At 38.8% G+C, this 129,471-nt stretch overlaps 2 protein-coding genes across 11 annotated transcripts; both read left to right on the top strand.

The window, feature by feature from the left end:
- The first annotated feature begins 11,724 nt into the window (after positions 1-11,724).
- CER1 (cerberus 1, DAN family BMP antagonist) lies at positions 11,725-14,492 on the top strand. The gene is made up of 2 exons (XM_042914246.1): positions 11,725-12,222; positions 14,178-14,492. Exons 1-2 carry the CDS (start codon positions 11,725-11,727, stop codon positions 14,490-14,492), a joined length of 813 nt encoding a protein of 270 aa, XP_042770180.1.
- Positions 14,493-30,838: 16,346 nt separating this feature from the next.
- On the top strand, positions 30,839-99,353 carry ZDHHC21 (zinc finger DHHC-type palmitoyltransferase 21). Of its 10 annotated transcripts, XM_042911943.1 has the most exons (12): positions 30,840-30,931; positions 32,001-32,090; positions 32,730-32,850; positions 38,429-38,560; positions 38,977-39,113; positions 45,934-46,131; positions 47,416-47,514; positions 54,435-54,546; positions 57,378-57,516; positions 77,848-77,964; positions 90,868-90,911; positions 91,459-99,353. In XM_042911943.1, the coding sequence occupies exons 6-12, from the start codon at positions 45,978-45,980 to the stop codon at positions 91,589-91,591; spliced, it is 798 nt and encodes a 265-aa protein (XP_042767877.1). In that variant the 5' UTR covers positions 30,840-30,931; positions 32,001-32,090; positions 32,730-32,850; positions 38,429-38,560; positions 38,977-39,113; positions 45,934-45,977; the 3' UTR covers positions 91,592-99,353. The 10 variants fall into 10 exon arrangements, with proteins under 10 accessions (XP_042767879.1, XP_042767877.1, XP_042767885.1 ...); XM_042911951.1 differs by lacking the exons at positions 30,840-30,931; positions 91,459-99,353 and adding an exon at positions 91,246-91,449 and having other exon boundaries at positions 31,793-32,090; XM_042911949.1 differs by lacking the exon at positions 30,840-30,931 and having other exon boundaries at positions 31,795-32,090; positions 38,960-39,113.
- The last annotated feature ends 30,118 nt before the right edge of the window (positions 99,354-129,471 follow it).

The raw sequence follows: 129,471 nt of genomic DNA, 5'->3' as shown, positions 1-129,471 counted from the left end.
GGACCAATCAGAAAAAAATGAGAGAGAACACAGATTACTAAGGCCCAGATAGCTTCACTATTGAATTTTACAAATATTTAAGGAAGAAGTGGCACCAAGTCTACAAAACTCATCCAGAAAATCGCAAAAGAATACTTTCTGACTCGTTCATTCTGAGGCCAGGATTGCTCTGATACCAAACCATTAAAAATATGATAAGAAAACTACAGACCAATATCCCCCATGAATATAGATAGAAAACCTTTAAACAAAAATTTACCAATTCAAAGCCAACAATATATACGAAAGGATAATACATCTTGATCAAGCCACGGTTAAGAAAATGACAGGCCACAGTCTGGGAGAAAATATTTACTATGCATTTCTCTGATAAAGAACTTATATCCAGACTATGTAAAAGAAACCCTCAAAAATCAATAAGAATTTTATTTTATTAATTAATTTATTAATTTATTTATTTATAATGATTTTCAGAGTTTCTTTACTAATTTTGAGAGAGTTAGAACTTGAGCAGGGGAGGGGTAGTCTCCCTCTTTGTCAGCACAGAGCCTGATGTGGACCTTGAACCCACAAGCCGTGAGATCATGACCTGAGATGAAATCAAGAGTTGGATGCTTAAAGTGAGCCGCTCAGGTACCCCCACTAATAAACAAATTTTTAAATGGGCAGAAGATTTGAACGGATACATTACAAGAAGATCTATATAGATGGCAAATAAGTAAATGCAAATATGTCACCATATTAGTCATTAGTCATTAGGAATTGTAAATTAGGACACCTGGGTGGCACAGTTGGTCAAGCGTCTTGACTTTGGCTCAGGTCATGATCTCACAGTTTGTGGACTCCGGCCCCATGTTGGGCTCTGCACTGACGGTGTAGAGCCTGCTTGCTGCTCTCTCTGTCCCAACCGTGCTTGTGTGTTCTCTCTCAAAATAAATAAAAATAAGACTTAAAAAAAAAAAAAAAGAAATTGTAAATTAAAGCCACAGTGAGATACACACCTGTTAGAATGACTCAAATTATGAAGACTGACCATACCAAGTGTTGGGGAGGATGTGAAGAAATTACAACTGTTATGCACGCTGGTGAAATATAAAATAGTCCAACCACACCGGAAAACAAGGTGGTAATTTCTTAAAAAGTTGAACACATGCCTACCATGTGATCCAGCCATTTCACTCTTAGGTATTTACCCAAGAGAATGGAGTGAATATTACCATTCACAGAATTATCTATGAATGTTCATAGCATCTTTATTTGTAACAGTCAAATAATGTCCATTATTGTGTGAGTGTATAAACAAATTATAGTATACCCTTGCAATGAAATCTCTCTCGAAATAAAAACAAATGAGATATTGCTACAACAACATAGATGATTCTCAAAATAATTACGCTGAGTGAAAAGAGATTGACAAGAAAGAACACATAGTGTATATGTACTTCATTTATAGAAATTTCTAGAAAGTGCAGACTTCATAGTAACAGGAAGCAAATCGGATGTTACCTGGGAATGGGAGAGGAGGATAGGAAAAGGCAGGGGAAAGGACTGAAAGGGGACAGAAGAAAACTTTTAGGGGTGATGGACATATTCACTATCTTTTTTTTTTTTTTTTTTTTTAGAGAGAAAATAAGCAGGTGATAGGGGCAGAAGGAGACAGAGAGTGAGAGAGAGAGAGAAAGAGAATCTCAAGCAGGCTCCCATGCTCAGCATGGAGCCTGATGACCCAGGGCCCAATCCCACAACCCTGGGATCATGACCTCAACCGAAATCAAGAATCAGATACTCAACCGACTGAGCCACCCAGGTGCACCCATATTCACCATCTCAATTATAGTAATAATCTCACAGATATACATATATATGTCTAAATCTATCAAATTGTACACTTTACATGTTTATTGTATGTCAATTATATTTCAATAAAGCTGTTTAAAGAAAGAAACAGTAAAGTAATTTCTACCACATGGAAATTTTTCAAACGGAAAGAGAGCTATAAACATAACGATATCTTTCTTTCAGGGCAATAAAATATTAGAGTAAAATTATATGACTTAAATATCCAATGACAGAAGAATGCTTAATGGAAGAGTATATTGTCTCCATTAAAGTGATAATTCTATCACATAATGTTACTTTAAAGTAGCAGAATATAAAATAATGTGGGCACCATTTTAATGGCTGTATTGAAAAAAACAAGCTGACATGAAGGAAAAACATGAGGTGGGTTTATATCATAGTTCTATCATTTACTTGCTATGTACCTGAAATTCTTTAAACTTAGATTTCTCATCGATAAAATAGGGACAGGGGCACCTGGGTGGCTCAGTTTTGGCTGAGGTCATGATCTTACAGTTTTGTGAGTTCGATCTCTGCATCAGGCTCTGTGCTGATGGTGCGGAGCCTGCTTGGGATTCTCTGTCTCTCCCTCTCTCTGCCCCTCCCCGGCTTGTGCTGTCTATGTCTCTCTCAAAAATAAATAACTTAGGAAGAAAAGGGGGGGGGCACCTGGGTGGCTCAGTCGGTTAAGCGTCCGACTTCGGCTCAGGTCCTGATCTGTCAGTCTGTGGGTTCGAGCCCCATGCCGGGCTCTGTGCTGACAGCTCAGAGCCTGGAGCCTGCTTCGGATTCTGTGTCTCCCTCTCCCTCTCTGCTCCCCTGCTCACACTGTCTCTCTCTCTCTCAAAAATAAACATAAAAATTAAAAAAAAAAAAAAAGATAAAATGGGACAACAATAACTTCCTGGAAAAATTGTTCTGAGAGAGAGAGAAAGAGAGAGAGATTCAAAGTACCTGGGAGAGAGTGACTATTTTAAGCAGTGTTTGTGCTTACCAGTAAACAGGGAAGGAGGATCTGGGGGTGGGAAACTTGGGGTTTTAAAGTTCCATATGACAAGTGAGAACTCTCCCACATGTTAGGACATTTGTGTTGAACATGGAAATGTTTCCAGTTTTTGGAGAAATCCAGATGACCAGGGAAGCCCTTTTTAAAACCCCAATATGCTTTGCTTTCAGACATGATCTATGATACACAAATCTCATTATAAAGAGCGACACGTTAGCAGATGGTTTTTCGCATGACAGAAAGAATTGTTTGTTGCTAAGGACTTGAGGGATAGTTATTTTCTAAGAATGGCTCCTCCATGGGAGCCACATTTTCAAAATTTCCTTTTGCATTCAGCATTTAAGGAACACACTTGTTGTATGTATGGAGGATCCATCATGCCCCCCAAAGAGCACATGAAAAATTAAATGGTGCTGAATGGAGAGAAAGGTGGTTCAGGTCGTATGGGAGTCAGGAAGGATTTGGACCGGAAGTTAACGGACAGAAAAAAAACCCAGCAGAAACTGGCTCCCCTCCCAGGAAATCTCCTTGCCTACAGATTCCCTACCCACCAGAATCCTTGGGTCATTTTAGTGGCCAGCCTCAAATAACAAGCTTCCTGGAGTTTCAGATTTGAACGGAGGATTGAACTTCTGCAGTTGTGACTGAGGCCCGCCCAGCTCTATGGCCAAGTTGGGCCCAGGGTCAGGTACGCCCCAGAAAGCAAGTCTTACTGGAGAGTTCTGCTTTGCCTTTGCATTTTATTGTCATGATTTTTCACAGTTTGTCTCATGTCACCTTGTTGCTTAATTCCCACACCTCGAAGGGAAAAATGTGTAATATTCTAATATTTATGTTACAGATACTTAACATTATGTTTCCGCATAGGTATTGCCAAGATAGTCAAGCCAACCTTTATTTATGGAGGGTAGAAAATATAAATCTGTCTAAAATCTTTCACAAAATGAAGGTCTTAATATTTCCAGAGTTGATTTTGGTGCCTACTCTTGGAGAGTCTTAGGAAAGGGTTGTCAATACAAGGTGTCATTGTTTTAGGTTTCCTATCCACGAGTTGCTTTTTTTCCCCCCCAACTTCCCTCTCTTTTGGCAACTTCTCCTAGCATTCTGTCCCACATTTGGCCCCGAGTCAGTTGAAAGCTTTGCAAGTTGATTTTCCATTCCCATCTGAATTTTAGCTTAGCTGTGGAACTGTTTTCCATGTGTTTTTAATCATTTGTCCATGTGTTATGAGCTTATAGGGACAATATGGTTCCCCCAAGCTGCCTGCATTGTATAAGCAGAAACTGGCAAGGTAGCCAGGAGGGAAACGGTTTTCAACAGATGCCCCCTACACTCATTTCTGTTGGTGACATACCACCCCCATCTTCCAACTGGAGGAAAACAATTTACAAGCTGCGTAAGTCACCTAACACAGAGTCCTCTGGCATGAGCTACCTTTTCTGGGAGTGTCATTATCCTCCAGGAGAAACTTGCTGGGAAAGTATGGCTGGTCTGATGAAGTTCAAAGGCCTCCTCAGAGGCTGTGGCCAGGCTGGGAAATAAAGAAAGTTTTCTTCTGAGTCTTCCCAGATTCCGTGGAAATTTGATTTTAAAATAGAGTCCGAGTGCAGAGAATGAAGGATAAGTTCTCCAGGACAAAGAGATACCTCTGAGAAAGTAAAGCCCAGCAAGGTCCTGTGTCAGAAGGCTCTGTCCACCTTTTTATTGGATTCGGTACATTAAAACAAACATCCATTAACCTCTTAGGTGTAGAACGAGGGGCCAGGAACAGAGAGGAAACAGAAAAATGCATTTAGCAAAATCCCTGTTCCCAAAGTCGCCATCTCAATGCCATCTCCAGCAAACATAGACCTTGCCTCCGAGGAACCTTCTCTCCCTGGCTAGGACACATGTGCACTGAAATCAAGCCAGGTCTGAAGAACCGCTAAATGGCCGAGTAAAGAAGCGGCCTGGTTCCAGAATCCCAAAGAAAGTCTGGTGGTCTGGATGAGATGGCTTTTTGTCAATGTTCCACCCCCCAGGGAGCTGGGTAGCCACTGGATGGCAGTTCTGCTGTAACACTTAAAGCGTCAGGGTTTTCATAGCTGCTTTGCTCGCCCTGACCTCCCTTTCTCCATTTTATTTCGGACCAAATTTATGAGAAAGAGCTAAATGTTGCAGAGAATTTCAACAGCTGTGAGGAGGCCTGGGTGATCCTGGAAAGGAGGATTTAAGGATGTGCTGAATCAGAAGTCTGACTACAGCAGCTTGACGTGCAAGGGGACGTGAGAACGTGGAGACTGGGTTTGCACACTTCTTTCCCAAATTTGCCCGGGAAGGCAGGAGATAGCACCGAAGTGCAGAACCTGAAAACTTTTAAGAAACCAAGGGACGCTTTTAAAAGATTCAAAATAAGCAAAGATTGTATAAATGCAAGTGGGAGGCGGCCGGTGGAGTAGAGGAAGGTTGATGATAGAGGGGGAGAATCTTCACTACAGTGGGTTGGAAAGAATGACATCCATGAGCAGGGTGGAAAGGAGGAATGAATCGGTATGGTGTGGAGGGCAGATGGGAGGGAACGCCCCGACCTGGTGGCGGAAGAAGGGCTGAGATCATTTGCTGAAAATGATGGAAGAGGTAGAGCCATCAGAGGCTTGAGATAATTAGGGAAATTTTTAAGGAATCTATAGGGAAAATGAAGGCAGAGTTGAGTAATAAGAGAGATTGCTGGGCATAATTGAGGGTTAAGAAGGGAGGTAGTTACTGTCCAAGGAATCAACATTTGCTGCCACTCTGTCATGGTTTCTGCCAGCATTCCACAACCCAAATGTGGCCCGGGGAAGGTGACAGCTGGAAGTTTCCAGAGTTGGAACGTTACTAGATAGGTATAAGAGGACAGAGGGGCTGGGAGGTTGGGAATATTGCAAAAGTTTGAAGTGATGAGCCGTGAATCCAACCTGGATAGGGAAGGAAGTGAAGACCAGAGAGCTTAGAGATAGTCATTCATTCATTTTTCTTTTAAGTTTATTTACTTTTGAGAGAGAGCAAGAGAGAGCACAAGCAGGGGAGGGGCAGAGAGAGAGGGAAACAGAGAATCCCGGGTAGGCTCTGAGCTGTCAGCACAGAGCCAGACATGGGGCTCGAACTCACAAAACCACGAGATCATGACCTGAGCCAAAACCAAGAGTCTGACACTTAACCAACTGAGCCACCCAGGAGCCCCTCATTCATTCATTTTTACACCAGTATTTTTGAGCACCTACCATGTGGAAGGAACTGTTCTAAGGCCTGAGACGGTGATTACAAAAGACTTAGCCCTACTTTCATGGGCTTTAAAATCTAAAGTGGAGACAAATGTTAAACAAAATGGTCACAGAAGTCATCATTTAACTACAACTGTGGTGGTACGATCATGAAGACAAAGAAGAAAACAGGGAACAACTGTGTAGACCGGAAACAACAGAATGTTGTCATGAGAGTGGAATGTGAAATTCACCATCCCTGATCATAACAGCAGTCAACATGTAAGGGGGATGGGGAAGCCAGTCGAACTGGGGTCATCAGATTTCAGTCCAGGTATTGAATGGGACATCATATAATGCCAATGTCCTGTTGTTGGTCAGTTGTGTCCACATGGACACTGAAGTTACCCACGGTGAAAAGAAAGACAATGAGCCAGATGAGGAAGGAAGGGCTTTGCCCATGGCAAGGTTTAGGAACCTGGAGGACCTGAGATTCTGTAGCTTACAAGCTGTAAGGCAGAATCAGGAATCAGATAAAGGTTTTCTGGTTTCCGGTCCAGAGTAACTTCTGCTTCTGTTACTCTCTGAGAGCAGCTCTCTGCAGAAGGAAAAGTGATCAAGGTAAATTCTAAGGATGGGGAAGAGGAGCATGACAGAGGCTTAGCATCAGTGAAGGCATCCTGGCCTGGCTGGCAATGGGGACGGGTGTGTGGGGGATGGGGGGGTCACACAGTGAAGTTGCCTCAGCCCCCTTGACCTGCTTCTAGATTTGCAGGTCCTCTGTCTACAATCTGGGTAAGTGGATGATCACTCACACTGTCTATGACTTGTGCACGGTGATAGATACATCCCCGGTTGCAAAATAAATTAAAAAAATGCTTTTTTCATGGGGGCAGGAGTGTTTGGGACAGAGAGCAACAGATCACTGAAACTGCAAACGGAATAATCTGACCCTAAAAAGTAACTCGGGATCAGTGGGAAGGGGGAACTTTTGTGGCACGTGACATCATTTGATATTTACCCTTTTGTATTGGCTACACGTTTCGTTCTCTTTGAATGTTGTATTAGTTTGCTGGGGGGGGGGGGGGGGAGGGGAGGGGTACATAACGAAGTTCCACAGACTGGGTGGCTTAAACAACAGAGACTTATTTTCTCACAGTTCTGGAGGCTGGAAGTTCCAAATCTGGATGTTGGTAAACCTGTTTCCTTCTGGGCGTTCTCTCCTCGGCTTGCAGAGCGTTATCTCTATGTGTCTTTGCCTTCATCTCCTTTTCTTACGAGGACACCGGTCTTATTGGATTAGGGCCCACACCCTAATGGCTTCATTTTAAAATGGCTTCATTTTAAAAGCCTTATCGTCAAATATGGTCATCTTCTGAGGTACAAGGGCATTGAGTCTATAGCATGTAAATTTGGGGGCAGGGGACTCAATTCAGCCCATAACAGATGAAATTTTATTTTATTTTTAAAAAATATTTATTTATTGAGAGAAAGAGAGAGAGAGAGAGAGAGAGAGAGACCATAAAAGCACTCCACTGAGAGCACGGAGTCTGTAGTGGGGCTCCATCTCCCGAACTGTGAGATCATAACCTGAGCTGAAATCAGTAGTCAGAAGCTTAACTGACTGAGCCACCCAGGCACCCCAACAGGTGACAATTTTAGAAGATGCAATATAGATAAGTTGCACACAGTGATTGCCTCTATGGCAGGACAGGAAGCCTGGGAAGGCATGGGAAGATTTCTCTTTAGTTGTACAATTTTTTGTCTAATTTGAGTGTTGTTACTACAGATATTCATGACGTCATCAGAAACAAAAGAGAACGAGTGCACATGTATTGCACATCCTTGCACTCAACACCTGTTTGTTGACTAAAATGAGCATAAACACCGTGTGCCAGTCCACGGTGCCTTTGGAATTTGGATCCACTTGAAATTCCTTGATTAGTACAGGAGTGGTGCCTGCCAAGGTTTTCCTTCTGTAACTTATCTTGATAAGCTAGTCTTTCCCCAACAGATTGCAAACTCCAGTGGGCCTGGGCAAGGACACCCTCACCATTTTATCCCCAGGACCTTGTGCAGACTTACTGCTCAAAAGATACGCCGTATGAATGAATGCATCAGTGACTCCAATGAGCAGAGCATCTTCGGGGAATGAGGTTCTTCCTACTGTCTTCTTTCCACAGAAAGTGGCAGGGAGGGGCGTGCAGGGCGGGGGGTGGGGGGGAGGTCTATGCTTTGAATAATTTAGTGAACTAAATCAAGATAAGGTTTAAGCAGAAACCACTTACCCTAATTTTCCCTATTCCCTGTTCTTTGGGGAAAAAAAAAGAGGAAGATTCTGCCTTGTTTTGAGTTCTTTGAAAATAACCTAACCGCCCGCAACCCTATTGCTTTTCCATATTTTGGAAAGAGAGGTAGCTAGGAGACAGTGGCATGCACCCTAAGCAGATTTCTTTCTCTGATCCATCCACCCAAATTCCCTTTTTTGCCTCCCGGTTTACCTCCAATGCCCATCTGTGACCCACCACTGCCTCTCACCTCTTGTTGTAGGTCTGGGGTTTTCAGGAAAGAACTTAGCCTCTTTGTTTCCTCTCAGAGGGCACTAGACCGTTCTCCCTTCTGAGAGTCTGTAAGAGGACAGAAAAACGTGGCTGCTGTGTCCTCTCAGGCACGCTGGGATCTCCACCTTCCTGAAGGCATCGTAGTGCCCAGGAAGACTAGGTCAAGTTGAAAGCAGAGTTCAGATGATGTTGAGCGCTGAGCTGCAAATTAGAACGAATGAAATGATGAGATTAGCCTCTCTGGCTCTCATGCGGGCCTGAGGTTGTCCCGGGAAGTGGATTTCGCAGGCGGGGGCCCGTGTAAGCTCAGGCCTGCCTCTCACTGCGGCCTTTGGTCCAAAGTACACCAACCACCTCTGGTGCTCTCTCCACACTACTGCTTCCTGCTGAGTCTGGAGGCCCCCTCCGGACCTACCTCCACTTGGCTCCATCCAGACTGGGAGGTGACCAGATGCCCGTATCACTGAATCCCCATAGAGGCGGTGTATTTTTGTTAAAAGCTACAAAATGTTTATGGTCTCAAGAGTGAGCTACAATGTATCACATACGTAGTTTTAGAAGTGACGGAAGGACACAGAGGTCAAAGGCGAATATCATCTCTGCCCTTAGCTGTAAAAGATAGGAGTTGAAGACAGACTTATGTTCTCACCGCAGAAGGCTTTATTTTGCGAGCTTTATCCTTCAAGATATGTGTACATCTTCTCAACAGGTATGACAGAACAGCAAAAGCAAATTCTGCATGAGTACTATTCAAATGATCGAATACCAAAATTAGGACCAGAAGAAGAGGGGGTTAGGACTACAGGAAGGTTAAAAATGGATAACTGACATCACTACAGCTAATGTAATTAGATTACAGAATGCACAATACCACTAGACTCTCCTACCTGCTTGAAGGCAGGAACCAAGTTCTTACCACTTTGTCTTCTGCTCGTATCTAACATGATGTTTAGCCCGTAAAGTAAATCTTCCACAAATTTTTTTTTAACGTTTATTTAGTTTTGAGACGGAGAGAGACAGAGCATGAACAGGGGAGGGTCAGAGAGAGAGGGAGACACAGAATCTGAAACAGGCTCCAGGATCTGAGCTGTCAGCACAGAGCCCGCCGCGGGGCTCGAACCCATGGACCGCGAGATCATGACCTGAGCCGAAGTCAGCCGCTCAACAGACTGAGCCACCCAGGCGCCCCGAATCTTCCACAAATTTTAATGCAATTGTAATTATGTGAATTGTATCCTACGTGCAGAGCTGGGCAGTCTGAGATCTCTGAGTGTGATCTCTGACCTCTGTTTGGGGAAATGCCAGCCACTGTGATTGATGGCCTTGGAACTTCAGGCGCCAAAAAGTAAAGTTTAAAAGAAATCAGGAAACATAGCTGGCTTCCAGACTATATTTATAATTGGGGCTGAATGGCTAGCTCTGGAAAGCCTATTTCATTGGATAGCTGAGGGGAATCAAGAAATTCAAACAGCAGGCAACTTTTAAAAATACTTTAAAAGAAATGGCAAATACCAATGTTCATTTAGTATGGATCAGTTGTACCTTAATTAATACTAGCCCAGTGGAGGTTTGGTATAGGCAAGAGATATCTCTTCTGAGAGAATTCGGAAAAATGATGGTACATTTAAAAATAGTTCATTATTGTGAATAAAAGAACTTCCTTTAGGCTTTACGTCACAGAAATCAGGCATGGCTATTAAAAGGAACACAAATGTCTGGCAAAAAGATCCTAACGGGTCACTTCTTGGAAACAAAGCTTCATCAGTACTGAAATGGGGACAATGTTCCAGGATGAGGTGTGTTACTAAAAGCAAGGAATATAGTAATTAAGTTAAAAGGGAAGAAATACAAGCAAGTATGGGATTCATTTCCAATGGAAATACTGTTCAAATGGTGCACAGGGTCAACTGGATGCAATTTTGGGGCTTCAGTGTTGTGGATCTGTTTCTTTCCCATACCCTCGCGTGATTCATACAAGTTTTGAATGATAGGCATCTAGCAACTTTTCCTTTGATTCCTGAAGATGCGTGTTTGTCTCCATCTGCATTTTACCTGCTCGTCAATTACTGTAGCATAAGGAAGACGATGTGGATTCTGTAAAGTAAAGAAGTGACGAGCCAGCTTCAGGCCCAGAGCTATCAAACCTGGTTCTCAGAATCCACGTTCTCAAGTCTGGCTCTTTGTTTAGCGAAAGAAAAACAATCAATAGGGTGGCTGGAGGGAGACACTTCCTCGTCTTCACTGAAGACTGTTGAGCAGTCAGGCTATTCCAGTGGACCCTGTTGAGAAGTTTGTGAACAATTGAAAAGTTTATCTGATGGCTGACGGCTGACCCGTTGTGAAATTTGGCATCGAGTGTCTGATTCTGCAAGTGAGGGGATTAATTTGGGAACTGTGAGTTTGCTCGCGTGGAAAAGGAGCATGTGTTCCTTCTACTCGCTTATTGTATGAAAATCAATAACCCCAACCACATCTAAATCAGAGGGAGAGTCCTCTGCTCAACAAAGTTAACATCTTTCTTTCTTCCTTTTCCTTCCTTATAATTTTGCTATACTTCTTTGGTTGCCTGTGTGTGTGTGTGTGTGTGTGTGTGTGTGAAGCCTAAAGGCTTGGGCTTTTACTAAATGTATGCCTTTAATTTTTATCTGATATACTTCTGTCATAAAACCATGTCTTGTCCTCTCTGTCCCTGTACAAAGCAGATGCACCACAGATGTTCATCGACTCTGGTCCTTCTTCTAATAACAGTGATGGGAAATCCGGCACGGTTGGGGAGGGGGGTTGGGGAAAGAATGTGTTGATTTCAGGAATAACTGCTCTGTAAATCAAGTGCCAGCTAATTACCCCCTGGGTCCCAGGCTTTCACTGGGGCCTTCTAAAACACACACAACTAAAGAGAAGGCAGGACACCATTAGCACTACATAATTCGAGCAAACAGTAAATGTGTTTACTCTGCCTGGCTCCTGACCACCTGCCTTCCCATCCCACAAGGCAGGTATCTATATATAGGCTCTCCTTGTTTGTTCCTGCAGAGAGTGAACCTTTCCTTTAGACCTCACCATCTGCGCATCTGAGAGAAGATTGGGCCTTCCCAGCATGGGTCTCCTCTTCCTTCGGCTGCTGGTGCTCCTGCCTCTAGGGAAGGCTGCGCCACACCGGGATGGCCGCCAGAGTCAGACTTCTGTTTCCCCCGCCCTCCTAGAAAGGAGTCGCAGAGAGCTCCCCGTGGGCAACCACGAGGAAGCTGAGGAGAAGCCGGATCTTTTCGTTGCAGTGCCACACCTGATAGGTGCCGGGGAAGGCCAGAGGCAGAGGGAGAAGATGCTGTCCAGGTTTGGCAGGTTCTGGAAGAAGCCCGAGCGAGAAGCGCCCCCATCCCGGGACTCGGTCAGTGGGCCCTTACTGTCTGGGACCCGGGCCCTCGCCCAGCCCAGAGACGGGATGCAAATGGAGAAATCTCCTCTTCGGGAAGAAGCCAAGAGATTCTGGCACCACTTCATGTTCAGAACGGGCCCAGCTTCTCAGGGGATCATCCTGCCCATCAAAAGCCATGAAGTACATCAGGAGACGTGTAGGACAGTGCCCTTCAGCCAGGTATCTGTTCTGGAGGGGGCGGGGGGGGGGGGGATCGGAGCTTGCAAGAAAGGGGCAGGCAACTGGGACAGGTGGAAAGGAGGAGGGAAGGCTGCCAGGGCCTCACCTGACTCCCAGATTTGGCCCTTGGGCATTCATCAGAGGCATTGGCAAAGTATGATCATGCTCCCCAGATTTCCTTCCAACTTGCCATGGTTTCTTGGTATTCTGGAAACTCTGTAAGAATGATACGATGGTGTTGCCAATCTCAGTAACCATTCATATTGATCGCACAGACCTTTTTTTTATGGGCTCTTTATTTTTATGCTGGGGGGATCAATCCAGGGAGATAAGTAGGACTGGACCCTCGGTTAGGAAAAGTGGGAACGTAGAGAAGTAACCAGAGCTGGTCTCCAGCTGTTCCCGTAACACTCTTTTGGGATGCAGATGAGCTGCTCAACTCCGCCCACAGATAAGGTGGGAAACACTGGACTCCTCCCCAAACCCTCTCATTCATACTATCTCAGTCTTAATCCCCGTATTTCACACCAAACTACTTGATAGGCAGTCAGGCAGAAGTGGCCACATGGTTTCTAACGTTACCGCAGCAAAAAATGATTTAACTTATTTTCTCATAAGCTTTCAAACAACCGATATCAGCGTGAAATCACATTTGCTGCCCTCAGAAGCAACACCTCCTGCTTCGTGTTGTGTTGGCTGATTTGTGGTTATTATGATTGATTCTGCACTGTTGAGACAAAGGGGCATTCTCCTTATCCGCTGCTTCCAGTCAGTCCTGGCAAGCCCCACACTCCAAATGTTACATGAAATCGAGAAACTGCATCAAGCCCTTAAACATGACGATACTGAACCAAAAGCAACGCAGGGTAGAGTAAAATTTTACGGTCCAATAATGCTACCCAATTAAGCAGGCAGTATTATAAGGTAATTGACTGTGTCAGGCAGTTAAGTATTCTGCCTGAAAAGGCAAGGATATGTAGCAGTAAGTCCATTATCAAATAATAACGACGGCTTTGTTGGCCACGTGCAATTACAAAATTGCTCCTAAGAATTGTGCAGTCAGATTTCCTTTGAAACTCTCATTTTAAATTCTAGGGCTAATTAAATTAAAATTCAGGTGTTTGACCCATATACCTTACAGGGCACACAAAGCCAGGCGAATGGGGTTAGAGGAGGCAAAGGTGATGTTAGATGGGGTTAGAGGAGGCAAAGGATGATTTGCAGACATAGATGCCATCACGAGGCCACGTGCAACTTCGTAGGTTTGAATGTACCACAGGCACTGCAAAATAGAATAGAATTAATGATGTTCTGGTCTGTTCTATGAACAACCGAACAAACACGGATGGAGAGTCTATTGGGTGTAATGCATTGTGAGAAGTAGAAAGATAAGGCACATTGCTTATATAGGAAGTTAGCCATTAGAGTTTTTTCAACTGGTAACATCCAATTAGACAAAATTCCTTAAAGTTTGACATTTAAGATGCAAAGCATTTTCTTTTTAACTTAGGGATTTCCTAAAGGCTAATGTATCAATATACTCAACACAAGAAATTTAGTTACGGTGGCTTTATACTTTTGTAGATTTTTTAATGTTTATTTTTGAGAGAGAGAGAAAGAGAGAGAGATTGAGAGTGGGGGAAGGACAGAGAAACGGAGGCAGAAGATCTGAAGGAGGCTCTGTGCTGACAACAGAGAGCCTGATGCAGGGCTCGAACTCACAGACTGTAAGATCATGACCTGAGCCGAAGTCAGAACGCTTAACTGACTGAGGCACCCGGGTGCCCCTGCCCTTATAGATTAACCATCACTTGGATATTGTAAAATATCCAAAATTGGAAAGTTTTTGACATTTTAGTCTGAATTATCTTCAGGCTTACAGTCTATCGCTTCTGTATCGCGGATGTTAATGAGATGACTCATGATAACTTAATGGAGATGTGTTTGCCTTTTAGACGATCACCCATGAAGACTGTGAGAAAGTAGTCGTACAGAACAACCTCTGCTTTGGGAAATGTGGGTCTGTTCGTTTTCCTGGAGCTGCGCAGCACCCCCACACGTTCTGTTCCCACTGCTCGCCTGCCAAGTTCACCACGATGCACTTGCAGCTGAACTGCACTGGCCTTTCCCCCGTGGTCAAGGTGGTGATGCTGGTGGAGGAGTGCCAGTGCAAGACGAAGACCGAGCATGAGCATGAACCCCTCCTCCAGGCAGGCTCCCAGGCGGAGTTCCATGCGCAGGATCCCTTCATCCCAGGATTTTCCACTTAAAAAGAGATCCCACTAGGACCTTTGAAAAGCAAAACCACAATAGTAAAGGTGCTGGTTATTCAGTGTGCAACTGGTTAGCGGGTGCATACTATTTTAAGGGAAAGGAGGTTTAAAAAGTAGTGAGATAGAACAATCTCGAGGAAATGGTATTCATCTAGTTATTGGTACCTATTCGGGTTCTAGTCTTGGCTCTGCCACACTGGCAGGAGGGTGTTAAGGACTTGTAGAAGCTTTCTGCACCTTGAGGGCTTCATCTCTATATGACGGACTTGAACCGTCCATTCAAGAGGTTTGCCCGAGGCCTTTCATCTACTAAGAGTCCATGATCTTGTGTCTTCCAGTTCTGGTAAAAGCCCTCCATCCGAAGTAGGAAAAGAAAGAAGGTAGACCATAAAAATTGGCTTCTTGAATAGCTTGTCAAAGCACCACCAGAAACATGTACGTAGTGTTTGTGGGAAGGATTCTTCATACTTGTAGGCAGATTTTGCATCTCAGACGGTGTTTTATTTGTCTTCTTCTAGCAAATGCATATTTTAGTTCCATAGATTTAAGGAGTAGCTTGCTTGGCTGCCTCTTTATTTTTGATACTCCCCATACAAAGTTCTTAATGTCAGGTCTCTGGCTTTGAAGAAGGAAGAGCAATGTTACTTTTAGTGGTTTACGTAGGGACATGGAACAATCATTGGTAGCTATGCAAGTGCCTAAATTACGGGGAAATAAAAATATACAACCAGTACCAGGCTTAAAGGTCAATCCAGAGATGCTAATGAAAGTAACCAAGGAATTCCAGTAGACGGCAAATTAAATAAACGGCAAAGGATTAAAAATGGAAACAGTTTACTGGTGAAATCCTTTATCCACATGCATTTAGGATTAGGTAGTAAGTTAAAGTTCTGTGTCTGGATGACTGTTTTTTTTTGTTTTGTTTTTTGGGGGTTTTTGCTGCTGTATGAAAACTTCATATTATAAATTTTGTTCTGTAAATGCCACACTTGCAATTTCTGAAAATATTCTCAGTATTTTGATGTATTAAATGTTAGTGTGTGAAGCATTCTGGGAAAGCTCGTGGCATTCAATCATCTTAAATGTTATCCTTAATGGTTTTTTTCTGTCCCATTATTTAAGGGCGCTATCTGGAGATTACCTGCATAGGAGCATTTCTGAAATGATGTCAGGGGCTAATGACAATGGCTCAAGCGTTTTTTCTGACACTTAGTGATTCCATTTCTCCTTCGGTATTTATTGTATACATACCGTGTATGGACCTGGCATTCCCTAGTCGTATTTCTTTTCCTATAATCATTCTTTTAAAAACTCATCTTCAAATTATTTCAATTATTTGAATCCTATTACTTTCAGTACACACAAAAAAGCATTTCCTAGAATATTGATTTTTTAAAAGAAATCAATCTACATTTTAATTCTAGTTCTCTTTAGTCACACCATCTAACCTGGTGTTTCAAAGATGCGGATGCATTTATATTTAGTGTATATTCTACATTAAAGTGGTAGAATGTGTGGTATACGGATACACATGTGGCATTTACATCAGAATATATTATACCCTTCGGTGGTCAAAGACAGCCTAATTGGCCAAGATATGGTCATAAGGATGAAACTGTTAAGCATTAATGATATCCCAGCTGGTCAATATATTTTTGGTGCCAAAAGCTATTGAGCAGCTGTCTGGTTTGCAATTGCCTAACCCTGATTATGTAAACCTATCTCTGCCAATTGGACTGTCCTTCTCCTCCTTACTCGCTTGCAAATCCCTTTTATTTATCCTTGCAAATAGACTCTCAAGCCCAGGCCCCAAACAATCATCAGTCTTATTCAAACTCTGCTCTGCTCTTCCCTCGTGTGAATTCAAGATGAGACAGCGGATAGTGGTATCCGAGCTTACGTTCAGAGTCATAGTGTGAATCTCATGAAATTGGCCGCATTCGTCCATTTTTACTGGCAAAAACAAAACAACGCAGTTCTCAGTGGTTCAACATAACACATGGGAGCATAGGAAACCCAGAGGAAACACACAAATATGGAACATCTTAAGTGCCAGATATTATGCTGGGTCTCTTGCATAAATTATAAATTATGCAATTTATGTAATACGTATATACATGTGTTATACAATCCTCACAAAAATCTTATGAGGTGGGTAAATACCCTATTTTACAGATAAGGAAAATAAGCCTTAAAAAGTTGAAGCAACTAGGGGCGCCTGGGGGCTCAGTCGGTTAAGTTTCCGACTTCAGCCTAGGTCATGATCTCATGGTTTGTGGGTTCGAGCCCATGTCAGGCTCTGGGCTGACAGCTCGGAGCCTGGAGCCTGCCTCGGATTCTGTGTCTCCCTCTCTCTCTCTGCTCCCCCACACGCTCTCCCTCTCTCTCTCTCTCACAAATAAATAAACATTAAAACTTTTTTTTTTTTTTTAAATTGAAGCAACTAGCCTAAGGTCATTTGGATCATATTCTCTATTTGTATTAAAATATGGGGGCGCCTGGGTGGCTTGGTCAGTTTAGCGTCTGACTTCGGCTCAGGTCATGATCTCACGGTCCGTGAGTTCGAGCCCCGCGTCGGGCTCTGTGCTGACAGCTCAGAGCCTGGAGCCTGTTTCAGATTCTGTGTCTCCCTCTCTCTCTGCCCCTCCCCTGTTCATGCTCTGTCTCTCTCTGTCTCAAAAATAAATAAACGTTAAAAAAAATTAAAAAAAAAGAAAAAAATATGATTAAAATATGTACTCATTCATTGACCATCAGTTTAGATTTATCTCTTTGAGGTCTCTTGCCTATAGGCCTGACAGCTCATTTCTTTTACCTCTTGCCCAGCTCTCATATTTGAAGGACACTGATGTTACCACTTGAGAGAGAAATCATCCCTAGATCAGGTTCTCAGCCAAGCACTGCCCTAACTTGAGAGGTGGTCATGGTAACTCCCTCCTCAATCTTGGTTTCATTTTCTGCCCAGAAAAAATGAGGGTGATGATAGTTACTTCATAATTATTGTGATGATCAAGTGTAGGTAGCAACACATCAGAGAGCTTTAGATCCTGTAAAACTCTAAGGGTTTAGTTCACTCTTCTCCATTCAGATGTTCTTTCTTTCTTTCTTCCTTTCTTTTTTTCTTTCTTTCCTTCTTTCTTTCTTTCTAACTGTTTTGAGAAATTTAAACACATAGAAAAGCACAAAGAATATTACAGCAAGCACTCAAATTCTCACCACCAGAATATTTAACATTTTGCCATCTCATGCTTGTTTATTTTTGCTAAAGAAGTAAACCATTTCACGTATAAGTAAAGCGCCCCCCCAACCACCATGCTGTCTTATCCGCCACACCCTTGACTCCTCAAGAACCACCCCCCCAAGATAGTCATTTCTATTTCCAATATCCTGTTCTATTTTTGCAAAGGTACATATACATCCATAAATAATAAATAGCATTATTTTTCTATATATGTTCCTTTATTCAGCAGGTGTGTATGTATCTACCAGCTGTATGCAAGATACAGGTCTGAGTGCTGTGACTGTAGCAAGAAAATAAGTCAGACAAGATCCCTGCTCCCGTAGAGCTTGTAGTCTAGTTGAGGGAGACAAGTAACTTGAGAATCAGGCAGTTCATTAGCGAATCAACCACAGAGGCAAAATATCAGGTGGCTGTAAGTGGTAGGCAAAGAATTAACATAGGGAACTGTGCTAGAGGTTAGCTACCTTAGGCTGAATAGCCCCTGAAAGGGTGCCATGAAAGCTGTGAGGTTTTAATTACACGTGCGGTGTCCTGTATGAATTGTGCTACAGCGACTTTTCCTCCATACAGGGTTCTGCCTGGTTTTCCCAACCGTTTTTAAAGGTTTTTTTTTTTTTTTTTTAATGTGTATCTTATGTTGATTCTAGAAACTTGGCATTAAGTATCCCCTAAAGAGAGTGGTTAACTTAGCTGTGATAACTTATTTTTTCAATGTACATAGTCTCTTTAAACTGTCAACGTAACTCCTGGTTAAGGAAGTCGTGCATCTTCTTAATTTTTATAAGGAATTTATTCTATGCAAGACCCCGAGATAAGCAAAGATAAATAAGACACTTTTCCCATTGCCCTGGAGCTTACGACATAGTAGCAGAGATAATATGTGTAAATTATAAAGCAATAATGATAGTAATGATAATAAGAGCTACATATTATTGAGCCCTGACTATGTGTTCAAGTGCTTTCTATTCCTTATCTCCCTGAAATAGACATTTTATACACACTTTTTTTTTTTTTGACAAGGAGAGAGTCAGAAAGCTTCATTCATTCAATCCGCCAACATTTATAGTTATCTGTGATGACCCGGGTCACTGTGCTGGGTACAAAGAATATGAATAAAGGAATGCATGGTTATGTGACTATGATTCCTGACCGTAAAAAGTTTACAGTCCGGGAACAAGTAAATAAATGCATTTGTTTCTGCAAAGCTAGAGTAATGATCTTCCTACCACGTCCCCACCCCCAAATTGAAACTCCACATTCTCGGTGAAGCCTTCCTTAAGCCCTAGACAAAGTCAGCTTTGCCTCTTGCACAATTGCATGGTGCCTTATACCTTCACGTCTCAGCACGTTTCAGTTTATAATTATACCATTATTTGTGTCATCATTAGTCAATCATAAGCTCCATGAGAACAGGGATCATACTGGGTTTCTTTTACCATTATAATCAATGCCTAGGAAAGTATCCAGCACATAGTAGGTACTCAATAAATATTTTTTTGTCTGCAAAAAAGAAACATTATCAATAGATGCCATATGTTGAAGGTATATCATGTATCAGACACGGGGCCAACCACTTCATATATATCCTTTCATTTAACCCTCATGAAACTCTACGAGGTAGGGAGTACTGTATCATGTTGTGAATGAAGATGCTGAGGCTCATATAAGTAACTCTCCCAAAGCAGCCTTACTGAAGAGTAGCAGAAGGTGAACGACTCCAAAGTCCCAGATCTTTCCTACTATGCTATGGTGTCTCAAGGTAACAAAGATCAAAAATAAAACATTTGTGTATTTATATGTGTACATATATACACATGCATATATATACACATATACATATATACATTTACGCATAGACTATATATGCATATATATGTGTATATATATATACACATACACATATATACACATATACATATATACATGTACGCATAGACTATATACACATACACATACATACTGAGTTAAATTCCTGATTCATCCACTAGTCTATTCCTTTTCTGATTCCCAGAGCCCATTATCCATGCCTGTCTTAAGACACTAAATCAATGAGGATGCTTTCAACTCATGTACCAGAAAATACAACTCAGCATGTATTAAATTATAAAGGGATTTAGTATTTCACTAACAAGAAGCATGGAAGGCAGCTAGTTTCCTGGTCGGTCAAGTTGGAAAGTCTACCATTCTGTCAAGGACATGGATTCCTTCCATTTTTCTGCTCTGTCACCCTTAGTGTGTCCTCCACAAGCTAAAACTATTCTCAGTCACAACATGGCTGCTGCAGTTCCAGACATCACGTTTCATCACTCACGCACCAATGTCTATAGTAGACAAAAGGGATTATCTCCCACTTTGCATCCCTTCCAAGCTGAATAAAATCGGTTACACTGAGGATATTTAAACAATGGAATAAAACCTTTGCTCTGACAGCAAGGAATAAAGAGAAAATGACCCTCAAGTAGACAGCAGTGTCTGCCACAGCCTTTTGCCACTTTTTAACTTATGTTGTAATTATTTATTTACTTATCCTTACTTCTAAATTGTAAACTCCCTAATAACAAGTTATGTATATTTTACATCTTTGTTACCCCTCTGTTTCTGATATAATGTTCTATGTTTAATATAGTATATTATTTTAATATATTTTAAATACGTTGAGAAACTATTTTATATATATTACATACTTATATTTTAGAATTTGTATAAGTGCATATACATGTAAACATGAGCATATACATACAAGTAAAGTGTATAATTTTAATCTTTTATGTGAGATAAATGCTCAGTACATGTTAGCTAGAGGAATAGATTTTGGGAGCTGCTCTTGAAAAAATATGTAGGTATAGATACTGTGGGGAGTTCTAATGACAGCCAACAAGTTTTAAGAACATATATGGTAGGCAATAGGGAGTTTTTGAAGGATTCTTATGGGTTTAAAATAGTCACTCCAGAGGGGCTCATGAGCCCCCTGAAATGTGGCAGCCATGGACATTCTTCAGGGGAGAAGGTCCAGAATTCCAATGAGCTTCCCAAAGAGTTCCATGAGCCAGAAACCTTCACGGTGGGTATGAGGAATTGGAATGGAAAGAAAGCACGGAGGGCTTCTAGAAACACTGGACAAGAAACCGTGGAAAGCATGTGCACAAACCTCATCCAACTAGAACTCAGGAAAGTCAGGTTTCCATCTTAAGAACAGAGGATGAATCTTAAATACACATCAGTGGGTCCTCCTCACCTGGCTTCAGAGAAAGCTCAGATTCAGGAGCTTGCAGTGGTGACATGTGTGACTAATAATACCTTAGCAATGGCATGGACTTTCCTGTAATACTAGTTTTCCAAAGCCAGGCCCCAATTATCCACCCACATTTCCAGGAGACAGCTCAGATTGTCATTTAGTCCCTGCCTCCCCCTGACTCATTTTGTTCCTATTCCTTTCCTCCAAAAGAAACAATCACCACTGATCCACCTGTGGGTGGAGACTCGGGTTAATATTTTTCAAAGAAATTATCACAACTTCCTCTTGTCTACCAGCTAAGGGAAACACACCCCTTTACGTCCAATATTTAAAGAACAAGAATTTCTAGTAAGCACTGTTTTGTAAGTCACAATTCTATTACTAAAAGGAACCCTGCATCCTTCCCAAAGGGTTCCCAAAGGAACCCTGCCCAAACCTCAGGCAAGAAATAGGTGAAAATTGAAATGGATAGATTTCACATCTTGCACCAGCTCAAGTAAGACACTCAAACGATGCCCTCTTCGGGGGGCCTGGGATCCCCAGGATTTAGTAGTGTCTTTGCATATAAGGGAATAATATTCTGGAGATTTTCAGGACTATAGGAACACAGCGAGAACCTATAAATGAAGAGGTTCCTGAATATGCAGATATCACACAAAGAGACTGTCTTCCCCCATTCTTCTGCTTGTCTGCAAATGAGCTTATGAGCCCAGACACAGCTCTAAGGAAAACTGGAAAACAGGTGGAATTTTCTTTGGTGTCTACTTTTCCTCCTTTCTGCCTATGATCTCTCTCTCTCTCTCTCTCTGTCATCTTCACTTCAGGATATTCAAATTATCTACAATTGACCAGAGCTCCTAATTCATGTCCATTTATCCATCGAGGCTGTCAATGTATTCATCCAACTAACATCTATTTAGAACCTATTAAGTGTAGGGCACTGTGCTGACCCCCCAGGGTATCAAGATGGCTATGAGAGTTTCCTGCACTTGAGACAGAATTTACCTGGCTGGAGAGTTTGGGCTTCAGCTTAACTTTGGCTTGTGTGTTACAAGGATCTATGAACTTCTAAAATATAGGAATTCTATTCCAGTGGGTGGTGGTAGGGGTCGGGGACAGCAGGCAATAGTTGATATATATAAAAGTATATTTATTCATTTTGAAAGAGAGAACATGAGTGGGGGGAGGGCAGAGAGAGAGGGAGAGAGAGAATCCCAAGCAGATTCACGCTGTCAGTGCAGAGCCCAGAGTGGGGCTGGAACTCATGAACCGGGAGATCATGACCTGAGCCGAAACCAAGAGTCGGGTGCTCAACTGACTGAGCCACCCAGGGGCCCCACTGGTTGCTACAAATATTTTTAAAGCTCCACAGGTGGTTTTGCCAGCAGGCCAGATCATGATGAGGTGGGAGTCACTGAAGAATTCTGGTCACAGGAAGTCTGAGCATTTGCTCAGATCTCTTCCAGACGGAGAACATTACGCTGTTCTCCCAGCCCTTCTTCTAAGTTCTTTACATTTCATTTCTGTGCAACTCATGAGTCATATGGCTCTGGTCCAGTTAACAAAGCCTCATTTGTTGCTCAGAGGAAATAGAGGTGTTTAATTGAGTTGGTTTTTCTCCCCCCAAATAAATTGCTCTTTTTATCACATACCTATTGTACTTCTTCCTTCATTAGCATTTCGCACTATAATTCGATAACTCCTACATATCAGAACTTACTTCTGGTGCTCACAGGCAATGCTTTCTTGGTTCCACACCTAGGGAGTAGGATTCATTGGATTTGAGATAATCTTGGAAATCTGCATTTTAACATTTTTTCGTTATAAAAATTTCAGGAGTTCAAAAATACAAAAACGTTGAAAAAGCACCAAGAATACCTCCATCACTTCCACTTTAACTCAACAGTTGTTGACGTTTTTGCCTTATTTGTTTTACCTTTCAGTTTGTACAGATGTGTGTGTATGTGTATTCACTCCATAGTTTTAGACCGTTGAACCATTTGAAAGTAAATTGCAGATATTATGACCCTTCACCCTTCGTACTTCAGCATGTATCCCTTAAGAATGAGGATATTCCAGGGTGCCTGTGTGGCTCACTTGGTTAAGTGTCTGACTTTGGCTCAGGCCATGATCTCACGGTTTGTGAGTTCGAGCCCTGCATTGGGTTCTCTGCTGTCAGCGCAGAGCCTGCTTGGGATCCTCTGTCTCCCTCCCTCTCTCTGCCCCTCCCCCATGCCTTTCTCTCACTCTCTCTTTCTCTCTCAGAAACAAAATAAACATTAAAAAAAAAAAAAAAAGAAGAATGAGCATATTCCTACACAGTAAGGAGAATATCATCACTGCTAAGAAAATTAAAAGTATTTTCAAAATATCACCCAGTCGTTTGTACTTTAACAAACACCTTCTGGATGCAGTTCTCTGTGTCAAAATTATAGACGTGGAAGCTTCAGACATTATGGTAGGCTAACAGAGGATGCCTTTGGGGAGCAAGCAGGACTTATGGGACATGCAAATAAGTCTGGAGTTAGTTCTGAGAGTTCACAAATCAGGGCAGACAAAAATGTCTCATCTTGCCAGGATGTTTATTCTACTAGACACAGAGTCTACGAGAAGCCAGACAGGTCATACAGCTGCGGGAATGAACCTCCACACACTAATTTTAACTATAAGGAAGCTGAAATATTCTTTCCTGCCCTGGGAAACTGCAAAAAAAAAAAAAAAAAAAAAAAAAAAAAAGAAAAGAAAAGAAAAATTCCTCTTGCTCTCATTTTTTACAATAGAAAGTTACATGGCGAGTGTACAAAAAGGCATCTAAAGCATTAATGACGCACCTAGTTTAGAGGATAAGATTTGCCTCGGTGGAAATGATCAGCTGAATGATTCCCTGCTGTGACGAAAGAGTTAAAATTGTGGCCCTGCGTCCTGCTTCGGGAGAGGATCATGGGAGTTGTAGTGTGACACTTTTCCGTGCTTTCCAACGCTGTCTCCGTGAAACAGCATCAGCTGCGGCAGCACACGGTGTCATTTTAACATGATCTTTGAATATTTACACGGTGCCTGTAAAAGACTTCATGATGACAGTTGGTGATTCCCGTGGCAGTTAATGAATGACAGCACAAACGTGATCAGAGTGCTTTAGAAAAGAGTCTCTCAGAAGGCTGGCTTTCACAGATCCAGGCCTGGATCCCAAGTATGAGCTTGGGAGTGACATTTTTCCTTGTTAGGGTTACAGTGAAAGTTACTCCTTGACTGGGCACCTGGGTAGTTCAGTCCGACTTCAGCTCAGGTCATGATCTCAGGGTTCCTGAGTTCGAGCCCCACACCGGGCTCTGCACTGACAGCACGGAGCCTGCTTCAGATCCTCTGTCTCCGTCTCTGCTCCTCCCCAGCTCACACATGCTCTGCCTCAAAAATCAATATTTTTTAAAAAGTTACTTTTTTTGAAAAAAGAGAGCAAAGAAACAAAGATATCAAGAGAAATTGTGTGTGTGTGTGTGTGTGTGTGTGTGTGTGTGTGTGTTTGAGTTTGGTAGGCATCACTATGCAAAGCAGCACAGGTATTTAATAAACTCAAGAGATGGCTAGTGCATTCTAGGTAGCTGGTCAATTTTTCATCATTGCTTCCAGTGAATTCCTCAGTTATGTGTTTGCTTCCCCCATGCTGTTCTTCATCATGACCCTCTGAGCCTGTGGAATTTTCTCAGGCATCTTTATTTAGCGTTGCCAACCTCATTTTTACCAACTAAGCCTGAGGAGGCTTCCTGCTGTGGCACCGCAGGGTGTCAAAGGATGAAATGTCAAGTGGCCTCCTTTTTTTTTCATCTACTGCATGGAGACACCATGAACCCAAAGCAGATCTGTTGAGTTAGCATATTCAGAAACCAACTCAAGTTAATTCTCCATAGTATTTTAGAGCCCTAAGGTATAGCAGAAAGTGCTATTTTTATTACCTCTGGTACCTGGGTTTTTCGAGAAGGACTCAGGTTATTTTATTTCACTGGTCAACGTTACCACCACATGAGCCATGTGGACTGTCTCTTTCAGAAATCTTCGTCTCCTTTCCTGGTGCTGAACATGCCCCTCTGTCCTTTCCCTTTCTGAGAGCTCAGCACCTCTTGAAGCTGGAGGCCGCTGAATTTTGCTTCCCAGTTTCCCTTCTCTCCCCTTCAGAATATCCCTTTTGTGGGGTGCCTGGGTGGCTCCGTTGGTTAAGCATCCGACTCTTGATTTCAGCTTAGGTCATGATCTCACGGTTTGTGAGTTCAAGCCATGTGCTGTCAGCTTAGAACTTGCTTGGGATTCTCTCTCTCTCTTTCAAAATAAATAAAATAAAATTTAAAAAATGCTGCAAAATATCCCACTTGCTCCCCCTCTGGCTCTTCTTTCGTTTCTGACTTTGAGAATTAAGTAACTATTTCTTCTCCTACCAAAGAGAAATCTCCTATTTAGACTCTTGATTTTACTGGCACCCCGGCCCCACACTATATTTAAGCTCTAAATCCTTTTATTTTTCATTTTTTTCATTTTGTTTATTTAGTAATCTCTACACCCAATGTGGGGCTTGAACTCATGACCTTGGGATCAAGAGTCACATGTTCTTTTGACTGAACCAACCAGGCGCCCCTAAACTCTGAATTCTAACTTGTCTTCTTCTTCTCTATTTTTATGTCTTGGAGACAAACCCAGTTTCCTGCCCCCTCCACCCATCTCTTTTGCTCTTGTCTTTATAATAATAAAATCTCTCAATGAAAATCTCAATCTCTCGTCTTCATGCAATGAGGTCAGCATCATCAAAATGACCCTATTTTTGGGGCGCCTGGGTGGCTTGGTCGGTTAAGCGTCCGACTTCAGCTCAGGTCATGATCTCACAGTCCGTGAGTTCGAACCCCGCATCGGGCTATGTGCTGACAGCTCAGAGCCTGGAGCCTGTTTCAGATTCTGTGTCTCCCTCTCTCTCTGCTCCTCACCTATTCATGCTCTTTTTCTCTCTGTCTCAAAAATAAATAAACGTTAAAAAAATTAAAAAAAAATGACCCTATTTTTAATATGCTCTTTACATTGAACTAGGGCAGAACTTCTCATCACCTTTCTAGACCCGTTTTACTTCTCTCTTGGATCTCTGTTAAGCCCAGTTACCTTAGCTGTTTTCTAAGAAACACACTACTGACAAAAATGGATTTTAAAAGCACATTCTCCTTCTGCTTTCTACCTCAATCTATGTTTCTCCGAAAGATGAGGGATCAGGGTGACCCACTCAAAGCACCACTTCCCCTCGTGTTGGAAGAATCCACATGTGAAACTGCTGAGTCTCGTTGCTGACAATGGCAGCTATTTGACTGCATTGACACAGAAGAGGAGACCTCTTTCCTGACGAGCCCTGACTTTTGAAGCTCTGACAATGGACAGCTTTCATTATCAAATGGGTTGAATCTGAATCTGAAACTGAATCAGCTCAAGACTGCCAGGGACAAGCCCGTAGCCTGACAAAAATCAGATTTCTTGCCTTTCCAGGAGGGAGGGCCCTTCAAAGAAGTGCCATTAGACAAGTAGGCGGGGCGAGCTCAGTGTCAGTGGGTTTTCACTGGAGGATTTTGAAGATGGTCTAAGGGAAGCAGGGATCAGTTTGAGATTGGTTTTTGTTTTGAGGTGGGATTAGGAAAAGAGGGAATTCATTAGGAATTGGGTGCTGTCATGAGGTGAAGGTGGCCAAGAAATTGGGTGTCTCTAATAACAGACGAAAATAGCAAGTGGTCTGGGGCATTATTGGTCAGTAATCACCCAAAGAGGGGATCATTATAGTAATTTGCATCCACCGCATGACCTTGGCAGAAACGGTGTTTGTTATTAACTTTGCAGCTGGCTTTACCTGTGTCTCTCCTCCCAGCTTAATTAGTGGCTGGGCTTCTTCTCTCTTGTCAGGCCAAGTTGATTTTCATTCTTTTCATTCCAAATACATTTTAACTCTTGCAGCGTCCTGGATTCTAAATTCACTGAACACTCACCAGGATATGTTTTCACACTGGCACTTAACCAACTGTAAGAATTTCGAGTTCATCTTGATTTAACGTAACAGAAACCTCCAGCACAAACACCAAGTGACCCTAAAAAGTTGAGATGAAGCCATGTGGCTTCGCTAATAGGTTCCAGTTTGGGACGTGTAGAACTTTTTCAAATGTTCTACCATTCTGCATTTTGATGATGCCACGGCACTCACGAATAAAGTCTGTCCAGGTTATCTTACTCCAAAAGCTTATTGGCTTCTCGTTGGAAACAGCATGGGATTTGAAGCTCACCATGATTTGACTCTGTTCTACCTTTCCATTCTCTTCTCTATCTTTCCATGCATTTTACGTTTGAGCCACACCAGATGGATCACTGTACTTTCGCATCTCCGCGCCTTTGCATACACTTTCCCTTTCAACGGAGGGATCCTTTGTCCTGGTCGAAATCCTATTCTTATTTGGTTGATATAAGAACCTTTCTCCATGAAGCCACTCCTAAGCCCCTTTGTTGACACTACTAGCTGCTTCTTTAGCATTCCCATAGCACTTTGCTTGTAACTCTGCTTGGCATTGCTTTTGTTCCATCCCCTTAAGCACGTGATGGTTTTTAGAGTTATCTTTGATACTTGAAAAAAAAAAAAAGAGTTTATTTTACCTACTCTCTGTATCCTACAGCAAATTCTTAACCTGGTTTTCGTGACTTCACTGGAGGCATGGGAAGGTGGGACAGCTTCTGGAACTTTATTTATAAATATATATGTACATGTTTCTACAATTACGTGTGTGTGTGTGGGCACGCACTCTGTTGGGAAGAGGGTCCATAGCTTTCATTAGATGCTCAAAGGGATGTGTAACCCAAAAGAGGTGAAGAACAACTATTCGAATATTAGACTATTCTGGAATGGGCACTGTGCCACTCAAACAGATGGGGGAGATGACTATAAGCAACCAAGAAATCATGAATGTGCATCAAATGTGGGTGCTTAGGGCATGGTACCCAGCTGGGCAGGTGGAGAACGCCATCCACCCAAAGCTGCCAAGGGCTATTAGCCAGTGTTGATTAAACTCTGGACTGAGCTTGCACTGACTTTTGGAAATTGCAGTCAAATTCAGTCCTCCCCAGTCACGGCACAGAAGCACAGGAGTTGGCTGAGTTTATCCACATAAATGCCCTGACTGTGCCTTTGTTGAGAAGCTAAGTTGGCAGTGGCAGTAACGCTGCTTGTTCTTGTCTCGTTTTTCAATTCCCAGATAAATATTAGTTTGATTAATAATCATGTTCCAGTGAGTCATAGGAAGGATGAAATAGACTACAATTCTGGAGGGAGAATATGGTGTAGGACATATATCTTATCCCCATCCTTACAGGAAATAGAAAATCTCCTCAAAAAGATTACATGATGCCATATCGCCCTTACCATCTCATTATAACACAGGAGTCAAGTATGTGGGTTGCAATATGATACAGTCATGTTTATGAGGTGACCTTCAGCATAAGGGATAGATAGGCCCTTGATTATACTTCTTAAGTGCCCATGCTAAGAATCCTCATGATTTTGAGAATGCTTTTCCTGCCACTTCTCTCCTTCCATGTCTTTCTTTCTTTTTCTTCCTTCCTTCCTTTCTTTCTTTTCTCCTTTCTGTTCGTTCTTTCTTTCTTTCTTTCTTTCTTTCTTTCTTTCGAGTGCAAGTGAGCAACGGGCAGAGAGAGAGGGAGAGAGAATCCCAGGAAAGGGCAGAAACGGGAGAGAGAGAGAAAGAGAGAAGCGGGGCTCTAGCTCACCTGATGCAGAGCTCAAGCTCTCGAACTGTGAGATCATGATCTGTGCCGAAGTCAGATGCTTAACCGACTGAGCCAGCCAGGTGCCCTCTCCTTCCATGTCTTTCTTAGAAAATCCTCCGTGGAATTGATTTGGCTGATAAGAGACAGGCTAACACGTGAAAAAAAAAAAAGGCACAAAAAATACATACACTTAAAATTGTCACATGCATTTGCGTGCTGGTCAACTAATTCTCATTTTGGCACTTGTTGAAATCATTTGTCGCATATTATTCCTCTCACAACAGAATACTAAAAGAGAGCAAAATAATAGGCAATTCATGTATTTGAATTGTGGAAGTAAAACCACATGTTTCCCCTTCTCCTGAAGTGACTAGTTATTTGTATTATTTCTTTTCAAACAAACCAAGTCACAAAAATCCTACTACATAAAATGCATTATGAAAATCAAAGACAATTCTTTCAAGAGCAATCGTCACAGCCTTCCAACCTTGCTATGCCTAAATGGAAGAGCCGGTTTCTTAATCTGAAAGGCGATAAAAACTTGCGTATAGTCAAATCAATCCCTACCACTGAGTTTCTTTGAGGGTAGAAGACACTATTCCAGGGCAGTAGTTCTAAAACTGGAGGGTGCATGAGAATCACCTGGAAGGCTCGTGAAACCAGATTGCTAGGCTTCACGCCTGCTAACGTTCCTAATACAGTAGATCTGGGATGGAGCTGGAGAATGCCGATCTCCCGCATTCCGGTGCTGGTGCCGGTGAGGACTTTGATAACAACTGATCTAGGTCTTGAAGGTCCTAAGGTGTTTGTAATCAATTCGCAAACCAGAACAGAACATGTTTAAAAATACCTAGCAATGCAAGGTCACCTGTTTCAAAACCCCTAGCGATAGAAGGTAACGTAAGGGTCCAAAGCAGGATTCAGTGTGTGTGTGATCGAAGTGCGCTGGTGGGAGAGGTCTCTGGGCTGGCAGGATTTGAACTGACTCCCAAATCTAGATCAAGGTCATCAGAGAGAAGGATGAAGGGCATCCTAGGAAGGGTAAATGAACCAAGTTAGTTTGAGCTAGGGCTGGAGGGGTAAGCTTGGGAAGGGCTTTCAATACCATCCTGTAAAGAAGTTCAGATTTGATGCATCAAGTAATATTCTTCTATCCATACATTGTCTCTTCCTGTGGCATGCAGACACAAAGGCTTGGCTCTCTGCATTCCCGCAGGCATTGCAGTACTGTATCCCAAGTACTGTTTAGCTTAGGTGTGGGAAGAGAGGGGAGGTTCTAGTGTATCTCTGATGTTCTATAAGATACTAACTTAGACCGGGAGGTGGATTATTTACAATGTTGAGTCGACTTATTTTTCCTAGGTTGCAGGGATGGGAAATCAGGCAACTTTTGAACGTCTCCTTACATACGGCGAAAAGCTTGTTTGGGTGTGGACTGAGGTCGCCCACAGGAATAGGAAACATCTTAGTTGGCTGGGGGAATTCCAGGTGTAGGAATCACCTGGAGATCTTGTTAAAATGCAGATACTGAGTCAGCAGATCTGAGGTTGTGCATTTCTAACAGGTTCCCAGAGGATGCAGGTGCTTCGGGCCGGGCCGCGCTTTGAAACAAGGTACCAGGGGACATCCAGAGCGCGTTAGGGGAAGAGAGGCCTGTTGACCATTATCCCTGAAGGAATGAGGATAGTTGCAATCCTTAAAGGGAGGCCTCTCTGCAGTTCCCCACATAGGGGGGGGCGGAGAGGGTGTGGGGACAAAGAGAAGGACGGCCAGGGCACAGCTGGGAAGGTGGCACCGGGGGAGGGCGGAGGCGGCGAGGTGCGTCAGGTACGAATGTTCCGGTGACGGCGGTCCCGCGGGGCAAGCGGCCTGGGGCCCGCGGCGCGCCTCCTCCCGGCCAAGGCGCGATTTCTGCTCTTTCGGCCCTCGGCGGCTCCCATCGCGGCTCCCGGGAGCGGAGCGGAGACCGCGACGGCGGCAGCCGGTGGCTCCGGCGCGCGGGCGGGCGCACACCCACCCCGCCGGCCCCGGCGCTCCGGCTCCCGGAAGCGGAAGGGGAGCGCGGCCCGGCCTGGGAGACGGCGGCGGCGCCGGAGGAGGAGGAGGAGGAGGAGGGGGAAGAGCCGCTGGCGGCCGCGAGAGCACCGGCGGCGAGAGCCGAGCCCGCCGGCGCCGGTGAGTGTGTGCAGGCGCGGGGCCGACGCGGCTGCCCTCCCCCCACGCCCCCCGCCTTCGCCCCGCAGGGCCCCGGCCGCCGCTGCCCGGCGCCCGCCGCCTTCACCTGGCCGTGCTCCCGCCCCGCGTCCAGCCCCTCCCCGCACCTGCCCCCCGCCCCGAACCCGGCTCGCCGCGGGCCCGGCGGGTCTCTCAGCAGCTGCAGCAGAGCCGCAGCCGCCCGCCAGCTCCCCCTCGCAGAACTGGTGGCAGGGGTAGGGGTGGGTTCCTGCTCCGGTCGAGGTGATTTGGGGTAGTATTTTTTTTTTTTTTTTTTTTTAATTTGTTAAATGTGTGTCCCGAGTTTATCGCCTGGAAACTACAGTTTTCCCTCTCTGCACCCCCGCCCAGAAACCTGCGCAGGGATCCCGGGTTTATTTATGCTACCACAGCCTTTCATTCATTTCCAGATCCCTGGTGTGGGGCTGCAGAGGACTAGCAGGAGCAGAAATAGTTTGCTCCTTTATTGACCTTCTGCCTCCCTCCCCCGGATCCAAGAGTGATTTTGAGAAAATGGCTCACGGATGGCAGCAGTTTGCGCTTGTTACCATTCGCTGTAATAAATAGGTCGCTGGATTTTAAGTGGGGAGTCCATTTAAAGTTGTGGTTTCTCAAGCTATATTTGGGTCACATCTTAAAATCCCTTGTGAGTCAGTCAGTGGAGGATGTCTGTATCTCTAGGGCTGAGAGAACCTGACCGGTTATTACTCGAAAATATTGCAGCATAGCAGTCCATAAAAGTACAAGGGGGAGGGGGCGGGGAATCAAGGTCATTGTGGGTGGGTCATAAATCATAGTGTAAAGTTACAGCCTGAAAGACGACTGAGGATAATTAAGCACAAGTTGTGTCAAATGGATCCTCAGCCTAGGATGCTAATATGTAACCTTTAAAAAGAATTCACTACCTTCCTTGTGGTAGTAATAATAATAATAACAACGAATAATAATAGTTATCATTTGATGACCGCCTGGTATGTGCTGTCCCTGGCTTTTTTGTGTAATGTCTTGTTAAATCCTTCCATTTCTTTAGATTTTACAGATGAAGTCCAGAGCGGTGTTTTATTTTGCTTTAGTTGTGCAACCTCTTAATGGCCAAAAAGATTTTTGAAGAAGAGATGAGGTGAGAAATCAATGGGAAGGAAAGAACTAAATGAGATTTAGTGTAGTGGAAAGAAAAACGACATTCTAGTCCCATTGCTTGTCACAATCTAGCTCTGGGGTCATGGATAGGCCAGTGACCCATGCTGTTTTCTCAGCTATACAACTAAGGAGTTAGGCTAAATTCTTTAAGGCTTATTTTAGCTTTCCCATACTACTTGGCATATGCTACGTTTGTAATTAATTTAAAACCCTTTAACATGCATGTTAAAAGCACATTTTAAGCATATACCTGAAGAAGTATAGGTAAAATTATATCAAAATATAACTAAATATATATTTCCATACTTTCGGAATAGTACGTGGCCTAGTTCTAGAATTCCTCATTGGGGATGTAAAACAATGGGATTATAGCAGGTCCCTTCTGTTAAACGTAACATACTTTAGAAGCTATAATTGGAATAAATGAAACAGAGCGTATTTTCAATGATGGTAACTGTCACACTGCCTATCTCTGGGGTATTTTATTTAATAAAATAAATGCATTTTAAGATGCATCCAAGTAACCACCGGCATAACAGGTAGATTCTAAAGAAGTAATAATCAGTGAATCACAAAATTTTTACTGATTTGCCCACTGCCCGATTTCTGTAACTCATAGGGATTGATTCCGAACCTGTGGAAGAGTGCGTGGATAACATAACGTCACGTGTTAGTGAAGAAACTAATTGAGAAGTCTAGTATTGTCTCCATGGAGCTTTTTTCTGGGATCGAAATGGAGTGTGAGTCAATACAGCCTTTTTCAGCGTAGAACGCTTCATAGTCGTATCAGTATTAACAGGCATAACAGGGAAGGCGGAGGAAAAGCCATTTTTATTACCGGGGACTTGTTCCCCAAGCTCAGTTTTACTTTATATTAAGGCATAAAGGAATTTTATATTGCTTTAGTAAAACATTAGGGCTCAGATTCAGTTTTTCGAGTGCACTAAATATAAATGGCATTTTAACATCCAGTAGAATAATTAGTGCATTTATGCTTCTTATTGAAGTTGAAAATATTTGAACTATTTTGAATCCATGAAAAACACAGGTAAAAGACAAGAAAAGGTGGAAAACCCCCAGTTTTTATTGTAGGCAGCATAGTGACTTTTTTGGTTCAGCATCTTGGGTAAATTGAATAAACCTAGTTATTCACAGATGTGCATACTCTCTCTGCACTGCTCTCTCTGGGGGTTATCTCCCCCAAAATACATTAGTGTGATGGTAGTTTATTTACTTCTCTCCCTCTTTTGATGTACCCTAGGAAAAAGATGGGACTTTTCCAAAGTTTGTCGTTGGCCTTTTAGGTCTCCCATTTGTGCTTTTTCCCTCAGGTAGATTAACCTCATTTAAGAGCCTGAGCAGATATCTGCTCTCTCCATCTACCTGTTACCGCTTCCACAAAAGGGCAGGTTAGGTAAAATTAGTATTTTACCACTCACTGATTAATTTTATTGTAGTTATAACTCAACACGCTCCGTGTGATCTCAACCAGGCTTCTGATTTTAAGCCTTTTATCCCATAATTATGGAATGAAACCTAACCTACTGCAGGGTGTTCAGCTTCAAGCAAGTCAGGAGTGATTTTTTTTTTTCTCGTTTAGTGTTGTTATTTTTTTTTTTTTAGTTTTGAGAGAGAGAAAAAGCGTGAGTGGGGGAGGGGCATAGAGAGAGGAGAGAGAGCGAGAATCCCAAGCAGGCTCCCCATCAGCAGTGAAGAACCTGATGTTGAGCTTAAACTCACAAACTGTGAGATCACGACCTGAGCCAAAGTTGGACACTTGACGAACTGAGCCACCCAGGCACTTGGTCTTTTAGTGTTATTCTTAAACTGAGCCTGCTTTGGTAAAGCTTGGTGTGAAAGACCTCTGATTTAGGGTTTTTTGTTTTTTTATCTTTTCAACCTATCTTGGTGTAGTGGGTGCTAGGGGTAAGTAGCTAGTTTCCCTTCCCCCTTGGAAGAACTTGCCAGGTTCATTTCTGGCTTTTACTGTATCCGAAGGGTTTCCTTGTGCCATGTTTGGAGCCAAAGCTTATCTGTTGTCTTCCGTCCCTGCTCTGCACTCAACTCCAATTCTTTTCTTGTCTTTCCTGGCCCTCTCCCGCATCCCTGCCTTCCTACGTGAAGATTCCCATGCCGACATTTTGTACTGACTGAAGCAACGTTTGGTCTCTTTAATTCGTATCGTCCACACCTTCCGAGCTATTTGTACTTTCTGTTAGGAGATTCTGATGAAGTGTGTCCCTGTAGTGCAGTATTTTTAATAGAGATATTAACTTACCTTTATTTCTCACTCATGAAGCAGGTACACAGAGGAGTAATGGCTCATGTTCAGTTTTGCCTAGAATGGAGTGATTTGAAGACTTGTTCTAGAAGCGGGTTCGTGAGACCACTGATGGCGCAAATGTGTTCTACTTTGACACCTCTGCCCACCACATTTTCACAGAGTCTTCTTGGAGAACTCAGCGTTGAGTCAAAGTTCCTGACTTCACTAACTCATTCTTCACTAATTTCTGAAATTGGGTCCTGATTTGCTCCCATGTTTCCGTCCTTAACTTACCAGCCCAAAGAGATTGGGTTTACAGGTTTTAGTTCAGTCTCTCTGTTTGAGATCAGATCTCTGTTTTTGGTTTTCTGCTTGAAGAGACCTCATGCCAACATGTGGAAAGAAAACTTCTCTCTATGCTTCTAGTACGATACCAGCTGAGCGGCTGGGTCTCCTGAGATTTCTCATCTTTGACAAGTGTTCCCAGATGTTAGCTTTAGAGGAAGTAGAGCTGGGGCGTGGTTAAGTTGTATCACGACTCGATGTTTAAAAATGGGGACCCAGAAACATCTGGAGTTTACAAGACTAGAAGTAAAACTTCTTTTTGTCTCTCTTCCTCTCCTATCCCCACTCCCCTTTCAAGTGACTATTTTGAGAGTTCCTTATCAGTTGTCAGGCAGTTTCTCATTTAAGCGTGATGACAATTCCAGGAGTTATTTTTATCACCATTTTACAGATGGCTAAACTGAAGCTTGAGAAGAAACTGCAGCCTGGAGAGCTAATAAGCTGTGTGAGAATTTGAATGTGGCTCTCTTTTTCGTATCCCCACAGGGTTAATTTCCTACTCTGTTGAAATAAACTGAATACCTATGTGTATTTAAAAAATTGAATTACATCGTTGGCTAATTGTTAGAGACAGCTATAGTCTGATAGTCTAGGTAGAATTATTTAATGTGGCCAATTTTCAGAGTAGATAACATCAGAAGTTAAATGTCTGTATAAATACGTTTAAAAGTATATAGTTGTAACTTTATTTTCAGAAGCAGTTATAAGTTTAGGGGTGCCTGGGTGGCTCAGTCCGTTAAGCGTCTAACTTCGGCTCAGGTCATGATCTCACGGTTGGTGGATTCGAGCCCCGCATCAGGCACTGTGCTGACAGCTCAGAGCCTGGAGCCTGCTTCAGATTCTGTGTCTCCTTCTCTCTGTACCTCCCCTGCTTGCACTCTGCCTCTGTCTCTCTCAAAAATACATAGACATTAAAAAATGTTTTTAAATAAAAATTAAAAAAAAAGCAATTATAAGTTTAAATTTTATATTTTCACATATTAACCATCTCTCTTGGGAACTTTCTGTGGGAAGTTTTATTGTATTCTTTTAGAAATAGCAATGTTAAAAATATTTAATGACCCTTTATAGTTATGAAGCTTTGGTACGTTCTTTGTTATCCCAAAATTACCTGAAGTTTTAAGCCTCGCATTGTTTCTGTCCCACTTAGGTGAGATTTGATTCCGTGATGTCAGTGAGACTGTTGAATTAGATAAAATGTTTATCCCATTTGGATGCTATCTCTGGCTGCAGGGTGGCTGTAATAACTGTAAATGTAGGAGGTGTCCTGGAGTCTAAGCCAGTGAATGACTGCGGTTTGACTCATAGACGGTTGACTTGTGCTATTACCTAATAATACTGACAGGAAGTGCTGTTTTGCTGAAACATTAGGAAGCCACCCTAGAATCCGAGCCATAGCAGCATTATTGACTTAGGCCATGTTTCAGAACATTTTGTTGTGCCACATTTAATTCTGTGTGAGATTTTTTTCTAGAGGAACATGAATACGTCCATTTGCTCTTAGAGTAGCAGCTCCTCTACTTTGTCATTCCATATTTTGTCTCTAAAAATCAAAGGTGCAGGCAAGGAAACCATTCTTAGCTTAGTTCAGAAAGTTAGAGTAGAAACAAATTATATCTGACCATCTGAAAATCATGGACCACAGAGTAATTGATGCTGGGAGAAAATACAGTTACAAAAATCTATACAGGGAATGGAAATGATAATGATTTTGGTGTATTTTTCACATCCTCAGTATGTAACAGTTTCCTTTTGCTTTGGTAAGCAGTATGCTTAACAAACTTGTAACTTGTTTATTTCCTGTTTTGGAGAATGGTACCACCCTCTACATAGTCCCTAAGCGGAAAACTTGGGAGCCATCCTACAGTCTGCCCTTTGATTCCAAATGATCACCAAGTTCTATCAGTTTTACTTATTAAATGTTTTTAAGTTTATGTATTTATTTTGAGACAGAGAGAGAGCATGCGAGCAGGGGAGGGGCAGAGAGGGAGAGAGAGAGAGAGAGAATCTCAAGCAGTCTCTGCTCTGTCAGCACAGAGCCTGACGCGGGGCTCGATCTCACGAATCATGGGATCAGGACCTGAGCCAAGATCAAGAGTTGGCTGCTTAACCGACTGAGCCACCCAGGTGCCCTAGTTTTACTCGTTAAATTCTTAATCTGCCCTTTTTCACATGCCCCCTGTCTTAAGTGTTCCTTCTTCACCCCCTCCTCTCCGCACCCCCCTTCTAAGTAACTGCTGTTGTGGCCTTATCATGTACCCTCCTTTCTCACCTGGGTGACCAGTAGCTTATTTTATATAGTCAGTTTTGGAGCACTATCCATCCGCCCAAGTCCATTCTTCATAGCATGGCTGTTCTTTCCAAGGTGCAGACTTCATCATGGTATTCTTCTCCCTGAAATCCTACAGTGATTTCCCACTCTGCTAAGTGCAAAGTCCAGACTCCTTGGCATAGTTTAACAGTGTTTTTCACTGAGATCACTCGTTTCTTGTGGGTCATGAAATCACTTGAGTGGGCTGTGACTAGAATTATGTATGTATTTAAAATGAACTAGAATAAAATAGAAGAACAGTATCGGAGTACATCACGTATATTAAATAGACTTTTTCAATCATGTATTTCATATAATCAGAGTGTCAAACATTTATATTTCTGTGTGTACTGATGTTGTAATGAAATATATTTCTTGGAGTTGAGTGTGCTCAGAAGGTTAAACGTGTTTTACATCATTCTATGTGCAATGACCAGGCATTTCACTTTACTAAGGTTTTCTCTGCCTGCTTTTGTACTTTTGCTTCTTTTGCTCCCGTGGTCAGAAGAGCCTCCGTTCTTTGACGAGCTAAGTCACAGGTTTACTCTCTCCAGAAACCTTTTCCTGATGGCAACTTACCATGAGAAATGCATTCTGTATTGCCACCTTGTATGCACATAAATACTCGCACAACTGAAAAAAGTTCCATGAGCCAATACCCATCTTCTGTGAGATGCATTCTTGCCCTCTTGCCCCCTATCTTATGTTGTCTTACATGGTATCGATCTTGTCTGTTTACTAGTCCGTCTCCATTGAGGATGGGGCCCATCTCTTTTTTATCTGTATCCAGTGCAGAGGCATAATGTATAGTCAATAGATGTTAATTGAATTAGTGAAATACTGAATTGGTGTATGTATATTATCTAGAACTCTCTACAGTATTATTATTTAAGCTTGAACTATAGAAGCTAACTTTTATGGTTGATTCTCTTAACGGTTCATTATAGGAGGATAACTTTTCCTTACAGCATTTTAAACTAAAACTTGCTTCTATTTTAAACTCTTCATTTTATGTTTATCAGGTGCAATTGGATAGTTCTAGCCTCACATCTTGATAGACATTACATTGCATCTTGTCTCATGAGTGATCTCAGAATCTGTTGTCATTTTGTGCTTTGTGGTCAAGAGTTTGATGAAGCCCAAATGTTGGACACAGGATACTAATTTGATTTTATGGGAACTGGGTGGTTTCAAAAGAGAGAACTTTCATGTATGATGGAAATCAAGTGCAGATTTTGGGGGGGATGGGGTGGGAAATGAAAACAAAGTCAGGTGAAATGGAGTTCTCTTACTTCTGACTTTAAAACCTTTGTAATTGACATTTTCACAGTCAGAATATTTTAGCGGCTTATAATTTTTATCTTTTGTGAGAGATCATTATTTGTTAAATCATTAATAGATTCTCATGGAGAACGGTTATTGAGGAGAGATCCATTTGTTGGGATGTAATTAACAAAAGAATGAATCAAGATAAAACCTCTAAATGCAAGTACCAGAAAAATTACAACACGTCTTGGTGAATTTCCAATTGGTAAGTCTACATTTAATTTTATGCGGGAATATGCTTCTGTATTATGTGTCTTAGTATCCTTAAAGTCTTATGTTTAGATACATTAAATAATTGTTCATTTCTAAAAATAACTGTAGTTACATTATGTTTATTTAAAACCTTTCATATTAAATTTTAGTTAGACATTTTCTTAAATAAGAAATTTCTTTTTCCATGAGAAAAGTAATTTGTACATAATATGAATTTCAAAAACATTTTCTGAATTACAAATCTGATATGGCTTGCAGCTGATGCTTCTGCACTACATTTAAAAAAATACTAATTTTAAAACCACTTAATATAAGGGTAATAAGTATGGTGATAACGAGAGACTTAAATATTTTGTGTATAAGGTTGTGGTGTCTAATCAGACTCCCTCAGCTTTCTTTATTTTTCAGTTGGTGGAAAAGAATTTATAAGTACATATGTTTATTAATAAACTTAGAAGAACCCATAATCCATACATAGAAAGTGAGAGCTTTCTTCTCACTACTGTGTCCTTCGTAAGCCCAGTGATAACCACTCGTGTTAACAGGTTGGTGGATGTGTTTTCTTCTATACTTTTTTACTTACACACACATGTTATTTTTTAAATAGTTTATTTATTTTGAGAGAGAGACAGGGAGAGACAGACAGACAGACAGACAGACCCAAGAGGGCCCCATGCTGTCAGCGCAGTGCCCGATGCGGGGCTCAAACTCATGAACTGTGAGATCATGACCTGAGCCGGAATGAAGAGTCGGACGCTTAACTGCCTGAGCCTCCCAGGCACCCCTATGTTTTTTTTTGACAAAAAACAATAATGCCATACAAACTTTTCTGTAATTTGCTTTCCCCTGTAACATTTACATTTGAAAAATTTTAAACACAAGAGTTGAAAAAATTTTATAGTGTAACATCTGAATATCCCTCACCTAGATAATAACTAATGTTTTATTAAGCTTCATCACATGCTCATCCATCTCTTGGTCCATCTGACAATCCACTTTATTATTTTTTTTTGGCTCCGTTTCATAGTAAATTGAAGATATCAGTACATTTCTTCCACTCCCTCCCCGATACTTCGGCCTGTGTATCATTAACTAGAATTCAGTATTGGTTTATAGGGTTTTTTAAAAGGTATATTTACATACCATGAAATGCACCAGTCTTAAGTGTACATTTGCTGACTTTTGACAGATTCATAACCTGTGGATCTCAGACTCCTATCAAGATAGAGATCTTTATGAGGGAACCAGAAAGTTCCCTTTGTGCCTTTTCTTGTCTATCATTCTCCTCCTCTCCTCCAGGAAACCCCTGTTAAGCTTTTTCTCATATAACTTGCATTCTTTCATTCAGCACTTTGTGGGGGTAGCCCTGTGCCGATCTAGATCTACCTCCTTTTCTCCTTTCTTTTTTTCTTATAAAATTGTGGTAGCTTGGGGGTACCTGGGTGGCTCAGTCGGTTAAGCATCCAACTTCGGCTCAGGTCACCATCTCACGGTTCGGGAGTTCGAGCCCTGCATCAGGCTCTCTGCTGTCAGCAAGAAGCCCGCTCAGATCCTCTTTTCCCCCCTTCTCTCTGCCCCTCCCTTGCTCGCGCTCTCTCTCTCAAAAATAAACATAAAAAAAATTAAAATTGCAGTAGCTTGGAAATAGTCTACACCTTGGAGGTCTCATAGTTTATTTGACCATCCCCCTCCCTCTTCGTGAACATTGAAGTTGTGCCATATCTTTACGATTACGAAAGGCACTGTGTACAACACCGCGAATGTATATCTACCTCTACACTCTGATGAGTACCTTGGTAGCTATGACTAGAAATAAACTACTGGGTCAAAGAGTTTGACATTTTAATAGAGACTCCTAAATTGCCCTCTGAAGATGATTGTATCAGTTTACATGCATACCAGCAATGGGTGAGAGTGTCCTCTTCTGTACTCTCTCTCAAGACTGGATAATCCGTCTTTCTAAAAGGTTTTGAATACAAGGGATGAAAAATAGGCCTAGTTATTTCACATTTTCCTCATCAGTAATGATAAGCGACTGAATTTTTTTCCTTTGTGAATTGCTTCTCTATGTATTTACTTCATATGCCTCTTACCAGTCATACGTTGTAATCTTTTTGTTTAATGTTTATTTATTTATTTTGAGAGAGTCAGAGAGAGATGGCACACACAGGGGAGGCGCAGAGAGAGAGGGGGGGAGAGAGAGAATCCCAAGCAGGCTCTGCACTATCAGTGCAGAGCCCCATGCAGGGCTCGAACTCCCGAACTGTGAGATCGTAGCCTGAGCCGAAACCAAGAGTTGGATGGACAGTTAACTGACTGAGCCACCCAGGTGCCCTGTTGTAATGTTTTTTTAAAAGGGATGCTGTATCTTTTAACTTCGTCTTTGGTGTGTTTTAGGCTTCACAAATTTTAATCCTCATGTGGTTACGCTTCACTTATGGGTCTTGTTTGTGAAGGTCTTACTCATTCTGAGATTATAAAACCACTTGCTGTTTTCGTCTACTACTTTTGCTTTTTATTTGGCATTTGGAAGAGAAAAATCACCGTGAACTGAGGTGACAGGAAGAATTTCATAGGGAGAGTGAGATTCAAATTGACCTTGAATTATGACTTGAATTTAAATAGAAGTAAGCAAAATAATAGGGCCATTTCGGATAGGAAGAATGAGAGAAGGAATATTTTTTTCATATTCACGAACAGTCATAAGACCAGTGGCTGAGGCGGAGAGTCCTATAAAACTGGAAGTTTCGAGCTCACATTTCTAGATTTCCTGTAAATACTTTTGGCCAATTTTTATCATTTTCTGAAATGTGCATTTTGATGTTATCATTTTCTGTCATATAATAGTTTTCCAAATCCCTTTCTTTTCCGAGTGACTCGAATATTCTTCCCGAGGAAAATACATGGTAAAATTTAGTTGCCTGAAAAGGCAAGAAAAGAAAGGTGGTTTCCTACTAGAATGGCTTGAGTGTTGTAAATATTTATGTAGTCTGGTTTATTAGAGTTGAATTATAATATCTTTTAAAAAAGTTTGTGCGGTAGTAATTTACATCATTATTGAAGTTAGTCACGGCACTCAAGTCGAGTTACCAGATAGCAATCTTCAAAAATGTTGAAGTACCAGTAGGTCTACTAAGTTACATCAAAGTTTGAGTCATGAGCTCACCATTTAATGTACCAATTAGCATGTTCGAATCTCTAGCTAATGAAAGTATTTTACAAATGCCACCCTGGAGACCGAACAGCAGCAGTGTGTTCAGTTCGGTTGTGGGTCAGGATGCGTAATAGTTTCTGTTCAGCCGGAAGCCACGCCTGGTGGATATTAAGCGAGTGGAGTGACCCTACAACTCTGCCAGTTACGTGTCTCTGGTTGTAACCTGATTTGGAGCTCTGGGAAGACTGCTGTTTGCTTCTGGACAGTCTAGGCTGTAAGGCTTATGTGGCACTAATTTTCGCTTATCAGGTATTTAAAAAAACAAAACAAAACATTCACCATCTCATTCATTGTTTTCTTTGTCTATCCTTGGCTTACTTTTCCTTGGGGATGCTTACTCTTTTAGAGCTTGTTGTCTGTATCTTTTACATGCAGGAAGAAAAGACACATTTAACTATACTTTTCAGTATCTAGTATTTTCAGTTGTGAGAAATCTCTTGCAAGAAAAAATGTATTATTTTCTGGTAGAGGAGACTACAGACAGTTCAAAAAAATGAATGAGTAACAGTTCTGCTAGTTGTTTTGCTGGCTTGTCTGCTTTTCCGTTTCTAATATTAATACATTTAGAAATAAGTAATGAAAGGATCCTGTTCTCTGTAATTATTGGAATTCATGGTCTGTTTTCCAGTCCCGAATGGAACTGAAACATTGCAAGAAAGAAGGTACATGAAGTTAATAATATTGAACATGTTGAGAAACAGAGCCTTCTGTCATTTCTTTTAGCACTTGATGGTTGGCAAGACTTTAAAAATAAACATTGTTTTTAATGTTTCTCATTTTAACTACGTAGACAGCATACCATTTGTATTTGAGCTCCTTCGGTTTTTAAAATGACGATACCCAGTGTACTCTGTGACTTTCCTCACTTTAATGATCCCGATAGGTCTTTTAATTTTCTAATTAAAAGGTAATGGAGTTCAACTTTTACTTTTTTAGGGCCTGGACACTTTTTCCTATTTTAGAATTCATACGTAAGGACCAGATCTGATTTAAACAGTTGGGTTGTGTTATATTTGAGTTCTTGCCTTTTTTTCTGTGGCTCCAGTATTTGCATGTTCTGAGGACGAGAGGATCAGGGTATTACTTTAAAATGAGCTAATCCTAAATCTTTTTTCATAAAGAACATTGGCAAGACGTCTGAAGGGGTGGTACCCTGAGTCTCTTCATCTGATGATAGTAAGGGATGAAAATCTGGGAGTCATTCTGGACTCTCTCCTCTGTAACTCCTAATATCCATTCAATTAGTAAAACATACTGGGATGATTGTAACTGTTTTCTCACTTGATCTCTTCTCCAAACCTAATTTTGGCTTTTGCCCTTTCTTAGCCTCACTGATCTCTAATTTGATCCTCGACACTAGAGCGTCGATAATTTTTTTTTTAAGTATAAATGTCATTATGCTAACTTCCTTGCTTCAGTAGCTTTCCAGTGCCTAAGAATGAAGCGTCAGCATTGTAACATGGCGTCTTTATGCCATGATGTAGCCCCTTACTTCTCATCACTCACTCTCCACTGAGAGCTTTATGATTTGTGATGGCAGTTTGTAACACTGCCTACAATTTTTGTCGTCTATACCTCCTGCTCTTCCTTCTGCTTGCAGTATTGTCACTTCTCTCTCTCTCTTTTTTTTAATTTTTAATTTAATTAATTTTTTGAGAGAGTGTAAAGTAGGTATGGGCAGAGAGAGAAGGGGACAGAGGATCCAAAGTGGGCTCTGCACTGACAGGCTGACAGCAGTGAGCCCGACCTGGGGCTTGAACTCACAAACCATGAGATCATGACCTGAGCCAAAGTCAGACACTCAACCAACTGAGTCACCTGGGGTCCCCTTAATTTTTTATTTGAGAGAGAGAGAGTGCGCGAGAGAGTGAGCAAGTATGGAAGGGGGGCAGAGGGAGAGAGAGAGAAGCCCAAGCAGGTTCCACACACTTAGTGTGGAGCCTGACGAGGGGCTCAATCCCATGACCCTGAGATCAGGACCTGAGCTGAAATCAAGAGTCAAACGCTCAACCGTCTGAGCCACCCAGGGGCCCCTGAGTAACATTTACTCATCTTTTAAAACTGAACTCATATTTTACCAGTTACAGGAAGTCTTGCCCTAATTTACCTAGTCTCCATCCTCTATGCCTCTGGTGACATCTTGTCCACATCTCTGGAACTTAGCATGTTCTATTAAATCTTATGATTCTTTCCCCCACTAGGCTATTGGTTTCTTTAAGCAAAGACAATGTCTCGTTCATCACTGTACCTATAATAACTTGTATAGAGTGGAGGCTCCGTGAATAAATTTGTTGAACTGAGTTCAACTCCTTGCCCTAACGTTGAAGTCTTAGGGAAGCTTTTGGATCATCTGTTCCTCGAGATCGGTCAGCTCTATCAGAGACACCTGGGAAGCATTTTAAACCCTTTTATTGGTTTTTGAGCTTTACTCCATAGGAATTATGATTCAGTAGATCTGGAATGAGGCTTGTGAATAAGTATTTTTAAAAAGCTCCTCAGTTGATTCTGGTTTGTTTACAGGTTTGAGAAACATTGTCCTGGTTATTATTGTGTTATTCCGTTGTATTTTCTATAAAAGGTGCCCCCTTGACCTTATATAGTAATTTATTGTTTAAGCTTATAAATTATATCTACTAAGGTAGGGATATATTTTACATCACTTTTTTGGTACCATAAATATTTTTAACACTCATATGAAAAAAGCCCCATTTAAATAGGGGTCTCCTTTTTTTTTTTTTTTTTTTTCCTTTTCAAATTTGTACTTAATTCTTGTTAGTTAACATACAGTGCAATATTGGTTTCAGGAGTAGAATTCAGTGGTTCATCACTTACATACAACACCCAGTGCTCATCCCAACAAGTGCCCCTTAATACCCATCCCCTCTCTAGCCCATCCCCCACCTATCTCCCTTATCAACCATCAGTTCTCTATCTCTAAGAGTCTCTTATGGTTTGTTGCCCTCTCTCTTCCCCACCCCCCTGCCCACGTTCCTTGGTTTTGTTTCTTAAATTCCACATAGGAGTGAAATCATATGGTATTTGTCTTTCTCTGGCTAACTTATTTCGCTTAACATAATACACTCTAGCTCTATCCATGTCATGGCAAATGGCAAGGTTTCGTTCTTTTTGATGGCTGAGTAATATTCCATTGTATATGTATGTACACCACATGTTTTTTATCTGTTCTTCAGTCGATGGACATTTTTGGGCTCCCTCCATCATTTGGCTGTTGTTGATAATGCTGCTATAAACATTGGGGTGCATGTACTCCCTTCGAATTTGTATTTTTGTATCCTTTAGGTAAATACCAAGTAGTGTAATTGCTGAATCATAGGGTAGTTCTATTTTTAACTTTTTGAGGAACCTCCATACTGTTCCCCAGAGTGTCTGCACCAGTTTGCGTTCCCACCAGTGGTGCAAGATGGTTCCCCTTTCTCCACATTCTTGCCAGCATTTTAAACAGGAGTCTTCTTGAGTTGATAGTAATAAGATTAGTTGGGCTTCGTTCCATGAATTTAAATATTTTTGGCAATTTGTAATTCCTTTTTGCTTTTCATTAAAATTTTTTAAAATGATTTTTTAAGCGTTATATTGTGACTTAAACTAAATTGCACAAATCTTAAGTGTACAGCTCCGTGAATTTTTACATGTGTATGTACCCTTGAAGCACCACCTAGGTCAAGATACAGAACATTACTAGCCCCTCAAAGTTTCCCTTATGTCCTTTTCTAGTTAGTAAACACCCCTCCCACCACAACATGACCACTATTTTGACTTGTGTGAGCATCCGTTAGTGTTACGATTAAAAGTTCTAAAAAATCTGGCACATATCTTTTGACCTGTGTCTCATTTGTCTTGGGTTAACCTGTGGAATTACGGGGTTCAGGACAGACTTGGGTTTAACTTCAGAAGGTATTGCCAGTTTACACTCCCATGATAGCCGATTCATAGTGGGAGCCAGAATTAAATTATGTGAAACTTATGATGAAACTTGAATGTCCGAAAGTTCTCTGTTTTCCAGTGTGTTTCATTTTGTCAAAAATATGCAAAGAAAACTCCACGTCATTTTATAGTTGCCAGGAATGTAGTTTTGTTTTAGTCAAATGATTTTTTCTATATAAGTAATTTTTTTCTTTCTTACCTCTCCTTAGGGTCGTCTTCCTTGTGGGTTGGCAGGCAGTTGTAGGACTGCAAAATGGGTCTTCGGATTCACTTTGTTGTTGACCCACATGGTTGGTGCTGCATGGGTTTGATTGTCTTTGTCTGGTTATACAATATTGTCTTAATTCCCAAAATTGTCCTCTTTCCTCACTATGAAGAAGGACATATTCCAGGCATATTAATAATAAGTAAGTTTCTGATCTTTATTTCTTTTTATTATTAAAGAATTTTCTCATTGTGAATGTATTTGGAGTATAGTGCCACTATGATAACCTTTCTTTTAGTATTGGTGTTATTCATGTTATTTACTAAATTATGGAAGTTTTAAAAAGACTGGCTTTTCTCTATTTTTCAGGGTTAGATAAATGTGGTCATCTCCATATCTAACTCTGCAAAACATATGAAGTTCATTTTGTTTAAAATGAAACTGGCACATTACTGCTATTTTGTGTGTGTCTGTGTATTTTTAATGTGTTTCTATTATGTACTTATTTCAAATGTGGAAGGAGTTTTCATAATGAAGATGGTATATATTACAGAAACGAGAATTTCATGATGCAAAAATTATTACGATGTTGTTTATGATAACGCTTTGAACTTCTGGATAATGATTTTCTGCTCTAGTTCATTTAGTGCTGGCTTGCTTATGATTAAAAGAATAAGATTGAAAATGATATATTTTACATGTACATGGATGGCATTTACAGTTACCTTGTACATTATGTCATTTCGACCTCACAAGTGCTGTGGGTGATACGCTCTCTGTGGTACAAGGGATAAAACCGATCGGTACCATGCAGTCAGCCCTGGGGTTAGCGCTCAGACCAAGTTTCCTATTACAGGTGCATTGCCTTCTCTTCACAGCCCCGCCCCCACCTCCGCCAAATGCCTATTTTTTATTCATTTAAAAGGCAGAATTATAATGAATGGATCTATTTTTCCTTACTGCTATTTTTCTAGTTACTCTTAAAAACTCAAAATTTCTAGATTCTTTATTTTCACATTACGTAAATATTTTAAGGTCTAGTGAAAGGAGCAATCGAATGTCACTAACTCAAGGTAATTTTGAAGCTAGCCAGTTGGAGGCATGAAAAAGTTTAATTGTAGGATAGGTTTTAAAATGCTGCTTTGATTCTGTCACATATAGTACATGCAGTAATTAAAAGGGAACCCATTCATTTATGCCATTATTGACAAGGAATTTGTTAATAAAAACATCTGATTTATAACAAGTTTGTCAGTTATTATGCAAAATAATATTTAAAGATAATACGTTTGAGAAAGTTCTCATGGCAGTATTATTTGATGAATGAAATGAAATGGATCATTTAACTTTTCCATTTTAGTTTTTGAAAATTATCCTGATGGCATTAATGAAAATACACATTTAAACTTTAAATATGCTTCTTGATAAAATGTTTTGAAGAATAAATGCCTCATTTACTTACTTAACTTTCTTATTTATTTCAAAGTATTCTATGGCATTGCCATATTTTGTCTGGTTGCTTTAGTGAGGGCCTCAATAACTGACCCAGGAAGACTCCCTGAGAACCCTAAGATTCCACATGGAGGTACGATACTCTTCAGATTTATCAATTTGACTATACCTGCATTATTATCTTTGTGAATGCATTTTATAGCCTTTAGTATGTACTAATTACATATGTCCTCTACGAGCTCTCAAGTCTTTTCTCAACTGTCTCCGTTCTAGATTTCTTTCTTTATAGTTGTAAATGCCAGCTGACTCCTGTATCCCCTACTCTCTGACTCTTCTGTGTAGTTTACTTGTTTGCTTGTTTTTCTCTCCTCCCACACTACATCTGTATAGCCTGTGTGAGGGTGTAGATTTGTTATTTCGTTTTCTTCCTCGGTTCGGTGCTGTATCCTTAGTGCCCGTCTCTGTCATTTGGTAGATGCTGGGTAAACACTGGTGAGTGATATATAATTACCTGATATATCTTTATTTCATAAAGGGATCTTTTTGATCGTGTCCCTCACTTCGTGCATGATATTATAAATAGAATATTGCTTAGAGTCAATATTTGTGGTTTAATGATACTATTGCCTGTGTTTTTCCAAGTTCTAACAATTCAGTGAAAAATTTGACAGATTTTATTCTAGTGTCAGTTGAAGGTAATTTAGGATCAGCTTATTGCATGATAACTGTTCGAACCACAAAAATGAATTGAAAATGGTGTTGCTTGTTTTATTGCGTGCTAGGGATAGTGACCCTTGCTTACCTTCTTTCCTCAGTTTCACTCTTTGGTCATTTGCCATATGAGCTTTGAGAACTCTCTATACTTTCTTCTAATGAGAAATGTATAGGACTTTGTTCTACATTAGAGAGCCAGAATACTTTTTCTAGTACTTCGGGGATTTCCAAACTTGCTGCACATTAGAATCTGCAGGGGAGATTTTAAAAATTTCAATGTCCTGATCACCTGTGTTAATTTAATCAGAATGTCTGGAGGTGGGAACCAGGTATCAATATTTTTCAAAGATCCCAGGTGATTGCAGTGTGTCAAAAATTGGGGAGCCTATTAATTCCTTCTGAAATTAGATTAGTGACAAGTCACTTAAAGAATCTTCCTGAAGTCCCTGGTTGTTGTTTTTTGCGGCCCGTCATTTAGGGACATACTTGGCTTTGCAAGTTTGATGATTAAATGGGAATGATATGACACTGACGTTTACATAGCTGTGAGAGTTTCTGAGAACTGTGTCAAATATTTTGTTTCTATTAACTTATAGAAACAGTGTCACCATCAGGTTGGTCTGTGGGCACACATGCACATGTGCACATGTGTTTGCGGGGGAGGGTGACAGTCTGCAGTTTGTACAGAACCTCTTTTCTCAACCAGCCCATACCGAAGGTTCTCTAACATCTTGATAAATGTGTTGCCTACTTCAACTCTAAAACCCACTGTTTCCAGAAAATTAGAGAAGCAGGTTTTTCCCAATCCATGACCCATTTCCTAGGAAATCTTTAATTTGCAGTGGTCACTCACACGCCTGCATGTATCAGATACTGCAAATCAGAGAAAGGGGCCAAAAAGGAACTTGAAAATCTCATATCCACAGACAGCAGCCACTACTCAGCTACAGTGAAATTGTCACGTAGGCCCAGTATTCTTAGATCTTAGAATTTTTAAAGAGAAAACAGAGAATCTCGGTTTTTAAGAGAAATTTCAGGATTTGAAGACAATTGACAGCTAATTAAAAATTTAAAAAACACTGGTTTTAAAAGAGTGCTAAACAAACTATGTGAAACCACCGGGTTACCTTTAGCTGACAGGCCCCAGTGATGGAGGACTGCGTGGCATCCTGCTGCTGTTTGGATGTCTGCGTCCTATCTGGTCACGGTTGACGTGTGGCCTGTTTTTCTTCCCTGAGTTCCGAAGACTTATCTTTTGCCCAGTTGAAAAAAAATACATTCGTCATATTTCAGTGTTTCCAGAGTCTTTTCCTGTCTCCTCTCATCTGATCCTCGTGGCAATTTTATGAGGGAGGTAGACCGAATAATCAAGAGTGTAGACTGTCACACAGCAGGTTGTTAAAGAGCTACCGTGACATCCCAACACTTGTCTCCATCATCTTGTTTACCGTGTAACTATAGAGAGATGAATAATTTTAGCCCTTTATTCACCTTGGCTTTGATTCTGGGAAAAATTGAGGTCGTCATGTGCTTTGTGGTGATTTCCTGATTATTTTGTAAATCTGGTTTTAACTTACTAAAAAACACAGAATTTTAACAGTGGAAAAAATAATATAGCATGACCAGCGAGTTGGGGCCATAAAAAGTGACATTTACTCATCGCTGTTTTAAGGTTGAGCAGTTTTATATAAATGGTTTCTTTAGGAAAGGAAATGTAAGCCCCAGAACTTTTACAGTTTTAACCATGTTTTAATTGAATTACTCCGAAATATTTTACATCCCTTTCTCTCTTTTTTTTTAAGTAGAATGAATTTAGTGTCAGTGTAACCCTCCAAATACATGAGGCAGTTTGAATATAAGAGAATGTTGCATTATCTCTGCAAAGATTTCTCAGAATTTGATTCTTTTAAACTTTTTGGTGTGTAGATGAAATAGTCAAATGAAATCATTGTCAATTTCTATTACTTAAATTAATCACATGCATGTTTGAAATATATAAATATTGCTTTATATTACTTTCAGGTTTTATGAAATGATTTTATTCAATCTTTTTAAAAAACCGCTTTATTGAGTATGATTCACATGCCATGTGATTCACCCATTTAAAGTGTACAATTTAGTGGTTTTAATACGTCCACAGAGTTGTGGAACCATTACTAAACCAATTTTATGTATGCATGTAAGTAAATAAGTAGGTAAGCTCTATGCCCAATGTGGGGCTTGAACTCATAACCCAGACATCAACAGTTGCATGCTCTTCTGACTGAACCAACCAGGTGCCCCACCACAATCAATTTTAGAACACTTTCTTTTAAAAAATCCTTTTTTTTTTTTTTTAACGTTTTTTTATTTTTGAGAGACAGAGACAGAGAATGAGCAGGGGAGGTGAAGAGAGAGAAGGAGACACAGAATCCGAAGCAGGCTCCAGGCTCTGAGCTGTCAGCACAGAGCCCGATGCGGGGCTTGAACTCACAAACCCCAAGATCATGACCTGAGCTGAAGTCAGATGTTTAACCCAATGAGCCACCCAGTCGCCCCTCAAACGTTTTGATCATCAAGTTCTTATCTTACATGTTTGACTTCAGTGTTTTGTCGTTAGTAGAGCCACTTTGAGTAGAGCCGCCCTGTTACAGAGCAAAATCCTCTAAGTTTTACAAACTGTAGCACATTTAAAGTTTGTGTGATAATGTCCCTTGACATTTTACCCTGAGCTATAGGGATGCATATGCTATTAATGCTCAGGGTTATGAATTCACTTGTAGTTTTGCTCCCCTCGCATTTCTTCTATTGCTTTTTGAAGGAGCTCTGCAAGACACTTCCCGTCATTTCTTTTCTACTTTGGCAAGTGATTGTGTCAGGGAACCTCTGTGAAGAGCCAAATGTTGCATTGATTTTGGTAGTCTCAAGTTGTATTTTTTCTCCCTAAACCATTACTTTGTGGTTTGAAACGCATATTAGGCCCTCTCAATGACTGTAAGTCTTTTAAAAGGCTTAAATAGAAGGTTATTCCTCTCTCTGAGGGATAATTAAAACACCAAAAAAAACCCCTTCCTTTGTATTTATTCATGCATTTACAGCATTAAGGGGATCCCTGATAAACTGAGGGTTGCTGGAGGGGAGATGGGTGGGGGGATGGGCTAAATGGGTGGTGGGCATTAAGGAGGACACTTGTTGGGATGAGCACTTGTTGGGATAAGTGAGGAGTCACTATATTCTACCCCTAAAACCAATACTACACTGTATGTTAACTAACTTGCACTTAAGTAAATAACAAAAAATAATAAACGGACATACACACACACACGCGCACGCGCACACACACACACACACACACACACACACACACACACACGAGGATCCATGCAAAACAATGTGATAATGTTCACTTAGGTTACTTAGGTTTACTCATTTTCTTTAATTTGTTTTATGTTTTGATTTTTCTCTCCTTAAAAAAGTCACTTTCAATTTTTTTTTCCTTTAAACATTTCCTTTAAGAAAAAAATCAGTTTTCAATTTTTCTGTAGCTACCATAAATTAGCAACTGGATTCTCTCTCCTATAGGCTTTTTTTTTAATTAAAAATTTTTATTTTCATCACTTACAAATTGTATTTTGCCTTCTGATTCTTTCCCATAGGCTTTTATTTTATATTAGATGGCTAGTGCAAAAGTCTTCAGACCTTAGAATATATCAGTCACGAAGGTCACATTTGAACATGAATAAACCTTAAAGAAGGAAAGGGAGAAGATCAAGAAATGGTTTATAGATATGTAGGATAGGTTAAGGTGGATAGATTTTTTTTTCCCCTTGCTATACAAGGCCAAAACCTAGATGATACTTTAATTAAATTTCTAGACATTTACAGTAGTGCGTTTTTTTCCTTTGTTCCCCTCACACATAGGTGTGTATATGTGTGAAAATGAGTTTTTCAAAGATATTTCTCACTTTAGATACTTAATATAGTTTCTTAAATTTAACCAATTTAGCTCAACTCTTTAAGCAAATGTATGATCCAGACCATAGATTGGCAAACTCTTCTTTACTGTAAAGGGCCAGATAGTAAATATTTTGAGCTTTATAGACCATACAGCCCCTTAGCTCTGCTACTGTAGCCCAAAAGCCGCTATAGATAATGTGTCAATGAATGGGCTTAGCTGTGTTCAAATAAAACTTTATGTATGGACACTGGAATTCAAATGTCATGTGTTTTACATTTCACAAGTTCTTCTTGTTCTTTCCGATCACTGAAAATTGTAAAAACCGTTCTTAGCTCATGATTTGCCTGTGGACTGTAGCTTGCCAACCGGTGGTCTGGACTGCAGAATTACAGGCTTTCTCGGACTATAGCCAAATGCTGTCTTCTTTTCTGAGGTTACAACATTTCAATTATGAAAGAATTTTACTAAAGTATCAGATGCTGAAATGACCAATAATGAATACACCATATTTATATTTTAAGGCACTGGTTTAAGACATAATGTTTTTATGTTGTCTTTTAATGACAATCGGCTCATCAGGGAGGGTCTACTTTCTGACTCTAATCTTTGCAATATGTGAATTCAGGGTTTTTTAATATTAGGATGTTTGGCTGTTTCAGCGGCTAAGTGGGAAAAGAGGGATCTGCTTGTGATATTATATAAATTAGTTTTCATTTCACTCACAAAGAATACTAGTGTATCTAAATTAAACTTTAGTGTTGCTCTCTCACATAAGTTTTCATTAAAATAAGAACTGTAAGTAAGAAGTGAAAAGATTTTATTTTAAAATGAAATTTTTGATGCAAAAGATACTTTCTCAACTTCAATATTATTGGAACAATTAATTTGATACTATTATTATTGATGTCTTCTATAGCAGAATTTTTCATAATACTTCACTATATAAAATTCTTGTATATTGATTTTACTCTTGTCATTAAACTAAAATAATGAAATTAAAATAGGATATCTTTTTAGAAAATTGAATACTACCTGGTATTATCTTCTTTTACTCATATTTAAAATGTTTCGTTTTTAAACATTTAAACTTTATACTTGAGCAGGTATTTAGTCATATGTGTGCTTGTCATACTTTGCATATACTGATAATTCATTCTGAATATTTGGAGTCAGGCTAGTTTTACTATGCCCAGGCTTTTAACAAGGTTAGAGTGTAGTATAAACATAGGGTTGGAAAAAAATGAACCTAAGTGTTAAAAAAGGTTTAAGAATTCTGTAAAATTCCCTTTTAACAAATATTAAATAGATACATTCTGTGTCATAAAGCATTTGTCTTGGTAGATGACTTTCCTATAGTTCTTATAGATCTCATTAGAAAGACATATGCTGAAAACAAATGACTTTTCTCTTTATTTCTGTAAACCTAATGTTTTTAGCACAAAACTTAAATGTGTGCTCTTTAATTACAACTTAAAAGAAATTGCTACTTGATTGTAGGAAAGAGTTTTGTAAAGAACTCCCTTATTTCCATTAAATAGTAATTATCTTATAATCTTCTTTACTTCTGAAATCATTCTAATACCTCCAACCCTCTCCTATAAACACTCCCAAATGAATTTATTGATATTAAAGTATAGAAAGTTTGGGAGGTGGGAATGCTATCTCTGTTTTTCTAATGAGTTAATAGGATTAATTTTGATTTCTTAGTCTATGAAACCAGGATTCAGCATTATTTCTTTTTTAGTTAATGAAATTTCTAGAAATAAATTTGTTTACATAAAATTCTGTTTAACTATAATGATTTGCTGGGGTGCCTGGGTGGCTTAGTCGGTTAAGTGTTCGACTTCAGCTTAGGTCATGATCGCGCGGTTCGTGAGTTTGAGCCCCGTGTTGGGCTCTGCGCTGACAGCTCAGAGGCCGGAGCCTGCTTGGGATTCTGTCTCTCCCTCTCTCTCTCTGCCCCTCCCCCGCTTGCTGTCTCTCTCTCAAAAATAAACAAACATTAAGAAAAATAAATGAAATAGAATAACTGGTTATACTTGAGGGTTTTGTCATTAAATTTTACTGCTAGCAATTTATCCGAAACCCAGATGCATTACTTTCTATCATTTAGTTTGACTCCTAATAGTGTCTTACTATTATAGTGTTTAAAATTAGAAGTGTACAGAATAAGACTTTAATAGAGTAGAGCAGCAATATTTATGTCAAACTCTCTTACAGTGAAGATGTAGAAGAATATTTTCTTGGATTTATCTTCCTATCTATCTATCTATCTATCTATCTATCTATCTATGAAAGAGAGAGAGAGGGAGGACTTCCTATAAAGTCTTCTAAACTGTTGTTGCTAAATTTCAGCAGTACTCTTTTGCCTTTAGTAAATGGATTTTAATTTCCTTCTCTAGAACGGGAGTTCTGGGAGTTATGTAACAAATGTAATTTGATGAGACCAAAGCGATCCCATCACTGTAGCCGCTGTGGCCACTGCGTGAGGAGAATGGATCATCACTGTCCGTGGTAAGAAATGGATAATTTACTTTTAGGAAGAAAAAAGAAAGAAACAGTGAAAAATAAATCTTAGGACTTAGCATATTTAAACAAAAGTTATATTAAAGTTATGCAGTTAAACAAAAGTTATTAAAGTTATGCAGTTTTAAAAAAAACCCTTTAGTGAGGACAATAAGGATACCTTTTTCTATCAGGTTCTATCAACTCTCAAAGTCCTTTTTGCACATTTTGCACATTTTGCACATTACATGCATGCTGGATATGTACAAGCGGTAGTTCACTGCTTCTGCTGAACTGCCAACATTTTTGGTCAATAGGGGGCTCTCTTGTAATATTTTAAAAAACGGTTCAGTTGAGAACTAGCGTTTTGAAAACAAATGCTGTGAGAATTCTGCATTGTATCTCATTTCAAAGCTGTCACAAAAATCTGTGAGCAAGATATTGTATTTAATTCTGTTTTCCTAGCATGGGATCTCTGTATAAATATTTAAACTAGTATAGCGTAGCACTTTGTAAATATATCTAAATACATATATATTTATGTTTGTACACTCATACATGCATATATACAAAGTTAACTGCACAATGGGCTTTTGAAATTTATAACTGCATTTATCTATAGTTGACTTAAGGGTGGAGTTTAGCTTTGGCAATGCTGATCAATTTAGAGTTCCCCATATTTTTTGATAACTTACTTTGATAGCATCATTTAAGGTTGGTTACCAAGCTTTTAGTGAAAATTTGGTTTTTACTATAAATCTATTATTTAAATAGAAAGTATTTCCTGTGATTAGGAAAAAAATAAAAGCATTTTTTAAAAAAACATTTTAGATAGAAGCACTTGGTTACTATATAAAAAGGCTTAAAATTGTCTGATTCCATTGACGGGATAGTGTAGTATATTAATATATAGTTGATGTTTAAAAAATATGCTTTGAATTTAAACAGATTAATTCTCAAGTGAATTTCTAAACCTCCGTGATCTGTTTACAACTATAATAGTAATAGACTAGAAAGAAAAGGCTAGGTAAAACATGTATTATTGGGTAAGTGGTAATCACACTGAAAAACTCAACTGCATACCCTTTTTTAGAGTACTGTTTCTGATTAACTAATTACATATGTAATAAATGTTCAAATTACAGTTGGATATTGATCCTTCCTTTGAGAGGAATGCATTATTTTAAGCTTTAAAATAATCAACCAGGAGATGTTTTGGTCCTGTAGAGATTAGCGATATTCCTTATTTTAAGGAATAAAGATGAACTTGGTGACAAAAAAAATGTGCTATTAACCTAAATTTTGAGATTGGGGTGAGCTGTCTGTCAGTTTCTTCTGTGGTTTTCGTCAGCTTCTCAGAGTCCTGGTGGGAAGAAGAGTGGAAGTAGAAAGAGTTGGAGGTAGGAAAGGAGGGCAGACCAGTGGCTTTAAAAAGACTGAGGGACTTTCCTGATTGAATTCCTTAGTAGAGCATTGCTGAGATAGTCAGAGGGTAAGGGCAGTGGACAGTGTAAATTGGAAGCAAAGAGAATTTTTGATATTTTCAGAAACTGCATTATCATAACTGCCTAAGAGCTTTAGATTTGGAGGTCAGTTCTCAGGTCACCTTGAGATTTTCTGTTTCAGGCTCTGATTACTCTTTCTGAATAGCTTGTTACTGAAAGGACTCTTACATATAGACTGAGTACCTTAGTGTTTCTTAAAGCTCTCCGGTTAAGAAGAATGCCATCATCCTAGCAGTTATGTCTTAAATTTGGGCAGGACGAGGAGAATGGGGTGAGCAGAAGTCATGGAAGCAACAGCTGGTGAAGAGTGTGTTTGAGATCACACACAAGCACACTTCCCGCTTGTGAAAGAAAGCCCTGCTTGCGAGTAGCAAAACCCAGGCATTTTCGTGTTTACAAAGCATGAGATCTTAAGTTTAGGAAATGCTTCTGCAGGTTTTCCATTTCATTCTATGTCTGATTTTAAAAAGTAGTTTCAATGATACACCTTTAAAACAACAATTTGTTAGGAACTGAACCTGTTGTATCTCCCCCCCCCCCATCCCCCAAACAATGGCAGTATAATGCTATAGTGAAATGAAAACATTTGTAAAAGTAAATTATAGTTTTGGACTAGGGTTTTCTGCTGGAATTGTAAAATATTTTGAAAATTGGGGTATGATAAATAAATTTGGAACAATAAAATATTGAGTTTGCATTAGCCTTGAAAATGTTAGGATGATAACATTAATTATTTTTCCTGGTTATGGTTCACTATTGTCCTGGTGGAAGTGTAGCTCTGAGAATTTGTAAATACTTTTGGATATGTGTTTATTTCCAGCAACCAAGGGTGGATTTTAAAAGTAAGAAAAATTGCAAATGCTTAGCAGTAATGTCAAAGCGGCAGGTTTTAAGTTCTTTTGCTTCCAATCGTTCGAATTGCTCTCCACAGCTGGAATGCTGGAATGGAAGAGCGATATATAGAAGGCTCTTGTTTTCTTGGCTACTGTCTCTTCCTCTGGCAAGTGTCTTAACTCCTTTGTTCCTGCTCCCCTATCAGTGAAACGGGGAGACTGCCATCTGCTCTTCCTGCCACACTGGGTGGTTGTGACTTGAAGGCAGATCATCTCCACGGACTTCCTTTTTGTCAAGTAGAAAGTGCTTTACAAATGTGAGGAGGCATATTTGTAGTGTAGCTTTTCCTATGCACGGTTTGCTTTTAGGCTTAGGTGATGTTAGCATATCTCCGGGAAGTCCAGCATAATATGAAGTTGTTTGTGTTTATTTTTACCAGCCCCAAGATTAACATTTTATTAAAGTTTAAAATATTGTTTCTGTTTTCATTTTTTTCTTCAGGATTAACAATTGTGTTGGCGAAGATAATCATTGGCTTTTTCTGCAGTTGTGTTTCTACACAGAACTTCTTACTTCCTACGCACTGATGTTTTCTTTCTGCCACTATTATTACTTTCTTCCACTAAAAAAGCGTAACTTGGTAAGAAATGTTCATGTTCACTGATGTTAGAACAGCTGTAGCATACAGTTATTAACATTCCTTTAAGTGCAGAGGATTGGAAACAAAAAACAACAAAAATATACTCCAAACTTGGTGAATTTGAGAATGTCTTGGGATTGAGAAAGTAGACTCTAATCTGACATTCCCTTTTAACCAAATCCATTTATGATTATTAGTGTTGAGTGACTTTCTTTAAAAAGCAACATACGAGGTCTTTCAATATGTATGTTTTGGTTTAAGAATATCTACGATAATGAGGGAGAAAGTGAAAAATGTTAACTTCTCAATCTTTTCAGGAATAAAAACAGACTTAATTTTTTCAAGTTTCTCAAGGGAATGTTAAGTTTTTGAGAAAAAGGACCTTTTTTCCCTTTGGCTTTAAACAATTATGATGAGCATTTGCAAGGTTCTGTAAAAAGTTATTGTCGTATATACCATCGGAAGGAGTGCTTTTCCCATTGTATACAGGAATAACGATAGATCTTAGTAAGACTTGCCCCAAATAGTGCTGCTTGGGGTGGTTAGCAGCAACACGGTTTAAGTACTTGACCAAGTACCAACACCATGCAGTGGGCATGTTGTTCCAATTCTCACTTTAATGCACAAAACAACCACGTGAGGTGGGTACAGTTTCCCCCAGTTTTGTAGATGAGCAAACAGACTAATAGAGATTAATTAAGTAGTTACTGAAGGCACAAAGCTAGTAAGTGAGTATTCAGCTGGTTTTAGTTGTAGAACTGGGATTTGAATCTGATCTTGTGTTTTTGAATCTTACCCTCTGTGTTTTGTGTATACGGTTGGTATTGAAGCCTGATCTTGTGCATAATTTGGACTCGGATTGTGTTTTGAAATTGTGTGTGTGTGTGTGTGTGTGTGTGTGTGTGAGAGAGGGAGATGCACACACACACACACACACAGACCAGACCGAGAAAGAGGTAGACAGAACAGAACGACAGCATGCACAAGGGTGTGGGTGCACGTGCACACGTGAAGAAGGAAGGTAGGGTAGAAGAAAGAGGAGAAAGACTACAGTCCTTGATGGAGAAGGGGAATTTTTCTTTCCTGTTCATGTCATTTCATACTGCTTGAATCTTTTGTATTAAATAATAACAATTTCAGTGGTGGTACATTTAATTAAGTTTTAGAATAAGGGAGTGGGAGGTCTCTCTAAAGAATAAGGTCTTTAAGTTCTGCGTATTTAGATAATGTTAGTATAGATGATCATTTTGTATAATTAAAAGGATATTTGCTATCGTTGCTTGGCTGTGTATGTTAGTGGGGCCTTGTGATTATGTGTATTTCCTATAGATTGAGCAACTAAATTAGATACTAACTGAAAAAAGTTCAAAAGGGAGAACTTTATGGGTGTTTGACTTTTTCACACTGAGAATTTAGTGCATGCCAGTACTGTAGTTTTAGACATGTTTCATCTTATTTATAGATTGATTTCTGGTATAATTGGCATTATAGTTAGACTATGTAAAAGGTTGAACGTATTCCTCCAAGAGTGACCTATCTCAAATAATTGAGCCTCGTAAGAAAAGCATTAAAATAAAATTTCCCAGTGAGGGGTGCCTGGGTGGCTCAGTCGATTAAGCATCTGACTTCAGCTCAGGTCATGATCTTGGGGTTCATGAGTTCAAGCTCCGCATCAGGCTGTGTGCTGACAGCTCAGAGCCTAGAGCCTGCCTCGGGATCCTGTGTCCCGCTCTCTCTCTGCCCCACTCCCGCTTACACTCTGTCTTTCTCTCTCAAAAATAAACAAACATTAAAAAGAATTTTGTTTTAGTTTCTCAGTGAGATTAGGGTCATACTTTTTTAAAGAGAGATAAAATTTAGTGGTGTTAATGAAAACCCAATAGGGGTTTTGCATTGTAGGAAAGTGGAGGGGATTGGCAAACTATGGACCTTGAGTTAAATTTGACCCTTCACCTGTTTTTATTAATAACGTTTTACTGAAACACACCTATTTACATTTGTTTCCATATTATCTACATTTGCTTTTGGGCTACAACAGCAGAGTTGGGTAGTTGTGACAGAGACATTTGGCCCAAAAAACCTGAAATGTTAACTCTTTGGCTCTTTATATTGAGTTTGCCAACCCCTGGTAGTAGAATGATCTTGGCTTTGTGAGCAGACACACTTCAGATCAAAGCCTGACTTTTCTTACTTTATGTATAACCTTTGACACCATGTTTAGCTTTTCTGAATTGCAGCGTTCTCTTCTGGAAAATGTGAATAATAAGGAGATTAAATGAGATAACACATGTGAAAGTATGATATATAATAGACATTCAGTTTATGTTATGTTTGACTTCATAAAAGCTCTCAAAAAGAGGGAACAGCTTTTCTTTGGCCTGTTAAATTTTATGAAAATTTTACAGACCATTTAACAGTATTACTGGGAGACCAATGATAGACTAAAGAAATTTCGATAATCAAGAATATAATGGTAATGTTTAACGGAAGGATTAAGACATTTGAAATTACAAACTGATTTCCCTCTCCAGATGAAAGGTAGAAACTTTGGAAAATTTCTGCCAATTAGAGAAAGAATCACTTTTTTAAATGGGAAAACTGGTTATAGGCGTTAATATTTGAATCCTTAGATATATATAAATATTATAGGTTACATGATTTTATTAAATAAATATTTAAATGCATACTGAATGTTGACAAAAGACCAGCAGAATAGTAAATGTTTGTTAGGAGATACAAAATGTAGGAAGAAAGTAGAAAAAGTGAAGAGAAGCTGAGTTGTGTATAAGATTAGAGGTATGGTTTCATTCTTTGCATGTGGCTGTCCAGTTTTCCCAGCACCGTTTACTGAAGAGATAGTCCTTTCCCCATTGACTATTCTTGGCCCCTTTGTCAAAAATTAATTGACCATATATGCATGGGTTTATTTCTCGGTTCTCTGTTTTGTTCCATTGATTTATGTGTCTGTTTTTACACCAGTGTCATACTGTTTTGACTACTAAAGCTTTTTAATATATTTTAAAATCAGAAAGTGATGCCTCCAGCCTTTTTTTTATTTCTCAGGATTGGTTATTCAGAGTTTTTTGTTATTCTGTACAAATTTTAGGATGGTTCTGTTTCTGTGAAAAAAATGCCATTGGGATTTTGGTCGGGTTTGCATTGAAATCTATCCATTGCTTGGGTAGTAGACATTTTAAGAATATTTCATTCTTCCAATCCATGAGCACAGAATAGCTTTCCATTTTGTTAGTGTTTTCTTCAATTTTTTTCATTGGTGTCTTGGTTTTTACTGTTTTTACAGATCTTTTACTTCATTAGTTACATTTATTCCAAGGTATTTTTTGATGCAGTTATAAATGGGATTATTTTCTTAAATCTCTTTCTGATAGTTATTAGTTTACAGAAACACAACCGATATTTGTATATTGATTTTGTATCCTGCGACTTTACTGAGTTCATTTAGTAGTTCTAACAGATTTTGGTGGAGTGTTTAGGTTTTCTATATATATCATGTCAGATGCAAAGAGAGAAAGTTTTACTTCTTTTCTAATTTGGATGACTTTTTGTTCTTGCTTAATTGCTCTAACTTGCAGTACTAAGTTGAATAAGTGGTAACAGTGGATATCCTTGTCTTTGATCTTAGAGCAAAAGCTTTCAGCTTTTCATTATTGAATATGATGTTCCTCTGGGCTAGTCATATGTGGCCTTTATTATGTTGAGATATGTTCCTTCTACACCTGATTTTAAGACTTTTTATCATGAATGGATGTTGAGTTTTGTAGAATGCTTTTTTTCTGCATTATTAAGATCATCGTGATTTTTTTTTTTTTTCATTCTGTTAATGTGGTGTATCATGCTGTTTTGCAGATGTTGAACCATCCTTGTATTCCTGGAATAAATTCCACTTGATCATGGTGTATGATTTTTTTAATGTATTGATGAATTCACTTTGCTTATGTTTCGTGGAGGATTTTTGCATCTATGTTCATCAGGGATTTTGTTGTGTGATTTTCTTTTTAAAAAATTTTTTTTGTTTAATGTTTGTTTATTTTTGAGAGAGAGCGAGAGAAAGAGATAGATCAGGGATCAGGGGAGGGAGAGAGAGGGAGACACAGAATATGAAGCAGGCTCCAAGCTGTCAGCACTGAGCTGGACGTGGGGCTGGAACTGGTGAACCACGAGATCATGACCTGGGCTGAAGTCAGGTGCTTAACTGCCTGAGCCACCCAGGTGCCCCTGCTTTTCTTTTCTTCTAATGTTGTCTGATTTTGGTAGCAGGTTAATGCAAGCCTTGTAGAGTGATTTTTGAAAGTATGCCTTCTTCAGGTTTTGTAATAGTTTGAGAAGGATTGCAATAGTTTGAGAATTCTTCTTTGAGTGTTTGGTAGAATTCACCAGTGAAGCTGTCTGGTCTTGGACTTTTCTTTGTTGAGTGGCTTTTGATTACTGATTCAGTTTCCTTACTAGTAATTGGTCTGTTCAGACTTTCTGTTTCTTCATGATTCAGTTCTGGTAGGTTGTATGTTTCTAGGAATTTATCTGTTTTCTTCTCGGTTGTCCCATTTATTGCTATATCATTTTTATAGAATAGTAGTCTCTTATGATTCTTATGTTTGTATGGTGTCAGTTGTAATGTCTTCTCTTTCGTTTCTGATTTGATTTGAGTCCTGTTTTTCTTTTTTAAGTGTGTCTAGCTGAAGATTAATCCATTTTCTTTATCTTTTCAAAGAATCTGCTTTTAGTGTCCTTAATCTTCTCTATTGTCTTTTTAGTCCCTATTTCATTTATTTCTGCTCTTATTTTCATGATTTCTTTCCTTCTCCTAACTTTTGGCTTAGTTTCTTCTTTTTCTAGTGCCTCGAGGTATTAAGTTAGGTGGTTTGAGATCTTTCTTTTTTCCTAATTTAGGAATTTGTTGCTGTGAACTTCTTTCAGAACTGCTTTTGCTGTGTCTCCTAAGTTGTAGTGTGTTCAATTTCTATTTTCATTTTCCTCAAGATGTTTTCTTGATTTCTGTTTTGATTTCTTCTCTGACACATTGGTTGTTCAGTAGTATGTTGTTTCATCTCCACATATTTGTGAATTTTCCAGTTTTCTTCTTGTAATTGATTTCTAGTTTCATACCATTGTGGTTGGAGAAGATGTTTGATATATTTCAGTCAACTTTATGAAGACTTGTTTTGTGGCCTAACATATGATCTGCCCTGGAGAATGTTCTGTGTATGTTTGAGAAGACTATATATTCTGCTGCTGTTGGGTGGGATGGTCTATAAATGTCTGTCTGCTCTAATGTGTAGTTTCAGTCCAGTGTTTTCTTAATTTCCTGTCTGGATGTTCTATCCATTGTTGAAACTGGAATATTGAAGTCCCTGCCATTATGTATTGCTGTCTGTTTCTCCCTTCAGGTCTGTTGATATTTGCTTTATGCATTTAGGTATTCCTATGTTGTGTGCATAAATATTTACAAATATTATATCCTGTTGAATTAATCTCTTTATCATTATATTGACCTTCCTTGTCTCTTAATATAGTCTTTGGCTTAAAGTCTGTTTTGTCGGATATAAAAGTATAGCTACTTCTGCTTACTTTTGGTTTCCATTTACATCAAGTATCTTTTTCCATCTCTTTACTTGCAGTCTGTGTGTCCCTAAAGCCAAAGTGAGTCACTTATAGGCACCATATTGTTGAGCTTTTTTTTTTTTTTTTTTGTGAAATCTATTCAGCCATTCTTTATCTTTTGATTGGAGTATTTAGTCCATTTACATTTAAAGTAATTATTAATAGGTATGCAGTTACTTTTTCCCTATTGTTAATTGTTTTCTATTTTATAATTCCTTTGTTCCCTTCTTCTCTTGCTCTCTTTGTGATTTGATGATTTTCTGTAGTTGTGTTGTATACTGTTGGGTAGGAATTGCTCAGCTAGTTCCTGGGTTTCTTTCAAAGAGAATTGTTCCATGTGTAGCAGTAGATCCAGTGTGTCTGTGAAAAGAGTTGAGTTCAGAAGCCTCACATGTCACCACCTTGGACTGGCATTCCCTTCTTTTTTGGTCTTTGTATTTCAGTTATTCTGTATTGTGCTTCACTGTCTTCTTTGCATCTTTCCTATTTGAGAGTTTATGTAGTTTCTTGAAACTCTGGCTTGATGTCTTTCTTAAGTTACAGACCTTTCTTTGCCTATATCACTTCAAATGTTGCTTCTGCCAAACTTTGCTTTTACGTTTCTGATTTTCTCATTTTGTGTACATGAGGTCTCACTGCACTGCATACCTTTCACAGTCTTTTTTGTATTTTATTTTTTTCTCTGTGTTTCAGATGGCTGTTTTCTTCTGACCTTTATTCTGGTTTACTGATCAGCTCTTCTGCTCTGTCAAACCCCTCCACTGAGTTATTCATTCACTTAGAATTTTTCACTTTCAAAATTTTCATTGATCCCTTTTTCATAGATTACTAGTTTGGTGAAATTCTCCTATTTATCTTCTATACTTGTGCACATTTTAATTAAAGTTATTTTAATGTCTACGTCTGACAATTTCAATATTGAGATCTACTTGTGGGTCTGTTTCTGTTGACTTTCTTTTTCTGTCTCTCTTAGTTTCTAATTATTTGGTCCTTTCTTCTGGCATATCTGATAAATTTTGTTGGATGCCAGCCATTTTATATGACAAACTGTAGAAGATCTGTTTTATTTATTTATTTATTTTTTCAAGATAGGATATACTCACTTTTTTTGGACAGGCAGTAAGAGAAGGCTCATCTTGGTCCAACGAAGGGTTTGTATGACAAATATTTCTAAGACTAAATAATAGAACATTGGTCTTAATACAGCAGTTCTTTTGAAGATAACATTGCATTTATTGAGGTTTTGTAAGGATTTATAATTGCTGGGTTTGGTCTTTGCGAAGGACTACTTTCAGTTTGCCTTCTCTCTTACGATGTAGCCCTTCATGAGTCTCAGTTGAAAACCTTAGGTGTTTACTGTGGATTGTACCTTTTCCTTGTTCTTTCCCCAAATGTTTTCCCTCACGGGTGTCATTGGCAGTAGCATTTTGTTTAAAAATTTCTTCCCAAGTGATTCTTATCAGTGTTGTCTGCGCAACTCCAGGAGATAACACTTACATCCTAGTCTATGTGAAAGGTGTCCTATGGGGTTGTACAGAACAGTGCTGCTCTAGCCGCTGTGCTCTAGCACTGTTGTACTGTAGGGAATGAGACTTGGGATGGGCTTTCAGCATAGGTAGAGATTAACCAGACGAGGACATGAAGGAAGTCCTTGTTGAATGAGAGGACAACTAAAGGCAATAATGGAAACAATTGGTTTTAAGGTCAAATCTGCTCTAAAATACTAATAATACTGTACAGCAAATGTTTCTAAGGCTAAATAATAGAACCTTGTTCTTGCTACAACGCTTCTTTTAATGATGACATTTATTGTATTTTTTTTTTAATAAAGGTAGGAAAAATACCAGTAATTTCAGTGCAAAAGTCATCATTATTATCATTGACATTTAAAAAAAAAATAACGTTTTGTAGTGGACTATTTTTCGGACAATGCTGCCCCATCAATTTTTTTCTAAGTTTTTGCTGTGTCTTTTTTTAAAATTTTATTTATTTTTTATTTTTTTCAACATATGAAATTTATCGTCAAATTGGTTTCCATACAACACCCAGCGCTCATCCCAAAAGGTGCCCTCCTCAATACCCATCACCCACCCTCCCCTCCCTCCCACCCCCCATCAACCCTCAGTTTGTTCTCAGTTTTTAAGAGTCTCTTATGCTTTGGCTCTCTCCCACTCGAACATCTTTTTTTTTTTTTTTTTTCCTTCCCCTCCCCCATGGGTCTTTTTGATTTTTCTCTAAAGCAAACGAACCAAACTATATCCAGCTCTTCACTTGGTGTGTAAAGCTGGCCAGATAGTGTCAGAAACCTGGTTAATTCACATTGTGACCCTTTCAGTTATTTGAGATGTGGAATAAACGTCCCCCAGTGTCCCTAATTATCTTTGGAGCTTGTATTAATGATCACTGTGTATCGTTCTTGTGGAAATATTAGCACAATTAAGGCATGCCATAGCCTTTGACCCTGTATTCTGTCAGCCAAAGAAGTGAAAGCTTTAGTCTGTGTTCTTCTTTATACCCTTTCGGGTTGGTAGATGGCAGCATCGTATCTTTGCCAGCCAAATTCTAAAGCTGAGTGCTGGTTCTCTGGGTGGGACAAGAAAGTGTTAACGACTCATCCTTCGGTTTTTGTTTCGTTTGTTTGTTTTTAAGACGAGAGTGTTTATTAATTAAAAAAAGAAATGAATTGTCATTTCAACTTTGTTGTAATGGCACTCCACCTGTATTCAGTAGAAAATTGGTACATTTTGGTTAAGCTCAAGGAAGAGAGCCTTGAGAGAGAAAGCATGCTGTTCACAAACTCTGGGAAGTGAAGGGCTTGGAACCCTGGTTTTCTTCCATTTCTCTTCTAGTAACCTCCTCCTGTCAAGAGAGTTCTTTCTGTGCTGGATTGTTTTAACTGCTTTGCATTTGCCCTGTTGTTTTTTTAGAGTAACAGTGCTTTTTGGGTTTCTTCTTAATCTTTATTTTTAAAATATCCACGTGTCATGAACTTTAAAAAATGTATATTTTTACTATGTGAAGCTTTGAGGAAATATTTCAATATATCCTTTAATGAGGGAAGGAGGTAGTAAGAACTTAAGGAGATAATTTATTCATCAGGAATCAATGCCCATAATAAGAATATATTTTTAAGCTGTAAATATTGATAAATATTCTAAGTTTTATACTAACGAAGGCCTAAGAACCTAAAATGAATTAGTATTACTATTTTCTTTGTAAATAATAGCTAAAATAATCTCAAAATACTCTGGATAGACAAAAAATACATTTATCTGGAAAAACTGCAGAAACTTAATAGGTATCTTTCTAAATAAATGAAAATAAATTAAACATTTTGGTTAAAATCACAGAATCCAAAATCAATGAAGATCATAAGCTTTCATCTTAAACATTTTGGACAAGTTTTTCAAATGTTAGATGTCAAATTAGTTTGACCATCATTTGCACTTATCATGCCAACATAATGTTAAATTTTACTTTTAAAACCCCTCTTGAAACTAATGTCTTACTTTAGTGATTGGGATGAAATCATTTTTAAAGATTTCAAAACCTGTAGATGAGGGGAATGATTTGGCATTTTAAATGCATACAATAGATGGATGTTAAATTGAAATTTCTGTGACCAGTGTTCATATTTGACTTTTTCACATAGTTGTTTTTAATATAAGCACTTGTCATATGGTGTATTATTAAATTATAACAGTGTATTTCATTTTATTGTGTGTTAGCTTACCAAAACCAATATTAGAAAAATATAGCTTTATAATTAAATATGAAGTATCACTATACTTAGTATACTTTAAACAATTTATTATTCGTTGATTCATAAATATATCATTAGTCATATTTTTCATGAATTTTACGTGCTGTTATTCTGGAGCTGTAAGCATTTGATTAGTGGCAAATGTCAACTCCTTTAAAATATTCCTGCGAGGATAAGTAGCGTGGTTCCCATTGCACCGATAAGGTGACTGAGATTCAGAGCAGTCTAAAACTTGTCCAGTCTGAGAGTTACCACTTGGCAGGTGTGATTTCAGCCCATTTCTTGCTGTCTCTAAGTCAGTATTCTTTCCAGGTGCTATTGTACTTTTTGTATTTTCCCCTAAGGGCATTTTTTTGTCCTGACAATTTTATCGTAGCATTATTAATTTAAAAATGTACAGATTAAAAAATGCTGGAGTGTCACAAAATCTATTCTATGGAGAAAGCTCATTGAAATCTCCTGATTGGTGACTTCATATTTCGCTGTTTCATTTTTCATTGAGATATCCTATTTTTAATAGCTTATCTAATATGAGGACTGTCAAAATAGACCTTATTAAGGCATTTTAGTGGTTTAAATATTTTTAAAAATCTGTACCTACTTGCAGTCTCTTATTGTAGGCAATACTGTCTGCCTACGTGAGAAAATCAGAGGTTGTTTTCTTTTTGAAATAAAAAATTTGTAGCTATTCGTATAGAGATTTTGCAACTAATAATTTGTGTCATAACCACGTTAGTTCTAAGGTGACATCTTTTAAATTCTTTTTAGATGAAGTAGATTCGCATAATTTCTAACTGGTTCTTTTATACCTATTTTTTTGCGAAGGCCCGAAACTAATCTATGAATTACATTCAAGGCTATGTATGGGGAGAGTGACAGAAGGGGGAAGGAAGGGAGAGAATTTCAAAAAGTGAATGCTTCCAATATTCAGAGAAGGAAAATAAATAATGTTTAGCAGTCCAGCTAACTCTTCGAGGAAGATACATTATTATTATTCCAATTAGCTCATATCTAGTAGCGTTGCTAAGGATTTGATGTCAGGTATAACAATGCCACAGGATTATTTGCCTAGCTTTTGGCTAACAAAGAATAGAAATAGCCAGAAGATTAGATTGCAGGTAGCTTCGAATATTGGTTAACCTCTTTATAGTTTATCTTTCTATATAACCAATCTTAAAGTGTCCTGAATACTTTATTGCTATTTAAAAAATATTTTAGAATTTGCCCCATAACCTTTGTTTTTTGATGTCTATAAAGTCATATGGTCACTTTGGAATGGATAAAATTGCTGAAATATGTATTTAACTTTTTGGATTTGGGGGAAAATAGTTGAGAATAGCCAAGAATACTTTGGAATTCAGGATACAGTGAAATGAAAATGACTTTTAATGCTAATATGATGGTAATTGGCATTTTTGTTCATGGACCCTGAAATGGTAGTGGAGATCTCATCCCTTGGTAATTTTTTTTTTTTTTTTGGCTTGGAAGTTATAGTGGCAGATACACAATTAGTTTATATTTGTAGGGGGAACAAAAAGACAGTTTAAGAATGCCACGTCATCCTAACAGTTGTCAGTTCTGTGTGTCAGTATAGCCCTGTGCTTTTAGTGTTACGTGGAACACAGAAACCTTCTAATAAATCTCGACCTTGCCCTGCAATACCCGGTCTACTGAATATATATCCTCAGGAAATTTGTTTTATACAGCTCATTATTTATGAAGATTATAGCATTTAGTAGAAGATTTAACCCTTTTTTATTTCTGCCTAAGACTGGTTCAGTCACTTTGAGTTTAAATGGTCACAGCCTGGCAGCAGCTTTATTGTCTTGTTCATCTTTGAAATCGTAAGTTAAGTGGTAAATGTAGCAAGAAAATAGGGTCTCTTGTGTTGTTTTTTATTAAATTGCTCCAGGTTTTCTGGAATTTTTACTGTCAAAATATGGGAAGGCAGATAAAATGTTTTTCTAAATTATTTTACCCTCAGCCATGAACCTGACAGGTACCAGTGCAGTTTGCTCCCTAACAAAACTGCAGTTATATCTTAACTTAATGTGTAATCCTGAATGCTCAGTGATAGCCATCAGGTATGTGTGAATAATGATTTTTTTCCTTTAGATATTAATTTCCATTAGGATTTAACAAAACTGAAAAGATGCATATTACTTGGGGGCTGGAGGTGAGAGAGGGATGTACAGAACAGTCCTGTAACTTCTTTGCCTGCATTTTGGAATATAATGGTAAAACTTAAGCCAAGGCTTATTCCAAAAAGTGCTGATGACCATTCAGATGTAACAGGATTTTATTTTATACAAGAGTAATTGCCACATGAACCCGACTTCAGCATGTGAAATTGGTTATGAAGCCATTTTGAAAATTCGAGTCTGTATGCTTTAGATATCCCAGTTGTGTTCTAAGCCATTTTCATTTTTGGAAAATGGGAAAAACCAAGTCCCTTCGAGCAGTATAGTGGGCGAAGGAGGGAGATTTTGTCATCCAGAGAACATTCATTGGATAGGTCAGGAGACATTTTGGGTTGTGACAGATTGCTTCCGGCATCTAGTGGGTGGAGGCCAGCGATGCTGCTAAAACTCCTACAATGCATAGGACAGTCCCCTCTAACAAAGAGTGATTTGGCCCAAAGGATCACCTGTGCTGAGGTTGAGAAACTTTTTTGTAGGAGGAAGATCATAAATACCTCAAATATTGTTCATTTTCAGACTGGTCTCATAAAAACCCAGAAAACTACTTAAAATAATAGCCTATAAATAAAAATTGCTTCCTACTGATTGATATAAAAATTTATCGTTTTATAATGTAAAATTGTATCTGTATAGCATAGATGTTCATTTTCAAAAATTATGAAGAACACTCGTTTAGTCATTTAACAGATATTTGTTGAGTGTCTTCTGTGCACACTGGCCCCTGATCTAGGCTCTGACGATGCAGTGAATAAAACAAAGTTCTTGCATTAAGGAGCTTATATTCTAATTGGTGGAGCTAGGCAGTGAACAAATACATGCTATGCAAAATAAATATTCTGATGTAGAATAAAGTTGGGTAAGGGATAGACATTAATGATTGATAATACAGTCAGAGAAGTCCTTCCTCAATAGTGACACTTGAGCAGAGACCTGGAACGCAAGCAAGTCACTGATACTGGGAGGAAGAACATTCCAGGGAGAGGAGAGAACCATGCCAAGTCCCCCTGGGGTGGGAGCACATTTGACCTTTCCAAGGAACAGTCAGAAGGCCACTGTATCTTGAGTGGAGCCAATTGGGGAGAGGGTAGGAGGAGCCGAATTGAGGGCAGTGAGGGATGGAGTTGGATGTTGGAGGTGTTTTGTTGTCAGGATGTTTGGTGGTCGGGACTTTGGAAACGACTGAAGGGTCTTGAGCCTGGTTGCACAAAGGCGTTTACATATTAGAAAGAAAACTGATTGCTAGGAAGAATAGATCGAGGGAGCACAAGGATAGTAGCAGGAGGACTAGTTGCGAGACGATCGGAGTATAGTTCAAACATGAGATGATTACAGGAGTGGTGGAACTGTTGAGAAGTGGGCCAGTATAGTTTGGTAGTTGGGTCAACAGAGTGAGGCCCCACTGAGGTTGAGGATTTGTTAGCATTGACGCCTACAGGGAGTTGGGCATGAAAGATGGGAGGTGGTTTTCGGAGTGTGCCGCGCTTGAATTTGCATTTATGTTACGGGTACAGTTATGGGAAAGGATGTGATGCGGATTTAATTATAGAATTTGGATTGAGACTAGATTAGGATAGAAGATAAGATTATTGGAAGAAATGAGTTCAGGGAACTCACAGACCAAATATTAGAAGACTTATGCTAGATCATAAGTGGCCGAATCTGAGTCTTGGCTTATTTTCAGATAACTTGCATCAAGAGGCGATGCCCCCACTACCTTCTAGTTTTGTTAACATTTTGAAAGTTTACATGATATCATTACAAAAGATTACCAGATAGGAATATAGGAGTATTAGTTCATGTAAGTGCCCCTGTCTTCTGCCTCTGTTGGTTTTTGTGACATGTGTGTCTGTGTACTTGTTGCCTGTGTGTTTCTTTTTCTGTGTTTATCTCTGCTATTGGATGTGTGTAACAGTCTCTGTAAGTGGTACTCTGCCTCTTCACGTGTTGGGGGAGGAAATTCTGCTCTTTTGTCAGCTTTCTTCCTCATTTTCATTTATTCATTCAATAAATACTCATTGAGTACCTGCTGTGAGCTAGAGCTGGGTCTGGGTTCCAGGGACTCCTCGTTGAACAACAAAAAGGGCAAAAGTCCCTATCCTCAAGAAATGTACATACTACTGAGAGAGGCAGGCAGTATGTAAAGAAATAGATATATATCAGATGGAGCTAAGTACTAATGGAAAAAATAAAATATATGAAGGAGATAGGGAATGCTGGGATTTTCTGTAGTTTGGGCAAGGAAAAACAAGCAAATAGGCCCTAGTAAAAAAAGCGTAGGGGTCTCTATCAAATAAGGTGATGTTTAGGGAGAGACCTGAAGACAGTGAGGCAGTAAACATGGATATCTGGGGAAAGAGTTTGCCAGGAAGGACAAGTGTTAACAGCCCTGATATGGGAGTTTGCTTGATGTGTTTGAGGAATAGCAGGGAGATCAGTCTGGTTGGATCAGAGTGAAGAAAGTGGTGGATGAGATCAGGGAGCCAGTCTGACTCCTGCTCTCTCCCTTTCCCCTTCTGTCTCCTAATATATCCTTTTCTAGAACTTACTTGACATTTTTTTGTGTCTCCTTTTACAGGCCATATGTAACCAAATTTTATTTCACATTTTATTGTATGTATTTTAAAAGTTTTGTTTCTGTTTCTAAAATTAAGAAAGTATTTTTATAATATTTTTGTGTTACGTATTTCATGATCACAACTTTCTGTATTCCAAAATACACATATAGAGGAGTACACAAAAATAAAAACATACAGCTCACTGAATTATCACAAAGCCTCTTTGAGCAATGCTTATAAGATTTGTTCTTTTTGTTACATTAGATACAGTTCATTTTCATTTCAGTGAATATCGCTATAAATATTCATGGTGCAGTTGACCCTTGAACAATGCAGGGTTAGGGGAGCCCATCCCCTGCACAGTCGAAAATTCATATATAACTTTGACTCCCCCAAAACTTAGCTCCTAATAGTCTACTGTTGACAGGCAGCCTTACCGATAATATAGTCGATTAACCTGTACCTTGTATATGTATTACATACTCTATTCTTACAATGAAATAAGCTAGACAAAAGAAAATATTATTAATAAAGGCCTAAGGAAAAGAAAATACATTTATAATGTAGTAAAAACAAAATCTGGGTCAAGTAGACTGGTCCAGTTCAAACCAATGTTCAAGGGTCAACTGTATTTCATTTCCTATAGGACAACTTATTTGTCCATTCTATTGAAGGACATTTACATTATTTCCAGTTTGAGGCTGTTACAAATAATGGTGCAGGAAAACATCCTTGTTCCTGTCTCTTGGATGTGTGTGTCTTTCCCTTGGACTTATGGCTAGGAGTGGTAGTGTTCAAAGGATATATCCACGGTCCTTGAAATACCGTTAAACAGTTTTCCAAAGCGGTTCTATGAATTTAAACCCCCACTAGTAGAGAATGTAAGTTCAGGGTCCTTCACAGGCTCACTAATGCTTGTTCAGATCTTCCTGAAGTTAGCCATTTTGGTGGAGATGGCGCGGAACTTGATTGTGTTCTAATTTGCGTTTCTCCAATGACTAATGATATTGAGCCCCTTTTCACATGCTAACTGACTGCCTATTTTGTGCAGTGTGCCTAGTTAAGTGTTTTGCCTATTTGGTGGTTGGGGTTATTTGACTTTTTTTTTTTTTTTGTAGGGCATTTTAGATTTGAGCTCTTTGTTGAGTATGTGTGTTGTAAATCTCTTCTGCCCTGTAGCTTGCCTTTTCTCTGTTGATGGTATTTTTTGATGAACAGAAGTTTTTAATTTTCATGTACTCCAACATCAATCTTTTCCTTTTTGGTTAGTGTTTTTTGGGTTCCATTTAAAAAGTCGTCTTCTATCCCCAGATCATCAATATAATTCTCCTACGTTGTCTTCCAAGTATCGTATTTTTTATATTTCCACCTGGAATTGACTTTTGTATTTCTCATGAAGTATGAGTCAGGGTTTCATTTTTTTCACAGATGGATAGCCAATTGATTTAGCACCATTTATTAAAAAGAAAATTCTTTCCACTCTGCTCTGCGGTGCCACCTTTTTCATAAACCAAGCTGTGTGTGTGTGTGTGTGTGTGTGTGTCTGTTTCTGGTTCTTTTCTAGTCCATCGGTGTATTTGTCCTTGTGATTGTACCGCTGTCATAACTATAGTTTTATAACAAATCTTGTTATCCAGTGATGACTCCTCTTTTTTCATTATTTTTGCTCCCTCAGGAGCCTTTTATGACATTTTCTCCACTTCCCCCTATGAAATCACATACTAAGGAATAAGATTTTGTCAGGTAGGATAGATTTGTGTATGGCCACAAAACTATTGAAATAAGGCGATCCTCCCCCCTGCAAGAACCAATTTTCTCCCTCCTTGGGGGCAATATGACCTATATTGAGAATGTATGCAGTCAACCAAACCCTCCCACCTTTTTCTTTCTATATAGGAGTGGTATGGGATTCGTTGTTTGTTCCTGTGAAATTTAGAAACAGCTTACTGAGTAATTTGTACAGATCAAAACAAAATTTTTAAAAAGCTGCCACCAGTAGACTATGTGCTCTGCTGGTGGGGATTTTTATTGGGATCGTATTAATTTTATACATCGGTTTGGATAGTTGACACCTTTAACAGTACTGAGTTTCCTGATTATAAGCATAGTATAGCTCTAAGAAGAAAATTGCTTTGAGAAGAAATGGGAAACAGGGGGAGTTCTATAACCATGAGTGAGTAGTTAAAACTTTTGCAAAGAATATTCACAGATTTACCAGTGAGTTCCAGCTCTGTCAAATATGAAGGGAAACAATAATTCCAGTCTTACACCAACTCTGTTAAAAGAGGAAACTCTCCCCAACTCATTTTATGTGGGTAACATATGTTGAATACAGAACGTAGCAAGGACAATAAAGAAAGAAAATAATAGGCTAGTCTGATTATGACCATAGGTGAACAACTTCTACACAAAATATTAGCAAACTGAATCTGATTCTGTGTAATAAACCTGATCAAGTTGGGTTTATCTTAAAAATGAAAGGTAGTTTTACATTAGAAAATCAGTCAGTATTTTCATTACATTAACAGATTAGAAAAAAAATGTGTATGCAGATAATCCTTTAGACAATGAAATTAATGCAAAATCATTAATAATAGAATCGAGAAACTGGAAGTTCCCAAATTAAATATGACCAAAAAAGTACAAGACCTCTAGGGGGAAAATTAAGAAGCTTAGTGAAGACAATATATGTGTGTCTGTGTGTGATTGTGTATTGTAACTTGAAAAACTAATTTAAAAAATTTTCTGGAAATACTAGAATAACCGAGACATTTTTGAAAAAGAACAAGAAGGGATGACTTGGTCCATTAGGTATGGAGACTTAGATAGCCATGGGAACTAAAATATGCGGCACTGGTACAGGGACAAACAAAACGAGAGACCAGAATAGAGAGGCCACGGCAGACGCCTGCATGTATGGACACTTGACCTCTGATCACTGAGGAAGGGAGAGTTTTTTAAATAAATAAACCGTCCTGGCACAATTGGATATTCATATAGTAAAAGTAAATTCAGACCCCTGTATTTCACTGTGCACAAAAGAATAGACATCAAGTGATTAGCGACCTAAATGTGAAAGGCAAGACTATAAAGCTTTAAGGCTTTGGATGATAATATAGGAGAATGTCATTATGACCTTGGGGTTGGGAAAGGCTTCTTAAACAGGGAATAAAAAGCACTAAAGGGAAAGACTGATAAATTGGACTAAATTGAAGCACTTGGAGTTACCAAAACACGCCATAAAGAAAGTGAAAAGGTGGACTCAGAGTAGAAGAAGATATGTGCACTCTACAACTAAAACATGGTAGTATCCAAATGGTATGAAGAGTGAGTCCGTAAACTTGACCTTCAGGGTAGGGATGAGGGAGAGAATGTGACGGGGAAGGAATGCGTAGATGAAAGCTCTGTATGGTTTCAAATGTCCTCTTTCCTGAGAGGGTGCTCTTACCTTTCTCTAAACTGAACTTACACCTTGGGCGTTTTCTGGATCTAGCCACATTTCTTAACAAAAAAAATGGGAGAAATGAAAACAATTAGCAAACACAGTTACTATATCAGTTTGCTAGGGCTACCATAACAAAACCCCACAGAATGTCATTTTCTCACAGTTCTGGAGGCTAGAAGTCGAAGAGCAAGAAGTCAGCAAGTTTGGGGTCTCTGGAGGCCTCTCTCCTTGGCTTGCAGATGGACCATCTTGTCGCTATGTCCTCACAGGGTCTTTCCTCTGTGCTCAGGCGTTCCCTGGTGTGTGTCCGGGTTTCTATATTTCCTCTTATGAGGACACCAGTCAGATTGGATTAGTGTCTAGTGTAAGGGACTTGTTTTAACTTAGTCACCTCTTTAAAGGCTCTGTCTCCAAATACTGTCCTGTTCTGAGGCACTAGGGATTAGGACTTCAGGATAGGAATTTGGGGGGAGACCTATTCAGCCATAACACTGACTGTGTAGTAAAGGTCTTGAATAGCAGATGGGCTCTTGTGATTTGGATAAAGTTTCCTAAGCCAATTTTTAAATCTCAGAAGTGCTTCATCAAAAAAAAAAAAAACCAAAAAACAAAAAAACTAAGTAAAGATGTTGTGTTCTGAAGAACTGTGCTAAATGACTACAATCTGGGTTTAGTACTGAAGATGTTAATTACGTGTATGTAAACTTAGAATGCTATTGTATTTTGAAAATGTTAAGAGTGCTAAAAAGAAATTTCTCCAAATATCTTACTGTTTCACACAGATACTCTTAAATGTAAGTGTGCAATGAAGTAAGTAGTAAATGTAATGTTAGAATTACATCTTTCGGTTTCATCATCCCCAACATTTATCAATTGTAGTTGGCTGAAATTTTTTAAAAGCTCACTTTACTGTGCAGAAGTATACAATGGAGACCAAAAGGCTTATGGGAAAATGGAGGCACAGCACCCAGAAACTTTGTCAGTGACACTCAAAAGGGTCAGAGCCTGATAAAAACAGCAGCACAGTTTCACACACATTAAATAGTTTAGAAATACGTAAGTACTATATTGAACATGGCAAGGTCCCTTTTAAGGACCTGCCATGTTGTTGTGGAGGTGGGCATCAGTACTGACAGAAGGGGAATCATCTGGAGTTGGAGGGAAAGTTGTAACACCGGATGTGGATGAATGTGGCCCGTAACACAAACAACTGAGGTAGATGGTAGGTGTTCGGGTGTGCGCGTGTATTTTGTGTGTTCCCATATGCCGTGATTTAGCTGGGTGCAGTTTTCCTGCTCATCTAGGGGTTCCTCCCAGATGAAATCACACATAAGCAAAACCAGAATTCTTGCTGTGCTCTCGTTGTCGCTTCATGTATCAACCGTGTTGGAACAAATTTGTGTTTTCCAACAGCATTATAGCAGAATTCACTGCACTTAATGTTTTTAGATCTTGCATGGCTCTACCTTTTCATCTTTGTCTGTTTTGTAAGGACTCTACATGAGGCCTTTTTCACCGTGCTTTTGAAATGACTGCCTAACATGTGACTGCTACACGGCACCTAAAATGTCTTGGTGAATTTAAGTTTCTCCAGGCTAATGAGTTAAATGTTGGTTTGGGTGTGGAATCAGACTTTTGCTTGAGTCTGGTGGGTGGTCACTGTGATGCACAGAAAAGCATCAGTTCTTTTGTGTCAAGCAAGCTCGTTACGTTCGGTGACCTCCCTCTTTTTGATGTTGCTACCAGGATACCTTTAAGCCTTAACCTGAATCAGGTTTTAAAAAGCACGTGGGTATAGGTTTTGGGGGTCCTTCCATTCTTCTGTTGCTTCTATCCACTGTGACAGTATTATACCAGAGCTTAGCAGCAGCAGTATGTTTCTAGAAGTCTTTGTTCCTTCCCTCCCTTTCACTCCTCTGGTCTGTCTGCTTGGTATCAGAGTGCATGAAATGCTTCTTGTTTTCCTGTCTTTCCACCACTTTCTTGGGTTCACCCTTATTTTATGCCCTGAGCCAGAAAATCCATGGTCCCTCACAGCATTTCCATTTCTCCTTTCTGTCTAGACATTGCAAGGTGTTTCTGTAGTCTTCTGCATGCACCCCCGTTATAGCATGTATCACATTGCTTTGGAATTTTGCAAAGTTGGGTTCTGTCTCTAAATAAGCTGCAGCTTCTTCCGGGCACGGACCTATCTTTCTCATTTTGGCTTTTCTATTACACAGTGCATTGCTCGGCAGTGGGGGTCGGGTGAATGGATGGATGAATGAATGAAGTGGGCTTAAGAGCTGGTCCACATGATCCTATCACTTGTGTTTCCCCTTATTTTGCCTAAGTGACATCACCTCTAGGTGTCTTGGTCACTTGAATTTTAATACTATGAATCAGGCTTGTGCATTCAAGCTTTTTAGCAGTATAATAATAAAATTTTCTTTTGTATAACCAAAGATTGTACAACATGGTTTTGTGTTTTTTTGCTGCAAATAGTAAATGAGTGTGACTAATTTGCAACTTTAGGTTTGAGGTTTTTTGGCACAAGAGTAGTAAAAATCCTATTTTTTTCAACTTGCTACTATGAGTTAAAACAATTATTTTTGAAATTTTCAAATATTTATATAGAAAGTGGAATAAACTCAGGGGAGAATATTGTTAAGATAATAAGTTAATTCGTTGTTAATTCTTGACTGTTACTGCAACAATAAATAACTTTTCAATTTGTTTTTAAGGCCTCCTTTTTTCTTCTTCCTATAGGACCTCTTTGTGGTTAGGCATGAATTGGCCATAATGAGACTCGCTGCCTTTATGGGCATTACTATGTTAGTTGGAATAACTGGACTTTTTTATACTCAACTAATTGGCATCATCACAGTAAGTATCTATTTTTTAATGTAATGTATTTATGAACATATTCCCTACTTATGAACTTAATTCCAAGAAGCTACAAAAAGTTTAGCAATTAAAGGAGAAAATTACTCACATTTATATGTTTTCATTTCCATATGCCTATGTAATTTTAAAGTAGTTACAATCAGTCTGTAGAGGACATATGCAATTTGTATCCTGGTTTTAAAAATTAACGTAGTTCTGTGTGGCTACAGACTTCGTGTTTATTGTTTTTAGTAGTTGGATATACTCTGTTTAGTGAATATACAGTATTTTAATGAATAGTTTTCCTGTTGGTCAGCATCTAGTGTATGATCATTTTTTTCTGTATTACAAACATTCCTTTGATTCTTTTCCTCTTCAAACTATTTATTTACGGTAAATTCCAAAAAATGGAGTTGCTGGTAGAAACATTTTATTAATAATTAAGTCTTATTTTTTTGCATGCATTGATTAACCATATAGGATTTATCACAGCAGAAAAGTTCAAAAAGTGAGAAAAATTATACTGAGTAAGGATTTAAGTTTGGTAATACACTGTATTGTAGAAGATGTGGGTTAAGGTTTTCTCATACATTGTTGGTGGTGATGTAAATTCGTGTAACCTTTTTGAAAGGTAAATTGTCATTGTGTATCATACTTTAAAATGCATAGTCCTTTTGATCAACCTTTACATGTTTATTTTGTAGAAGCTATTTTATTCATATGTGTGTACATAAACATGTATGTTAAAAAGATCTCCTTAATACTATGTGTAATAAACATGTATGTTAAAAAAGATCTCCATTATGCATAACATATGTATTGTGTATGAAAAGTGTTTACCAGATATGTTCAGTGAAAAAAATGTATAGTAAAAAAAATGTATCAAGACTTACTATAAAGTAACAGTAATCAAGAAACTGTGGTCCTGGCACGAGGATACACATATAGATAAATGACATAGAATTGAGAGACCAGAGCTGTATATCTGTGGTCAGTTGATTATCAAGAAGGGTGCCAAAACTATTCAGTGAGGAAAGGAAAAGTCTTTTGAACAAATGCTGCTGGGATAATTAGATATCCACATGCAAAAGCATAAAGTTGGACCCTTACCTCATATACATATATATACATATACATATACATATACATATACATATACATATACTAGTTCAAAATGGGGTATAGACCTAAATAGTAAGATCTAAAATTATAGAACACTTAGGAGAAAACATAGGAGGAAATTTTGGAATAGGAAATAGTATCTTAGACATGATATCAAAAGTGCAGACAACCAAAGAAAAAAATGGATAAATAAAAAACCATAAACTTTTCTGCTTCAAAGGACACTATGAAAAAAGTGAAAAGGCAGGTCATAGAATGGGAGAAAATAATTTATAAATCATCTATCTGCTAAGGGGGTTTTATATCTAGAATAAAGAGCTCCTATAAATAATAAAAAGCCTAATTAAAACATGGTGAAAGGTTGTGAATGGAGATTTATTCAAAGAAGTTATCCAGTGGACAACAAATACATGAAAAGATGCTCAACATCATTAGTCATCAGGGAAATTAAAATCAGAACCATAACGAGGTACCACTTCACACACGCTAGGATGGCTATAATAAAAAAGGAGGGGTGCCTAAGTGGTTCAGTCCGTTAAGCGTCTGACTTCAGCTCAGGTCATAGTCTCACGGTTCATGGGTTTGAGCCCCGCGTCGGGCTTTGTGCTGACAGCTTGGAGCCTGGTTCGGATTCTGTTTCTCTCAATCTCTCTCTCTGTCTCTCTCTCTGCCCCTCCCCTGCTTGTGCTCTCTCTCTTTCTCAAAAATAGATAAATTGACATTAAAGAAAATAAGGTTGGTAAGGATGTGGAGGAATCAGAACCCTCACACACTGCTAGTGGGGATGTGAAACAGTGCAGATAACAGTCTGATAGTTGTTTTAAAAGTTAAACACAGTTATCATTTCTCTTATCATTCCACTCCTAGGTATATACCCAAGAGAAATGAAATCTATGTCCATGCAAAAAATTATAGGTGAATATTCATAGCAACATTATTCATAGTAGCCCCAACCAAAAGCAATTCAGGTATCTATTGCTAATAACATTTTGTATATCCATACAGTGGATATTATTTAGCCATAAAAAGAAGTCAAGTGCTGATACATGATATAACATGGATGAGCCTTGAAAACACTATGTGAAGTGAAAGAGACCAGTCACAAAAGGCCATGTATTTGTATAATTACATTTATATGAACTGTCCAGAATGAGCAAGTCCGTAGAGATGAAAGGAGATTAGTGGTTACCTGGGGGTGGAGAGCTAGCGGGGCTGGAGATGATAGCTAAACGGTTCAGGGTTTCTTGTACGGGATGATGAACATGTTCTAAAATTGATTGTGGTGATGGCTGCGTGACTCTATGAACATACTAAAAAAAAAAAAAGTTGAAATGTACACTTTAAATGGGTCAGCTGTATAGTGTGTGAATTATATGTCAATATAGCTCTTTCCAAAAAAAGCCTATTTCTAGCATAAGTTAAATGTTAATTTTATTCATTTTGTATATGGTTTGTTGATGTCCTTTGTTTTCTTAAGGTGTCCTTTTCTCACTGATCGCTAAGAAAGGTTAATAAAAAAGTTAACTTTCAAAAAAAAGAAATAGTGCAGGAGAGCGCTGTCTCTCTCTGTCCTACTGGCTGTATTCAGACTCCTTTGGAAAGGCACATTAGATAGCAGTTCTGGTAGTGGCCTCTGAACGGGAAGGATGCAGTCAGATATGGTAGGAAAACATTTACTGTATAACCTGTGTTTGCGTATTTTATAAGGTACTCATAGTAACCTTTTTTCCCTGGGTTTTATAGGAAACATTTTTAATTTTTTTTTTTTAACATTTATTTATTTTTGAGACAGAGAGAGACAGAGCATGAACGGGGGAGGGGCAGAGAGAGAGGGAGACACAGAATCGGAAGCAGGCTCCAGGCTCCGAGCCATCAGCCCAGAGCCCGACGCAGGGCTCGAACTCACGGACCGTGAGATCGTGACCTGAGCTGAAGTCGGACGCTTAACCGACTGAGCCACCCAGGCGCCCCTATAGGAAACATTTTTAAACACACGGGAACTTCTAAGGAATTTTACAGTGAATACCCAACCACAATTAACATGTTAGAATACTTTACCTCATTTCATACCATCTGTCAATCTGTTATATGTTTTAATACATATCCGAATAAATCACAGGCATCAAATTGTTCACCATGCAAATCATCCACTAGAGCTCAATGCTTGTTTACATGTTTTTCCTATGAGGCCAAATTTCCATACAGTGAGAGGCATACAGTAAGTGTTACTATTGGATGAGCACTGACAGAGGCGCACAGCGCAACCCAAAGCCTTTTCACAACACAGAATATTACCATCACCTCACAGGAGTTCCCTCCTGCCTCACATCAGTAAGTCCGCAGAGGCACCACTGATGTTATTTTGTTCCCCACCATAGATTAGTACTGGTTGGAGAATTTCATATGTATCCATTTATGTAGATCTTCTTGTGCTCAAAATAATACTGTTTTCATCCATACTGTTGCATGTGTTGGTAATTCCTTTTTGTTGCTGAGTAGTATTCCACTGTATGACTAGGCCACGAGTTGTCTCTCTATTCTATTGAAAGAGGGCTGGCTTGCTTCTAGATTGTGGCAGTTACGAATAAAGCTCTGAATATTTTTGCTCAAGTCTTTTTGTGGAAACCTACTTCATTTTCTTGGATCAGTGTCTGGGAGAAGAACGGCTTTGTCACTTAGGAGAGGCTTACCTTTTATTTCATAAGCAACAGCCAGATCTTTTCCCCAAGTACCATTTGCCCTCTCCCCAACAATATATGAGAATTCTGGTTGTTCCACATCCTTGTCAACATTTGTTGTCATCAGTCTTTAACTGCAGCCATTCTGGTAGGTTTTAATAGCATCTTGTGTTCATTTATATTTCCCTGACGACTGATGATACTGAACACTTCTTCCTGTGCTTATTGGTTGTTCATGGATCGGGTAATGTCTGTTTAAATATATTTTTACTATTATTCAGCTTGAAATATTTTCTAATACCTCTTGTGATTTTTCTAATGATGGTGATAAATAACATGGTATTAATAACAGTGGTGAGGATGAAAGTAGGTCTTTGCCTAAATTCTTTTTTCTCTACTTTTATATTAATTCCCAATTACTTTATAGTCTGTTCATCAGTCACGTCAGAATTGCCAGATTGTACGTGCATTGTTTGAATTTTCACTTTTGGATTTACCGAAATCACTGGTGTATATTTTTATCCCCTGGAAGGAGAATTCTCAGATTTTTCCAATTTCTTATGATGAATGACTGAAAATGGACATTTGGGACATTGCTGCTAAGAGTACAAGCTACTTATGAGGGCCGTCAGGGGTTTATAGCCGAGGGCAGCAATTTCTTTCTTACCTAGCAGCCCCAGAAGCTTCAGAGGGGAGGGTTTGGCAGAAAGCCTTCAAAATCTTTTAAGAATCCCTACTTTAAAATTTTAGCGTTCACTTCTGAGTTGGCCATAAAGTTATTTACTGAATTTGTTGGTGTTTGAAGGATGTGTAATATCAAATTCTGTTCTGACTCTATTCTGTATTGCCAACATGTTAATGTTTTTCAAATTGTATGATTTTTTTCTTTTGCTATAAAACTGAACAACATTGTCTTTAGAGAGGTTGGTTCTGATATGATGTTTCTAAAACTAAGTAGAAACCACGGTGTTTTGTTTTGTTTTGTTTTGTTTTTATATATAATGCTTCCTCCAAAAGTTTCATTTCTTTCCGTATATGTATAGTACCCTCTCAGAATACTCTGTACTGGACAGTTCTGATGTCTGTAGAAGTTCGACATTTGTGAAACATTCAAAAAAGAATGCAGCGTTAAGAGAATACACTGTATTTGCTAGTCTAGTCTTTACTCACCACTCACTGTACTTCCTCTTGAATCCCAGTACTTTAAACAATTACAGTAAATTTTAACTCCATTTACCTGGGCTTTCATAGTGAACTTCTAGCATCACTGTTTTTGGATGAAAAACATTTTTTTTTTTTTTTTAAGGTTTCCAGAATGCATTCCTCCTCACATTGATTTAAGGCTCTTTAAGGCTTCATTATTTAAGGTCATTTAACCTCAGTATTCATTTTAAATCTAATGAATAATTAGTATTTAAATAAAGTAGAATCTAATATTTTAATTAAAGTTAACATACAGAGATCATGCTTACTTTTTAAAATACAGTATGCTTGCTGTTTTCATCTTATGAAAAATTTGAGACTACCCACAGGAAATGTCACACCTGGGTGTTTTTGTCGTAATTTGAATCCGTGCATCTCTCACAATGGGAAAGAAGGTGATGAATTTGTCAAGTAGTATAAGAAAGAAGAGGAGGAGGAGAAGTTACAGTAAATTTAATCCTTCCGCTAAAGTCTTCCTCCTTCCCCTATTCCTGCACCCCAGAGACCAAGAGGCATTTTGGGAAAACACTGGTAGGAGTATTATTTCGTCATATGAACTGTCATTACGTAGCTTGAACGTAGGCCTGTTGGACAACAAATACACAAGACATATGCTATCTTTTTGAGGTTTAGGTTGAGATTTTCAGGAAGCGGTACCTCAGTTTTCAGTAATTTTTTTCCCATTATTTGTTCTTACTTGGAATAAATACATCATTTCTCTCCATGTAAGAGGGAAAATCCTGTCTTCTTATTGACAGTAGAAGGTAACAGGATAATCACAGTAATGATAATCTGATGTCATGTTAGATTTAGCAAGAGCAGATTATCTGTGACCCAGATAAAATAACTAGAAATTAAATTTAAAAACAGTGGGTTTCTAATCTCATTTCCAAGGTTAAAAGATCTCAACACAACCAGATGTTTCTGTGGAATAGACTAATCTTAAACCCAATTTTAAGGGATTACCTTTGATTATTTTTAGATTTAACTGTAGGCATATGTTTATAAGTTGGTAAATTTTTAGTAAAATCAATATTGAAATTAAACCGTTTTCAAAGCAATCTGCTTTGAAGCGTTCTTTATTTAGGGAACAGATTATTCTAATTATTCCTTACTTAGCCTGGTTAGCCTTTTTCTGTTTCTGTTTCCGAATGAAATGGATAGTGATGTTGTTATTAATGTAATTGATGTTGTCAGAATTTCTTATTGAGCAGTAGTTCGCACACAGCCAAGAATAATGTCCGTTCTGATGAGCACCAATCCTACCAGTGCTGGGTGATTGTGTCAGTCATGTTTTCAGTCACCGGGCTTGGAGAGAGTTCATCAAGAAACGCTAGAACAGCTGGTACAGCGCCTTCTGGTGAGGTTCTGACAGTGAGCTATTGTATACCGTGACACTGCTCTGACAGTTTATCTACATTTTGTATACAAGCATTTTTGTTTTCTGGGCACCGTGGAGTGTATATAATAGCTTAAGCTTTTGATGGCGTCTCTGGAGCATAGTGCTTTTCTCAGTTGCGGTGAGGTTGAGGGTAGGGCGGGGAAGATGTATTTAGCCGTGGTTTTGAGCTTTTAAACTCTCAAAGAAGAAAAAGTGAGCTCTTGCATTTGTTCGTAGGTACTCTTGTGGGACTCTACTTGAATTACTAGAGCTAGCTTAAAGGAAAGCTTTTCAAATTAAGAGGGAAAATGCTCCCCCACGCCCACCCCCCCCACCCCAAATACTGACCCATGGTTCCTTAAATAAATACAGAAAGAATCACAAACGCAGGGTGATTTCAGTTTAACTGGGTTATCTTATGCAGTGAAAAGTATCTTATGTTCAAAATGTTAAATTAGTTTAAATGAGATTATCTATTAAATAGCATTCTCCTTAATCAGACAATTAGTGGGCTTACCTGCCTTTTACTATGTATCCAGAAATGTGTCCTGAGATTATTAATCCTTATAATTAAATTTTGCCAAGTATCCCACTGAATCAATGTGGTGAATTAGCGGCATTCAGTACAATCTGTGTACAAATTATGTTTGGTTTACTCAGCTCTAAATCAGCATTGCAAATATGGAAATTATTGCTAATTATGCAGAACCCAACTCACTTACATTTCTACAAAGGACGCTCTGTATAGCATTTTGTTTTCCTTTCTGAATTATATTTTTTGTTTAATAAAAACAAAGTGTATTTAATAGAATACCTCTACTTGTAATATTATATGACATATCTTCTCAGTAGCTTTAAAAACCTAGAAAAGTCATTACAATTTAAAATGTCATTTCTTTTATGCTTTTTAATATTACATACTAATATTGGCTAAGTATTATTTCTTTGAACTGGAATACATAGAAAACTCTAGAACCTGGGTTCCCCTGTGCCAAAGAATTAGTTTAAATACATACTAAGTCACATTGCATGGTATATAAAAAGCATTCTTTTAAAAAATGCCTGCTAGCATCAAAATTATTATGTGTGGAATTATATTGCTCTTTAGCATAATATGTTCCTGTGTGAAAAATGTATATATATTGCATCATCTGTCTGCTCAGTGTCATAACTTCCCTGTATATCTGATAACGTTAAAAGTAATTAAAACTATTTAAATCTATTTCTAGAATTTCTTCCATAGGAATACTGCATTTTAATTTTCTCAAAGCATTACTAATTGCTTGAGTGATTAACTCAATGCTTTTTTTTTTTTTTTTTTTTGGTGAAAAAGTTAAACATTTATGAGTTTTCATTTTACTTGCAATTTTCCACGTTCACTTTATTTTCTCATGTTCTGAATCTACATGCATTTTTTTAAATCTGATTTAAAACATTACTGTAGAATTGGAGAAAACACTGAATCCTGTATTTACGGTTAATTTGTAGATCTTTTCCACAATGATTCATATGCTTCTGTCACATTCTGTCAATACGTTAGTTACTCCCTAAATCTCAGCCAGAGAGGCCCATTACCATTAGCCCATCTTACTTATTATGCTGGTAACCAAAAATCTTTTTGAAAGTATAATTTTGTATTAAAAATGTAGGAGTAGTTGACAGGGAGTGTTGATTGCAAACATAGTTTCCAGCTGTTTCAAATATTCAGTTATAGAGCTTACTTATATAGTATGTTATTGCATATAACCGTTCTCTCTGGCATTCTCTGTATTTTCTTGTATAGTTATCCTGTATACTTGACCACTTTCACTAGACTGTCAAGCTCCTTGATGCTAAGGACCGTGTTGTAATAGGTCCTTAGTAGATTTTTGATAAATGGATAGATGAGTAAATGAGTCGTGGTGTATGTTACATAGTACTTATTTTCTCAGCTGGATTGTAAGCCCCTTGTGGACATTGGATTTTATCTGTGTAAAATAGGCCCAGTCATTTTATTGTTTGTTATAAAACCCACTTTTTTTTTTACTTAAACATGTTTTTTTAAGTTATATTCTGATGTAATTGAGATTATATCTCTAAGCCCTCTCAAAAACAGCATAGTAGGCAACATCAGTAAAAGGTAGGACTGCTGTTTATTGAGGAGTTAAGGGTTCTAACATATACCGACTCATTTAATCCCTACAAAAATCTATGAATAAGGAATTATTATTTGAAAATTACGATACTGAGTTTTAGTCACTTTCCTAAGGTTTTATACAGCCAGAAAGTAGCTTGATGAAGTACAGGAATCCTATTGGAAAGAAATTTTCAGTGACTACACATGTAAGATCTACCACCTTCTCCTTTGGTTCCGTGATTGATTAAATGTTTCTGTGAACTTCAGATCTCTAATGAGAGATATAGCTGGTCCTCTCTTGGTGGATAAATGCTTAAAGTACCGGTTATTTCAAATGAAGAATATAGTGAGTTCTGGCTTCACAGGAGGAGAGAAAGCTATGATTCACGGGAAATGTTCTCTCTTTGAATTCCAAAGGAAAAAACTAAGGAATCACGCTGTTTCTGTCCATGTTCAGTTAGTTTAGTGCTGGAAACATACATCGGGTACCCACTTGGAACCACGTATGCTGCTAGGTGCTGTGAAAGACGTGAAGTTAACTGAGCTCCTGTCCGTTCATTGATGAGAGGTGCTAGGAAGTCAAGCCAAAGTCTGTCTTAGAATTAGTAGTAGTAGTAATAGATAAAATAGGTATATAATCTCGTGTTGTGAAGAAAGTTCCTGAGTGGTTTTTAACTCCAGATTCAGTCAACAGTCATTGAATTAGGTATGTGCAGCAGACCAAAGGAAGAATAAAGTGTTCAGGTGATCATCGAGGTTACACTGAGCTGTCTTCACGTCTTTGTGATAGAATGCTCTTAACTTTCATCGAGTTGGCAGTTCGGCATGTCTAGAAACTCCATTTTGGAAATGTTTCCAGAGTTAGGCCCAGAGATCGCGACTGTGCCTTCCAGACTCAAAAGCGTTGGTCGTATAAACCAGATTGTTTGTTCCCTCATGTGGAATTGTCAGGCGTGCCAGAGGACTTTCGGCATATTCCTTGTCCTGCACAACAACGTACGTGGCAGCGTTGCTTGGTGAAAATGAACCCAAAGCAGGATGAGTCAGTTGAATGGATCGGATCGTCAAGCTGTCTGTTCCGAGAGGGCTAGTTGTCTGGTGATAAATTCTTGCTCTTTGTCCTCCACTCTTACTACTAATTTTTCCAACAGACAGTAAATACTTTCCTATCCCTTTCTGTTAGGAACCCCCCCCCCCACCCCCACCCCCCGCCCTATTCCAGATATAATCTTACTAGTATCTTAGACTGAACCTGATCGTTAGGGTAACATCAGCCAGCAGGAGAAGATAAAGGATCGGTTGATGAAATAGGTAAGGTCCATAGAAGTCCTGCTGTTCCTAATTTATTCCTTTTTAGAAAATAAACTTTGTTTTTAAATATAGGAAAGCATTCTCATATGTCTCTTAGTTATGCAGACTGTTGGAAGTCTTAGATTTTTTTTTAAAATTTTTTTTAATGTTTATTTATTATTTTTGAGACAGAGAGAGACAAAGCATGAATGGGGGAGGGTCAGAGAGAGGGAGACACAGAATCCGAAACAGGCTCCAGGCTCTGAGCTGTCAGCACAGAGCCCGACGCGGGGCTCGAACTCACGGACCGCGAGATCATGACCTGAGCCGAAGTCGGCCGCTTAACCGACTGAGCCACCCAGGCTCCCCGAGTCTTAGATATTTTGATCATTAGACCATCAATGTGACATAAATATTTTTCTGAAGATAAGATATCCTGATTGAAGATGACCTACTATAAAAACTTGTGTCTTATCATTCCTTGAAGAATGAATTTTTCTGGATAGCTAGCTAGTTTTATAAAGCACTAAGAATTTATAAATTATACTCCTTGAAGATTATCTTACAGGTCATTGGTGATTTTCTTATTGGTCATTTCCTGATGGTCACTAAAGGTATTGAATCTTTTATATTGAATTAAACTGTCTGCACCAAAATCTATTTTAAATGCACTAAAAACGTTGGTTTTATTTCCCAGCTTCATAAAACAAAAAGTATATTAGGGGCATCTGGATCGCTGTCAGTTAAGCGTCTGACTCTTGCTTTCAGCTCAGGCCATGATCTCACTGTTGCTGAGGTTTTGCCCCGCTCGAAATGCACTGAGAGCGTGGAGCCTGCTTAGGGTTCTCTCTCTCTGCCCCTCCCCCACTCGTGCACGCCTGCTCGCTCTCAAAAATAAACCTAAAAGCTATATCAAACCTCATTTGGCACTTTTGGAAATAACTTATGGCTTCAGTGTTCCTGCCGGTAGTAACCTCTCTGCTCCTCTAAGTTTGCAGTTCCTGCTGTGTTTACGAATGTGATGGTGTGATAACTTGTGTTGTTCTGAGTACGCTCTAGAAGTGCCAGTGACATGTTTGTGACCTGTTTGGCTGTTCAAGTACAAATTGCACATTTTTCTTACAACCGTATGCTCGATAGCTGGGTTTCAGAGAGTTATGCATTTGCTATTTCTAGAGGGAAAAGAGTGGCCTTCTTTGTCTAGCCTCACAAATCCTGTTGGAAAAGTCATGGCAAACGTCACATTCGTGGATAGAATGACCGTCTGTTTATGATCACTTAAGAGGTAGTATTCTACTTATTACTTGAACCAGTTTCTGGGAAGGTGTCAAAAGCACTTGCAAATAAAAGCTTTTCCCACATGAAGTCTAAATCCAGAATCTTTGAAGATGAATCTTTTATCGCCACAAATAAGTTCCTCGGAGTCTTAATCAAATTGTAAATTTATGCATAGTAAAAAATTTCATACAATACTAGCTATGGTAGTCTGACTTTGTAATTGCCTTCCCTCTCTCGAAATGGTTTTTAAGTATTATCCCTTTGCATCCGTTTATTTACCTGTCCTAAGAACCCTGACAGATTTCTGTCCCGTCGTTTCCTTTGCATTTTTGCACAAGTTGCCTTCAGTCTTTTGGGGCATCCCGTCACCCATCCGTGCCAGGAAACCGTTAGAATGACCGCCTTCACGTTCTCTACAGATGTGGAAGCGGAGGCCCAGCCTTCCTCTAAGCCCGTGATCAAGGTTCTCATATATTTGCAGACTGTGTTGTCACAAAGTAAAACATTATTTTGAGGAAATTATGCAACAGAACTGAGAAAAGTTAGTTATAAATAGGCTTGTCATTGGATACCATGAATTTCAAAGCATGATAGGAAAACTGATGAATATGGAATATGTGGCTAATCTACCATCTTGTCACAAATCCCTGGGAAATATGGAAACGGAACACTGCTATTGGTTACTCTGTCATCTAAAAAAAAAAATAGGTTCACTTTCTCGTATGTGGGCCAACCGTAGTTCTTCAACGGTTCATACGTTAAGGACTTAATATTGTGAGATGTTGATGTAACTTCTACAAAGAGATTTTTAAAGTCAAAGTGTTTTTTTACCAGTATCGTTGGGAGAGAGTTCTACAACTAGATGTTCCTGGAATTGGAGTTGCCGTCCCAGATTGTGCATGCATAGTGCTGCTTAATAACAGTCCAGTTCACCTGCCATATGTGAGCAAGCTATCAGAGGATAAGAGGGAAAGTTCGCTACCTCTTTTGCATATTTAAAAGAACATATTTCCTTTTGTACTACTTTGAAATGTGTCTGAAACATTATATTTGAAAGAAGATCGTGTAATTTGTGTTCTGAGCATTTGGCTATTATTTATCGCAGTTTCTCAGTCTAGTGATAGGATTTCTGTATATATGAATGGAACCAGCATGTCTAGAAGCTCTCTTCTCTTTGTTGACTTCCTTTGCTTACATATTTGCAATATTAGATAATATGTAATACATATTTGTAATATTAGAGCTTTATGGAAAACATAGAATGAGAAATTGTATTATTAGGAAGATACTGGTTTTTCTGTTGAAAAAAAGAAATAGTTTCGCTTTACCTTTCAAGGTAATAGATGCCGTAATATGGCAAATGCATAGATTGCCTTGTTGAATTTGTGTTTGTTTATAGAAATCCAGACCCAGTAGCACTCTGGCTCTTGGCAGCTTTCTGTTTATTAAGTGCCTTTCATTTGTCACTTTGGTATTTATTTTGTAGCACATATTCCCTGGCAGTTGAATTAAAAATAGATCGTAGACTTTTAAAAGAATTATCAAAGAAAGCAAATGTAATAGGTTATATTTTAATAAAGTGAGACTCCTACAATTTTTGTGAGGTTTTGTAACTGAATACATTTTTTTGGCACAATGTAATGTTCGTTCTGTTTTTGTCAAGGGAATTTCAGCAATGTATGCAGTTAATTTAAAATTCTTAGTACCCATATGTAAACTGTTGAAGTCTTCGGAATAGTCTCTGAATATGATGAAAAGCATCATAAAGTAGATACAGAATAGAGTCTTGATAACCTTGTTACATCTGAGTATAATTTTTCTTTAATTTTTAATAGGATACAACATCTATTGAAAAGATGTCAAACTGTTGTGAAGAAATGTAAGTATAAAAATGAAATCTGTAGTGCTCTTATTTAAAAATGGAAACAGCTGGCCACATTTGAAAAATGTGTGCATGTGATGGAAAGATAACATAATGATGGCTTTTTCTCGGTGCCTTGTCTAAGGCCTGAGCTAGACAAGCATAATCCAGTCTTACAGTAGGGGTCTTCAAGCCATGAGAGTTTCCCAACAAAATAAGTACTGGTCGTTCTTGTTCCTTGTCTCACTAAAGTAAGTTAAATTATTTGTCCCGAAAGTACATCAAAAGAGATTTGCTACTGTGTCGTTGACACACGCTCTGTTAATCCTGAGATTCTCCTCTGCTTCAAAAGTTCCCCTAGGTTGATTGACGACACAGATACAATATCTGCTATCCAGAGTTAAAACTCAGCTGCATGCCATAATGAAAGAAAAGCTGTATTTGTGATGCTGGGACACAATTCATCAGAGTCCAGTAATGGATCCCCAGCCAACCTGCATTGTTTTAGCTGACTGAAGTGCACCATGGGAGTGCTGTCTTTCACTAATAATGCTGTCTTCTGTAGATCGAGGCCCCGAAAGCCATGGCAGCAGACCTTCTCAGAAGTTTTTGGCACTCGTTGGAAGATCCTGTGGTTTATTCCTTTCAGGCAGAGGCAACCACTGCGAGTTCCCTACCACTTTGCCAATCACGTCTAAACAGATGGATGGTGGGCACAGATGGGTCCTCCATGCTGGAAATGCGTTACAGGTTTTCTGATAATAGAACTATGACAGTCTTCAAGTCAATTAAAATCCACCCACCAATCTTAGGCGTCATAATGTGCCCCAGGCTTTATTTTAATAGTGATCTTGAATCCTGTTGTGGGACTAATACAAGATCTATATTTAAGTTTTAAAGCATGTTTACTTTCAAATTAGCTTTCCACGGGGATTTCTTGAAATGCTTTTGTTATTAAACCCAAAAGGCAGTGATTGAGATAAAATAATTGTACATAATTTTTTTTCTTTTTTTTTAGTACTGACAATATTGCCGATTTTAATTTATGGGAAATTTCAGATGTTTATTTAAATTTTTCACTCTCAAACAGTACTAACCAAATCTGAATTTAATTCTTCAGGTTTATAAAAGTTGATACACCTTATAGTATATGCAAATTTTCTTTTTCAAATGCATAATAATTTAAATACTGCCTTTTTTATATGCTGCAGGATTTTTTTTTTAATGCAGCATAGAATCGAACAATAAAACAACAACAGAAAAAGGGCAGTGTTTTCTTAGAAGTAGCTTTCTAATGTTTTCTGTTTTTCTCTTCACCAAAAGCAAAATAAAAACGCCACTAAAATAAAACACCCAACTACCTACCTTGTTTTCAAGGCAAGATTAATTTTTTTTCCATATTAACTTTTCCATTTCTTTTCCCTATACTGATGTAATTGTTGGTTGTTGTTCAAATAATTACTCCAAGGTGAAATTTTTGACCAAGCGGGCATGTATATTCTATTTTACCCTAAGATTTTGATGAGCAAAAAGGGTAGAGAATTTGCAATAATTCCACAGACACCTTTTCTAGTATGGTTATATTACAATGCGTATGTTTTTAAAGTGCTAGTATAACTAGATAATATATAATGTACAGTATAAAGAGGAATATTGTGCTTTTGAAAAACAAATATATACTTTTTACTTTTACTTACCTACTAGTAGATCTAAAATGACACACTCAAGGTTTGTATGTAATAGATATTGGCCAACTAAGAATGAAATCTTCGTTATAGGAAGTTGCTAGTAAAAGTAAGTTAATTTTTGTGTACCTATAATCACCCAAATTGCAATTGGCCAACTATAAGTTTGGATTGAGAGACCTTTTGTACTTAGTACCTAATGTTAGGAAATGACCTTAAAATAAGAAAACGTAATGATCTACATGATTAGCTTCTACAAATTTAAATTGCTAATGGTGATGGTCTCTTGGAGAGCATAGATTTGTGTGAAAAGACATTTTAGCATGCTTTGAGAAAAATTCAGCTTTTACACTTTTTTCCATTAGAATACTGCAAAATCCATATATCCTTGTCAACAATTTATGTCCTCACAGTCTTTCCCTTGAAGAGAAGATTAAAGGGGTCCGCTGTTCTTGGAACGTACCAGTATTTTCCTTTTAGTTAGTGTTGAGAGGAAGGAGTCAAACCTGAGAAATCATGAAACAGAAGATTTCCATTGTTAGCCAGTGAACTCTACTGTAGTTAGTTCTTTCAGGAATTGTAAATATCTTCTAAAATAACTGAATAAGCTGTTCTCAGAGATACAAATACCATGTCTTTCATGTTCTGACTACAGTGCTTTATTATTTAAAAATTTGGAAGTGGCAGATGAAAATATTTATTGGTGCTGATAAGATGCATAGTAAATGTAATATGAGGAGTATATTTATAGAGCTTAGTGAACCACAAAATTGGTATGTTTGTTTCTGTCCGGCACCTGGGTTGGGTTTTAGGCAAGCTAACATAGTGACCACATTTGGTCTGTTGACAGAACTGTTAAAGGGAAGTAACGTGTAGATATGTAGATATATATCAGTCAAATGCCTCATGCTGTGTACATTTCTGTCAAATGAGAACCTTGAGAAAAAACATAGCCAACTGTAGACCCGCTAAAGAGCTTTATGGACGTATTTACGCTTCACGTAGTAGCAGTAGCTGCCTTGAAAGGTATATACCTGGGAGATCCCCATTGCCGATCTCTGTCTCAGTAATGGGAGCCAGAGATGGTCCTTTCCCCGCCCTGAGGGTTTTTGTTTTTCTTAGATTTACCACTTCTGGGCACATTTTCCTCCCTCTTTTCTCTTTAACCTCCCTGTCCTGTTCCCTCTACCTGATTGCTCACAGTCATTGGGGTACAAACTGATACACTAGACAAGGCATATATTTATTTTGTTTGAATGGCAGAAATGCTACGTATCAATCTATATAAGAATCTATATTAAAGCCTATCTGTATACACTTTTGCTGTAATTTTCAGTGTGCTCAAGTCAGCACACCTGTGTTTACAATTCTCGAGCGATGACTTGAATGAAGCCAACCGGCAGTTTCCTGGGACGCATGGAATCTAGTTGTGTTCTCTCTGCGCCCTCTTTTGGCTAACTAATGTAATTATACTGGTTCTAGAGATTTATTGCCCCACAGTTCATTATTTGTATGGCCTAATTCTGAGCATGCCAGAGGTGCAAACTTAGGGGAAGTGTTAAGTACAAAAACGTAAGAGTTTATGAAAACCAGTGCATTCCCGTTTATGATGGCAGTGTGTGGATCATACAAATATGATAACTACTTTGCTTCATCTGTGTATATTATTATACTTTTTTACTATCCATTAGAAATTTATATCAGATCAGGGTAAACAAATGTAAACCATTTCATGAATAATATTTTAAACCTTATTTCGGCGAATTAAGTGCTTAGAATTTGGAAAGCCATTACCTAAAATTACCAATTCATTACAAAACACAGAAACTTAACTGTAGTTACATTGGCAAGCAAGTATCTAATGTGTTTTAATGAATATCTAAAAAAATACATTTAGATTTTTTAATCTCAGTTTCAGAATGATTTTTTTTACTGATTTTATTGTATTCATAGAATAATAGATTAATAATTCTTTCTATACTTCATTCTTTTTAAGAGTGTAAGTTATACTCTTATAACTCCCATTCAGAATTATAGCTATAACTTTAGTAGTCATCATATTATGGGTTTTGGATAACTGTGAAAATGACTAATGTTGAGCCTTATTAGAAAATAATTACAAGCAGTGAAATTACTGATATAATCTATTTGTTGGATGAAGTATTTCCTTATAAACATTCCATTTTGTTTTAAGCAAAATATATGTTAAAGGATGCTTTGCATCAGCAATTCTTAATTGGGCTCTGGAAGTGAAAGATTTTTAGCCAGATATTCTGAGTTACCAGTTATATTTGTTGTTGTTCTCTTCTGTAAACAAAAACGCTTATGGGCCCAAGATTGTAGGCAAAAATGGACTGAGTTCAGAATCCCCCAGACAGCAAGCCTCAGTTTAAAGAGCTTTTGGTACTTTGTAACCAAGACTTCTAGTTTAAAAATACAAAGTTAACTGGTGTTCCATTATAAGAAAAATACTGTTTTGCTTAAGAATTGTATTAAAAGTACTTCATGTAAGAGGTAACCATATTTAAAATTCTGGTTAACGTTTTAACCTCTTTGAACAGAAGAAAGCATAGTTTACTTTTAATAGTAATGGAAGTACGGAGCATAATCAGACATAATGCTCCATATGACAACTAAGTTAAAACTTCTGTCGGACTGAACAGCAGTGACTTTTTGCCGATGCTTGGAGGTATTTTTCTCTGCGGATGCTGGCTAATTATAGCTATTCATTGTCACACTTTTAAGTCACTTCCATAAAAGTTGAAGGTGTGATTCGCTCAAAAGGGTGTATTATTTCTGAATGCTAATCAGAAAGACTTAGGTTAGGAGGACACTTCCGACTGGGAAGTGTGAAGTCATTTAGAGTATGACCACACGGTTTCCTATGTATTAGATCACAGGGCAGTTCGTGTGTTCTCGCGTGTGTTGCTGTAAAATCGCGGTGTGTCCGGCCCTGGTGTACAATGGCATTAATGTTAACAGAGCTGCTAGTCTCTCTCTGGACTTTTCTCTAGTCTCTAACTACTTCCCTCGTGCTTCATGTATGAATGGATTATCTAGCTCAAGTTTACTAAACGAGTGCTGCTTCATTAAACAAATTTTTGACATCACCTCAAATGTAAGTAGATATACCTAGAATTTATTTGGGAAAGCTTATATGTACAAACATCAGATAGTTTACTAATAGATACAAGGTTTAGCTTTTTTTTACCCAACCTGTTCTTGCTTTTGAAAATGTATGTATTGGCAGATGTAGTCATGCACATTTAGTATGTTCTATTTGCTAGTGTTATTAGCCATATAATTAACAGCTGAACGAGTGTATTATTTAATGTCATTTGTTACCTTCTACTCTAAGAATCATCCTCAGATTTTATCTATAAATCAACAATGGCACTGTGCTCTGAATTTAGCCATTTTCAATTGAATTCTAGAATATTCTGCAGTAGAATGTGAGAAAGTAATAGAAGCAACTTGTTTAAAGTATTTTGAACCAATGTTGTTGTTTTATATATCAGTCAGTATTTAGCATTTCCGCTGCCTTTGAGATAATGATGGTTTAATTTCAGGAAAGTGTTTTCTCTGATGTCTCCTTTCATCATCATTGTGCAGTTTTTAACAACGAAATTTACTGCATTTTTGTCTGTTCTTCAGATGTTGTAATACTTCCTGCTAGTGCTAATTTGCAACAGAAATAACAGTGGCATTTATGGTTCTTAAGGTGTTGATATTACCAGTATTTTCCATTCTCACTATATATATTTTTACTATTATATGTCCTTTTCCCTCATCCACCATAGAGGGCAGATACAAATGAGCAGTGAGTAGCCAAAATTGGATAAAGATATTAGGGAAACTTTCGAAGATGGGAAGAAGGCTAGACGGGACATGTATAAGCAGCATCTCAGCAACAGGGTTGACGGGAGATAGTCTCTGTGACATCAGGAAATCCCCAGCTGTAGTCATTTTAGCCTTATCTCTTGTTGATAATCATTTTAATGTAAGAGTTGTTAATGCATGGGAGCATTTAGTTAGAGTTATTTATATTGCTGATTCTCATGAGTTGGCCAGATGCCTTTGAAAAATTATTTTAAATTTTAAACATTATAATTATGTAGCGTATGCTAACCTGATGTGTTACAAATAATGTGAAAGCTACGGCTATTTAATGGAGACTTGGGAAATGAATAGGTTATTGAAAGTTTGATTGGAAAAATTGGGACCTTTTTTTTTACAAGCCACCTATTGCAAATAAAGGATACAAAATATTATAGTAAATTTGCCACTAGAGGGAAAATTAGCAATTTGTGTATAAAAGGTGATTTTCACTTTAAAATTTGGGCTATTTTGGTCCCTCCAAGGTCACTATATCTATTGGTATTGTGAACACCTGTAACATGTAATGTAGCACTTGCCACAGTTGTTCGACACCTGGATCTTTCTGGTATCGATAGCTTTATATATGAGCAAAGGTATGGACAAAACAGCAACAACAAAAGTTATGCTTCTTTTTGTGGCTTCGCTTGCCTGTTTGACTTCGTACAGGGTTTCATTGCATAGGCTGTTAACTAAAGGGAAAGGTTGTCCGCATATCGCCAGCTCTGTGTTCTTGCCAGTGTGCACTGGGTGATCTTTCAACCTACTGGTGCCTGAAGTTAGTGTTTTACAGCCTCAACAACTAAAACATACTGGTGCTACTCACTTTAGCATTGAGTGACATTTTTAATTCCTGTACCAAAGAATTATTTATTTAGGTTTTTTGTTTGTTTTTTTTTTTGGTTGACTGGGACTTTGCTTCTCTCATCCTTCTAAATAATGTCCCTAAGAACAATTCTGATGAACACATTTGAGTTTTTGCACACTTCTGCCTCAGTTTAATTGGTTTTAAATGTCTCTCCTTTGGACTTTTTTTTTTTTTTTTAGGCATATTAGTATGGTTTTTCAGTCTGTATTTTAATATAGATTGGCTACTTTAAAAGGTAGTTTAATAGGTTGAGGTTACAAAAGATAATTGAACACTTTTCACAAGATTGTATTTTATTTCTGCAGGAATAAATGAAAAATAATAAGAACTCCTTTTATTTCTATAAATGAGCTATACATCCTATTGAGCCCTTTTAGTGAATGCTGAAACAAAATGCTAAAATGAAAAGTTGTAACGGGCTCATTCTGATTATAAATGAAGAATTCTGCATCTGTCTATGTATGGGTTTGGGGGGATTATTTTCCAAATAAAAATACAATTAAAGAACACCTTTAAAAAATATATATATATCTATACACACACACCACACACACATGCGCACACGCGCTCCCCAAGAGGAAATGCAAATGTACCTTGATTTAAGCAAAACGATCATAGAAAATTGAACTTCACCAACACACACACCCACAAAAGGTGTCTGGATATTGCTACTCACTTTCCATGAAACTTAGCGTAAGATTATTTTCAGAACTACTTCTGCTTAGTGATTCATTTTGCCAAAAAATGGGGGGAAATGCCCTTTAGAAATACTTGTAATTGTCCAAATGTAGTACGGCTGTCGGGGTACACTCTGCCGGTTCCCTGTTTTTTCTTTTTCCATAAATTTTCAAAACACTTATTTAGTGTCCTTAAAACTGCAACTGAAGTGGTTAAAATTTCTGGCAAGAAGATAACTGTTCGTGTATTGGAAAAGTTGACAATCACATTTGAGAATGTTTTACATTATTTTCAGTCAACCGAAATCAAATTTCTCCTTGAATGTAGATACAGTATATGGTTTTGCAGTGATTTCTGAATGGAAAAAAAGAGTCAAGTCTGAAACTTAAATGGAATATGACATAGGATCATTTGAATTATATATAGAAATACGGATGTACATGCCATTAGAGGTAACAGGGCAATTTACTTGTAATCAAAATGGGAAGAAGCAACATTGTGTCTCTAATTGTCAACAATATATTTCCCAGGTTCTGTTGCTGCAGTATCGGTTCTGAGTTATTTGGCTTGTTTATTATTTAAAGTACTGTGGGTGAATGCAGTTGCTTGTTCAAGTTATTGGTAGTGGATAGTTCACCACTATTTGTTGTCCTCCAGAGATGAACATTAAAAAGAAGTTCTTCTTTAGTGTAGGCAGAACGAAACAACTACGATGATCCGATAGGAAGAAATTCCTCCACAATCCGAGACCAGTAAGTTGCGAGTCTAACACAGGGGGTGCACGATAGCCATTCGGAGGCCTGAGCACAGATAACCACGCTTGTGTGAACCGTGTGTCCCCGAAGCAGTCTTTTTAAAACTCTGACTGGCAAGTTGAATGGGCAAAATCTGTGACATTTTGGGGCTCCTAAAATTTTGTGTCCACCTCAAACTGTGTCTAATGTTCTATCCTTAAAATAAAAGTCTTTTAATAGTGGGGTGTTCCAAGTGCCATAAAGATCCTGTTTTCGAATGTGTCAGGCGTTTTTTCATTCAGTGCATATGTTTAAATCTGAGTGCTGTTTGGCTGCATTGTATGTTTTACCTTGTCTGGTCCCTCAAGAGCATTTAAAGAAGATCTTCACTAACATTTCTAGTGCTAATGGTAATAGGGAAAATAATAGCTGAGAGCTGAGACCAGACTGAAAAGAGAGAGGAAGCCATGTATCTGAGATACCTTTGTTTAAGTGAAAGATCTACACTGGTTCTTAAAATGGAAAACCATGTATCTACCTTAAGAACAATGTTTTGTGGGTTTTTTTTTTTTATTTATTTCAGTGATTTAGTTTTTATTCCTGTAATATTTGTTTTTCTTTGCAGATTGTTTTTAATTTAAATTGTGGAATTTTTACTTCTCTTGAGATGTATTATGTACTGTATTTTTAGAAATCTTATTTTTAAATAAATATTTTTCAAAAACATAAGACTGTTTTTCTCCCCCACCTTTTTATTTATTAAAATCAACCCAAATTCTAGATTTCAGGACCAAGAGATGATAGGCCACTTTTTTTAGTTTTACGCAATTTGGATGGTTATTCATGATTAGTAGCCTTTTTAGGATACTGTTCTACCGTAATCCCATAATTCATCACACATCAAGAAGAACTAGGTACACATACTAGGGTTGACATTGACAAACACAATATTTGCAGTCAGACATTTTTGTCTTAGAGATGACCCATATGGCTAGATTCAGTCCTCCAGTTTATTTCCCATTTATTGTGCCAGACACTTTTATAGAAATATTTTTTTTTTTGAGGAATAATTTACCTAAAATGCAGAATATTCAGGTATACAACTAGACATTTTAGAGCTAGGGATACTGAATTCCTTAAAGCCTTTGCTCTCATGGAGTTATATTCTAGGAGTTTCTGGATAGCTTTTTGTTGACAAATTTCCAAAGTCTCAACTAACCGCTTTACTTGGCCATGCAAGAAGTCACAAAGGAGAAAGTATATTCGTGAATATAAATTGGTCAAAAATACCATCTGAAAATCCGTACGTCTTAGAAACCGTGAAGGACTATGAACTGCCCTGAGATGGAAAGATACAGGCTTAACTTTAGTTTTAAAATTCTTAAGTTTTTATTGTCATAAAAATTATGTTGATAAATATCCTGGATTAACACTTAAATGACTTGGTAGAATTGTAGATAAAACTACAAACTTACTGTGTTGGTGAATGAAAGCAAGTTCAGTTGCATTCTGACCAACTGAAGGATTCTAAAACTTTAATCTTGTTTCATTTTGTTTCCTTTGCTCTGATTCTAGGCAACATTTACAATAATTGTACTTCCTTAGTGATGATCAATTACAATGATTCTATATCTCTTAGGTTATAGGACTCCTTTACATTCATAAAAATTACTGCAGGCCCCAAAGAGTTTTTGCTTATTATGTAGGTCGTCTTAATTACTATTGGCTGTATTAAAAAATTAAAACTGAGAAGTATTTTAAATGCTTATTTATTCATTGGAATAGCAATAATAAGCTGATTGCATGTTAACATAAGTAATGTATTTTTATTTAGAGACTCAAGAGTTTTGGTTGTTTTTTTTGCAAAGTTCTAGTATCTACCTTCATAAAAGAAATTTGAAATCTCATACTGTTTCTGCATTTAATCTGTTGCATTGTTATTTTGGTTGAAGTATCTAGAGAAATCTGGTCTTATGCAAATAGTGTAGTTGTGAAAAAGAATAATGTTTTCAAGTGGCTGTTCATAATCTTTAATACTACACAAAAACTCAGCAAGTATTGGTTTCCTGAACTTGCAACGTGGAACCAGAAACAATACCAAGAAACGTTTTTAAAGTTTTTAATTTTAATTCCAGTTAGTTAACACGCAGTGTAATATTACTTGCAGGTGTACGATGCAAGGTGATTGAACACGTCCATACAACACGCCATGTTCATCACAAGTGCACTCCTTAATGCCCATCACCTATTTAATCCATTCCCCCACTTACCTCCCCTCTGGTAACCAGCGGTGTGTTCTCCATAGTTAAAGGAGTCTGTTTCTTGATTTGCCTCTCTCTTTTCCTTTGTTCAGTTGTTTCTTAACATCATATGGTATTTGTCTTTCTCTGACTTGTTTCACTTAGCATTGTACTCTCTAGCTCCATCCATGTCGTCACAAATGGCAAGATTTCATTCTTTTTATAGCTGAATAATATTGCATGGTCTGTGTGTGTGTATGTATATGTGTACACACACACACACACACACACACACACACACACACACACACATCCTCTTTTTTAAGTTTTTCTGAGAGCAAGCAGGGGAGGGGCAGAGAGAGGGAGAAACAGAATCCCAAGCGGGCTCTGTGCTGTCAGCGAGGAGCCCAAAGTGAGGCTTGAATTCACAAACCACGAGATCATGATCTGAGCCGAGATCAAGAGTTGGACGCTTACCTGACTGAGCCATCTAGGTGCCCCTATACCACATCTTTATCTATTCACCAGTTGGTGGACACTTGAGCTGCTTAGCTATTGTAAATAATGCTGTTATAAACATAGGGGTGCATGGATCCCTTTGAATTAGTGTACTTGTATTTTTTGGGTAAATACCCAGTAGTGCGATTATTGGATCATAGGGTAGTTCTATTTTTAACTCTTTGAGGCCTTCCATAGCTTTTCCACAGTGGCTGCGGCAGTTTGCATTCCCACCAACAGTGCAAGAAGGCTCCTTTTTCTCCATGTCCTCGCCAACACCTATTGTTTTTTTGTACTGTTGATTTTCACCATTCTGACAGGTGTGATATCTCATTGTAGTTTTGATTTGCATTTCCCTGATGATAAGTGATGTTGAGCATCTTTTCATGTGTGTATTCGCGGTCTTCTTTGGAGAAATGTCTGTTCATGTCTTCTGTCCATTTTGAACTGGATTATTTTTTGAGTGTTTTATAACTCCTTTATGTACTTTGGATACTAATCCTTTGTCAGGTATGTCATTTGCAAATATTTTCTCCCATTCTGTCGGTTGCGTTTTAGCTTTGTTGACTATTTTCTTTGCTGTGCAGAAGCTTTTTATTTAATAGTTCGTTTTTGTTTGTGTTTCCCAGGGTCTGGAGACATAACTAGAAAAATGTTGCTATGGCTGATGTCAGAGAAGTTACTGCCTATACTCTCTTCTAGGATTTTTATGGCTTCAGGTCTCACATTTAGGTCTTTAATCCATTTTGAATTTATTTTTGTGTATGGTGTAAGAAAGTGGTCCAGTTTCATTCTTTTGCAAGTTGTCTCTACTTTTTCCGACACCATTTGTTGTAGAGACAGTCTTTTTCCCATAGGATATTCTTTCCTGCTTTGTTGAAGGTTAATTGACCATATAATTGTGGGTTTATTTCTGAGTTTTCTGTTCTGTTCTATTGATCTATGTGTCTTTTTCTGTGCTAGTCCTATACTGTTTTGATTACTACCGCTTGGTAATATAACATGAAGTCTGGAATTGTGTGTGATGCCTCCAGCTTTGCCTTTCTTTTTCAAGATTGCTTTGGCTATTAGGGGTCTTCTGTGGTTTCGTACAAATTGTTCTAGTTCTGTGAAAAATGCGGTTGGTATTTGATAGGGATTGCATTAAATGTGCCGATTGTTTTGAGTAGTATAGATATTCAACAATATTTGTTCTGCCAATCCGTGAGCATGGAATGTCTTTCCATTCCTTTGTTTCATCTTTAGTTTCTTTCATTAGTGTTTCATAATTTTCAGAGTATAGGTCTTTCACCTCTTTGGTTAGGTTTGTTCTCAGCATCTTACTATTTTTGGTGCAGCTGTAATTGGGATTTTTTTTTTTTAATTTCTCTTTCTAATGCTTCATTATTGGTGCATACAAATGGAAGAGACATTGATTTTGTATCCTGCGACTTTACTGAATTAATTTATTCTAGCAGTTTTTTGGTGGAGTCTTTTGGGTTTTCTCTACAGAGTGTCATGTCATCTGCAAATAGTGAATATTTTACTTCTTCCTTACTGGATTGGATGCCTTTTATTTCTTTTTGTTGTCTTCTTTCCGTAGCTAGGACTCCCAGTACTATGTTGAATAAAAGTGAGAGTGGACATTCTTACCTTATTCCTGACCTTAGGTGAAAATCTCTCTCAGTTTTTCCACATTAAGGATGATATTAGTTGTAGATTTTTCCTATATGGCCTTTATTATGTTGAGGTATGTTTCCTCTAAACCTACTTTGTTGAGGGTTTTTATCAAGAGTGGATGTTGTACTTTGTCAAATGCTTTTTTGGCATCTATTGAAATAATCATATGGTTCTTATCCTTTGCTTATTGATGTGAGGTATCACATTGATTGATTTTTGTATATTGAACCACCCTTGCAACCCAGGAATAAATCCCACTTGATTGTGATGAATTGTTTTTTAAAATGTATTGTTGTATTCAGTTTGCTAGTATTTTGTTGAGGATTTTTGCATCCATGTTCATAAAAGATATTGTCCTGTAGTTCTCGTTCTCTCTCTCTCATTCTCTCTCTCTCTCTCTCTCTCTCTCTCTCTCTCTCTCTTTTGCTTTTGTGGTGTTTTTTTTATCTGGTTTTGGTATCAGGGTAATGCTGGCCTCATAGAATTAACTTGGAAGTTGTCCTTCTCTTCTGTTTTTTGGAATAGTTTGAGAAGAATATGTATTAACTCTTCTTTAAATGTTTGGTAAAACTTGCCTGTGAAGCCATCTGATCCTGGGCTTTTGTTTGTTGGGAGTTTTTTGATTACTGAATCAATTTGTTTGCTGGTTCTCAGTGTGTTCAAATTTTCTTTTTCTTCCTGTTTCCATTTTGGTAGTTTATATGTTGCTAGGAATTTATCCATTTATTCTAGGTTGTCTAATTTTTGGTATACAGTTTTTCATAATCTCTTATAATTGTCGTATTTCTGTGGTGTTGATTGTTTTTCCTCCTCTCATTTGTGATTTTATTTGAGTCCTTTCTCTTTTTTTTCCTGATAAATCTGGCTAAAGGATTATCAAATTTATGGATTTTTTTCAAAGAACTAGCCCCTGGTTTCATTGATTTTTTTTTTTTAACTTCCTATATCATTTATTTCTGCTCTAATCTTTTTATTTCCTTCCTTCTTCTTTTTTGTCTTTTTAGGTTTTGTTTGTTCTTTTTCTAGCTCCTTTATGTGTAAGGTCAGGTTGTTTACTGAGATTTTTCTTGATTCTTGACGTAAGCCTGTATTGCTATAAATTTCCCTCTTAGAACCATTTTTGTTGCATCCCAAAGGTTTTCAACCATTGTATTTTCATTTTCATTTGTTTCCATGTAATTTTTTATTTCTTTTATTTCCTGATTGACCCATTGATTGTTTAGTAACATGCTATTTAACCTCCATGTATTTGTGGTCTTTGAGGTTTTTTTCTTGTGGTTGACTTCTGGTTTCAAAGTGTTATGGTAAGAAGAGATGCACGCTATGATTTTGATCTTTTTGAGTTTGTTGAGGCTTGTTTTGTGGGCTAATATGTGGTCTATTCTGGAGAATGTTCCATACGTACTTGAAAAGAATGTGTATTCTGCTTTAGGATGGAATGTTCTGATTATAACTGTTAAGTCCATCTGATCCAGTATGTCATTAAAAGTCATTGTTTCCTTGTTGGTTTTCTGTTTGTGTGATCTCTCTACTAATGTAAGTGGGGTGTTAAAGCCCCCTACTCTTATTGTATTATTATTGACTAGTTCCTTTATGAATATTATTAACTGTTTTATGTATTTGGGTGTTTTCATGTTGGGTGCATAAATATTTACAATTGTTATATCCTCTTGTTGGATTGTTCCCTGTGTTATTATATATTGTCCTTCCTTGTCTCTTGTTACAGCTTTTGTTTTCAAGTCTAGTTTGTCTGGGGCACACTAACTGTGTGCTCAGTCAGTTAAGTGTCCGACTTCATTCAGCTCAGGTCATGATCTCATGGTTCATGAGTTCAAGCCCCACACCAGGTTCTGCACTGGTGGTGTGGAGTCTGTTTGGGATTCTCTCCCTCTCCCTCTGTCTTTCCTTTGTTCCTTCCTCACTTGTGCGTGCTCTCTCTCTCTCTCAAATGAGTAAACTTTAAAAAAATGAAGTCTAGTTTGTCCAATATAAGTATTGCTACTCCAGCTTTTTTCTTTTTTCTTTTTTTTTTTTTTAAGTTTGTTTGTTTTGAGAGAAAGCAAGAGTGAACATGAGTTGGGGGGAGGCAGAGAGAGAGAGAGAATCCCAAGCAGGCTCTGCACCATCAGCACAGAGCCCCATGTGGGGCTTGAACTCACAAACAGTGAGATCATGACCCGAGCCCAAATCAGGAGTCAGTCACTTATCCAACTGAGCCACCCAGGTGCCCATCCAGCTTTCTTTTGACATCCACTTACATAAAAATGTTTCTCCAACCCTTCATTTTCAATGTGCAGGTGTCTTCATATCTAAAATGAGTCTCTTGTAAGTAGCCTATGGATGGTTCTTGCTTTTTTAATCCATTCTGATGCCCTGTATCTTTTGACTGGAGCATTTAGTCCATTTAAATTCAAGGTAATTATTGATAGATAGGTATTTACTGCCATTTTATTACCTGTTACACATTGTGGTTGTTCCTGAAGATTTTCTCTGATTCCTTTGTCTTTCTCTCTTTCACGTTTTGCTGGTTTGCTTTAGCGATACATTTGGATTTCTTTCTCTTTATTCTTTGTATATTTATTAGTGGTTTTTGTTCTGTGGTTATCACTAGGTTTGTATATAACCTCTTCTGCAAATAGCAGTCTATATTAAGTTGATGGTCATTTAAGTTTGAACTGATTCTTCTTTCCTTTTAGGTTTTTGGTTTAGGTTTTTGGTTTTAGGTATTTGGTGCCATATTTTACATCCTTTTGTGAGTTTTTGACTGATATTTTCAAAGAGTCCTTTTTAGTATTTCTTGCAGGGCTTATTTAGTGGCCCTGAACTCCTCTAGCTTTTGTTTGTCTGGGAAACTCTTTATCTCTCCTTCTATTGTGTAGACAGCCTTGCTGGATAGAGTATTCTTGGCTGCAGATTTTCCCCATTTAGCACTTTGAATATATCATGCCACTTCCTTCTGGCTTGTAAGTTTCTGCTGAAAAATTCACTGATAGCCTTATGGAGTTTCCCTTTATTGTAACTGTATTTTTTTTTTGTTTTTGTCTTACTACTTTTCAGATTTTGTCTTTAATTTTCCATTTTAATTGGATCTGTTTTTTGTTGATTTTGTTCGGGGTTCTCTGTGCCTCCTGGATCTGGATATCTGTTTCTTTTCCCATATTAGGGAAGTTTTCAGCTATTATCACTTCAAATAAATTCTCTGTCCCCTTTCCTTTCCTCTTCTTCTGGTACTCCTGTAATGCAAATATTACTACATTTGATGGAGTCATTTGTTCCCTAAGTCTATTCTTGTTTTGCATAATTATTTTTTCTCTCATTTGTTCAACTTATTTTCTATTACTCTGTCTTCTGGGTCATTAATATGTTCCTTTGCCTCTTCCAGCCTGCTGTTCATTGCATCAAGCATGTTTTTCACTTAGTATATTGAGCCCTTTATTTCTGCTATGTTATTCCTTATCTCTCTTTTAAGGGTCTCACTCATGTTTCTGCTCTTCTCAAATCCAATGAGTATCTTTATGATCATTACTTTAAATTCTTTATCGGACATGTTATTTACATCTGCTTCTCTTAGATCTCTGGCCATGCCCTTGTCCTGTTCTTTCATTTAGGACAGATTCATCTGTCTTTCCATTTTGTCTTAGTCTCTGTGCCTGTTTCCATTTGTGAAGAAAGTCAGCAGCATCTCTCATTCTTGAGGGTAATGGCCTTATGAAGTGTCCTGAAGTGTCCTGAATGTAGTATCTCCTGTTCCCCAGGACCTGGCACTTATGGGAGTGTCTCCAATGTGCACAGCATGTGCTCTGCTGTTGTGTCCTGGCCACATTATCCTTCAGGCCAGTTGTCTGCAGGGGCTCTTTTTGCCTGTTACAAGCAGTGTTTGGTTCCTGGCCTGAATGTGGTGTGTTTTAATTAGGTGTACCCTGGTCCGCTTATGAAATGGGAACTGTTGCAACTGCCACTGGAACTAAAGCTCTGCAGAGCTTCCAGGTCAGGGGATGTGGTGTGGGCAGGGGTTTGGGCTGGTCTTCTGAGGGGTCTGCCGTATCGGGACTGAGGCAAACATAACTGGGAAGGGAAGTTCTTTGGGAGTTTGTGGGTGGGGGGGGGGGCGGGAGGGAGTGGGGCTTGGTAAAGCCAGTTAGGTAGTGAGTGCCTACACTGCCCTGGTTACTGAAGTGGTTCTCAGCTTATGCTGAGGAGCAGGGCAGAGAAGTAGCACCTGCCAGTTTCTTTGTTCTCTGCGAATGCTGCCTCTCTGGGACAGGCTCCGAGATGAACAAATAACCTCCCCATTGGGTGCCCAAGGAACTTTCAGATGGCTGTTTCCACGCTGGATGTCTGCAGGCTGTTGCCCTGCCTTCTGTCCAAGAGCAGCCCCAATGCTCTTGGGGCTCTACCCAAGCCAAGCCCACTGACTTTAAAACTCCAGGCTTTAAGCCCCATTGGTTATAAGAACTCAACAAAATTCAGCCTCTCTCGTTTTCTAAGCCAATTTCTATGGGAACTCGTTTTCTCTGTGCACTCCCATGTGTCAGTCTGTCTCTTGTCCTTCTCTATGACCGCAGCTACCTCCCTACCACAGCAGCCACAGTCTGTTTCTCTCCCAAACTGAGTCTCTGCATTTTCTGCCTTCTTCAGTGTGGCCTGTTCTTTACCTTTAGTTGTGGAGTTTGTTCTGCCGGTCTTCAGGTTGATGATCTGGGGTATTTTGGATGATTTGATAGTTAACCTAGTTGTATTCATTGGAGGAGGCAAGCCTAGCATCCTCCTACTACACCTCGATCTTCCAGACTCTCCCCAAAGAACTTCTTATGTTTTGTTACATTGAAATCCACTGGTCTCTTTTTTCCCTTTGGAAAGTTCTCTTAACTACTACATGATTTTGTGACAGCATCCATTGGTCATTTGGAAAATATTGGAATAACACAGATCTTCTAAGTGTTGATACATTTAACTCTATAAAATTAAATTTAAATAATTTAAAAACTTAACTTCTCTGACAAGGTCAGTAGTAATGTTCAGTACTAGAAAGCTGTTAAACTCATAATACATTACATTTTTCAAAATTCTGGTTTTTACTTGAAAACTTGAATTTTATCATCGGTAACCACATACTGTCAGTAGTTTTCCCTGAGGTGAGAGGAACACTTCACTTACTTTTGAAAGACAAATGGTCAGATACCTGCATCTGAAAAGCCATAGTTGGTCAGTTACTCTTTTAATAAAAAATAGTGTTTCATGAAAAACATGGCTAGTTCAGCTTGCAACTCAAACAGGTGCAACCTGTGCTTTTCCTCAAGAATAATTATATTTGGGATTGCAGGTGAAATCCTTTATGTGTACTTCCCATATTGTCAAGCAGAACATTAGAAATGCACTCCAAGATCAAGATTTAATAAAATTAATTATTTTTACTGATACATCAAGGGCACTATTAGGTGAAGCTGGCTTATTCTCTTTTTTGAGCTAAAGTTTATTTGAATCTACTCAATTTGGCTCTTTTTAGGGAAAAAAAGCAATGGAGGAAGATAGGGCAGATCATTATGTGTTTGAGACTCAAGTTCATTTATTCTGCATCTGATAAGTGAAAAGGAATGTTAGCTGCTTAAACAGTTTGCATTTGTATATTCCTGCTTTTGAAGCACTTAAAATATAGCATCCTTAAAGATTTACATCTGTTTAGTCTTGTTACAAAGAGACAAAAACTAAAAATGCATGATAGTATTATAATACTGCAAAACCATTTGAGAAGCTGCCAGATACTGTAGATGAACAAATCCATACAAATGCTGCTCTAGGCTGACCAATTACCCATATGAACAGCAATTATATTAGCGTGCAAGGGCAATTGGAGGGAAAATTGGACCCTGTGGACATCCAGCTGAGCAAACAGGACTGAGGAGGGAAGGATAGAGGATGTGTGTTAGTTCGAAAGAAAAAAATACATCTAAGCTGACTTAAAATATGTGTATCAGTTGCAGCATATTCTTTAAATGTCCTCTGGTTGCTTAGTATTTTTCAAATTAGCCCTCTTCTCCAAACAAACAAACAAAATGCCTCTGCTTAGGTCAAACGCCCCAATAGCAATGTGTTTTGCATGTAAAAAATACCAGAGTAATTCAGGAAATAGAGAACTTGAAATCTACAAATCCAAACATTCAGATGCTACCATACATATGCACTGAAGTGTGTCATTAGTAGTTTAATTGTGGCACGGTCTGGATTGTATTTATCCTTCTTAGTACTGAAACTTCCTATTTTTATAACTAAAAGTGTTCCCTACTTCTTAACTTATGATTCCTGGCAAAAACTGATTAAGGATCTAACATGATATGGAGCTTTTATAGTTCCACACTGACACTATGGATGACTAATCCATAATGAGTGAATAATGACCATCAAGCTAATGAAATTTGTTCTATAAATTGTATAAGCTATGTAACTGTAAGCCAGATATAGCCTGATTCCCTTGAGCAGGTTCATATTTTCATGGCAACTAGAAGTAACTGATAGCAAAGTTTTTTGGGTGATCTATACTTCTTATAACTTGATTTTTGATGTAGAGAGTTCTTGAATGTTCGAAAGCATTTCAAATATTCTTCATATGGAAAAGTATCCACAATACGGAAAATATAAATCCATCCAAAGTGCTCTAATTTTTGCCATCCATTTTCCATGTGTATCAAGAATTCAGAAAGGGCACGGCAGTTTTTTCTGTTTTATAGTCTCTGAGGCCTCAGCTAGAAAAACTTGAAGACTATGAAGGAGTCCATCACTGGAGACTGCAATTAGCTAACGTTTCATTTACTCCCATGTCTGATGGTTGATACTGGCTGTCAACTGGGACCTAGCTGGGCTGTCATCAAGAACAGCTCTTTCCAGGGACCCCTGAGTGGCTCAGTCAGTTGAGTGTCCGACTTCAGCTCCAGTCATGATCTCACGGTTCATGGGTTCGAGTCCCACGTTGGTGTCTCACTCACTGCTGTCAGCGTGGAGCCCGCCTCAGATCCTCTGCCCGCACCACCCACCCACCTCTGCCCCTACCCCGCTCACACACACTCTCTCTCTGTCTCTCTCAGAGGTAAATAAACATTAAAAAAAGAAAAAAAAAGAACACCTCTTTCTATATGTTTCTTTGGGCTTCCTCACAGCATGGTGGCAAGGTTCCAGAAGAGAGTGGCCCAACAGAATCAGACAGAAGCTATATCACTTTTTGTGACCTAACCTCAAAAGTGATAAAGCCTGCTGAGATTCAGTGAAAGAGAATGTAGACCGTAGTTATTGGGCAGAGTGTCAAAGTCACATGTCACAGGAAAAGTATGTTAGCTGAGATGTCCTCCTCTTGAGGACATCTATGGAAAACAAAATTTGCCACAATCATTGTCTTATGGAAGAAGTAAATTACCTTTAATCATATTCCTTAAGATTTCTGGATTTTATCTTGTGTTTTAAAAAGTCTTTCCTAAATGAAGGTTATATATTTTTAAAAAAAAATTTTGATTATGTTGCTCCTTTGTATTATGCTACTAAGTTCATTTAGAGTTTATGAACATAAACTCCAATTAATTTTAATTTTTGTAAACTTCAAAGTTTTTCGTATACTTCTATAAGCTTTTATTTTTGTAATAAGTGTGTAGTGGGAGACTAAGTTTAAGTTTTTTAGGTGTACAAAGTATCACCAACACAATTTTGTTTCACATAGCTTATTTTTTCATATCACTTGTGTTCTTGGAGGTGTGTTGCATGCATTTAAGTCTTCTAATTATTATTGCTAAACATTTCAGAAGCATTCACCTATGTTTTTATAATTGTTAACTTCATGTAAGAAATGGTATTTTTAAATACCCCCACCCATTTGAAACAGAAGCCTTTCATGTTTTTGTTTTCCAAAATTTCACATAAATAGAATTATACATTTACAGTGTGTCTTCTTTTTTTTGTTAGACTTCTGCTCAGCATGTTTTGAGATTCATTCATGTTGTATCAATGTTGTTGTTATTATTCTTTTGTATGAATACTCCTTAATTTGTTATCTTTTCTACTTCCTGAAACAGTTATGAATGATTGGTGTTATTTCTTTAAATATTTGATAAATTTCAGCAGTGTAGATAAATGGACCCGAGTTTTTCTTTTCTTATTATAGGTCTAATTCAGGTTTTTCCATTTCTTCTTAAGTCTGGGGAATTTACGTCTTTCTAGGAATTTGTTTCATCCAGATTGTCTAATTTGTTGGCATAAGGTTGTTCATAGTATTCCCTTAGAAACCTTTTAATGTCTGTAGTGTCAGTAGTGATGTCCCCTTTTTCATTCCTAATTCTGCTAATACGTCTTCCTTCTTTTGTTAGTCTACTTAAAGGTTTGGCAATATTGTGATCTTTTTAAACATTTTTAAAGTTATTTTAAAAAAATTTATTATTTATTTTTGAGAGAAAGAGAGAGAGTGTGTGTATGCAAGCCAGAGAGGGGCAGAGAAAGAGGGAGGAAGAAAATCCCAAGCAGGCTCCATGCTGTCAGCACATAGCCCAATCTCACGAACTGTGAGATCATGACCAGAGCTGAAATCAAGAGTAGGATGCTTAACCAACTGAGCCAGTGATCTTTTTAAGTGACATACTTTTGATTTCATCAATTTTCTCTAATTTTGTTTTTTATTTTATTGATTTATACTAAAATTTCTTATTTCCTCCTTATTTCTTCTGCCCACTTTGAGTTTTCTAGTTGCTTTTCTTTTTGTAGTTTCTCTTTTTTTTAATTTTTTTTTTAATGTTTATTTATTTTTGAGACACAGAGAGACATAGCATGAACGGGGGAGGGCTAGAGAGAGGGAGACACAGAATCTGAAGCAGGCTGCAGGCTCCGAGCTGTCAGCACAGAGCCCGACGTGGGGCCTGAACTCATGGACTGCGAGATCATGACCTGAGCCGAATTCGGCTGCTCAACCGACTGAGCCACCCAAGCGCCCCTCTTTTTGTAGTTTCTTAAGGTGAAAGAAAACTTAAATTATTGACTTTAAACTTTTATTGTTTTCTAACTTCTACTGATTTTTCAAAGGTATAAATTGCCTTCTTACTACTGCCTTAGCTGAATCCCATAAGTTTGACCTGTTGTGTTTTTGCTTTCATTCAACTCAAAATACCAGTGAAACCTTAGTTTGCAAGCATAATTCATTCCAGAAATATGCTCGTAATTCAAAATGCTTGTATATGAAAATGAATTTCAAGAACCATTGGCTCAGTTGTGATCATGTGATGTTCGGCATCACGTACTACTTGTATTGGAAGACATTGCTTGTTTATCAAGTTAAAATTTATTAGAAATGTTTGCTTGTCTTGTGGAACACACAACAAGTTACTCACAATCCAAGGTTTTGCTATAGTTTCATTTCTCTTAAGATTTTTGACCATGGATTACTTACAAGCATGTTGCTTAATTTGCAAGAATTTAGAAATTTCTCAAACTTATTTCTACTTTTGATTTCTAATTTAATTCCATTATTGTTAGAAAATACAGTTTCTCGATTATTTTAATTTACTGAGATTTATTTTATGTCCTAGCATATGATGTCTCTTAAAGAATCTTACAAGTGTATGTGAAGAGAATGTGTATCCTGCTGGTTTGGGGTACAGTGTTCTTTATCAGTTATGGCAAGTTGGTTAATATGTTTTCTCAAATCTTCTATATCTATAGTGGTTTTCTGTCTAGTTCTCTTAGTTATTGAAATTAGGGTATTGAAATCTCTAGATATTGTTGAATTGTGTATTCTTTTAATTCTTTAAGTTTTTGCTTCATGTATTTAGGGCTCTGTTGGATGAATGTAGATTTATAATTGCTAGAGCTTTCTGGTTGTATACCATACTGTCTGGTTTATTGCAAAGATTTTATATGTACAAAATATATAGAATATATATATGTACATGTATATATACATGCACACACAATAGCACAAAGGAAGAGAGGAAATGAACCTATATTGGGATAAAGTTTCTGTATTTTGCTGGAATTAAGTTAGTGTTAATTCACAGTAGATTGTAGTGAGTTACAATGGAGATTCTAATCACTGGAATAACCACTAAGAAAATAATCTAATAAAATACAATTTAAAATCAGTAGAGGAATTAAAATGGTACACTAAAAATATATGTTTAAGACAAAAGGCAGTAGGAGAGGACTAGAAGGGGAAAAGGATTTAAGATGTAAGATATAGAACGCAAACAGTAAAATAGTTTTTATAAATCCAATCATATCAATAATCACTTAAATATAGAATAAAAGCTCCAATCAAAATGTACAGATGGCCAGACCGGATAAAACAGCAAGATTCAACTATACACTGTCTATAAGAGACATAAGTAGACTGACAATAAAAGGATTGTAAAAGATAGACCATGCAAACAATAATCATAAGAGAGCTAGAATAGCTATAATGATATTGGGCAAAAGAGATTTTATACCAAGAAACATTACTAGAGACAAAGAAGAGTGTTTTATAAAAGAGGTATACTGAAGGATCATGGTTTAATAATATCAATAATTTTTACTGCTTCATGAAGGTTTCTTGAGACTGACCTTGTTTTCTTTCAGATTTAACGAGGATGAACAATACAATGATTACTAATACAGTGGGATGTTCTGTCTTGATTTCTGCTAAAAGGCCATAAAGCATGGTTTTAGAACTGCTGAATTAGGTCATTTTCACTTAACATAATTATCATTATGGTTGTGTTAAGTCTAACATCTTGCTAGTTTTAAATGACTTGTCCTATCCTTTTTCTGTTTTCCTGCCTGTTTTGGATTTAGTATTGCTTTAATACTCCATTTTATCCCCACTATTGGTTTATTAACTGTACCCCTTTTAATGTTTTAATCATTTCTTTCAGAACTACAATATGCCTCTAATTTACCAGCCTATTTTCAGATATTATTATTATTCCACTTCATGTATAATGCAAAAATCATACAACATTTTGTTTCCATTTCCCTCTTCTTTCCTTTTGAACATTGATGTCATATATTTACTGGTACGTGTGTTATAAAGCTCACAATAACATTATTATTACTTTTCTCTTACCAGTAAATTATCTTTTAAAGAAATTTAAAAGTAGCAAAAATATTTTTAAAATTTGCCCATCTGCTTACCATTTCTGGTGCTTTCAATCCTTTTTTTAGATCTTGGTTTTATGTATATCTTTTTCCTTCTGTCTGAGAATTTTCTTTTACATTTCTTGTGATTCAGGCCTGCTGGTAATGAATTCATTCAACTTTTGTTTGTCTGGAAAAGTTTAATTCACCTTCATCTTTGAAGGACATTTTTGTTGAATATAGAATTCTAGGGTTGGTGGGATTTCTTACCCCACTTTAAGCCTCTTCCATTCCATTGTTTTCTGACATGCATATTTTCTGGTGAGAAGTTTGTTGTAGTTTTTTTCCCCTTCTACTCAATGTATCATTTTTTTTTTCCCTCTCTCTCTCATTTAATAGCCCTCTTTTCTGTGTTTTTTGGCACTTTAATTATGACATGTCTTGGTATGGTTCTCTTTGTGGTTTTCCTGTGTGGGATTATTGAACACCTTAAATCTATGAGTTTATTCTTTTCATAAAAAATTTTAAAACTTTGGCCATTATATGTTCAAATATTTTGTCCACCCCATCACTTGTAAACACATTGTAACACTTGATATTGTTCCAGAGGTTACCGAAGCTCTGTGTTGTTTGTTCGTTTGTTTGTTTCAGTATTCTTTCCATCTGTCCTTCTGTTTGAAAGTTTCTATTTTGATGTTTCAAGTGTTTGGTCTTTTCTTCCATAGTTAATCTACAGTTAATCCCATGAAGTGAATTTTTCATTTTAGACTTATTTTTTTTGTTTCTAGAATTATATTTAGTCCTTTATATCATTAATGTCTCTTTTTACCAGGTACATGTTTTCCTTTAAATATTTAAACACAGTTGTAACAGTAATGTTTTAAATTGTGTTTAGATGTGTCTATTAATTCCATCATTTCTGACATTTTTGCATCTTTTTTTATTGACTAACTTTTCTCATTATGAATTACATGTTCTTGCTTTACCCTATGTCTAGTAATGTTTGGTTAGATGTTGGACTTTCTGAATTTGACATTTTTGAGGGGTAGATACTGTTATCTTTCTTTTTTTTTTTTCAATTTTTTTTTAACTTTTTATTTATTTTTGAGACAGAGAGAGACAGAGCATGAACGGGGGAGGGGCAGAGAGAGAGGGAGACACAGAATCGGAAGCAGGCTCCAGGCTCTGAGCCATCAGCCCAGAGCCCGACACAGGGCTCGAACTCACGGACTGCGAGATCGTGACCTGAGCCAAAGTCGGACGCCCAACCGACTAAGCCACCCAGGCGCCCCTGTTATCTTTCTTTAAGAGTCTTAGATTTTGTTCTCATAGGCAGTTAAATTACTTGCTTACCAGTTTGATCCTTTTGAGGCCCAACTTCACCGTCCTTTCCCATTCACTTCTCAGAGCCCAAGGAACACATTAGATACTCAGTTGGCTTGGTGCCTCTCCAACTTTCAGAGAAAAAAATTATTAATCTTTTGGTTTATTAAAAATGGGGTGTTGGAAACCCTCAAATTTAGCTAGAATTTCTTTTAGGATCTCCCTCTCTTAGTTTCAAGGAGAGAAAAAGTTGGGTATCCTCCCCCATGGGGAAGGGAGGGTCAATATAGCCTCTTTCTCAGAATATTCCCTCAGAGGCCACACTTACCTGCCCATTCTTCCTTTGTGTTAATTGGGGATACTGGGGCTTGAGGTGGGGAAGACTGAAGCAGGCACCTCTCAGGAAACCTAGGACATTTTGTGCCATTCCTGTCTTCATTTGTTATGAGTCCAGAACAACGGAGAAACTTCTGTCTTACAGTGACAACAGTAGTAACCATGAAGCTGTGCTATGAATAGCTAACAATTGTGGGATGCTTTCTTTGTGCCCCCGATGGCGCGGAGAGCTTTCCTGGCATTATCTTCTCTACCCCTCAGAACAAGCCTATGCAATTGTCTTCATGATCTCATTTTTACAGGTGAGAATATGAAGTCACTCAGCTAGGAGATGGCAGGGCCAAAATTCAGATCTGGAGTCTGCATTTTCTAACCTCTAATGCTATTTTTTGCGCCCACATTGTGTGCATTTGGCTGTCGGTCTTGGTGACGCTGTTGAAAGGCTCCATCTTTGGCTGTATCTTCGTAGGTTTCAGTCGGATAGACTGCAGAAAAGTGCCGGTGCTATTAGCAGCCGTTTTCAACCAAACCTCTCATCCTCCCTTTGGAATCTTCTTGACTTTAGGCTTCTGTGATTTGGGCATAAATAATAAATCTGGTGTAGTAGAGGGTAATAAAACACTCATTGACTTACTGCCAACTTTACTCTAGGTCCTAGTTTCTTTGATTCTCTTAGGGAATAACTACCTCTTTGGGAATTCATTTCCCCGTGTGGATGTGAATTAATTCCCTCAGGCCACAGAATTGTAATCTGGGAGAGTTCATTTAGCAAATGGCACCCAGCTTTTCTCACCCTGGTTTGCCAAAGACAGTGTGAGGCTTTGTTTGAACACAGGCAACAGTTCTGGACAGCAGATGTTTGCAAATACCATTTGTTTAATTGCTCGGGCACTTGATAATATATTTTTCTCCTAAGCTGTGGGAAACACATCCTTTATCAGCTTTAAAACAGAGTGCAACTTTGGAGGGCCATTCTGTCTGTCTTTTTTCCTTGTGCATTGGTCCAGACAGATTGAGTGAACAAAAAGAAGAGAAAGGGGAAGCTGTTGGCAGTTACCCCTCAACTTTGCCTCTTATTGCCAGCAGCAGCAATATAGAAATGAGTACCCTTTCCCATCCCACTCCCCACCCCCTGAAATAAACCCAGCCACCAGAAAGGCCCTCACGACTCACAAGCTGAAAAGACAGTCAAGGAGAAGAAGGGTCACGTGGCAGCAGCCAGCCCTCCCTCGCAGCACACCTTGCCACATCTACAGTTAGTAGGCGTCTGGGTTCCAGGAATTCCCCAGGGACCTGGCATTGCCTTATGGCTGGCACAAGCTGTAATGGGACATGTATGTTGGCCCCGCAAGAGTGCCCGGCATGGCCTTTTGTTCTGTGTGCAGTGACTTCAGTCTCTTACGCAGGCTGTGGACGCTTTGACAGTTGCACCTTAGAGGACGTGGGCGTGTGGTAAGTTGGTGTAGGTTTCAGACGCATTGCTGGTCTTAGACGAGGCCCACAATAGGAACCGGGGCTCTCCAGAGCCTTCTTCCATGACGTCTTGTAGGCACAGGCTCTTTCCTGCCCTAGATGAGCGTGCCAAGCCTTAGCACCATTCTGTTCCACCCTTAAAGAATTCCCAGTGATGCCCCCAAAACTACACACAGCCAGACCTCACTTGGAGAGTTTGATTCCATCTGTCTTGATCTGGACTTGGGAATCTGCATCCATGTATCAATCTGTAGGCGATTCAGATGTGCAGCTACTATTGAGAATCACTACCTTAGCACTTTCCAAAATGGGACCCTAAATGTATCATTTGTGTGTAACAGTTACAAGAAGATCTGTACAGCCAAGAATCTTGTCCTAGCTCTGGCACTTATTTGTTGTGTGATCTCGAACGGTTAACCTCTCTGTGCCTTCTTTTCATAATCTCTGTTATGGGGATGATAATTGTACCTACCACATACGGTGGTTTGAGAATCAGATAAATCAGCATATGTAAAACACTTAGAATCCAGTAGTCTCTCAGCAAGTTGTTGTAAGTGTAAACTTATTTAGAAGAAAGAAAAAAAAAATGGCCATCTATTTGCTTTCAGGCTTTTTTTATTTGAATCTGGTAAGAAAACAGGAAATTGCTTCGTTCTGCATCTGTCTAGCCATTATGGTATCTGGGCATAGAGAGAGCTATGGAGCTGTGGAGCTATTTTGTGGGGCCAGATTTTCCTTTTAATTCTTGCTGTAATTTCTGTCTCTCTTAAAAACTTTTTTATAGAATGCAGTTTTAATGAAGAGTTAATTATATATTTTTAAATCTCTTAACGGGATTACTTCTGCCTTCTCCAGGAGTCAGCCCATTAGCCAGATAAGGTACTCATCCCCTGTGACAAATACACATATTCTGGGTACATACTCAGTATTTTTTAAAATGTAATTTATCGTCAAGTTAGCTAACATGCAGTGAATACATTGTGCTCTTGGCGTCAGGAGTAGATGCCCGTGATTCATCGCTTAATGTAACACCCAGTGCTCATCCCAACAAGTGCCGTCCTCAATGCCCATCACCCACTTTCCCCTCTCCCCTGCCCTGCCCCATCAACCCTCAGTTTGTTCTCTGTATTTGAGTCTTCTTATGGTTTGCCTCCCTCTCTATTTGACACTATTTTTTCCCTTCCCTTCCCCCATGGTCTTCTGATAAGTTTCTCAAATTACACATATGAGTGAAAACATTTGACACCTGTCTTTCTTTAGCTGACTTATTTCACTTAGTATAATACCCTCCAGTTCCATCCACATTGCTGCAAATGGCAGGATTTCATTCTTTCTCATTGCCAAGTAGTATTCCATCGTATATATAAACCACATCTTCTTTATCCATTCATCAGTTGATGGGCATTTGGGCTCTTTCCATATTTTGGCTATTGTTGACAGTGCTGCTGTAAATATCGGGGCACATGTGCCCCTATGAATCGGCACTTCTGGATCCTAGAAATACCCTACGACCCAGCAATCGCACTACTCAGTATTTTTTAAGTTCAGTTCACTTCAACAAATATTCGCTAAGTTTATCCTAGGCGTGAGGCACTTCTGGGAGAGGGAGGCAATGAAGGAATCTGACATTTATTGAGCAGCTGGTTTATACCAAATATACTAAGAACTTTATAGTCACCTTATTTAGTATCTGTGACTAACCACTATATCTTACAGATGAGGAAACTGAGACTTATAGGATTCGTTGTCCTGGTACTTTAGAAAATCCAAGGCTCTACCCTTTCTACTTTGTCATACCATCTCAGGAGGTTCAAAGGTGAAGATGGAGAGGGTCATACCATATTTATTTAGCATGTCATTATTTATAGTCACGTGCACACCTACACTATATGTGGGGACGTAGGTCCAGAGCTGCTGGCTGTCCTGTATTCCACATGACTTCTCTAGAACTGATAATAACCTGCGTTTGGGGGGCCTTGACCTAAGGGAGTGCTGTTGTCTTATCCCCCAGGATTATTGCAACAACCCCATGAAGGAATTAACGACCGTCGTAATGACTCCTGGGCAATATTTAGTAAGCACTTATCATCCAGGTCAGCCTGCCTCCGAAGCCCAAGGTCTTACTTAATCACTGTTACACTATGTCATTATCTACATTTTATGAATGAGGACAGCGAGGCTCAAAGGGGCTATGGACTTACCCTTGGTGTGACCGAATCAAGCCCCTTCTCTTCCGATGATATGTTTCTGATCAATGTAGTAAAGAGGACAAGCAAGTATACAAACAAATATACTACAAGGCAGATAAGGAAAGGAAATAGGAAAATGGCAGGCGTGTGGTCCGGTGGGATAGGAAGGAAGTGAACTAGGTCTAATAGGATGAATAAGATTTCTAGAAACGGAAATAACCAGGAAGAATCTTTGAGATGAAGGCAAGAGAATGAGTAAAAGTATAAAACATGGAACATTCAGAAAACAACAGACACACTGCTAATAAATTCACTGTGGTGTGGGGTGCTCATAAGGGGTTGGGAGACTGGGTTAGAAATCTATGTGTGCTTGAGTGCAAGGAGGGTTTGCTCGTACTGTGTTGGAGAATGGGAGCCATTGAACGTGCATGAATGAAAATGGAATGTGCTGTGATCAAAGCCACACTTTAAGATAATTGTGGTAGAGAACACTGAGACCAGGGAGAGGCCATTGCAGTAGTTCTTAGGATAAAAGGAGGATCTGAACCAGTGTCAGAGTGTGGGAAGGGAGAATTCAAAAAGCCATTGCCATGGAGAGTTTGCAGAACCTCCTAACTGTCTAGGTGTTGGGGTCACAGAGAAGGAGGTAGCAAATATAGTTCTGTGTTGGAGCCTAGGTCCTTAAAAGAATTGTATCATTATAAATAAAAATAAGGAATTAAGAGGGGGTCCCTGGGTGGCTGAGTTGGTTAGGTGTCTTGACTTTGGCTCAGTTCATGACCTCACAGTTCATGAGTTCGAGCCCTGCGTTGGGCTCTGCACTGACACTGTGGAGCCTAGTTAGGATTCTCTCTCTATCTGTCTCTCAAAAGTAAATAAACAAACTTAAAAAAAATAGGGAATTGAGAAAGAAGAACTAATGGGGGGGGGGGCAGAGGCATCTCAGTTTGAAATAGGGCAGCTTTGAAGTGCAGGCAAGTTGTTAACGTTGAAGTACATCAACCTGAGTGGAAAGTGATGCAGCCAAATTTTAGTTCAGGTGAAGGTGATCATGGGTTAGGCCATGGAAGGAGCAGGCACAAAAAGAGAGACAAGGCATAACCTTTGGAAATTCCTACATTTGGAAGACAAATAGGTGATGAGCTCTTAAAGCAGGTAAGGAAATACAAGACCACGGAAACCAAAGAAGAGAGTATTTAGGAAAAAAGATATGCCTAACAGTAGGGAATAGGACAGTCAAGGAAGCCGAAATCAGAGAAAGATCCTGAGAGCAAGTTTGATTCCAGAGTAGTGATGAGTAGGGAGGGGTTGGTGGTAGGAGAGCCTAGATAACAGGGGCTACAAAGTGAGTACGCAGGGTCAGGCAGAATGAATGGGCTGCTGACTCTCCCAAGAAATCTGTCAATGAAAGTCAAGAGACAGGATCAATTCCCTCCTGTTTTGGAACGTCACATGGCATAACACATACAAGTCAAGGAGGGGTGGTGGCTAGTAATTCTTTTTATATATGAATCTGCATTTTCAGGGGATCTGGAGAAAATTTTTTTTAGAGAGTCTTGGGAAGCAACATGAAAGAAAGTTCTAAAGCAGTTCTTCTAAAGAGGATGGATAAAACATATAATACCACAGGCTGGAAATGAACTTGCAACTTAAGAGATCACGATTTTGGCTTTTAGACAACATTCCACTAATAATTAGAGGAGAGAAAAACTATAGCCTCTGGGAGAAAAAAATATTGAAGTCACTTCCAACCGAGACACCGAGTTTCTGGAACCTGCTATTAATGCACCTGGCTACACATGGCCCTTATCTTGTAGATAAACAAGACAGCTTCCTCAAAGAGACACAGTATGCAGTGTTCTCTTACTGAGAGCTTCATTTCAAAGCATTCGCCTCATATCTTCCAACAGATTACAACAAAAGGACAACATTCTTTTGTTTTCCCTTATTATTTTTTGCAAGCTGCTGTCTCCGCACCATGTTACGGTGATGGTCAGATTAAAATGAGCCCTTTTAAAAACATTCAGTCAGTGAGTATTTGAAGAAGCTACACAAACTTCCAGCTCATATGCTGTGTGGATGTAATAACTCTATCATATGCTCTGGAATAAAACCAAGTTATGCAAAGAAGGGTGACGATTCCAGATGGCCCATACTTACCTCTGACCGCAAAAGACACACACACACACACACACACACACACACACACACACACACACGAAAGCTAAAATAGTACAGTTAGTGAATCACCCCCAGTTTTCCAGTCGAGATACCAAGACCTACTCTTCTTGGGGGAAATAGAAGGCTCATGTGTAAAATAGTTTTGGCACATGGCTGCCTTTGTCTTCCTGTATATAACTAAGAGGCAGGAAACCAGGAAAATACTCATTGCTTACTTACTCTCTACCTCAAGCCCTTATAACTTGAGAGACCCTATTTGCTGTATTCTTTTCTTTTCTTTTCTTCTCTTCTTTTCTTTTTTCTTTTCTTTTCTTTTTTTTCTTTTCTTTTCTTTCTTTCTTTTTCTTCCTTCCTTCCTTCCTTCCTTCCTTCCTTCCTTCCTTCCTTCCTTCTTTCCTTCCTTTTCTTTCTTTCTTTCTTTCTTTCTTTCTTTCTTTCTTTCTTTCTTTCTTTCTTTCTTTCAAGTGTTCAGCTCTTTATTGAACAGATTACAGAAAACAGGTTTAGTCAAAAAGACCAAAGCCCATGTCATCATCAGACTCCTTTGATTCTTCTTTCTTGGCTCCCACTTTCTTCTCTTCAGCTCGGCAGCCATGATGGAAATGGAGGACCTCCTGCTGCTGCAGTGCCAGCGGCCAGCTGGCCCACCAGCCCCTACACTGCAGATGAGTCTCCTGATGTCGATGCTGGCCAGGGCCTTTGCAGACACGCCTGGCCAGAAAGGTTCAAGACTTACATCTGCTGTTTTAATGAGGGCATTGATCTTATTCTCGGTGACCATCACATCGTCGCTGTGCAGGATGGGGCCAGAGCAGAGGCTGATGAGCTCCCAGACCGAGGCCACGATGCAGGGGAGTGTTGAACGGTGCTGCCGGGCACAGATGAAGTGAGGGGCTCACCCCAGAGCGGCCTTAGCTTCCTCGGAGGGACCAGCACCTTTCCAGCAGCTGAGGAAAGGGGCTGCCCCCTACTCATAAGTGTTCCTTCTCTTTAGGAGCTTACAGAATTGAAACGGCCACTGCATTAATTTTAATGTTATTTTATTTTCATAAAATTGCACTGCAGAAGATCCAAAAAACCAAAAACATTGCCTGTAACCATATTCTAAGACCACAATCTTTATTTTGATACATGTCCATCAGTCTTTTTTGCTTTGCATATTTATGACAGAATTGTATTACAATACAGTTTTGCATTTTCTTCATGTAATTTCATGTCTGAAGCACCCATTCAGCATCCATGCCTCATCCCAGGCACTAACGCAGAGATTCCCTACCTTGTCGAGTAAAACTACAAGGAGACTGCTGTTGACTAATTCTTGTCTCTTGAGGGAGACACATTAGTTGGTTAGATCTTAATCCAACTGTATGCTGTTCACAGTGTGTTTAGCTCCTTAAAAACAAGGAGACTACATCACTATCCAGAAGGCCTACCTGCCTCTCCGTCAACAATGTGATGGTTCTAGGGGTGTCTGGGTGGCTCAGTCAGTTAAGCATCTGACCATGATCCCTGAGTCTGGCTCTGTGTTGACAGCTTAGAGCCTAGGGCCTGCTTCGGATTCTGTGTCTCCCTCTCTCTTTGACCCTTCCCTGTTTGTAGCCTGTCTCTCTCTCTCTCTCTCTCTCTCTCTCTCTCTCTCTCTCTCTCTCAAAAATAAATAAACATTAAAAAATAATTTAAAAAAAAAACAATGTGATAGTTCTTTCACCTTGGGGAAATCTGAAGAAAAGTATGCTCTCACTTTTTTGAAACCATCGATTGCCTGCTTACCAGACTCATTATCCTGCACTTGCTAAAAACTGCTTTGAAATTGGGATTATCACTGACTTCAACATTAGCCTAGAATCATGGTTTCTTTCTCCCTCCCTTCCTTCCTCCCTCCCCTCCCCTCCCCTCCCCTTCCCTTTCCTCTCAAGCTAGTTAACATACAGTGTCGTCTTGGCTTCGGGAGTAGATTCCCACGATTCATCACTTATATACAACACCCAGCTCTCGTCCCAACAAGTGCCCTCCTCAATGCCAATCACCCATTTTCCCCACCACCACCCCCAACAGCCCTCAGTTTGTTCTCTGTATTTAAGTCTTCTTATGGTTTGCCTCCCTCTCTGTTTCTGTCTTATTTTTCCTTCCCTTCCCCTGTGATGATCTGTTAAGTTTCTCAGATTCCACATATGAGTGAAATCATGTGATACTTGTCGTTCTCTGACTGACTTGTTTCGCTTAGCATAATACCCTTCAGTTCCATCCATGTTGTCACAAATGTCAAGATACCATTTTTTTTTTGCCTTCCCTTCAAGAGAGATTTTCTTAAAGCCTACTATATGCCATGTATTCTGCATTAACCATGTGATATATTCCTCATAGCAACCCCAGGAAACAGATAGCATCTCCCTGTGTGGGCAGTACAGGAGGGAAAAAGTGAGGTATTCACCTAAAATCAGAAGTTAGGGAAACAAAATAGCCTCAGAGGGTTAGGCTGTGAAACCAACACAAAATGGAATGCAGAGAAGAAACTTAAAACTTTATGCTAAAGATATTTGTCAGGTTGGCTCCCAAGGATAGCAATATGGTCGTTTGGCAATAACCGTATCTAATGATTAAGCGTATTTTAAAGATTTGATTAATAATGGAAGCGTAGATGAGTGGGTGTCACCGAGTCAAATATATATAGGCTGTGCATTCCCAAGCAGGACTATTGAGTTACTAGTATTCAGGAAACGTTTATTGAATGTCTCCTGTGGGCCATGCATTGTACTGGATGCTGGACATGCAAAGATAAGTAAGATATAGTATTTGCCGTCAAGAAGCTCAAAGTTTATTGGAGTTTAATAGACACAAAACAGAGGCACCTGGATGGCTCAGTCGGTTGAGCATCCAACTCTTGATTTCGGCTCAGGTCATGACCCCGGGGTCATGGGATTAAAAGCCCATGTCAGGTTCTGCACTGAGGATGGAGCCTGCTTAAGATTCTCTCTCACTCCCTCTGCCCCTCTCCCTGCTTGAGCTCTCTCTCTCTCTCTCTCTCTCTAAAATAATAATAAGAAGAAATAGACCCATAAGCAGATAATTAAAACAAGTGCATGAGGGGAGACATTTTCTTGGAAGTATAGAGGAGAAACACTCACCCCCTCTGGGAGGCAATGGGAGGTTTCCTGGAGGAGGTGATCTTTGAAATGAGTCCGAAGGCAGCTTCTCGAACTATCCATATTAAAGGGCTAATCTTTTTCTCTTTTTCATTTCCAATTTGCTATGTAAATACAATGAAAATGGACGACGAGACCAGTCACATTCAAAAGTACAAACCCAATTTTGTTCTTAGAGTACGCCGATATGTAATGGCTCTGGCTTATTACTATAAAAGTTTCTAAATGCTTGCTTTTCACTTCTAGACTCACCTCATTTCACCCTAAAAAACTCAACAGGACGGTTGAGAGCCAGCACCGATGCTTAGAGCACACTTTGCAAGTGGCCTTGTGTTGAAGGATGAGGAGGCATCAGCCATGAGCAGGGAAGGGATGGATGGGGCGGTGGGGAGGGCAGCCTCAGCAGGGACGTGGCCAAGTGCAGGGAATGGGGGCTGGGGGTGGAAGCACTGGGAAAATTCTTTGGGCCTCTCCAGTGACTCTTCCTTACTCCTGTTCTGTGCAGGCTCTACTTGCCAACTTCTCCCAGCCCTGTGCTTTCCGTCTCTTTCCTTCTCTTGGATACATTTTTCTCCTTCAGGCCCTGCATTCTCCTCATCTCCTTCCAAACCTGTAATGACGACTTTTCTGGGACCAAGAGACAAAAGGGAAGAGGGGAAGTTGTGATTAGGGGAACTGCCCCATTTGTCTTCCTCTCCCTTTGGTCTGAGAACATTTCAAATTCTTTTATTTAGCATTAAAATTTTTTTTAAATGTTTATTTCTTTTTGAGAGAGAGAGAGAGAGAGAGAGAAAGACAGAGAGTGAGCAGGGGAGGAACAGAGAGAGAAAGAGAGGGAGATGCAGAATCCAAAGCAGGCTTCAGGCTCTGAGCTGCCAGCACAGAGCCTGAAGCGGGGCTCAAACTCACGAACTGTGAGATCATGACCTGAGACAAACGCGGACTGACCTGAGTCTTAACCAACTGAGCCACCCGGGCACCCTGAGAACACTTCAAATTCTTACTCTAACATTCCCAAGCTTGCAAAGTATGTTAGGAGTCAACAGAGAAAGGAACTGAAGAACTTGAATTTGTTAAATTCAATTTTATGAGTTAATGGAGGAAGTGGTCAGTCTCACATTTTCATTTTCTGAACCTAAAACCTGGAAAGGAGAAAGGGAGTAGAATTTTTTTTAAGTTACATGAACTTAAAAAAAAGGGGGGGCAGCTTTGTAACATGTAATTTTTTGGTTGTCCCAGCATCACTCATGCTCATTACAAAATTTTGTCATAGCCTCAATTAGAATAATTTCTAATTCAGAACTTGAGAATTGGCTTCAGTTAAGCTTCTGGGTATTGTTTGGATGAACTGGCTTCCCTGGTTTCAGAAGGCTGTTTATTTGAATGATAAACTAAATATAATTGGCGTTAAACCTAGTTATAAACAGAGCAAATGATGCTTGTGTCGAACTACCCTGCACACTCAAAGCAACACATGGTTGGGCAGAAGAAACCACGAGGGAAAATCTATAGATTCAACTCTGTCTTTAAAATGAAAACTTTTCTATTATATTAAAGACATCAAAGCCAAAATGAAATGGAAAACCACTGGGAAAAAGATGTATAACTACATTGACAAAGGACTAATATCTATGTTATACAAATAGTTTATCTACATGAATGAGAAAACCACCGAGCAGAACATATAGTAGATAAATGTGTAAGAGGGTGTGAGAACCAAGATAAAATGGAAGTAGTGAAGATGTGTTTAAATGTGAATAAAATTAAATTAGAAAGAAATTCTAATCTCTAACGACGATCTTAGCCGTGGAAACACTGGAGGGAGTTGAAAGCCATTTGCCAGTTCTAAACCCTGTAACACATGCCTGCGTGACTATTTATGGCCAATAGACAGTTTATGTTTGGAGATGTTTTCCAAAAGGAAGAATATGTACTATGCACACAAGATACCATTGTAGCATTGATTAGAAAGCCAAAATGTTCAATAACAAGAGAATGAGGTATTAAATTATGGCATGTTGACTGGATGAAATAGAAGTATAAGCCCCTAAAAATAACTATGAAGACAGTAATTCACCAACTTCGTACTCTCATCACAGAAAAATAGCATGTGGCTTAAAATATCACAGAATAAATCAATATAAATTTTTATTCTTCTATGATTGGACGCTATCAAATGGATATGCCTAAGACTAATAACTGGAAGAGAAAATAGAAGGCTGAAAGAAGTAGCTGTTTCGCTGTAGTGCAACACTTTTTAAATCTGTTCTTTCCTTCCTTTCTTGCCCCCGAACCCCCACCTGCTTTCTTTCATGTTTGACATAATATGTTGGTGTGACTTTTCAAAAGCAGGCTTCCATTTGTCCCGATTTCTACACTGATTTCTTTGATAGCTAGTCACGTTAAATTGTTTTTAGGAACAAAGCTAATTGTAAATTGATAAATGAAAAAATTAATGAAATAGTGAATAATAAAGACTTGTCTTACGAATGGGCTATAACTTGACCTCCACTCCCCACACGTGGGAATGTTCTCTGTGTGTAGCACCCTAAGTAAAGATTTCCTGCTGACCTCAGAAAACATAAAGCCTAGCAAGAAAGGAGGATGGACAGTCAAGCAGATAAAATGTGTCCTCTTCACTGTATTCATTCAGGAACGTTTCAGTAAACTACTCCTGTGAACGACAATCGTGTAAAAACCGGTAAAGCAGGGCCATGAACGTGCTTGCCAGATGGAGACGGCTTTAAAGAGAGGACGTTTAAGGGAGTTTTGTTTACTTAAAAAAAAAAGAATGAATTTTTATTTTAACAATGCAGTGCATGTCTACAGTGCAATGTGCCTAGTAGTTTTGCCAAGTTTTTCATGACCTCAGACACGCCCTGCTCTCTCCTCCCTGGAGTCCCACAACTAAGAGGCAATAACTTCCAGCGCTCTTCAGAGGCTTTCCTACTCCTGGAGAGTAGCCTCTCCAGGATGAAACCTCAGGGCTTCTGGGTGGAGAGGGTATTTACCCGGCTGTGTAGGGAGGGTAAGTAATTCCAGGGAGCAGCAACTTCTTGTACATTTTTCAGGGGCTCCTGCTCTGTCTTCCATGGCATCCAGCCCCCCTGGTTCCTGCATCCCCTCGGTTCTGCATTGAGACCCACTTTGTCACTTGGCTCCCCATCCTTGCTGCAGGCGCTCAGCCACTTCTGGCCTGCTAAGTTGGGCATCGTACATCTGCTTTCCACATTCCAAAGTTTTGTTGAAATACTTCATCACCTGTCAGCTTCTCTCTGCTTTGCCCTTGGGGGTTTATGCATCTTTATTAAAAAATCCTTTTTATACTCTTTTACTAAGTTTTCAGGAGGGAGCAGGGAAAATGCATCTTCAATTGGCCCCTTCTGACTCGGAGCCATAAGTCATACTTTAAAGAGGAATTTAAGGGTGAAGTCACGGGGGGACGAGAAGGGCATTTTAGGTCAAGGAAAGCAAGTCCGCGAACAGATTTCTGAAAGGCTGTGGCATCGTGTTTGGGAAATGAGGATCACAGTTGGCTGGGGTGTAGGGTGTACTGGATGGGGGGCCAGAGGCAGGTAGACAAGTCCCCCGTGGTAGACTGGCAAAGATGGCCCAACTTATTTTTCTCCTTGGACGCACACAGTCCTTGCAATGTGACTTTGTAGCTTCCTCCAACAAAGGGGGAGAATCTTCCCCATCTCCTGGAATCCAGGTTGGCCTTGTGGCGGCTTCAGTCAATAGAATGTGGCAGCAGTGATGAGGTACGGTTCACACTAGGCCACCAGCGGCCTTGTGTCTTCCACTGACCATCTTGGAACCTGGCCAGGTGCCGTGAGAACAAGCTCAGCCTGCTGGAGGATGAGAGACATGTGACCCGCCTCACGTCACCCCAGCTAACAGCCATCCAGTCCCCAAAGCAGCCACCCAACTGACTGGTAGCTGGCTACGTGGACAAGGGAGCCCAGCTGAGGCCAGAAAAAGCATCTGGGCAGGTTCTAAGATGGTGACCAGAAAAAGCACCCAACGGAGACATTGTCTAAGTGTCCAACAACTTAATTGTAGAATTCTGAGGTAAATGTTGTTTTTATTTTTTTAATTTTTTAAAAAGATTTATTTATTTTTGAAAGAGAGAGAGAGAGAGACAGAGTGCGAGCAGGGGAGAGGCAGAGAGAGAGGGAGACACAGAATCCAAGGCTCTGAGCTGTCAGCACGGGGCCCATTGCGGGGCTGGAACTCACGAACTGCGAGATCATGACCTGAGCGGAAGTTGGCGCTTAACTGACTGAGCCCCCCAGGCTCCCCATAAGTGTGGTTGTTTTTAAGTGGTGATGTTTTGGGGTGGTTTGTGACTCAACTAGAGCTAACCAGTATGCCCAACAGAAATTGGCAGAGGCATTGTGAGGCCAGGGAAAAACTACTGCTTAGAATTACAGGATCAGGTTCTAGTTCTTCCGTTGCTACCAACAGGTCATGTGTCCTTGGGCCAGTCACTTAACCTGAGCCCTGCCATCTAATTAAAGATGCTGGATGGTGGACCACATAAGTGGTTTTCAAGCTTCTTGGCCAAGTAAGCCACCTAGGAGCTTGTTAAAAATAGCCATTCTGTCCCCAGTCTT

The sequence above is a fragment of the Panthera leo genome, chromosome D4, assembly GCF_018350215.1.
Source record: "Panthera leo isolate Ple1 chromosome D4, P.leo_Ple1_pat1.1, whole genome shotgun sequence".
NCBI lineage: Eukaryota > Metazoa > Chordata > Mammalia > Carnivora > Felidae > Panthera > Panthera leo.
The sequence above is the reverse complement of the archived record's forward strand: the minus strand, read 5'-3'. Positions and strand labels throughout refer to the sequence as shown.

Excerpts from the sequence above, each read along its gene's own strand:
- ZDHHC21 (XM_042911945.1), top strand. The coding sequence starts at position 45,978 with ATGGGTCTTCGGATTCACTTTGTTGTTGACCCACATGGTTGGTGCTGC. Across the intron at positions 46,132-47,415 it reads TCCAGGCATATTAATAATAA|TATTCTATGGCATTGCCATA; the intron begins GTAAGTTTCTGA and ends TTTATTTCAAAG. Across the intron at positions 54,547-57,377 it reads ATGGATCATCACTGTCCGTG|GATTAACAATTGTGTTGGCG; the intron begins GTAAGAAATGGA and ends TTTTTTCTTCAG.
- CER1 (XM_042914246.1), top strand. The coding sequence starts at position 11,725 with ATGGGTCTCCTCTTCCTTCGGCTGCTGGTGCTCCTGCCTCTAGGGAAG. Across the intron at positions 12,223-14,177 it reads GGACAGTGCCCTTCAGCCAG|ACGATCACCCATGAAGACTG; the intron begins GTATCTGTTCTG and ends TTTGCCTTTTAG.